The following is a 142,020-nucleotide window of genomic DNA, read 5'->3' as shown; positions in this document are numbered from 1 at the left end:
CAATTTCGCCAATGATTTGCAAGGAGAAATGGTGACCAGCAACCTTCTTACACAAGTATTGCACCAAAAGCTCTTCATCAGTCGGGTGAAACCGAAATCCCGGTGGCAAGCTCAATTGGGCTAGAGGGTCTGTTTCTTGCAGTCCCATTTTTGCACACGACTGTTTGTTTGGCTGGAGAGAAGAATTGGAGCTTCGATTTTATTATTATTTTCTGGGTTTTTCTGCTCTCTTTTTTTCATGACTAGTTGATCTTGGAGTAATTTATATAGGGATAAGTACGGCCGTCCTTGTCTGGGTTGATGGGGTATACTTTATTCTTATCACCGTTAAAAGCATGACACGTTCTCCATCAAACAGCCGACCTTATCCATGTGGAAGTGCTTACTAATGTCCGGTCGTGTTTGATTTTGCGGCAGCTGGACATAATATTTTTAAAAGTATTTTTAAATTAAAAATATAATGATAATTTTTAAATTTCTTTTTAGTTTTAATACAAATACATTTTAAATTAAGAAAAAATGATATTTTTTAAATTTCTTTTTATTTTTAATATAAATACAGTAAAATCATCTAAAATACTTTAAAAAAATCAGTTTTTTAATAAAAAATAATTTAAAAATCAATTTAAAAATCCAAACCCCAACTCAGGTGCATGAACCGTCACAGAAAAGGCAGTCATCTCAAAAGTAGACACGTGTCAGCATAAATATCACATTACGCACATTTTGCATGTCCCGACAAAAAGATTTAATGTGTCCAACCATTTATCAAGTGACGACACGTGGATTTTTGCGGAGTGAAGTGAGGCATGTGATTGTTTTTTTTCTTTTTTCTTTTTTCTTTTTTCTTTTTCTTTTCTTGTTTTATGTTAACGAAAGGAGATTGTGGAAGAGAGGGAAAAAACAAATAACAGAAGAAAAAAGAGGGTACAAATGGAGGCTCTTATATTCTGACACGTTAACGTTGAGGGCTTTTACTTTGTTTTTTTTATTGGAGAGGGCATGCGTAAGATTAGGGTTTCTTCTACACAAAACCCTCCATGAGTCCATGGTCTGGCGTGCAAGATACCTTCGTTTTTTTTTTGCTGACTCTCACGTGTCATTTTAACGGAAAGATATATAAATTGGTGGTCATGATTGATGAAGGGAAGGTCAAAGTTCGAGAAAAAGCATAAAAATTAAAGGAGCTGGATTGTTATCATGATTAAGGTGTTTTTAGAATTATATGGGCGTGGAACTTGAAAGAATTATCCCAAATCAATTCAAAAATAGTTTAAGTTGATATATTGAAAATTAAAATATAATTTCTATTATTTTTTTAAGTAAAAATAATTATTTGAATCTAGAACTTGTATATGTTTACATTATTTTATACTATTAATTTGAAAAGAAAATAAAAAGGGTAAAATTTAAACTTGTTATTATTTTATTATTTAACTTCTAATATTATATTAAAGAATCATTTTAATTGTAAATTTTAAATTATTATATGAGTTTTTAAAATATAATTTATATTTTAGAATATAAAGAAAGAGAAATGAATGTCAAAAAATGAGAATTTTAGAATTGTTTGGTGGGTAAAAGAGCAATGGTAACATAAATTTAGAGATACTTTGGTATTTTATCTTCTTCTTTTTTTGTGAAGATTAAACTTTGACAAATTAATACAATATTAAATCCACCTTTGATAGTGTATAATTTATTGTCAATTATCAAAAAAAGAAAAAGAAAAAGAAAAGACAAATATAGTAGCCTGAACAGATATTTTAATGGGACACGTGAAGATAAATAGTGAGTTTGATGAGTTGGCAAGTTTGGCATTATGAGCACACACATGGATGGTTCTGCTTCGATGAAGACTTGCAGCTGTCAGGGACAATGGAGATTCGGCACCTAACTTTTTTGTTGGCATGTAAGTTTCCTGACAGTTTTTGAGGCTCTCCGCGTTGATTTAGTCTGATGATGCAAACTAAAGTCATCCATGAATATCGATGCTTCCATGAACTTACAGTCCTTCTGCATATTGGGACTTAACGAGGGCTGGCTAGCTAGCCGGCCGGGGGTGATTTTGCATGGCCAAAAACAAGTTGTATGAATAAATATACGAACTATTTGCATTCAGTGAAGAAAATATTAGCAATAAAGTTGATTGATTTGAGCTTTTGCTCATATGAGCGACAACAATATTGAATCTTGGCTTTTCAATACCCACAAGATTAGACTTGCTGGCTAGGTCGATGCTTCCATGAAACTTACAGTCCTTCTGCATATTGGGAATTAACGAGGGCTGGCTAGCTAGCCGGGGGTGATTTTGCATAGCCAAAAACAAGTTTTATGAATAAATATACGAACCATTTGCATTCAGTGAAGAAAATTTTTAGCAATAAAGTTGATTGATTTGAGCTTTTTCTCATATGAGGGACAACAATATTGAATCTTGGCTTTTCAATACCCACAAGATTAGACTTGTTGGCTGGAAAATAAATTAAAAATTCAATTAAGTGCCGTCGAGAGAATCTTATATTAAGCTGATTTCCTCGAAGTTTCAAGTGCAATACATTGTTCAAAGGGAAGAAAATTGATTTTGTAGCTTTGTTTTAATGGCTAGGAAGGTCAATAGGGTGTTGAAGCACAAACAAAAGAGAAGGTTCATTCCGAGCTTCACCTTGACAGTACTTCAAAATGAAATTCTTTAACCCGCAGTGTTTCTTTGGAAATATTCAAAAAATTTGGGAAATCTCAATTTATTTTTCGACATATTGTTGGGTTCTAGATTTTGGATTTTATCAATTTTATTTTGATATTAGAACACTTCCATCATTTTATTTTTAGTGACAATTAAAAAATTCTATGAAAATTTATCCTATTAGTTTTTGCGTTTTAAAAGTATTTTTGAAAAAAAAATATTTTTTTTATTTTTTTCTTTACTTTAAATTAATATTTTTTTTGGTGTTTTCAGATCATTTTGACGTGCAAATATCAAAAATAATTTTTAAAAAGTAAAAAAATATATTATTTTGATGTATTTTCGAGTGAAAAATACTTTGAACGTCAAATTAAATAAACTCGAATTTGTCCTAAAGAATAATCTTAATTAGTACCAAATTATCATGGTAATCTTTTCCGCACAAGTTATTGATACAAGGGAAAAAAAACAATACCAAGAGGAATTTACCATTACTTTCGTTTATGAACTAATTAAATTGAAATTAGATGAACAAGGAAAGGGAAGGATATTGTCTAATATCAATTATATTTTAATAAAAATTGATAAAATCAAAAAGTTTAAGACCCAATTGATAGTCAACGAAGTCATGCGTTTTAGACTATATTGAAATTATTTCTGTAAAATCTTACATGCAAGAGTAGGCTTGCTCATCAATAGTCCTTTAGTCTTTTAATAGTGAGCTCCTTATATTTGTTAGGACCCATAGATTTAAATCATAGTTTTAAAATCAAATTTGGATGTGGATTTCAGACAAGACATTAGGTTACGAGTTAATTAACAGGATCGACCCATATTGATTAAATTTTTTTTTTAAAAAAATTAATATTGTTTTAATAAAAAAAATTAACAAATTAATAGCCAAGTTTTACTCAAATCACCACGTCATCTCATGTTTTTAAACATTTAGTTAAGTGTTATTTTTTTTTGTTTTGTTTCTTTCAACTCAAACAAGATAGATTAGGTCACAAGTCGGCTAGATCCGAGGGTGGTCCTAGTTTTAAAATAGTGCTTTAAATCCTTCCTCTTGAGAGTTAATTTAAAACACGCGGCGTTGTAAGATGAGAGCACTAGAATTACCCCCTTAGCGTCAATGATAAAAGTCTTGCAAAATGATGAATTCGTGAAAATATAAATAATTTATTTAATATTACGAATGACTGAATAAGTAGCAACCGGATTACTCTTTACCTTGTATTAGGATGATTATTTTTGGTTTGGTTTAATTTTTATAAAAAAAAATAATTAAATTGAAATTTATTTAAAAAAAAAACAAAACTTGTTCAAACCAACTGGTTTCGGTTCAATTCGATTCGGTTTTGGCTTAGTTTTTTCAGTTTTGCTCGATTTGGGTTTGGTTCGGTTTTTTTGGTTTCAGGCTTATAAAACCGAAACCGAATCGATAAGATTTTTTAAAATTTTAATCTGTTTTTTTTACTATTTAGTTTTTTCTGTTATTTTTTTTATTTTCTTGGTTTAATAAGTTTTTTGATTTTTTTCTTTCTTGTACCTTCCATCCATGTAATGAATCCAATTTTAAAGAACACATCTAGATCGTAACTTTTGTTTTCCGATCCCAACAAGCCCATAACTAACTTCGGAAATCTTAATCCAGCATATGGCCTAGGGTGGCCGGAGGAAGCCGGGCGGAAGCCCCCGTCGTGTGATGTCAAAATGGCCCATTGTGAGTTAACTTCAAGTTTCCAGGTAGCTTCAGCGTGGATTCACAACAGTCAATCGAATAATACGATGTTGTAAGTGTTGGATTCCAAATTCCAACCACGTTGTTAATGCCTCAAATCTTAAATTTCAACCTTTTTGAAACAACCCATTTTGGTAAATGGTAAACAGCCTCAAAGCAAGACTAGGCAAGCCGCAAATCAGGAAGTCATTGTCTCCTGCATGTTCGTAAGCCATTGCATTGCCATAGACAGGCAGCTTCCTTTTCCTTTTCCCTTTTTTTTTTTTCATATTATATTTGATCAAGTGATTTTAATGCATCTTACATTCCTAGGTCAGAATTAACGTTGTACATGAGAAGATTAAGAGAGGGGAGGGAAGTGGGAGTATGGAGCTGAATGTACAAACATTTTCTTTCTGTTTGAATGAGTGGTAAAATGAGAGGGAGGGGGGGGAATGAAAAGAAAGTTTATTTTTTCAATAATTTAAATGAAAAAATTTAGAGGGGAATTTTCTGAAAGTTGAAATTACTATTTAAAAATAGGAAGATGCTCATAAAAGAATGGATTATAATTTCCTACTTTTTCCATCCACTTTTTAAGAAAATTCTCCTTCATTTTCCTCTTCTTTTCAAATAAGAGAAAATTCTGCTTTGCTTCCTCCCTTTTTCTTTACTTGCCTTTTCCCCTGCCCCAAACGCTATGTAACTCTACAAGTGGTTGAGAAATTTTATGGTTACACAAAAATACTAAATAGAAATATTTTATATATATATATATAGGTCATGAGCTCCGTCTTTTTTTTTGTATTTATTATTTTTTTAAGATAAATCTAAGAGCTACCTAATAAAATATTATTAATTATATATTGAATACCAAAAACATTTCTGTAAATAGAGGCATTGTACTGTGTTATCTCTTGCCCGTCGACTCTCTTTCTTCTTCTTCTTCTTCTTCTTCTTCTTCTTCTTCTTTGTCAAAGATTTGATTACTCAAACGAGAATCCATTACAAAACTCAAAACAAAGCCCATCCATCATCTCAGAGTTGATGATTTACTATTGGGAAGATGGGCCTCAACGAAATCGTTACCTAAGCAATAAATATAACAGAGCCACTTTACAGAGTGGGCATGTATTATTCTGAAAGCCCAATACATTGAGCTTGTTTGTTTAGAATAATTATTCCTGTTGGATTTCCACAAATTTGGGGCATGAATTAGGAACCTCGAGTTGTAGCACTCGGCTACCTCAACATGCCCTCCACATAAGAGGCATGTTTTCTGAGAATTTTACAGCCACCACACGTCCAGAGAATATTTACTGCTACAATCATCATTAAAAACAATTTTGATCTTCGAAAATTAGAACAATTTATTGGAATAAGAGTGTCCTGGCACAAAACTTAACCAAAAAGAAAAAAAATCCACTCTACTTTTTAGTTACTCCAATCCTCATGAGAGCAAAGAAAGCGATCAGGCGATAAACCACAAGCATAATCCCTAATACAGCCGCACCAAGAACTTGGCCATCAAGCCCCACTTGTTTGATTGCAGGGTAATCTCCAACTAAACAAACTCCGCCAGCACCACCACATGGATAAGTGTCTGTGGGCTTGAATTGAGACCCCAGCAACAGCTTGTATGTGTATTGGCTAATGGAGATGTACTTCACCCAGCTAATGAAGGCAGGGACGTGTGTAACATAGTATCCGCCAGCGAGCAGGAACGACAGCATGATCACCGATCCCATTATGGTAGCAGATTTTTGGTTCAACACCAGAGCACCAAGTGCTAGTCCTAGACCTCCTGATACTAACACAGAATACAAGAGAACGAACAAGGTATGCAAGAAGTTTCCTGGTGTGCCTTTAAGCCCTGCCATCCAGTAGGTTATACTTACAAAAATGGTAGGAAGGACTAGCTCCATTGGGAGGTCACTGACAATCCTTGACATAAAGTACGATGATAGTCGATACATGCCGGAAGATCGTTCCTTTTCGAGCATACTACGTTCTTGGGGGAAGGTGAAAATCGCTTGGAATAAAGGGAAGAAGCCCCAGAATCCTGAGTAAAAGAAGAGGAGCCCCATCTGCATTTGTATTTTCGGATACATATCGTTATTATATCGAAATAAGTCAAAACTAACTCCCTGTTGACGAACCTGCTCTCAGGAAATGTTAGATTGTCGCAAAATGTTACCTGATCTTGTAGATGGGATACATCAGATTGCCACCACAGAAGCCCTGAAAGGAAAGCAACCACCAAGACCTGAGCAATCTTGAGGCCAGAGAAGGAGTCATGCTTCCTTTCTTTCACTCCTCTTCTCAACAATACAGAAAACTGTTGCCACCAAGTTGTTGCCCACCGTGCAACTTTCTGATCATTTAATCCATCTTGAGGCTGATCATTAATGTCTTGAACCTCTGACTTCAACTTGCTTGCAAGATTGCTCTTGTAGGCTGACACTAGATTCTGCTTGACTGATCCAGGAACCTCACTATTTGATGATACACCTACAACAGCATAAGCATACAATGTCCTCATTGATCATTTTTAATAATTAACTAATGCCCAAGTTCAACCCATGAGCAATATATCAAATTCCTTGAGTTTAGTACAGTGAAACTATTTAAAACCTTGTCCGGCCCTCTGTTTCAAATCTCTATTTGTCAACCCAAGCATCTCTTCATTTTAGCCCTCCCAAAACTCTTGTACAATAATGAAACTATATAATATTGTTTAATTATTATATATATTAGGTCCTTAATTAAACTATATAGTGTGGACTCACTTAATGTTTTCTAGGGCAGCCCCTGGAGAAATTGGAGATGTGCATGAATGACACGAGGGATTCAAGCCAAAATATACAACAAAGCAACCTACATAGTCTACTGTATAGAAATCTGTGAACGCAGGAAATTGGAAACCTCATAGGAAACTTGTAGAAAGTGAGTTAATTCCAAGTCCAGCATAAACACTTAATCAGATACCAACTAACTAATTACAAACATAAAGAGAACATTAACTCCACTTGAATTGCATGAATTTGGAAAACATTTCCTAGGTATGTTCTGCAATTTCCAATATTTTTAACGAGTTTCGACAAGGCTTTAATTTTCCACCTGAAACTTCTCCAAATCTCAACACTGCATGGGAACGTTTTCTGATCAAACATGCTGCCAAGTGTCAAAAGCCATCTTATCCATTAATGGAAAGAAATTTACAAAACTGGATGCAGTTCATTCAACACGCAAGGCAGTCATTGTTTCCTGTCCTTTAAGGATATCGAAAGTCTGATTTTAAAATGAAACAAAGTGGGGCCATATATCTATGTTTGGAATACTAAAATGCGTGCATGAAATTGGCTTAATCACATTGCTAATTAGAAACTTTATCAGCTAAACCAAGTACAGGTAATTGTTTATCTGGAAACTGAAATACGTACCAGAAATTAAATCAGCTAAAGCTTAAAGCTACACACAATCAACTATTTAAGTATTTTAGACGCAAAGCACTATAGTTAACAACCACTGACAAAGCTCGCAAAACATTTTCAAGAAACATAGAAACAAAAAAAGATCACTACTAGTTAACGATATTAGTAAAATTCCTCTATACAGTACATGTATGACATACCACAAGCACTGTCTTTTAAGTAGATTAAGATAGAGATTAGTATAATTTCACATACCATTTGCAAGGTCCAAAAGGAAATCAGCAGGATTCATGGGAACTGCTGGAGCATATCCATTTCTGGAAAAGTAATCCATAACTTGTGACCCCTCCCCAAAGTACAGTGGGCTGCCTTCTGATAACAGCAAAACCTTGTCAAACATGTAAAATAACCTACTTGAAGGTTGATGGATGGTCATTACAATTGTTCTTCCTCCTTTTGCCAGCTCCCACAAATTGGACACAATTCTTTGAGCTGTTGTAGAATCAAGACCTGATGTTGGCTCGTCCAAGAAAAGAAGGCTAGGGTTTATGAGCATCTCTTGTCCTATACTAACCCTCTTTCTCTCACCCCCAGAAACTCCTCTCATAAATGGGCCCCCAATGATGCTATTCTTGCACTTGGTTAAACCTAGTTGAGTAATCACAGATTCTGCATGCATGATCTTTTCTTCTTTACTAAAAGTATTTTCTAACCTAAGAAGGGCAGTGAAAACCAAAGTTTCTGTCACTGTTAAATGAGGGTAAAGAACATCATCTTGAGTAACAAATCCCATGTTCCTTTTCATTGAGTTGGAGAAGTTCTTGCCGTTATAGCTTATGTTCCCATCAAGTAGTCCTCCAAGTTTGCCTCCTAATGCGGTTAAGAGAGTTGTTTTCCCACTGCCTGATGGACCGAACATGGCTAGCATTTCACCAGGTAGAACCTTGCCTGTGATTCCCTTTAAGATAACCTTTTCTTCTGCTTTGACAATCTTTCCACAAAAACCTGCTTTCGTAAGTCTGACCGTGTAGACTACATCCTCAAACTGTACGTTTAATCAAAACTAAGACTGCCTTAATATATAACGCAAGAGATGGATGAGAAGAAGAAGAAGAAGAAGAAGAAGAAGAAGAAGAAAACATGCAAAGAAACCATCATTTAATAATCAAGCCATTTATATGAAAAGAAAAAAGACACTAAAATTAATGGAAAGAGAGAATTCTTAAATTCTCATTCATCAGTACCCTCAAAGAAACAGCCTTAGTTGCTTTCTTGAAGATGGTTGAGACTCCTGGTTCTTCCTCATTTAGCGCCTCTATGTCAGCCATCTCTTGTTCCATGCTGGTCCCTCAATCTATCTCTAACTCTCCTAACAAAAAAAACCAAAAAAACCAAAAAAAACCTCTCTTTCAATATATATATTCTTAAAACAAATGACAGAGAGCCAAGATCCTCTTTTCTTTCTGTAAATGTATGTATATGTAGAAGCACGTATTGTATGTAACACAAAAGTCGGGGAAAAAAAAGGAGAGAAGAGAGAGGAGGAGGCTGGAATAGGGTTCATGCGAGATAAATGAGAAATAGAGAGATCAGTAGGGCGCTACCTGATCAAACAAAGGGAGAGATACTTGGCTTTTCAAGAGGACTGTTAACTTGTTGAGCTATTCACGGCTCTATATACTTTGGCTTTAGTTTAATTACCATAATTTTTAGTAGTTCGATAAATAATTATACTCCGATACCTTTGTATTTGGCTCAGCCACTCAACTGGTGGGCCTTTTTTCTTTTTTATTATTATTTCTAATAGAGGTTATGAAGGCCACTCACCTCAGTTGAGAAGCTATGCCTTAATAAGAGTTCTTGCATTTGGTGCTTCCTGAGGCTTTCTTCCTTTTCCTTTCCTTTTCTTCTTCTTGTTTTTATTATTATTATTATTATTATTATTTCTAATAGAGGTTATAGAATGCCATTCAACTCAGTTGAGAAGCTATGGGATCTCACCTTAATAAGACTTTTTTCTTTTCAAGAATTTTGTCCTTGTAAGAAAATATCTATTGATTGTACCCTCAAACTTGTGTTTCTTGTAAGGATTATGTCTTTTTCAAGAAATTTTATCGAACTCAATATGTAACTAGATGAAAATTTTCTTACTTTTTACCTAACAAAAAAGCAAACTAGATGAAAATTTTCAATTGTAACTCCACCTCTAATTTTGCAAACCTAATTTCTAATTCAATCATTTTATTAAACAAGAAAATCCATCAAAAGTTTACAACTTTGATTTCAATTCTTGTTTTTTCTTACTTTTTACCACAACAAATGTTAAACAGATCAAAACTCTTTTTTCTTGGTTATATTTTTTTATCTAATTCTAATTCATTTATGGCTATTTCTTTTTTGTATGATTCTTATATCATATCAAGATACTCATACCATTTTTACATAAATAGAAAGAATTTATCAAACATTGAAGGATAAAATGGAAAAAAAATCAATTATACAAAAGGATCTAAAATGAATAAAAAATAGCAATTGAAAGAATAAGGATAAAAAATAAAATAAAAAATAAATTAGAGGACAACAATAATTTTTTTATTGAAGGGTGAAATTGAAAAGAAAAATCAATTTAACAAAATGACAAAAAATATCAAAAGAGTAGGAATCAAATTAAAAAATAAATGATAAATTTAGATTGAAGAAAAAAAATTAAAAACAAATAAAGATTTTACAAAGGAAAAGGAAAGAAAAATTAGAAATAAAAAGAATAAGAACGAAATTAAAAAAAAATATCACAAATTAGGATTGAAAGATGAAATAAAAAAACAAACAAAAACTCTACAAAAAGATCAAGAACAAAAAATAAAAAATCAAAAGAATAAGAATCATATTGAAAAACAAATAATTTTTTTACAAAATGTCCAACAAAAATTAAAAATCAAAAGAATAAGGATTGAAGTTAAAATACAAATAACCAAGATGATAACTATTAAATTTTAAATGGCTAGTGTGAATTTCAATGGGAGGAAAGAGAAAAGAGGGAGAGAAAAAAAAACATCACCAACACCAAATTATGCCACCTACACTGTTGTGTGCCGCTTAAACAGGAAGAGAACGCCATGAGGATTTCAATGATATTACAGAAGGAGTTTTTGGCTATAGGAAGGCACATCCGCGCCGCCAGAAAGGCGCAAGTTCCTCTCATGCGTTGACGAGTACGACCCATGCACCAACACCTTCTTGATTAAATTATTATTTTATATTTATTAAAAGACTTAATTACTCTCAATCTCAAATCAACTTCATAATAATAAATGAACCAAGTTGCAAAGACAACAAAGCCCCAATACATAAGCTTTAAAATTTTTAAAACTAATGAAATTCCCTCCATTAATAAATTTGATTATTCTCTATATATAAAAAAAGAATTAAACCTAATATTTTTTTGTTTTGTTTTAAAGAGCTACAAAAACTATCCAAGTAATGAAGAGTCATTCTAGAAAAAACTAAAGAAGATAATCAGACTTATTCCATTGGCTAGACAAGACAATAAGTTGGAAAAATTATTCTTTATGGATTAGAACCAGGAAAAAACTAAAGAAGATAACCCAAGAAGAGAGAGTGTGTGGGAAATAAAGAAGAAGAGAAAAGGAAATGCAAGAGAAAGAAAGATGAGCTTGGGAGTTGAAATAGTGATGGCAGTGGTGGGTCTATGGGCTTTTGTTTTGCGGCCATTGGCAATGAGGCACGCAGGAGAGATGGTGGAAGTGATGGGTTATGCGTTATGGCAGATGATGAAAGGGAGGCCTTCTGTTAGTCTCTCTATTTATCTTCCTTATTCAAATTCTTTTCTTCACTAATGGTGGATCACTACTTCAAATCAAGTCGAGGAAAGAAGCTGAGATGCAGAGTACAAGCGATAAAGTCAGCTGCTTTTTAAAGTTTTCTTGTTAGGTAGCAGGGTTTTCAAGGAAGAGTTTCTAAACATTAATCCTAGCTTAATGAAGTGAAATAATTTTTAATTTCTAAACATTAACATTGATGAATTTTTCTTGTGAATGGTAATGAAATCTTCATGTGAATTTTACCTGTGCACGGAGTGTATATCTCTTATTAGTGAAATAATATCCTTCACATCTCTTCATCCTATAACCGACTTCATTGAAGCCGCTTATCCCTAGGTGAGTCATTCAAGGATTAGGTTTGAATCTAAAGAAAGAAACGTAGAATACAAGCAGCAGTTTTGATTTAATGTTTGTATACTAGTAATTCTTCTTTAGAGTAAGGGTATGTTTGTTTCTAGAAAGTGATTTTTGGAAAATCACTTTTCAAATTTTTCTATATTTATTTATTATTAAAAAAATTAGTCAACGGAAAACACTTTTCAGTCAAAGAAAAATTTGGTTTGGTTTTCAGGAAAATATTTTCCTTTTATTTTAGACGGAAAACATTTTCCGGAAGTCGTGAAAAAATTAGAAATGTCATATTATTTGCTGATTATATCAAATTTGATCCTCAAACTTTTGATTGTTATATATATTTTGTTTGAATATTTATTTTTCAATTTCATCCCTTAGAATTTAATTTTTATATTAACTTTGGTCCTCATTTTTATAATTGTTATTTGCTTTTCCCTTATTATTTTTTAATTGAAATTTTTTATCTATCAAATTTGATCATCATTCTTTTGACTGTTACTTATTTTATTTGAAATAATTTATAAAAAGTTAATTATTATTATTTTAATTTCTTAATTTTTTTATTTTTAATATATATAGGACTATAGATACTGTGAATGCCGCTAGGAGAACTACAATTCTTTTAAATCTCTTGGATATATCTATCAACATATTGGAGAGAATAATTTAACCTTAGTATGCAAAAATTGATCCATGTCTACCATGCATGTAGCTGGAAATAAGAAGGAAATCGTATCCAATAAAAAAATATAGGCACTAGGAGTAAATATGTATCTGTTTGTTCCCTGATACCGGAAAATAAAAAATAAATAGAAGAAACAATTTCCCCCAGCCTGCTGTGAAAGTTGGAGCGCATATATATATATATATACATTGAAAAGTAATATTAAAATACTGTATGGACTGACAAAACAATACGGGGCATAAAACTTTTAATTTTATTACATTTCTTAGTTCGATGTTAATTCTTACATAAATATGGAACTATCGAGCTACATCTTACAATATTAATGGCTACAATTATTTATTAAGCTTGCTACTTTGAGCTATGATTTATTACAAAGAAATAAGTGAGTACAATTAACTAAATAATTAAATAAATAATTTTTTTAACATTTTTTTAATAAATGAAAGATTGGTTTTACAATTTATTAACACAAATTGAATGATAAACTGGCAGCAAAGGCTTCACAATGGACGATCTCTCGGTCGCATTGGAAACCTTCATCTTCAATGAAAGAGACATGTACTAGACATGCAATATTGGAGTGCTTTTACGGCGCTGCACCTGCTTTTCGCTCTCAATCTCAAGTAAGGTTTTGATGACAATATCCGATGCGCTTGTTACAACGTCCGACCAGTTCCTGGAAATTACAAAGGTGAAAACGTGAAGAAAAATCCAAATTTCACAGTAAATTGTTCAATTAGAAAGTGAAAATCCAGTTCCCATCCAAACAAGAGAAAGAAAGTTATGGTGATCTTTACCCTTTCAAGGAGTCGAAAGTGAGTCCTACAGTGTACTTAGACTCTTCAAGAGCCCAGTTAAACCTCCGTATATCCTCCATAGGACATTTTGCATTGTTCACAACACGAAGTTGTGAGGGCTTAATGTCACAAAAGATAGGAATTACCTTTTTCTTTGACTCCATAATAAGAGCTAATTCATGAAGACAGAAGTATGACTCACAATACCGAGGAGAAAAAACAGCAACACCAACCTTACATTTCCTTATTGCACTATTGATATTATCAAACAACTTATCTCCTGGCTTCATATTCTTGTTGTCCAAGAAAGGATGTAGGTTTAAGCGGGAAAGGTTATCGTAAAGCAAAGTAGCAACCGTTCTCTTTGTGTCGATCCCTCTGTGGTTAATGAAAACATCACAAGGTTTGGTAACACGATTTGCTAGGAGAAATAGGGATGAGCGATGCATGGTTACTAGAGAAAAAGTTTAGTTGTAGATCGTTCTCTCAGCAGATAATTTCTTTTCTTTAGCTTTGTTTCTTATAGCTTGTGTTGTTATTGTAGAAGGGTAGGTTGGTGGCTTTACCTTATATAGAGTCAGGCCTGGGTCCTTGATTCGTTGGATTATTCTTTTGAAAAAAAAAAAAAAAGGTCCCCTTCGTGGTTTAATAGAGAATACTTTCACCTTGATTGACTGTTTTACCTCTTCTGTTGAATTTGAAGGAAGAATTTTATATGAAAAGGTTGAAGATCAACAAACAGCCGTATAAATGTTCGAATTGACAGAAGATGAAAACAACAAAACCTTGACCACGATTATCAAAAAAAAAACAAAACCTTGACCACCTATAGGCTTTCTGCTGGGAATCATGTTGAACCCTTCAAAGAAGTTACGATCTTAAATAATATATTTAAATTTTAAATGCATGCAGGGACAGAACAATATATGTCAGCTTGACAAATACGAGCGAATGAGGAAGAAACTGCAAAAATCACGTGGATTAAGACTCTCAAGGGTGTTCAAAGTAAATGCCACTATTTATGTACGATTTCTTACTATATATTTTCTCTAATATTATAAGGGCAGCTAAACACTCATTAACCTAATATCCATCTAAATAAATTTAATTCAGGTATTTACCTCTTTCAAGGGTTTATTTGACTATAGGAAAATTCATCAATTAATTAATCTTGATCGACTTCATAAAATAAAACCTTTCTTACATCGTGCTAAAAGGGCTACAAACACGTATAAATTAGTAGTTATGTATCGAGTAACTTCTTAAAATAAAATAGATTCAATTCTCAATAATTTTAGTTATTATAATGCAACAAGTCTTTTAATAAATAAAAACAAAAGTGAGATGGAAAAGCCTATTGAAATTAAGATATATGGTTGCTATTAATTAATTATGCGCTGGTTTTGGAATAAAATTTTAACTAATATACTAAAATATAATTATAAAAGTCTATTTTTTCCCCTAGATGTTTTATAGTTTTCATAGTTATTATTTTTTTAGTTCAAGATAGTAAAGGTCCGTTTTGGTCCCTAGATTTTCTATACTTTTTACATTTTATCCTTTTTGTTTCAGTTAAAAACAGTAAAAGTATATTCCGGTTCCTTTATTTTTCATATTTATATATAAAAAAATCAAATCATGGGGTGAAAACACAATATATAAATATACTCTCTCATAATTACGTATCCTATGAATTAAAGTTACATAGCTTTAGAGAGTGTGCTTCAATGAACTATGAGTTTATATACTTGGTAATTTTAATTTGAAGTATATTCAATTATGATAACCTTATCCCTTACTTATCGAAGAAACCAAATTTATCTAACAAGCTTTGCTAAATGGAGTTTTGAAAATGAAGCATAAAATAAGTTTAGAGGGTAAGTAGCATATGTAAAGGGATCTTGACCTTTCCAATGGATATAGTTTTTGTTAAGGAATTGTTTGTGTTCCTGAAGATGCTTATAAGGATTTACATACAATGATGAACAACATCTCTTAGGTATAAAGCCTTTAGTTTTTCCATTTTTTATTATAAAAAAATATTATATTTAGTTTTAATATATTTTAGAATTATGTTTTCTATTGATTAATTTTAATACTATCATTCACGTGTCATCATCTATTATCATTTGTTTGAATCAATTGAAGAATTTGGTTCACTTCATATAAATTTATAATGAAATGTTTAATATCATCAAATTAATAGCATGGGTTGTATTTGAAATTGAAGTTTGATTTGAATAAATGTAAAAAAAAATAATATTTTTTTTATCATTCATGGCAAGCTTGAGATGAATTGGATTTGGTGGTTGAAATTAGAAATCTTACAATGGGTCTGTAAGCACAAAGTCGGATCAGGTTGAGATGTGAAATAAAATCCTTTTTATTTTTAAGATGATGGTGGTGGTTATTAATTGGTATGAGACTATATGATGTGTGATGGTGTTTTTAAAAATCCAAGTAGTCTAGGAATAGAATTTCCGAGTTAAATAATTAGTTAATCAATTGGTCCTAACAATTTCATTAATTTTTTCTAGTCAAGACAGTTGACAACTTATACTTGGTGTTTGGTAGGTCAAAGTAGCTTATAGCTAGTATCTGTAAAATATTTTTTTTGTAAAGGTGATGATTCTCCGATACTTAAGTAAATATTTTTTAAAAAGAAAAAATAGAATAATATTTTAGAGAAAGATATTATAAAAGTATATGTACAATAGAGAATGAAGATTGTGAACTTTTGTTTTAATTTTTTTTATATAAAGATATGCTAATAAAAACTTACTCATCAAAGTGTGAATATGTTATTATATTTTATTATTACTATTATTTTATGATCAATGAAATTGGATCGAGAAAAGAATACTGATAAAGAATTGGCGACATTTGAAATTATAGTTACTTACAATCATACCATATTAATTATTATTATTATTATTTGACGAGGGAAAAAAGTAACAGGGGCATCAAAAGGTAGTTAAGTGTTAACCTATGGGGGTTTAGGTAACAACATTTTTTAGAGTGGGGTTTTAAAATATTGATTTATTATTTATTATTATTATTACTGATTTCATTTAATATTGATTTAAAAATTATTGAGTCTTATAATTAAAACAAAATTATACACCTACCAAATATCTTTAATACTTTTCCAATAATATATTTTTTTTATATCAATAACATTTATTCTTTAATATTTAACCTTCAATTTTTAATTTGAAATAGCCTGCCAATTGCAGACACGAATAATGGTTTTTAACCCAAAATAATGTGGAGCTTGTAGTGCAGGTTAATTAATTTTGACAAGTCATCACCTCAAGTAGTTGCGAAGCAAGGCTCAAACAAAAGTTGCGTGGAGCCTCCCTTATTTTGTGTTTTCAACATTGATTCTACTCCACATGCATGCATTACTTGTCAAGAAAATTATTATTCATGTCTTGCTCACGTGATTTTTCTTGTATATTTTCAATTCTTATTAAATAGTTAGTTTTTTTTAGTAATGACTCAATATGTTTTTATATTTCTTAATATATCTGTTATGTTTTTTATATAATATTCGATTCTTTAATTTGTATCTTTGTTACATTTCTCATTTAAATTGATAGAATTGTATTTTCATTATAAAATTATCCTTTAAATATATAAAGATATAAAAAAAATTGTTGGGTTTCCTGAAACACATAGATGCGACGAAAATGATAAATTTAAATCTTTTGGAAGTCTCAAGGATCCTGTTAAACAGACTTAGGGTTATTTAAGGTTTATACAAAGATTACCTGAAGATCAAATTTTATTTTTGACTTTAAATATTTACTTCAAGGTTAGGTTGTTGCAAACCATAAGTCATTCAATTGTTTGGTTTTTCTAATAGTAATTCACACGAACTAACACTGGAAAATCTTTTAAACCCTTTTAGAAGAAAGAGATTGTTATACCTTAGAGTTCTAGATCTTCTTTTTTTTTGTATTAATTAGGTGTTTATATATTGTACTTTACTCACCCTTTTCATCACAAAAAATAGAAGGAATAGCATTCTATTTATAGTTAAATTTAAAAAACCTTACAAATGGTAAAATATCAACTTGTCCCTTAAATAATATAACATATATTATTTTAAACTCATTTTAGAAATTTATTCAATCAAGTTCTTACTTGATTGTTTATAGGTCTAGTTTTGTATTTCCCTATATTAATTATATTTTAGTCCTCAATTTCTAAAAGTTATTTATAATCAAATCACACTTAATTAATCATCTTATTTTAATTTTTGACCAATAGTTCTTATGTGTGTAACCCATTAGGTTCCCATAATAAGTTGATCCAAATATAAATCATAATCCTAAATAAATAGGATTAAATAAATTAAACAAATTAATTTATTATCAATTTAATAATTGATTGATTTATACCTGAAAATCAAGTACAATGTCTAGTAACTTGTTATTAATCAAGAACATTTAGGAACAATACTTTGATATAATAGAAATCTCATAATTATAACAACTTTATAATTTTTTTTGCAAAGTATTTTTGTTCCAAAAACTTTATTTTTACTCTAGATTCATTAATCAAATCTTTGTTACAGGGCATATACACTAACAAAAAATTACTCAAAATATTTATGCAAAAATATTCAAAATTGCTCAACGATTAAAATTTTAAGAAATAAGTTTTTTTAAAATCTAAATTTCATCCATATATAGCTTAAAGGCATTTTCAAAATGAAAGATACAATTTTGATAATTTGGACCGAAAGCTTTTGAAAAAAAGATAAATTGAAAAAATTTATATTAACAAATGATATAATAGACACAATATATATATACAATGAAGATTTATCTAATTATATAAGGAGAAAATAAGTCATTTTTTTATATTATTTGGTTAACTAATTATAAAAATTTCAAAGAGGACTAGAAGAAAAGGACATGTATGAAAATTAACAGGAAGAAATGAGATAGTATTAGTTTTCAAGACATATACCTAACATTTTTATTAAATTTTAGAAACGAGAAAGAAATTAGAAAGAAAAGAATGAGAAAAACTTCAGTATATATGCAGAAGCCCACAAACCAGTTCCTTCTAGTTTCTTGGAACAGTCAGCTCCCTGACTTATCATCGATGAGAAATAGAAAGAGAAAAACAAAGAATAATAAGAAAAGGAGGTATTTTCTCGAAATTACATGGGGGTTTAAACGGAAATTGAGGGGGAAAAGCAAAATCAGTCAACTTGACCTTTATGCACAGTTGACTTTCAAATAGGTCATGATTTGACATGGCTCTGACATTTAATAAAATGTCGTATCCAAAGGAATGAGTGTTAGACATTTCAAGCCCACAATTTGCACATGATAATCACAACAGGCATCAATTGTAGGACGACTTTTCTTCGACGTGCTTTATGTGTATATATGTGTTCATTTAAGGCATTCACATTTTAGAATTTTTAATTCTATCGATAAATTTAATAAGATAATTAATTGTTAACGTATCTAGGAGGGCAAAAGTTAAAGTAATCGAAATCTTTAATTAATTTGGTGATTTCTACAATAAAAAAAATTAATTATTGATTTTTTCTACTCCACACGCTTTATGTGAGCATGTTTCAGCTATAGTATTGGAATTATTTTTGTATAGAGAAATCATAATTATTTTCTAATTAAAAAATGTAAATTAGTATGCTTTCCACGCGTAATTCATGTATTCTTTTTAGACAAATTGTGCAATGAATTAACACAGCAAAAATAATTTATAAAATAGCATATTTTTTTGGATGTCACGGTTTAGAAACGTAATATTTTATTAAATATTGCATTTATGAATTGCGACAAGAATTAAGATGTTTTTTTAAATTACAACATTGATTTCTTAACTACAACAAAATTTTAAATGGTGATATGATTTAGAATCGACATATCAATTAAATTCTAGTACCATAAAGTAGGATGAACTGGTCGACTAGTTCATAATAGTCAATTAAACCGGCTGACCGATTGACACTGAAAAATAAAGGTAAGTTACTTTGTGAATAGTAATTTTTTAAGATTTTAATTGGAGTTTGCTTTTGAATCTACAAATTAGACAATGATATATATTTTGACTCATAAAACATATTTAGAAGAGCGAGTTCATAAAATCATAGATTTTGTGTGAAACCGGTTGACCAGTTCATACAACTGTATCAACCAAACCGGTTGAGTTAGGGGATTGGTAGTAAGGCTACTGCCCTTCCAAGCAGCAAATTTTCCCAACATGTAAATCTAACAAAAAAAATATTTTTTATGAAATTTATTATTTACTTTGTTAATCTGGCATTCAATTTAGTTGATGATTTTAGAGAGTTAAAAACTTTACAATTTTAATAAAATTTAGGTAGAGTTTTTTCTATATAAAAACTATACCTAAAATTTTATCCCGCTTAAAAAAAACCTGCAAAGAACCACAAAAACCAAACTCAATAAATTCTCATATTTCATAATCAGAAGTAGCCTTACAAATACAAATAAAAAAAGTGTGTTTGTGTGTGTGTGCACGCAAAATAAATCCCAAATACTTAAATAATACAACATTAAGTAATTAAAATCTCAAAATATATAAACATAACTCATCTATCTGTTTACATCGTCTACTTGATGATCTGCACTCATCAATAGCATGATTGGATCCAGCTCCTACACATGCTTGAATGGTCTCGTCCTCTATCACGGCATCATCAAGAGTTAATCTCTCTCCAAATATATTAAGTCTAGTGCAATAAACATCAAACCACTAAGACATATAGGTATGACATTCATTTTCTTTGTTAATATTATGAAGCACAGATACAGCCTCTCAATCATCTCGTAGCATGAAGTCAACCTAATATTAATAAAATATTAATGTTAAATTAAAATGTTAGTAAATAAAACCTAAAATTTAACATCTATTAATTATAAAAAGATTTAATTACTTATGATATTTTAAATCCGCTAGGCATGTTGCGAGATGTATCCTAATATGACATGTTTTCCTATTATGGCTTGTGTTATTGCATATACCCTTCTTTTGCATCCATCTCATTGTGTAAATGAGTAGAAATTTATCGATCACGCCTGAATTTCTATCTAGTTAAGTTTGCATCAACTCGAGGACTAATGTAATCACTTCATTCTAACTTATTTGATAATGGATAAAATGACATGTCATATGCTAATCTGTAGTTATTCCATATATGTGTTCTTTTTTTTGTTCTCATTCAAGCCATTATTGATATATTGAGTCCAGCTTACATATTCTCTTATAACATAAATCAAATTTGCACCTTCAAGATTCATAACACATTCTCATTAAATCTTTTTTCATAGTCAGGTCTTTGAATTTGTGATTGAAGTTGCTAACAAAATATTAGGCATAATACCAATGGTATCCTATAGGTTCATGCCAAATTTCTGCTACTCTATTTTTTATGACTACATGTTTATCTGATATTATACATGTGCATGTTCAATCACTAGCAACGTATCTCTGTAAGCAAAGCAAAAACATTTCCAATTGGAATTATTTTCTTCATCAACAATTGCAAATATAAAAAAAAAATCTCATTATTTACATCAAAAGCAACTACAATTAATAAATTCTCATCATATCACCGATACAAATGTGTGTCATCAATATTAATAATTGGTCTATACTACTTGAAACCTTTAATATAGGGTCCAAATGACCAAAAAAATAGAGTTTGATTATTGGACTTGTATTCAACTGAATGTGCAATGTGCCACTATTTAACTATTTCATTTTTAATGCCAAATGTTTGTCCAACCTCCAAATCAAACCCTCTTGTCATACGTCTATGACTAAGTGCTCAATCATGAGAAACAATAGAACTAGACCTAGAAGCATCTTTAAATTCAAGAATAAGAGGTGTCAATTCATAATCAATATCAACATCATTATCAATATTATCATCATGTTTACTGACACATTCAGGTTCTAAAGTCTCATCATTTTCATTGTCGCTAGGCTTAGAATAGTCAAATCTATGTTGATCAACAAATGAATTATCAAACATAGTATCATCTATCCTTAGCATCAAATTATCCAACAATAAACTATTTTTATTAACTAACTTTAAAGGATCGATAGAAGTTGTCACAAACATAGATTTTGGTCAACTACTCACATACAATACCATCAGTTCAAACCACTTTGGACGAAAAAATTTGTTAGTCTTAAAATTGTCATCACACATAATTGGTATAGGATAATACTAGTACTCACCAATTTGACACCTTCAAGTTATTTAAACATCAAAATCATTATAATTCCATCCAAGTCCATGACAAATAATTTCTTTCATTTCTATCTAAATTATCATTTAACAACAAATTGCTCCTGTTATTATATGTGATAATGGTGTCAGTGTAATGACATAACATAAATATGTTATAAGATACTCTATAAAAAAATTTAAAAAAAAACACAAATTAGATTCTAGTCAACTGGATTTAATTTTAACTAAATTGCATCACCTCAACCTTTATTGGAAAAATTTATAGCATATTCAATCAAATTCCAAAAATTTAACATAAAAGCAAACTTGACCAAAATTAAACATAATTCATAATACCAAATATAATTGATATTTGTATGCTCAATTACATTAAATCAAACCCAAATTCATAGCAAATTAAAATAATTCAAAGAAAATATAAAATTCATCAACTTATCAACAACTCAATGCAACGTGTAATTTGTCATAATTATATTGTATACATGCTATATTGCATGAAATCATTAAGTGTGGTTAATTACATTATTAGTTGATTCCAACAATCTATATAAAATTTCTAATTCAAAAACTTATCCAAAATTAAACCAACACATAATTAATTGAAATAATTAATTCATAATTAATTTAACTTATTTTTATATTCAACTATATCAAATCAACTCTAATTGATCATATACATAACTAATTTATCATTAATTCAACAAACTCTAAATTCATCCTAAACCCTAAAGTCAACCTAAACAGTTATTTTATTTCAACTAAAACAAATACAAATTTATGGCAATGTAGTATGTCGACCTTATTTGTAGGACAAGAAAAATAGCTATGGTGGCGGTGGTATCAGTGGCTGGATGGATTTTAATCACAAAAACATCCAAGGATGCTTAGAGACTAGGATGGGTTTGATTTTTTATTATTTGAAGGGGGGAAAAGTGTTTGGTGGGTTTTTTAGAGAGATAAGGATTAAGGGTGTTGGTCAATTTGGAGAGAGAGGAGGGGCTATTCTGTATGTGTGTTTTTCGATCTGAGAAGAAACTTAAATTTTAATTGATATCGTGCTTCAGAAGCGCGACAATTATCTTGTCGCACTTAGGAATAGCGACATTTAATAAATATCGCGCTTTATAAGCACAACAAGGTAAAAATGATATTTCACCAAACTTTTTTAAACTTGTGTTATTCTGTCAAAAGTTTTAATCTTTTTAATTATATAAAGGTTAGGAGTGATACATATATATGTATGGTTTTATTTGGTGTTTAATTAGACATTTAATTAAAATAATGAGATTAATCTCTTTTTTTTTAAAAGAAAATCGGGGGAACAATGGCTACCTCTGGAAATAAACTAGCTCGTCATTCCAATTTTACAATGTTAATGCATATTAAGTGTAAAGTGTAAAAACAGTGAATGTAATTGGAATAATAATGCTCATAAATTAGCATATAAAATCCTTGTTGATTGCAGTTCTTAATTATGACAACTCTATGAATTGATTAGTTGGATCCGATATCATTTAATAGTTTGTAAAGATTAGATACATTTATATACCGTTATTATCGATAAGATAAGGGTATAATTAATAATCAAGAACCATCAGAACTAAAAATTTAAATGGTTAATTAGAAACTGAAATATATTTATATCCAACAATCACTACTACTGTAATAATACAACTAGGCACCAGAACGCAATGTCTCTAGAACATACGCTCCATGCAGCTGCTGGTGTTTATGGAACTGGATAATATTTGTTCTTACACATGCACTTATATGATATAGGGCATGCCTCGGACTGAGCAAGGGAGGAACATAGTGAGCTAACAATTTTTAACACACAGGGTGTACATGACCCACAAGCATGGGAGCAATCTGGTAATCTAGAGCCGGCAATTTGAAGTGGGTGTGCTCCATTTTGCTTCATTCGCTCCCTCACTACTCCCTTTGAAGTTAGTGTCAGCCTCCCCATGGTGCTGTTTCTTTTTCTTGGCCATGTAGTATATCGTTCACGGTTACTATGAAGACCTGTAAAACATGACATATATTGATAATTTTTAATAAGAAGAAGAAACATGCAATGCTCGTTATATAGTTTTTTGATCATGGATCACTTATTATCCACACACATACATGAACGGAGTTAGGATTCAAATATAAAGGGGGTAAAGAGAAATTTTCAAGAAGTACGAGAGCAAATGTCTTGAAAGAAAAGGGATGAATTTGAACTTCCAGAATTGACGGTGGCTAAAATGAATTGTTTTGAAAAATCTAAGGGTGCAATTTCCCCTCTTCTCCTCGATGCAAGTCCCTAGCTTGTTGAGTATAAATGGTTAATTAATTCTACGTCAAGATCGAAAATTCACCTCCATAAATCCTTGTGTGTGCATGTATGTATCGAATTGAGATTTGATATACAGGCTCTTTTCACTAGGAAGAATGTTGATCGAGTCTTACTTCTAAAGATCGATGTATATTCAACGAAGTGGAGATTAAGAAGTAAGAATACAGATATATTACGCACACAAAACTAAAAATCATGCATAGGACGGAGCCCTGTACTTACTAATTCTGACAGCAGACATGGTCATGAATGGAATGATGAGAGCGGCAGCAACAAATATTGCCAAAACGTAGAAGAGTGGATGTTTCATTGCCCTGGGATTTAATTTCGTAAAATTATATATTGAGCCCTACAGTCAGAGATAGCAAGAGGGAAGTGTGAGAAGGTGTGTATTTATAAGGGCTGGCAAAAAAGAAGGTATTGAAGTGTGTCACAGGCCTTCTATGGGAAAGAGAGATTGAGCTCACATGAAAATGGGTGAGCCCGAAGTCCTCACATGGATTCGTCTTCCACACTGAATTGCCTGAGCATCTTGTGCCCCCCTGTAAAGTATGATATTGCCATGTGTTAAAATTCTGTTGGTTCTGTAATTAATGAAGTGCCTTGACATGGTTCTTCATTGGTCAAAACCAAAAAAAACACCAGAAATTTTAAGACTCCAAGAGACTGAGAGGCAGATAAGCGCAAGCTTCTTGTCCTTGCCGCTTGGTTCTTGGCCTCTTGGGGCTGGCAGTGACAGCTCTCTCTCTAAAGGTAATATTTTACCCAATGATTTTTTTTATTTATTTATTAGTATTTTAATATTTCTAATTTTTGGAAGTCTTTTTATGTAATTTAATTATTTTTTTCAAATTCAAATTTGCGTTTTTTCCATTTTTTATTATTTAAAAAAAATATTTATAATTTTATTATGCCTCAACCCACAAAAACCTTAATGAATCAAAAGTACAAGGATACAATAAGTAAAAAATTGTTAAGGGAAAACATTAAAAGACATAGGAACAAAACCTACCATTAACCTCTAAAGAAACGGCGGGACAGCTACAAGGCCTCTATCAATTGTTTGGGAATTTGGGCCTCTATTAATTATCTGGTAAATCAGGGCCTATAAATATAGCAGGCAGATCATTGTTATTGGGCCAATAAAAGCCCTTTTCAAGAGAACCGGGCTAGAGAAAAGAAGAACAGCCCATTTAGGCCCAACCAAGTCCTCAAGGAATAAGGATTCGGCAAGCACACTTGTTCCTTCTCTTTTCTTTTTCTGGGTGGTGATTAAAGTTATATCTTCTCTACTATCACAGGGGAAGCAGCAGCAGCAGCAGCAGCAGCAGCAGCAGCAGCAATAATAATAATAATACTCGTACATGAACAGATTAATGAATCTTAAGAAATAAATAGACAGTACCTTCCCCTCAAAACACTAGCATTATACTGTTTTGTCCATTAAAAAATTAATCAAAGCATTATCCAGTGGGTAAGATGCGAGACAAGATGAAAGCATTTATAAGAGAAATGACCCTTCTGGCTGCTTCTGTTTGTGGATTGTAAGTTTGCTTGTTTGGTAACGCTGGTGGTTGCAATTTCTTGTCGATTAGATGCAAGGTGAAGGTGACAATAGTAAAAGTAGGAATTTGAACCCAGAACTGTCACAGTTCACATGGTTGTCTGGTCATCGTCATCATTGACAATTTTTCATCATAAACATAGCTCATTCATGAAGCTCTGGCGAGGTGAATTGTAAGCTCATTCCATGATTTGCTCCATTCCCATCCACATGACTACATCTGACATTTTCAGACATTTTTTGTATTTTACTTCCCTGTAAAATTTAAGCTTTTCTTTGCTTGCTATCGGATGGCACATCATACATTGCCCTCTTGTTGACTGATCACTGTCGCTATATATATTGCGTAGCAGCTTTGGTCCTACACCACATGATGAACTGTGAAGAACTAATATTTGTACATTTTGGGGACTAATTTTGCTCATTGTCGAATCTTGAATTGAATAAAAAATTCTACACGCTCTTGTTCGTGTTCTAATTTATAGAATTTGAACGTGGGGGCTTGAAAAGTTTAATCTCTAACGTTCAAAATAACAAAAATGTCTGCCTCGGAGAAAAGAAATAGGTATACTTGAGACAAAACCTGTTTTTCCGTCTTTTGAAAGCTTGCATTGCCTGCCTGAACTTGCAAGTAATAGTAATATTCTGAGGTAACATACTCCTATATAAAATGGTGTTCAAATTATTATTTTCTTTATATTTATAAGAAATGGAAGTTTCTGTTTTTTTTTTTTTTTTTGGGAAGAAGACCCCATGTGATGATTCATATTAGGCTGCCTCTTCCAATGCAGCAGTGCATTGATGTTTAGATAAATTTAGATTACCATTTTCATGGTACCTGCATTTATTTAGTGATTTTACATGTTGTCACAGTGACATTGAGGCGTCATACATATAAAAATGATCATAAAAAGAGTCACAACATAAAATAATTTTTTAATAACTAGAAAATTCTAATTAATTTTTTAGAAATTTAGTTAAAATGTTAGTTATATTATTGGACAGATAATAATCACTATAAATATCATATCAAGGGGAATTGTATTGTCCTTTGTTAGTAATAATAAATTTATTTAACGTGCATACATGCTAAGATTTACCTAAAATGATATATGTTTTTGTTATTAATGGTAAAAGACTATTATAATCTAAGAAAATAATTTGAGATCTAGATCCAGTAACATGGCTCAATTCTCTCTTTTAAAATGTAAGCATTGGATTTGTAGGGATAATGAACAGTGATATGTATAAGTATGTTAAAAATTATATTGATTGAAACAAGTTTGAAAGTCACCACTCATACTCAATGAGTTTATGTGAGATCATATTGATCCAACCCAAATATATTAATCGCACAAAATAAACATATTCCAAAACAAAAACATATAAATAAATTCAAAACATATAATCGTGGAAAATTTAAATTGACACAACAAAATGATTTTGATTTTATTAATATTTTTGGTATATATTTTTATTAAAAAAAATGAAACATCTTAAAGTCATTTTGAAACACGATGTAAAATGGTGTGTTAAGCAATTTCATTATCCATCGATCAACATTCTAGGATAATACCCAATGATTGTTCATTTATCTTAGATGGGTCTATAAATAATAAAACTATTAATACACCATAATATTGCAAAATTATATATATTTCAAAGATAATTGGAATGCAATAAAGTAATGTGTTAAATAATTTCATTACCTATCCATCAACACTCTATAACACCGATCAATGATTATTTATTTATAATAAATAGATCTATGAATAATTAAACCATTAATACATCATAATATTGCAAAGCAAAAGATATTTTAAAGATAGCTGGAATACAATAAAGTAATATATTAAGTGATTTCATTATCCATCAATCAACAGTATATGACAACGACTAGCAACAATTCATTTATTCAAGGTGAATTTGTTGGTAATAAAACCATTAATACACCACAATATTGTAAAAGAAGAAAAATATTTGAGGACATTTTGAATGCAATAATATAATGTGTTAATTAATTTCATTACCTATTAATAAACACTCTAGGATAATGATTAGTGACAATTCATTTATTTTAGGCAAGTTTGTGAGTAATAAGATTATTCACACACAAGATTGTGTGTTAAAACCATTTCCACACAACACAACCAATAGATAACAACGTCATCACACATTAAAAAAAAACATCAATATAACAAATAAAAACAATGCCACCACATAATGAAAACAATATCCATACAATATAACAATTCTAAAACACATCAACACACATCAAGTTTTACACTGAGATTAAATCATCATGCCTCGAATAAATATGTTTCAGCCCTCATAACACCGTCACAAGATAATGATTTTGATCTTATTCCACCATAAAAATAAACTTTTGGTGGCATTATGTCATTGGAATTACCACATAATGGTATGGGCACTTAACATTTCAAATATTTTACAATAATATGTATGAAATTCAATAACATGTTAAAATTGTTCAAATTCAAATATTTCATCAAAATATTCATAGAATTCAATAACATGATAACAAAGTCCAAAATAATCAACAAAATGTGTTTGCGTTCTAGAGCAACTAGGTCTAATCGAAAGTTACTGGAACAGTGATGAGCAGCGATGACAAATCTTATAGTGTTTGCTCGTGGCTTCATTTTATAGCGATGACAAATATTTCATCCACTGCTGCTGTTAGGACGCATCACCTAGCATATCAACCCTCTACTATTTGCTTTGTGTCATACATACACCTCTAACCGAGGAAAGACATCGAGCCTTGAAAAGGTTTGACTTTTCTTGTTCTTTTTTTCTCCTTCCCGGCTTGTTTTCCTTTCTCTCTGCTGCTGAGTTGATGCTCTGGAGGTATTAAAGGAATGCTTTGGTTGTGCTTGCGATGGTAGTACTTAATCGTCTAGAAGCTGAACCTGAAGATATACTAAATCAATGCGATGCAAAAGACAGGCAGAAAAAGCTGTAAAGTATGGTCAGCATAGGATCCACTGTTTAATATGTTCCATATATCTTCAGATCTCGAGAGAATTTTAGCATAACTGCTCTATGTAGCAATTACCCATAATTATTGAACCCCAATAATTGCCTCATCAATCTTGGGTGAATTAGCAGATGAATTAGCACCGGAAAAGTACATCGACGTCCGTTTAAGTAGTAAAGTCTTCAAATCAAAGGAAAATCATTATGCATTAGGGCCCCTAAATTCGGTATGACCATCAAATAATTAATTCCTTGCATTAATATCAAAATAATTCTTTTCTGACACTTATGACAGCTACATATAAACCAAAAACGAAGCTTAAGTCGATCATGGCCAGCTGAGAAAACATTATGATTATAATTTCTTATCCAACTACAATTAGGAAGCCATACCCATCCATGGCCCTCCACTCAAATGGAAGTTCCTACATGATAAGCTAGCTATGTCCGCTAAATAAAACCCTACATTAACTTCGAATGGCATTGTAATAATTACAGGGATTGAATCACGACCAAAGTTAAAATGAGGTACAAGGAATATGTGGTAATTAAATCCATTTTAAGAGTGTTCCCCGTGGCATTTTCTACAATACTTTTGGAAACAATCTCCAGGCGAAAAGATCAGAAAGCATTAATGCTTCAAAGCCTGCACTTTTTCTGTTCTATTCCAATACCTATTCTACTCCACTCGTGCATATATAATTATTCATCACCTCTAGTTTAATAATTAAGTGGGTTTCTTAGACTGGAATTTATGTACAGAAACTAAATTTGAAACTCAACATTCATTCACGGAAGTATTAGGAAATTCATTAAAAAATTAATAAGTTTTGTCATACAACCATCTCAATCCAATAATTTAAGTTGTTAGGTAAGGTATCAAGATATTATTTATATTATTTTCTAACACACACCCTCAAGTAAAAGCTCTTTGACCTTGAAACTTACACATGCTCACATCATCTCATGCTTAAATGAAGATAGTGAGATTTAAACTCGTAATCACTTGGTCATCAAGGCTCTGATACCATATTATAGAACCATCTCAGCCCAATAGTTTAAGTTATTATGTAAGATAACAAGATATAATTTATATTATTCTCTAGCAGGTTTTTATAATCTAACAATAAATAAATATTTGATTGCATATTAAACAAACTAATCTAAGTAATTTGTTCACTTAATTAAATACTATTCCTTCTTCTTTGATAATAGAATTTTGTTAAACATGAGATTAAGTTTTTCTTAATCTCAATATCTATCTTTGTTTTCTCAATATCTGTCTTCAAATATAGAGGTAGAAATCTTCTTTATATTCAGTTAAATGAAGTTTTTATTATTAAAAAAATAAGTTATAAATACATATTAACAAAATTATATGTAATAAATTATTTATACATGTAAAATTAGAGGACGATATGAATATATAAAAATTATTTATCTGGAACCAACCCTTAACCATCACTTCTCCTTTTTTTCTTAACAAACATCAGCATCAACGCACCTTAGATCAGAATTCATTCTTTGCACAGGACGTAGAACGTCAGTTCATGTGGTCAGAGAAGAAAGTGCCTGTCGTAATTCCTCATGGGACCCACATCCTTCAAACAAAAATCATCATCACAACACGCCAATCCAGCATCCATCTCCCTCTGTGATTTTAGCTTCATCATCAGCTCTAAAACTCTTGCTTCCAAGTATTATATGCAACTATCCAAACATGAAGCAACAAATCAAACTGTAAAATCAGTCACCCCTTGGTTTAACCCTTTTTGACACTCTCTCTCTCTCTCTCTCTCTCTCTCTCTCTCTCTCTCTCTGGTGTTCTTTCTAACAATGGATTCGAGAACTCTTCTTGCTCATGCTCTCTTTCAACTCACACCCACTAGAACAAGGTACATTAAAAGAATTCCAAGCCTAAATGCATAAACACGACATCTAATGTTCTTGAAATGTTTTGCGTTGTGTGTTTGTTAATGGTTTTTTTTTTTTTTGTTGCTGGGGTGGATTTGTTCTTCTTGCATGAAGATGTGATCTGGTGATTTATGCTGGTGGTGTGAATGAAAAACTGGCATCTGGGCTTTTAGAACCTTTCCTTCAACACTTAAAAACTGCTAAAGATCAGATATCGAAAGGAGGCTACTCCATTTCTCTTCGTCCTTTGTCTCCTAATGACTTCTGGTTCACTAAAGCCACTCTGCAAAGGTAACTACTTCCGTATCAAAATATTGTTTTTTCTTGTTTATAGTTACTGCTGCTCGATTTGATAATGTGACAGATCTTTTATTCACATTGAGGTACAGTCGTGGTAATTGGTATAGTGTTAGCTGTGGAAAAAATTAACTGGCAAAAATATATTATATCGCAGATCTCCTCTCCTGTAAATCTTGCTCAATTTGACCAGATTTGGCTGACAAGTTGTAGTAGAGTTTGTAAGGGATTCTCTCTTATCCAGGTTTTTCTGTTCATAGAAAAAGCTAGATCTTTTAGCTGGTCTGTCGCTAGTAGATTCAAGGTTAGAGATAGATAATTGACTCAAATATTGTGGTTTATTTCATTATTAATCAAGATCATTGTTTGACATTTGGAGTGAATATGATGATTGGATAGGGTTTGAGATTGATAAGCTAGTACGGACCAAAGTTGACATGAAGTATTTCAATCTTGAACTGGGTTTTGAAGGTTTACCTGATCAAATCAGACTCACTGTCCCCTGAGTTTGGAATCCAAATTATGACAAATTGGTGGCTTAAAAATTGTTCTCTTTACAATGACCTTATAGCTGGTTACTGTGTGTAGATTTGTCACTTCATGATTGTTTGTCATTGCAGATTTGTGTGGTTTGTTAGCTCACCAGAAGTTCTTGAGAGATTTGTGACAATAGAGACTGAACTAGAGCAGATTGAGTGTTCAGTTCAATCAAATGAACTATTCAATGCAGATGCAGAAGGTATGCTTGGAACTATGTTCTTTGTTCGTTGGAATGGTACATGGTTGAAGCTCAATCTTAATAATTTGGTTACATCTCATATAGCTGTTGATATGAGTTTTCTGTATTTGGTGGCTCAATTGGAAAGTAGGGCTACACGTAACTTGTAATTGGCGTAACATTTCTCTGGTGATCTTAAGACATCTCATTTACTGAACTAACCTGGATTTGAGAAATGTTTCAGGTGCTGCTGGGAATTACCAAAAGTCATCTGCCTCATCTAAGGTATGTCACTTAGTTGAAACTCCCTGTGTAAGAGATCGTGGTAATTTTTTTCCCAAATCCTCACATCATAAATCTAGACCTGTACTTTGATGCCTTGTTTTTTAGTCAAGAGAAGATCACAGTGGAGGCAGTAATGGTGTCCAGGAAGAAAACTCCAAGTAAATATTTCAAACTTGCAAATCTTCAAGTCTGACGATATAATATACTTAATTGAAATGCCTTTAAGTTCTCAAGCATTGACTGTTCAATCGATGGTCATGAACAGAGTTCGTCTTCAACGTGCTTTGGAATCTAGAAAGGCTGTTCTCCGCAAAGAGCAAGCAATGGCATATGCTCGTGCCTTGGTCACTGGATTTGAACCAGACTGTATAAATGATCTTATCTTCTTTGCCGATGCTTTTGGAGCTTCACGATTAAGGTATCATAAGGAATCATCTTGTAGTGATAAACAGACATGTATTGGATTTTGCACGTTAATATGACAAAATCAATGGTCATCCAGCATGGATGTTCTCACTGAGAACTGTTTTCCCTTTTTAATCTGGCATCACCCTACACAATGCCCCCTCCTCCATTTGGAACTTCCCACCAGTCCTTGGGCTAAGTTGGCACTTGCTACAAAATGCCAAGGCAGTGGTGCAACTAGTTCATTTGGTCATCAATGAATGAAAAACGAGTATGTCTATTTAGTGTTGATTTTATGATTGCTTTGCATTTCTAGAATACAATCTAGTTTTATGAATTCTCTTCTTGTCAAGATTCTGGATGTTAGATTCTTTTGGCCTGAAAATATTGCAGTTGAACCTTCCCTGCTCCAAATTTTAGTTAAGGTTAAAAACCTATATCTGAATCCACGTAGGGAAGCATGCATAAATTTCATGGAATTATGCAAGAAGAAGAATCAAGATCGGCTTTGGATGGATGAACTAGCAGCAATGCAGGCATCTCAGTTGGAATTGCCTTATCTTAAGACTTCTGGCATTGTTCTTGCTGGTGAGGAAAATTACCCTGGTCAAATTGGTGGTCTCTCTGGTGGGAAGCACAATGGTTCAATTGATGCATCTGACTCGGCTACAAGTCTAGGAAGTTTAGACCTAAACCAAGGTATTGTTTAAGATCCAAGTTCCTCTACCTCCTGTTGGTCATGCTTTGGATGAAGCTATAGTGGTTAATATTAAACTCTATCTGCGATGAGCATTGAGGTGTAACTTGTAAGTGCCATCAAATATGCCATGCCATTATTGTATTGTTGTAGCAATTGCATGCTATCTAGGAAGTAAATGCTGATTTCTGTTTTACTCTTGTATTGTAATGGCAATTTATTATTAATCCTGAATTATCTGTGCTCTCTTTTGTTTCCCATAGTTGATAAAAATCAGTAGAGAACTAGCAAGGTTTAAACATTATACTATTGACCAGTCTTTGATCTCGCATATCTTTACAGATAGTGGTTTGCCAACATCAGCTCAGATGCAATCAACTGATGGGAAAGCTCATATGCCAATGCCATGGCCAAATCATCATCCCCAGTACAAGCACAACTTTCAAGGTCCTGTATTTCAACAAATGTCCCCATATCAAGGATACCTTTTTCCTGGTATGCAGGTTGGCTCTCCATATTTTCCAGGGAACATGCAATGGCCTCCAAATGTTGATGATTCTAGCTATGGTCAAGACTGGGAACCTGACAACCGTGAAAAGCATAAATCATCCTCCAGGAACAAGAAGTCTTCTCGTCAAAAAGAACTGCAAGCTTCTAATCAAGATGAATCCACTGAGCCTAGTGATTCCAGCTCAGAGACTGAATCGGATGAAAATCTGCGAAGTGGCAAAAAGCAGGCATCGGTGGATAAGATGCACAGGAAAAGGCATGGGAAGAAGTCGTCACGAAAGGTTGTCATTCGCAACATCAATTACATTACTTCAACAAAAGATGGAGAAAAGGGCAGCATGTCTGGCAGCACATCTGATGAGGGCGGATTTATTGATGGAGAAGCTCTCAAGCAGCAAGTACAGGAAGCTGTTGGTTCATTAGAGAGACGGCATAAATCAACCTCTCGACATCACAAGAAATCACAGCGCAGCACTATAGATGGTTCAAATGGTGCTACTGATCAGGAAGGCAAGAACATAACTGAAAATAATCGTGAAGGAGAAAAAGTAGAGCACTGGGGTGCCTTTCAGAGCCTTCTCATGCAGGACAGATATTTGGACTCTTTTGGAGTTGAACCTCATCCTCCACAGGTTCACAGAGATGACTTTACAGCTAAGGGCTATGAGGAGGGAAGGTCATTGGAATTTAACGTCGAATCTGAGGGAATAAGAAAGCAACGAGCATTAGCAAATGATTCGTTCATCGCAGCAAAGAGGGGACCTGGTAATGAAGGTGAGTCTCGCGTTGAAAACTTTGAAGCCAGTGCAAATGGCCACCCAGTGATGAATAAGAGGGATAGCACATATGAGGAGTTGTTGTTTTCTCAAAGAGCTGGAGAATCAGGGAACTTACCCCGACCTACCGTTGCTGATTATTCCACTGAATCTCCATTAATCAAAAGTCAAAAAGAAGGGGATTGGTTTATTAGCAGCCAACTGGACAGGGATGATCACAGGGACCATAAACCATTTAGTGATGATTATGATTCATCATTAACTGGTGAGCATTTCCAATCTGAGAAAAATAAGAAGGAAGTTCTAGCGGATGACTCGTTCATGATCCAAGCTCGACCGTTAGTTGATGATCAGTCAGATTCACTATTACGGACAGACATAAGCATTGCTCCAGATGTAATTGAAGCTACTCTATATGAGAATGAAATGAGAGAGATATCTCATGATAAATCTGAAGCATTTGATGTCTATGAACCAGATGACCTTTACATGGTGCTTGGGCGGGATTCAGCTGCTGAGCATGCTCTACCATCTTGGACTCCAGAGATGGATTATGAAACAAATACTGCTCAAGATAAGCTTCCTTCTAACAGTATGGGAACCAATGGCAAAACAAGTGTAGATTCTGGCGGAAAAGTTGCTGGTAAAGAAGTCAGGTCAAAAGTTCCTAACGGATCTCTTGGTAGAGGCAAATCCGATATCATGTCAAGGACAAAGAAACCAACTTCTGCAAGCAGAACCACACTTCCGAAGAGCAAATCCGAGAAGGTATCATAGAAGAGCAATTTTAACAAGGATTTAAGCAAGTATCAAAGCATTTCTCCTGTTTTTGTTTCATTCCCTTCATGGAAATCATAGAAGAGCTTCATCGTATCTGAAATTGTTCAATTCTGCTCAGTTATTTAACGTCCTGACTTGATTGTTCGCTTAGCTATTACTTAACCTCCCTTTTTTGGTTGACGTTTAATTTTATCCACTTGAAAACAGGAAGAAGTAAACAGGAAGAGAATGGAGGAGTTATTGATTCAACGTCAGAAGAGAATAGCGGAAAGGAATGCTGCTGGCAGTATTCCGGCGACATCTAAGAGAATCCCTGCAGGGAAAGTATCTACTTCAACTTCCATAAAGAATGAGAAGCCTAAAAGCAAATCTCCAAGCCAAGAGACAAAGAAACCACTCTTTAGAAGTTCCACCATTGATCGCCTTGCTACTGCTCGGGCAACCACAAAGTCGCCATCAACTGAATTGAAAGCTGCCCAACCCAAAAAGGCAAACTTGAAGGCTAATGGTTTAGCTCAGAAGGCTGCTGGTGCTGATAATAAGAAACCTCCGAACACAGTCAAATCTGATGTCAACAGAAAGAAGGTTGGGACAATAGCCAGAGCAGAGAAGCCTGCAGATTTATTACCTATGCAAGCAGCACAGTCTGCAGATGAAATTGATGGTTTCAAAGATATAAAGGAGTTACACAGTGTTGCTTCTACAGAGAATAATGCAGGAAATATGATTTCAGCTGGTAACTTGGATGATAAAGGCTGCAATGGTGATTCACTCCACATGGACTCGTCTGCCCCACATAATCACTCTAGAGCAGGTGACGAGGGGTTCTCTAAAGTAGCTCCAGTAGTTTGTGAAGACATAGAAACTTCTGATAATCATGGTGAGTACATATCTGAAACAATAATAAATCCTGTGCTAGAGTCACCAAACAGGGCTCTGAACCCATGCGCTGTGGATATCAGAGAAAATGGTGCTTTCAGTGAAATTTTGGAGTCGCCTGAAAAATCTGAAATAGAAATATCGACCCCACCACCTGATGAAATAAACCCAGAACCAATCCACTCCAGGAAGAAATGGAACAGTGAAGATAACTCTCCTAAAGTAGCAAAAGGGTTTAGAAAGCTTCTTTTGTTTGGAAGGAAAGGTCGAGCCTCTGCTGCAAACTGATCCCACAGGACAGCTGGTGGAACTTGTGTATATGCTGCATATCTGTTCAGGGAAACAAGTACCTTAGCCCTTCCCAAACTACGATTATCCCCCCACAAATAAAAACAACCCAAAAGAAAAGGAAAAAAAAAAGAAGTGAGATCAGGACATAGCTCTCATACGTAATAAGGCCTGTGGTGTTGCTGTCATATAGTATATTTTGTAATTTATCAGGTTTGAGATTTTTTAGGTTGAGGGTGTAAAGAGTTAATTCTTTTATTTGGTGTGTATTTTGGTTCTGTATATCATACACGGAATACTTTTTGAATCACCTGTAATATTCATTCAAATTTCTGTCTGTTTGTATACCCAGAACTCCCTGGTGCTTTATTGTTTGGTGCAATGCTTTCATATGTTCTCAACGACTAGTTACATTCCATGATGAGGCATTGTTCCTTAACTTGGTAGTTATTTATCTTGAACAACAAGTCTTAGGAGATTTGTAGGCACTGTTGAGCTTACAATTTATTCTATTACATTCGTACTTAGAACATGGGATTTGTAATATCTGATAATGAAGACAGCAGCATGAACCCACATAACCATCAACAATTGCTGTACAACTTCAATCGTTAAAATAACAGGAATTCACCGAAAGTAGTCAAGGGTACTATTGATTAGATAGTGTGAAGGATTTGCATTTTTATTCATTAAACCCTACCACAGTCCACAAGACATTAGATTAGACAGCTGATAAATGTGATAGCAAGAAGTCTAGCCAATACATCCTCTTTAAGTTTTCAATAATAAAAGCTTTTGCGGTGCCTATATTCTGCCTTGATATCTGTAAATTTAGCTACTACATCTTCATAGTTTGGGAGCTTTGGGTGGACATGGATTGAGCTAGATGAGCTTCCACTTTGCGCTTTCCAATCATCGATTGAACTATCTAAAGAACTTCGACCTTTGACTGAAATTCGGTAATGATCATTGCTCAAGGGAGGAGGTACAGGTTTCTTACCCAACCTTGGCTTGGCTGGCCTTTTTGTCACGTTACTGACACTAGGGCTTGTACTGCTATTCCAGGAGTCTACCACACTTCTAGGAGCTTTCTTACTGCTGCTGTGACCTTGACTCAAAGACTTCACTTCCATATCATCAAGATAGATAAAAGATGTCTGATGAATCGGGAGGGTACCATAAGATGAAGTGCTAGTTGCTGATGCTTCAAGATTTCTTATTAAAACTTCATTTTTTTTAGTCTTGATATGACTTCTACCCAGACTATCAGTACTGCTTCTGTCCATATCATTATAAAGTGACTTTGTTGTTGTTGGTGTCCTGGGTTTTGAAGACGGTATGGAACTCTCATCGCTGTCACTGCAAATATCTTGGATGTCCAAATCCAAAACTTCAGCTTTCTGCACAGATTTTCTTTGTCATTAGAAAGACTGCAAATTCAGACTAGGAAACAGAACTAATAAAACTGTTGCTGGAGTAGAGTTTATTCTAGAAAAGGAGGCTAAAACTGTATAGAAAGTTTATACCAACTTATGCAACTCATAACTTTTGTTCATATGCTTGAATACTTCTTACAGGGAAAGTTCCAACAGATAAATTATAAACCCACCTCCTGCCATTGTGGTCTGAAACTATGCCCAAAGTCCTGAAATCCCAGATGAATATTGTACTCATAAGAGATTCCGTTTATTAGCCATAGCTTTACATCCTCTGGCACTGAATTCACAGATAAGTTCTGTTTCATCTTAGAATCCACAAGATTTCCAGGCAATAATTCAACATTGGTAGTCTCAAATTTGCTTCCATAACGAATCTTAAACAGGCTTCGCAGCATGTGTAGCTCTGGCAGGTCACCACATCTTGAGGAAGCAAATATTAAGTTTGCTATTGCCTGGCTGACATCAATAGGCAAGCATTGCCAGGCTCTGCCGAAAAACATAGAGTGATGAATAGCATGTTTAGCCACAGAGCCATGAAGTAGTAGGGTATAAAGAGAGTTATGTGCGTGTACTGTTGTTGGCTAATGTGGGGCATACTGGTGATGATACATTCACATAATTGGTTGATCTGATCATATGCAGCCAATAGGCATTGGTCCTTGTAGAGTTGCTGGACCTACACCTCATTTTAAGAGAACTTTTGGTTAGCTGTAAGCTTATAGATACATATAGTGTATTATGGAAAGGATACATATATTGTATAATGGAAAGGATCAAGATGGGAAAAATCAAAGGGTACCCTCGTTAAGGCTTGCTGAAGCCGGTCATTCTGAAGGAGTTGAGCGATGTCGGCACGCGATTGTCGTATGATTGACTCTCTCCTGTGCTTTTGTGCAGCTAGATGAAGCTGAAGTTGCTCTATCAGCCTCTTGCTGCAACACAAACAGTACAAATTACTGAAAGAACAGATTATTTGGAAATTGTGAGGAATGATTCTAATTCCTTAATGAGTTGTTAATTGAAATGTATCTAGCCTCTAGGAATATGTGAGCAATTTAGCCAGGGTGCCTAGCCTGACACCAATGAGCTAGTACTCTCACAAAGCAAGAAGAATTAGGACTCGCTCAAAAGATGGGAGGGGGTTCAACGGCCATTCAAGTCTAGTTTTTCTAGCTTGGTATGTTGAGATAGATGTGAAAGAATTCAAGACATAAGAGAACCATTATAGTAGATATGCCACTGGATCAATTCCATGAAAGAGCCTAGCAAGCACAAAAGGGTTTGCAGCGTGACCTAATTATAAACCAATGACGACAATGCTCACTCCACAAAGGAGGCCACTGGGTAGTGAAAAGTACAAGCTTCACAGATTAACAGTTTAACAAATGAGGAAAGACATTAAAAAGAAAAGAAAGAAAGAAAGAAGAAGATGGTGTATATATATGCTTACCACCTAGAGGCTCTTCTCCATCGTGAAGATTTTGTCCATGCAAGCACAATGTTGAGCACACGAGACCACATATTTTCTTGCATGCTTCATATGCAATCAAAGAAGAAAAAGAAAACGCAAGAACAGAGATGAAATGAGATTTGGTTTTGGGATGGTTTCTTATAGGGAAGAGAAAATCTTGAGGACACAATGTTTTTGATTTATGGTCTGAGGAACGTATGATACTTACATCATAGTTTCCTAATTTAAGAGAAATGCACTGTAACAATCTTCAACACTACACTCCAGCTCGTTTCCCTTTTGGAGTTATTTCCTTCCATTTTCAAAGATTTCATCAAAGCAGGAAAAGGGCAAGTGAATATTTGGTGGATGAATCACGAACTGACCTTTTGACTATGGACGGCTCTAAATTTCATACATAGAAAATAAATTTATAAATGAATAATGCATTTAACTCCAATTATATATCCATTCCAAGAAAGTTTCTAATAATATAAACTCTTTTACGGTTGATGTTTCTTTATATATATATATATATATATATATATATATATATATATATATATATATATATATATATATATATATTAAGGAGTATTTTTAGATTAACTTATCATATTCCTTTCCCGACAACAATTTTAAAAACACACCCTTTAAATGTAGAAGTATGATTATGATTGCTTTTAAAAGTATTTTTCACTCATAAATATTAAAATAATATTTTTTTATTTTTAAAAAATTATTTTTATATCAATGCATCAAAATGATCTAAAAATACCAAAAAATATTAATTTGAAATAAAGAATAAAAATTAAATTTTTTCAAAAATATTTTTGAAACACAAAAACAAACAAGGCCTTAAAATAAATTTTTTTAGGCGGTAGCCTAATAGATTTTCTTTAAAGAGAGAGACAAATATAAATATAAATGGAAAAACTAAAATTGATAATAATAACTTTTCTAAACTCAAGAATGATTTTGAATTCTCTTTCATTTTTTTCTCTCATTTTTTTTCTCTCATTTTTTTTTCTATTTTGATATGAAACCAAAAAAATTCTCAGATTTATTTATCTTAGTTCTTAAGTAATTTATAATTTTTTTGAAGTTTATTCAATCATCAATGTGGATAAATACACGAGGAAAATGATTTGCAAGCCAATAAATAAATATTTTTCTCTTCTCTTTACCCTTTATATGTTTTTTTTTTATCAATATATACCAAAATGTTAGAGATCATCTTATGAAACGGTTTTTTTTAGCAATTTATCAAAAAATTATCAAGAATATGGGCATAGAATAAGAAAAAGGCAATTCTTGACTTTTTGAGAACTTTATATTAACTATTTATCAAGAACATCACATATTTGATTTGGTTTTCCGCCCCTAAATAAAGAAAATAATGGTTGAAAAGCATAGTGATATCAAACAAGCATTGACTCCTTAAAGCTTCAAGTACCCTTGAGTTGAGGCGACATGGGATTGCGTATTATCAAATTCAATCCCGTATTTAATTTTTCTTTTAAAAAAAAAAAAAAAAGCAAGAGAGATATGTATTTCATTGCCATAAGAGGATTAGCTCAAAATTTAAAACTTCAAGGCCCAAAGAATGATCAAATGCAAAGGCGATAAAAGAGATAGTCAAAGGGCCTAAGCCCATAATTAGAGGCAAACATAGAGCCTAGTCCAAAGTTCAAATGCAGCCCAATAAAAATTCGGACAGCACTATGCATCTCCCTCTCTTAAGCATTTAACACATCAGCACACTGTTTAAAATACTATAATTGAATTTAATTATAATATTTAATTTAGATTTAATTAATAAAATTTTAAAAAAAAAGATATTGAATTAATTTCATCTTTTTGTATTACTCTCATCGCTTCCACCTTATTCCTTTAAAAATCTCAAAAAAAGGGTAAATGTGTAATTTCAAATATATAATTTTAACATTAATTTCTCTTCTTTAATGCATTACATTGCTTTTAATTTATTTTTTTTACCGTTTTTAGATATTGAAGCTTGTGTTCTTGCTGAAAAAATAAATTCTGTGCTTCATATTTGTGAATGACAAGATTTGTTGTTGTAGAGAATAAGTACGTCCACGTGGATGGTGGCCCACGTGGCATCCAATTAGATGCTCGGATATTAACTGCACAACATGTAAGATAGAGAAATGACAACCAGCACTGAAAGCGAAGGTTCCCTTCTTCCCTTTTCGGCTTTTATATGCGCCTACCCAAACTTCCTTAATAATCTTCGAAGAATCGCACGTATTTTTTTTAAAAAAATGATTTTTTTAAATTAATTATTTTAGAATTTGTTTGTGTGTTAATGATAAAAATAAATTTTTAAAAATAAAAACTATGTTTTTAAATATATTATTTTTAGTAAAAAACACTTTAAAAAAATAATTACTACCATATTAAACATTATCTCCATCTTTATTTCTTAAATAAATTTTTATTTTGTAATTTTTTACTCAATTTAATTATTATTTGATGTCCAAATAAAATAAATTAAAAAAACTTATATAAATTTTTAAAATCCTTTAAAATAGGTGCAAAAAACACCATTTAGGGATGGGCTACCAAGCCTAAGCCCAATACAACTAGGGCCAAGAAAAAAAGGCTCGAAGTGGGGCATGCATCTCAACGCTCTTATTGGATCTATTTCTCTAAAATATCACTGTATTTTATCTTTCTATAAAGGTATTGACTTTATCATCGAAGAGTTTCTACATTTATAAAATGAGACTTTTTGCGGGCATCAGCTACCGATCGCCTAATTTACCAGATATTATATGCTATTACCACAGCTACCGGTCATTTGATTTACCCGACACCACCCACTACTACCACAGCTATCAGTCATCTTGGATTACCAGTCGCTTAACTTTACCAAACATCTCCTGCTACAAGTTACCAACCCTTTAGATTTTTCGTTACAATCCACTAGATGCCTTGATTACAAAGAATGAAACAAATTATTTAAACAAAAAAATAAGTCAATTATACAACACATCAACCTTATTTCTCAACATTTTAGATTTTAGAACTTGTTAAAAAGTACTTAAAAAAAAAGGAACAATGGCTAGACTTGTGACAACTTATAAAAATAATAGAAAGTTTTATTCGAAGGCATGATAAATCTCATGGGATGTTTTGTAGTTTATCCTAAAAATAAATGTGATACTACTTTTGTAATTCTTACATTTTTCATTCTTGCATTGAATCTCGTGTCACAAGTACCACAATTATTATTCTTTCCTCATTCTCTGAATTCTTATAATATATACCCTTTTTTTTAATTGTATAAAGCAACATTTTTAGATGTTCTTGATATATATATATATATATATATATATATATATATATATATATATATATATATATAATCTTGAAGCTATGATCATATGGAAAAGTATTTAGAAGATGGGTGGACATTCACGGACAATCAAAGTATTCAATGCATAGATGTTTGAGGTGTTTGTAAAAATGATAGTTATTATTTTTTAAAATATTTTTTTGTTTTGAAATTTATTAAAATGTTTTTTTTATTTTTAATATTAATATATCAAAACAATTTAAAAATATAATAAAATTAATTTTAAATAATAAAAAATTATAATTCAGCCGCAGCCATGAGCATCCTGTTAATTCACAGGGGACCGGTAATGATTTGGCTATTGAGACATTGTGAAAATTTGTAGAGAGTTTGAGAGCAAAACGACCCCAAGTCACCACCTATCTTCCTTCTCAAACGACAATAGTAAATAAACACAGAAATTTTTTTATTTTTTTATTTTTTATTTTGAGTAGCCTTTACGATATGGAAGCGTCAGATTCAGATCTGGAGTTCCAGTTCTTCACTTCCTCATTGCTTCACCGACAATCAGTCACATCAAACCTTGCTTCCTTCTTTGCATTTATTTTCTTAGGGTAGTGATTTTTTTAAAAAAAAAAAATTTAACCCTTTCAAATATACCCAATAAATTATTTTTTGGGCTGAGATTATGGTTTAACTGTGTTTTTAAAAGATTTTGAATTTATTTTAGTTTAAAATTATTTTGTATATTTCTAGATCATCTTGATATATTATATCAAAAATAAATTTGTAAAAATAAAATAAAAAATATTATTTTTATATATTTTTAAATAAAAAAACGTTTTAAAAACAACTTTTATTTCAAAAAACATTGTTTGGAAGTGTATTCCAAACACCATTTCATGAAAATTTAAATTTAAAAAAATATATAATATTTTAAATTATTTTTATATATTGATATTAAAAATAATTTTTTGAAATAAAAAAATATATAATTTTAATATATTTAAAAAAATCCAAAAAGCTCCTACTCTAGTCCTTGCATGTTATTTTGTTTAATTTTTTTATATAACTTAGCATATTTGGGTTGGCTTACAAATATTATGACTAATTCCTGAATTCATTGAATATTTTATAAGCATGATAAACAAGTAAAATACTATAAAAATTACAAATATACACATAAAATATTAAACAAAAATACAAAGATAAAAAATTCATGAAAAACTGCTAGGCCACATACTCAAATGCATGCGGGTTGGATACACATCATGATGAGAGGAATCATAACAGCATCATGTTCACGTAACATGGTGAGATTTGAACACACTCTTCGAAACTATAGAATTTATGTCATAGGATTTAAGAAAGTTTTATTTATTAAAATGAAACACTCTATCTTGGATTGTGTTAATTTAATTTATTTTTTAAATTTAACAAAAAAAAGTTATAAGTATATTTGGTTAAAAATAAATTTAATTTAAAAAATCTAGAACTTGTTACAAAATTGAGTAGATATATTGCTTTAATAAAAAAAAACTTTTAACTAAAAAAAGTTTTAAAATTTATGAATTCTAGTTTATCATTTTTTTTTCTTCTCAAAATTTTTTGAGATAGTTTTATCGAACATATAAAATTATTTAATTTTTTTTATTTTAAGTTATTTATAAAAAAATAATTATTAATTATTAATCAAAATTAAAAAAAAAAAAAGACATGTTTCAAACTAACCGGACTTAATTCTTCTATCTAACTTCTACCACAATTTAAATCATGTATATAATGGCAATTAATTACCAAATTCTTTATTACAATCTACCAAAAGAAAAAAAAATTATTACAAGAAGTTTCCCCAAACACCCTTGCAAGTAACTCACCTGCCCAAGTAAATATTTGCAGGTGACATCCCATTTTCAATGAACTGAATTGGGTATACTGTCTTTTTCTTTATAGGTAAAACGATTCTTTCAAGTTTCATCTTCTTTTTTTAATTATTATTATTATTAGTTTATTTTATACCACCAGTACTAGTTTCTCTACTGCTTGTATGCTGGCATACTTCGGTCTTATGCATATTTAGAGAAGAGGGAGGCAGAGAAGAAGCGAGCGAGAGAGAGAGTACAGCAAGATCTGTGAGGAGGGTTGTCGAGTTGCTTTGCAATGGCTTCAAAACTGTTGTTGATTATAGTCTCTGTCTTTGATATCATAGCATTTGGTTTGGCTGTTGCGGCTGAGCAGAGAAGAAGCACTGTAAGTAAATATAACTCCCTTCTTCAGTTTTCTTGGTTAATCTATTATTGGTTATGTGTACCAAGTCAAGGCATTCTTTTGTTGTTTTTGTGGTTCCTGGTTTTCTTGACGGTACAAATGTGAGGTTTTGAGGTTTTGCTAAAGGGGTTTGTTTGGTTTTCAAGAAAAATGAAGGAAAGAGAAAAGTACTAAATCTTGGATATGGGGAATACATGTTTAATTGTATGGTTTCTGGGTTTGTGAGATTTGTGTGATCCTGCTAATCTGTTTTGTTTGGTAGCTGAGAAATTGTCAAGAAAATGAAGAAAGGAGGAGTCTTGATTGAGATTATGGACTAATGAAATGAATTTTCAGTTTTTTATCTGAAAATGTAACATTTGATAGAGGGATAACAACAAAGATTGAGTCTAGATGCAAAAATATTTTGACTTGATGAAGCAAAAATCTTCAACGTAGAATTGGTTCCAAAAGTATGTTGGCAATAAAATTACCAGATCTGTTGATACAAATAGCATTTTAGAATTTTAGTGATGTAAAACGCAGATTACTCCCTTTGTATGACTCTACCGGAAATGAACCGAAGCATGAGATGGCAACTAGAAAGAACACTTTCCAGGCAGATTTTGTTTTCAATATTTATTTGTAACCTGGAACATATTAGAACTTTTTCTCAAAGTGGCTGTGAGTTTTTTTTTCCCTTAAGTATTTCCCCCCCTGTTATTGATTGATACTTAGCAGCTAGAGAGAAGGGTCTATATTGATCTTTGCATTTCACCCGGTCCACAAAACTTACCTGGCAATCACATAGTTTAGTTGCTGATAGCTGTACTTTTCTTTGTTGAAGAGAGGTGGGTTGTCCTCTTCTGGGGCCCTCAATGACGGGATTGTTTGTTATTGTGATTAAAAATTGTTTTTGAAAAATTGAATTTTTTTTATTTTTTATTTATTAAATTAATTTTTTTTGTGTTTTTAAATTAATTTGATGGGTTGGTGTGGAAAATAATTTTAAAAAATATAAAAATATTATTTTAATATATTTCTAAATAAAAAATAGTTTTAATAACCAACCATTACAGTACTCTCTCAAGTACTCGCAATCAGATTAACCTGCAAATCATTGTAGACAACCTGGACACGAATATTAAAAAAATATTATATCTTGAAAGTCAATGTGTGGCTTTTTAATAGATTTTGAAACTGCGTGGAGGTGCAATTGATATGAGAACGACGCATACTCCCCAAGATGGTAGCAACATGCTTGGCAGACCTCTTATTTGTAGCTTTTACCTTCTGGCCGCTGAGTAGTCGATTTTTAGTGAGGTAACAAATCAACAATATCTTGCTTTGCAGGCCACTGTCCAACCAGATACTGAAAAAGATTACAGTTACTGCATCTATGATTCAGACATTGCAACTGGCTTTGGTGTTGGCGCTTTTTTGTTCCTCATGGCTAGCCAAGTCCTTATTATGTTTGCCAGTAAATGCTTCTGCTGTGGCAAGCCTTTGAGTCCTGGAGGTTCTAGGGCTTGGGCAGTTATCCTGTATATAACCTGCTGGTAGGTGATGTCCAAAGCTGAACTATAAACCTATCCATCATTGAACATAGATGCTGCTAACCTTTATCCATTACCATGTTATATTCGAGCAAACTAAAATTAGCAGGTCTATTTCTTGCAATGTATCTTATGGAACCTATGTTATCTTTTTCTGAACATCTTAAATTGTCCGTACCAGGGTGTTTTTCTTCATTGCTGAGATATGCTTGCTTGCGGGTTCAGTAAGGAATGCCTACCACACCAGGTACAAGAATTTTTTCGGTGAAACCCTGGATTGCCCATCATTGAGGAAGGGAGTTTTTGGGGCAGGAGCTGCTTTTACTTTGTTCACGGCCATAGTGTCCGAGCTCTACTATGTTTGCTATTCCAAGGCCAGGGACAGCTTCCAGCCATACGGTGGAGATGTTGGTGTGGGTATGGGGACCTACAAGTGAGCTTGCTTTAATGTGTGATGTGACCATCCTATATATGTGAATGCCTAGATCTCTACATCGATTTGCCTCCTCCATTGTCTGTTTTTTGGGTTGCGCTTCATGTATTAAATGTTCATAGTTGATGATAGTTTGTATCTTAGATCATATTCATGATTTTTTTTTCTTCTTCTTTCGTCATGATGTGAATTTTTTGTTTTTCCCATACCCATCAATAATAGAAGACTGCTGTTTATGTATCTTCAGGGTGTGTAAAAAACTGATAATGTCACCTTATTGACCAAGTAACCAATCTAGATGATCTTCATTGGTGTTGCTAAGCATCCACCGGAATATTATCCTTCTCTATCCTCCTTTTTTTTTAATCTCTGCATGGCATTAAAACTGAGGATACCCCCAAGCAGGAAAACTAACTGTTTTGAGAATATGGGAGGGAAAAAAGATAAAAAAGAAGTTAGAGATCTAAGCAAAATAGAATGAATCCCTCGTTCTTCCTTGCAATTGTAATTGAAAACTTTAATCAGCATATAATTAAAAGACAACTAAAGTTATTGTTAGCCTCAAAAGCAGGGGTTTCTTGAAATGCTAAAGATACAGTGCTAACTGGCTGGTACGCCTGGGGCCTGTATTTATAAATTCTTCTACTGGCCAGTGGGCACTTCTCTGCTAGCTTGTGTTGACAAACTCAACTTTATCGTCTTCTAGTTTATAAGAAGTTTCGAATAAGTTGGAACTACTCGTTTATTTTATTGCAAGACTTTGTCAATCAATTTTGTTTTACTGACTAAACTATTTAAAGTACTACTGTAGACTTTTTCCTCATCGCATCCTTGTTAACACACACAAAGAGAAAGAGAGAGAGAGAGAGAGGCTGCTCTGGCATCAACACTGCTATTCATGGTGGTCTTTGCCATTGACTTCATTGCATTTGCTCTAGCCCTTGCAGCTGAACAGATGAGAAGTAATGAAAGTATTGCTTCTCACCTCTTATTCTCCTTGATTGATGGATGAATATATTTTTAAAATTTATTTTTTAGTCCGAATCAATGATAAAAAGGGTTATAGATTTGACGGGCTGTAAAGCCTAATATCTTTGAGTTCCGCTATCATCTCTATTAGTATTTTATATATATATATATATATATATATATATATATATATATATATATATATATATATATATATATCAGGATTACATTCTTCATTGCTTAGGCATGTATAATGTGGAGCAGCTATCATCTCAATAAATGGCTTGTTTATCGAAGGGATATCTCCACTTGACTGCTTGGGTTTTCCATTAAGGGTGGCCCATTAGGATGGTCAATGGTGCAATCACTAGAACCCTAGCCATGGGCTTATAGTTATTGGACCAATGCTCAATGAACAACTCGAGTGTGCCTTCATTTTCTGGTTCAAACAGCCACCTTAATCTTGGACCTTTCAAATCCACCCAATGCACTACAGCAGGAATCTCATCTGACTATCAAAAGGTGATCACTGCTAGAAGTTTTCTGTCAATTGTTTTTTTAATTTTAGGATAACTTGTTTTCTGTATAGTAAATACTAGATCATTTCTCATTCTATGTTCCGGGTAGATCAATTTTTTTTTGACATAAAAACAATGTTCATAATGTATTTTTTCATAGAAATTTTATTTTTTTTTTAACTATATGAGATTAAATTTATTTGACCTGATCATGTTGACAGGTCTAAAAATAACTTGGATAATTAGTAAAAATATAATTTGTCTAAAAAAAATCAAGATGATATTTTAAAAAAATATTGAAACATCAACATGTTAGGTTAATTCAAATTAATTCAAGTTAACATGCTAAATTTGCTATCTATGTCATGAGACCTTGATAATCCTATAGAAAACAAATAAAAAAATATTAAATCTGTCAACAACTCAGTGTTAGCCTGTTAGGGATGAAATTGAAACAAAATTCAACTAAAAAATAAGCTGAGTCAATCTGGGTTAACCTATCAAACATGAATCATGAGATTGAGATAACTTAAAAGAAGACAAATCAAAATAAATTATGAAACTTAATTTTCAATAAACTCAATGTTTGTATGAAATTAAAAAACACACAAAAAAAACCACTCGAGTCAACCTAAGTCAACTGGTTAAAAATGTGATATAGATCATGAGGTCATGGTATCTTTATAAAACGTAAACCGAAATAAATTATGAAATTTAATTTCTAATTAAACCAATAATAAAAAAAAATTAAAAAATCAACAAGAAAAGATAAAAAGAACCGTTGGCTATCAGGCCAAACCAATTTGAATATTTTCCTACAATATTTTAGCTTATAATTGAGTCACAAGAATTAGTTTAGACTAGTTACGTGACCCGCGCGATGCCGCGGGTCTTTTTTTGGCATAAAAAATTAAAAAAAACTAAAATTTAAAAATATTAGGTTTTTCTGCAAAGCTATACCCAAGAATCTTTGGTTTGACTGCAACGCCTGATCTAAAAGTAATATTAATAATATTAATAATAACATAAAACTTGCATGACCCAAGTTTAAGTGAGTCTGGCTGCAACACCGGACCCAAGAATATTGAATGTGGGTCTTGCTATAAGATCGTGTCATAAAAGTGTGATAATTAAATAGATTAATTAAAAAAAAAATAAAGAAAAAAACCAACAAGAAGAAAAAAAACTAATGAAGAAAAAAAATCTAAATTAATTGGGTTAACCCTTCAAATCAAGTTAACCCGTAAAACCTGGGATTCGCGTCATGAAAGTTTGATAACTAAAGAGAAAAAAAATTGACAGGTTTACTCAGAATTAACTGGGTTAACCCATCAAACCAAGTTAACTCGTTAAGCTCAGGATACGTGTCATAAAAGTCTGATAATTAAATAGAAAGAAATTTAACTAAACAAAAAAATTAATTAAAAAGAAAAAAAATCGGGTTAACTTGTCAAACCAGATTAACTCATCAAATCTAGGATCCGTATCATGAAAATCTGATAACTAAATAAAAAAATTAACATTAACAAATGAAATAAAAAAATTTAAATTTTTTTTTTAAAAAATAGTTCTATAATATAATAATTATAATAATATAATATATTAATAAGTTAAAGGCGTGGGGACGCTACAGTAGTTTCTCCACGCCTTTTAAAGTATTACTTAATCATTTCTATATTTTTTCATGGAGTTTTTATATTTGATTGCATGGTTATGATCTCCGCTGATTATAAACCTTTTTTTTAAAAAAAAAGGGTTCCTTTTACAACTTTTAAGAGCAATTCATAGGAGAAAATAGCTCCATTTATACTTATATTTGAACCATTCTTTCCATTATATCCTTACAAGTTTGATTACTCTTGAGATTATTCTTTAATGTATCATTTAGTAGATATTCTTAAAAAAATAATTACATGAGAAATTTATTATTAATTTTATCAGAAAACAAACTATACTTTGATCATCAAGTAATACAACACGCCAAAAGGTTATTGATATTATTTATTTATTTATTTTTTATAAAGTGATATTATAATAATTTAATATTAGATTAATTAAAATTTTGATCTTGGACATTTGAATTAGAAGTCAAAAATGCTATTTAACGGGGTATGATGGACGGAAGTCTAAAGAATTCTAATGGAGGCGGTGCATTGCTTTAATCTGATAATTTAAGAATTAAAATCATAAAAATAAAAGATTAGGGACTTATTTGGATTTTACCAAAACTCTGACTCCAACAATTACCCTTAATAATATTATTCTTGCGGCAAACCATGGGCCAACAATACCCACCCCGGGCCAGTAGCCTCCACAATTTTATTTTATTTTTTTTGAAAATATTGCTCTTTTATAAGTAATATTTAATGGACGTGCAACGTCGTCGTCGTCGTCCATATTGACTCTAATTAAAATATAAATACCCAAATTGGACAATAAAGCAGAAGAGGAAAGATAAGACAGCTTCAGCATGGATACGATCCCATGTCCAAACGCACAACCTTTTTTCTTTTATTTTTTTACGAAATTATCATTTTGAGCACGGTAGCTTGAAATTAAATTTTTTTTTTAAGCTATTTAATAAGTAATTCAATAATAAAAGTTTAAGATAAAGAGATTTACTTCTTCTATAATCTTAGTTCAAGCCCCGTGATTGCTAATATAATGATCACTGGATGTTTATATGTTAATTTTAGGGTCCGTGAGATTAGTCAAAGTACACGCAGGCTGACCCGGATATTCACGTCAATTAAAAAAAAATTAAACTATTTTAAAAGCATGGTTTTTTTTTTTTACCATGCCCAAAAGGCATCAACCATAGCTCAATATGGAATTATGCAAGTGTACGTGTACACTCTTGAGTAATAAAAAGGTTTTTTTTCTCCTGTTTTAAAATAGACTGTAAAAAAATTATGAATGGCTTGTTTAAAATCAATTAAGAAGAGACCGTACATGCATGATTAGTTTAGAGTTAAAATATCAAAACAAGTTGATTGTAGCCAATTGCCAGCGACAGCCACTGGATTATCCAAGAGATTACCACGCATGCATTGCAGATTAAAGTAAGATCCACTTGCGAAATTTAAACAAACTCGAAGTTCAACTGTATTTATGGAAAATTTTAAATTTTATTTTAAATTTAAATTAATTTTTTATATTTTTATTATTTTAACGTGTTGATATTAAAAATAAATTTAAAAATTATTATTTTAATAAATTTTCAAGTAAACAATAATTAAAAAAAAAACTACCATATTCTCGTATATGCCCTTGTTTATCTGCCTATTATTGAACCGTACTTATGATGACAATTAATAAATTATGGGAGATTTAATTGAATTCTTAAGTGGAAAGCATGTTGTATCACTGTCACAACTCCACATTTCCTTCTTTCTTCTGTCTGTTTTTTTTTTAATTATTATTATTATTTTTGAACAAGGAATCCATTTCAAGCTTAACACAGCTGTGAGGAATCAAGCCACGTGGTGTGTTCCTCTTTGTTCTGAGCATCGTTCTAGTGGCACTTCCGGAACCTCTTATTGGACCAATCTATCACTCAACTTGATCACATTAACTTCACCGATTTTTTTTAATTAGATTTTGTTAAACAATGACAACTAGACATTCAAGAAGAATTAAATTTTTAGGAGATTTTAGTTGGTGGAGATTTTTTTTAATTACATGATTTAAATAAATTATGAGTGAATAAAAAATTAATCTTAATGAACACTTGGTTTTTTTAAATTTAATTCTTGATTCAGGATGGCTAATCAAATATTGATAATTATAAGAATTAATTCTTATTAATTTTTTAAAATTTTAGCTTATCTCACTATGGAGAGGGATGAAGGAAGAGTTTTCAACTTAATTTTTATTTATTTATTTTACATACTTTTCCTCGTGCATCAATTTTAGTGTTTTTCTTTTTCTTTTTATGCTTGGGTTTTCCTTCCAAATCCAGAGTTTAAGTTTATCTTGTTGAGATATGTTTGAGTTACATAATCTTTAGTTCAAAGACCTTATTTAGAAGTATATCCAAACCAAGATGGTATTGTTGAAATCTTCAAAGATATATTACAAATATCATAGCTAAACAAATGAGGAATAATAAAGTCTTTAATACAAAGAATTCATCATCGACAACAATAACAGATTCATTACTTTAAAGTGTTTCAACAAGTAAATTCTCTTCTTTCTAACAATAGTTAATTTTATTATTAATATGCAAGTTAGGATTTTTTTTATTTTATATCAATTATAAGTTTAAATATATACTTAGTATGCATGTTAGTATTCTATTATTATTTTTTGTGTTGAAAGCATATTTGTCACTAGTTATGTTTGTACATGCTTATAGTTTTAAACATGTATAAACACTAGGCTTATTGGATATTTTTTATTTAGCATATTTTTGTGATAATAAACTAAATATCTTTATTCACTAGTCTAATATATATATAACTTTGATTTACATTAACCAAACTAGCAATATAACATTTCACTACCATTCTTATCGAAAAGGATTTACTTTCAAAAGGTTGAGATAAAAGTTGGACTCTTTAGTTGGTTTTGCTACTTAATTTTGATGAATTGATTAAATTATAAGATATACATGTGTTTGTTTCATGCGCTTCATCGTTGGCCGAGAAATGTTTTTTACATAAAAAAGTGTTAGGCTAAAAAAAATCTTGAGTCATTGGTTCAAGTGAAAATTTAAATAATATGAAAAAAAATGGCAAAAAAAACAACAAAAAAAAGGACAAAATGAGCAATACATAAGCCTATTTGGATTATCGAACAACTTAATGCTAACCTAATAGAAGGAAAACCGCAAAAAAGCAAACTTAAAAAAGAAGAAGAAAACATCAGCTTAAAACAAAAGAAAAAAATCAAGAAAACTCAAGCGAATCCCCTAAACGAAGTCTAATCTTAAAAACTTGGAACTCGTTGAATCATGGACTCAAGTTTAATCAAAAAGTTTAACTGTCAACCAATTTAGTTTTGAAGAATGAAATCATTGAAAAAATATTAATCAGAAAACTTGCAAAAGCAACAAAAAAAGCAACAAAAAGAATGATGATAAAATTTAAGAGAAAAACCTGGTGTAATCTTTAAAACCTGTAACATGTGAAATATTGGAGCTGGGTTCAATGAAGAAACTTACCTCTCATCAAATTTAATTTTGAAGAATGAATTCAAGTAAAAAATATTAATAAAAAAAACTTGTAAAAAAAAGCAACAAATAAGGACCAAATGAGGAGGATGAAATTTGAAAAATTAATAAAAATGATCCCACACAAAATAAATTGCAACTAAAAAAATGATGACCAAATTTGAAAGATCAAAATCATAGGGGGTGAAATTGAAAATATTTGTAATTTGATAGATTATTTATAGATTAAAAAATAGTAGGGGTTAAATAGAAAGAAATTATTGAGGGCTAACCCCATAAAATCAAAACATAAAAAAATAAGAAAACATCGATTTAGAAAAAGAAAAAAAAACCAAGCAAACCCAACGAACCTCTTAAATCTGGTTTAATCTCTAAAATTACAATTCATGAAATCTTTGACCCAAATTCAATCAAGAAGTCTAATTCTCAACTAATTTTATAAAAAACTAGTAAGGATAAAATTTAATAGAAAAAGAAAACCCAAGGATGATGCAATTTAAAAAAAAATAAAAAAGATGCCAAATAAAATAAACAACAATTAAAGAAATGGTCTTGAAGATAAAAAAAAATCATAAGTGGTGAAATTGAAAAAACAATTATAAAAACCAAGCAAACCAAGGTAAGTATTCTAATCCTGGTCAAATTTTAAAACCCAAACAACTTGTAAAACCTTGGATTCGGGTCCAATCAAGAAGTTTATTATAAGCCAATTTAAAAATATAAATTTTAAAAACTTGTCAAAGCAAAAAATATAGTAATTAAAAGAATATGAATTAAATTTGATAGAAAAAAAAACAAATAAGAGTAAAGTCATAGATTAAAATCATTTATGATTCAAAAAAAAAACTTGCCAAGGCTAAAAAATTGACAATAAAAAAAAAAGGATTATATTTGATATGTAAAATAAGCAAAGGAAAGTGAAACCATAAAACAAAATCAATTAAAAAATATTATTCAAAACAAAAGAAATAACAATAAAAAAAAAATGAAGATCAAATTCAATAAATTATTCAAGATGAAAAAAAAAATTGTAACAAAAAGAAAAGAGATTAAATTTGAAGAACCAAGAAATTAAAAGGTTGCTCTTGTATTTTTAAGGGGTGGCACATAAATCTAAGTAGATGAGAGAGAAGAAAGGGGGAAAGAAACAATTGACAATGCCAAACCCCTATAAATCTTAGTGCACACACCGCCTTATTTGATTTAGGATACCGAGATCTTTCAACTGTCACCCCATAATATGATGTTTTATGGTTGAACAACCCCCAACACATTGTCTGAACAATGTAAAGTTCATCTACACACTAAAATGTTCCCCACACGCTCTAGCATGTTTTCTAGTTATATTTATTAAATATAATCTACAACAATGTCCCTGAATATCCTTGAAAACTACAATAAAAACAATGTAAAGGAGAGAGAAAAAAACCCTTGGGTGAGAGCTCATTTGGTTTTATCTTTAAAAACATTAAAATAATTATATTTTTTAAAAAATAGTTGAAAATAAAAAAAATCTACAATTAGTAGGTATTATATTATTTTATTGTAAGGTTAAATTAATAATTTTACTATATAAAATAAAACAAAATTATCAATTTAACCATGTATAATTAAAAAAAACAATAATATCATGAGGAAAAGACAATGCTACCCCTAAAACTTAGTGCACTGTTTTTTTTTTCCAATGACAAATTCATAATTACACTATTGTTAATGAACCACAATAGAGTTTGTGTAGTCACTCATTCTTTTTTGCCCTTTCCCTTTTATGAAAAGTAGGATTATATATGGTTTCCAAGATATGTGGAGAGGAGCAGCAAGATTTTTTTGTGATGTATCGTTTTGATGATATTGCAGGGCAGAGCAGTGTTCATGAACTTGGCAGGCACACGAGCATCGACGAAGTCCAAAGGCAGGCGAGACACCATTCTCGGTCTCCTATGCACAGCAACTTGGCTCTTAAAAAACACAAGCTCAGTGCATCTGCTCCCTCTTGCCGTCGGCTACCACGCCAATTTTTTTTTTTAAGATTAATTTGGATATTTGAAACAGTTTGTAAACTAATCCTACAGTCTTGAAATTTACAATAATCCTAAATTTATTTTTTTATTTACCTATACATGGATATAATCAAATCAAAGGATGGTCTGCTATACCTTAAAAAAAAAATCAAAGGAGAGGCCCATAATACGGCAAGTATATTACACGAGGTGATGTACGTAGGCCATGTCTCCATGTGTTCAAAAGATGCTAATTCAAGTGTTTTTTAAAAGTTTATTTTTTTAATATTTAAAATTATTTTTAATATTTTTAAATTATTTTAATATATTGTATTAAAAATAATTTTTAAAAAATATAAAAAATATTTCAAACCATACTCTCGTATACCCAAGTCGACAAAGCATAATTAGTGATATTCATGACCCTATTTATACATGATTTGATGTTCAAGTGGGGCAACGAGCATTTCCAGACAAGATAAAAGAATGATCTACCGAGAGCAAGCAACAAAATCTATTAGACGATAGATTATCATGCACCACAGTGTTTTTTTCCTTCTTGGGAGAGAGATGACATTTGTCATTGTGTGGTGGTCATGATTGATCACGTCCCCAGAAATTATTATATACGGAAAGTATTATAATAACATCAACATCACCATCAATAGATGGTAACGTTTTGTTTTCTGAGAAAGAAAAAAAATTTGTTTTTTATTTCAATTTTGATTGAGAATTTTTTTTTTAATTTTGTTTTCATATTATCTACAGTGTAGAGTCATGCTAGTCATTAATCTTCTTTTTTTTTTTACAATCATTTATTAACATGATAAATCTTATTAGCGATGCATTAGTATAATTTATCTAAAAAAAATACTTTCTTAAATATTAGAAATTCTTAAAATACACTAAAAAAAACTTTTTATATGTACTAGTCAATGAACACCCATGCTTACCAAACACTAGCTACTTTAACTAGGAAGAATGAATTAAATTATTAGAACCAAGAGATTAACTGATTATTCAATACATAAATATTGCCCCTAAGCTACTTTGATTTTTTAGAACATCATCAATTGGTGTTGTTTGTGAAAAACTTATCAAAAAGCATCAAATTTCTTTTTAATAACATTTTCCGGTCATTCCATGACACACAATCATAACACAAATGGGTTAGAATGTTTAATGGATCTAACCATTATCAAGAGCATTTATGCTCATTTGGACTTCCAATAGCTCGTTAACCAAGTGCAACCCCTCACTCAAGTTATGTTGGTCGCTCCTGGATAAATCAGGCTTTGTCATCTCAAAAAATCTTGGCACTCGCGGCAGCCCTACCTTTAGAAGGGATTAACCAGAGCATACCTTTTACATGTAGTAGCCATCATCCATTTTAGCTTACCAAACATCAGCCACAAAGTCATTTTGGTTATGAAAAATGGATCAGATTGTCAAAACCAAGAGATTAATTGATTATTCAAAATATAAACCTTATCCCCAAGCTGCTTGGATTTTTTTAGGACATCATCAGTCAGCAAACTGACTTGATTATTTGGTATTGTCCTACTTGCAATCTATGTCATCCCACTAGTAATCACCTCAAAATATTTGTCTTTCAATCATTCAATTCTAGGATATGATGCTTTAGGCTTATAAATTTGATACTTTAATTTGTTCAAAGGAAAATTTGTACTTCATCTATATTGTATATCTACCCAGGGACTTGAAAATAAAAATCTTTTCAAGCATAAAAAACTTGTCTTTTATCTTTTGTAAAATATTGTTTTATTATGATTTTGATTACGATTAGTATTTATAATATTGATTTATTTTTGGATTTTATTTCATAACTTTAGCCCTGCTTGTTTTATCTTTCCAAACTTTTTCATATTTCTTTATCATTAGAAAAGTTGGTCACTGCAAAATAATTTTCAATCAAATAAAAATTTGGTTTGCTTTTTAAGAAAGTGTTATTCTTTTTATTTTGAATGCTATGTTATTTATTGGTTATATTGAATTTGGTCCTCACTCGTTTGATTGCTATATATTTTATTTTGATTGCTTTTCTTATTTCTATTTATTTTATTTCAAATAACTTATAAAATTGGAATATTTTTTTTCAATTTCATTCTCCTTTAAATTTTTAATCTGTCAAATTTGATCCCCATTCTTTTAATAAAATTGAAAAATAAAATAAAACATGAATAAACTATTTTTCAGCTCATTTTTCATGGTATAGCTAAATATAAAAAATTATTTTTTTAACTTATTTTTCATGACACTACCAAACATAAAAAATATATATATTTTCTAGAAAACCATTTTCTAAAAGACCTTTCAACAAACAAACAGGGTCTTGATGTTATCATTACTTTAGTGTAGGTTTTCTTATTAATTAACACTTTAATTTTTCATTATTTATATAAAAAATGAATTATACGGTTCCATGAAGTAACTGTGGCATTTGATTTTTCATCTTAATTTTTATAACTGTTGTAAATCATTTTTGATCTTTTATTTCTCAAATATGTTTTCGAAAAAAAAAACAAATCAGAAAAAATAGGGAGTAAAATAGTGATCAAACAAAAAAAATATGATAAATGTGGGAGTCTAAATCCATCTCCAAAACATTTAAATGATAAAGAAAAGAAGATATCAAGAAATAAAATACAAAAGAAAAAAAGATAAATATAAATAAAAAGAATTTGAGATAAAAAGATACATAGTGAGTAAGTTATAGATTAAAGAAGAGCTATCAATGGGAGAAGAAAATCATAGAGAAAACACATAATATCATGAGAAAGAGACTAAAAGGCATCCAAAAACAAGGGGAAAATACATAAAAAGATTTCAAGAGAGACTCGAGAGAGAAAATAAAGAGAGAATAAAAAAACACACAAAAAGAGAGAAGCCAAAAAAATATATGACAGAATAGAGAAAGTAAATAAGAGAAGAAAGAAAGAAAAGGAAGAAAACAAGCCAATAATAAACTCTTGGAAAAAAAGGTAAAAGAAAAATAAGCCTCCTACCAAAAATCAAGGAGACAACCATTGTCATTTCCTCACACCACTAGAATTCAGTATCCTAACTTGACTACTATCACAAACTCATTGTCTTTATTTTTCTCTCTCGATCAAAACCCTCTCCTTCATTGGAAGATACACCATTTCAATATGCTAAACCCTCTCATATCACACCAATCAAAACCAATAACTATATCTCAAACATCTTTGTCTTCCTTTCTCATAGTTAAAACACTACAACAAACTCCTTCCTCTTTATTTGCACATGGAAAAAATTGATTGTTAACTCCTATAACAACCTCCCTCTATATAATAGACCCACAACTCGATCATGACTTAATTCCCACCAAATCCACCCAAAAATCCACCCATTTTTAACATGAAATCACAATCTCCAAGTTTGAAAAAAACACTCTCTAAAAATCTCAACCACCATAACAACCCAAAAAATCAAGTTTTTCTATGTTTTTTTATAGGTTAGTGGCACTTATTAAAGAACATGTGCCACCACCTTTCTAAAAATCCAATCTACCAGCACATGAAGGACGCGCGTTGATGCAGACTCATCTTGTTTTCAACTGTTTTTTGTTGATTTTGAAGGTCATTTTTAAACCTATAATGTGTTAAATTTTTTATTTTGAATAAATGTTAATGTGTTGTTGGTTTTTTAATCTTTTATGAATTTGTGTTTAGCTTGATCAATTTGTAATTTGTTCTTATTGTTTTGATTTGAAATATGCCAATTGATTTATAATTTTTATAACTCAAAATATTCAAATGAATAGACCTTCTCTTTACTGCTCTTTACTGTTAAAATATTCAAAATATTCAATTGAAAAATTTAACTCATAATTATTAAAAAATAAATCCAAAATCTAACATGTCAACCTTCTCTTTACTGCTCTTTACTGTTAAAATTGTTCAAATCTTGATTGGTATGGTCTTGGATATAAATATTAAAAAAAAACAGTAAATTTATATTATCCTCCATTTATTTTTAACAACAAAAGTACAAACCTACTGTAGGAGTGGGGATTGGACATGAATAGACCTTCCAAGTATCACGTGATTAATGACAGAAAATTCATTCCTATTGAAGAAAAAAAAAGGAGTGGACAGAAAAACCATGCCCTGCATTGACTTTATCTGGTCTCTATTTCTCAGTCTTCTTTTCCTCTTTCTTATTTGGTGTTGATCAAAATCGAATCTTGGACTTTTATTGTTTTTGAAATTCAATTAGTTTTTTAAATTATTTTTTTCTTGAATAAATATTTTTTAATATTTTCCATGATTTTAATATATTTATAGAAAGATAAAAAATAAAAAATAAAAATATCTTACTGATGGAGGCAGTAAGGTATATCCCTCATAATTCTTTTGTTATTATCAGAGTAATTAGAATAAATCAGTTTTTTTATGTATATTTTTATTATAGTAAAATTACTTAATTACTATTTAAAGATTAAAAAAAAATCTAACTAACATCAAAGGGCTAATATGTCATTTTCTTAAACACGGTAAAATAATAGGCTTCCTTTTAACATAAAAAATTATTAAGCTGTCATGGAAGGTTTTTTTTGGTACTTTCAACTTGAAATATTTTTATATAATCAAGATAAAAAAAGAAATTTTGATATTTTAATAAAAATAAAATATTATTTTTAAAAAAATAGTTGGCGTGTACAAATCAAGCGCCAACATGTGAGATACTTGTGTCATTTAGGTGGCACACAAAATGTCTTCTGGCGATTTAACGGTGGCTTTCAATGTATCGTTTGAATCATCTCGATGACACTTCCATCCCAGGACAATGCATATAATCAACAAACCACCAATTTATCTTTGACGAGCTTTTCTTTTTTTTTCTTTTCTTCCTCCTCGATTTTTATGCTTGTCCTACAATTTTTCAAAGCAGCTTTTCAATTTATTTTCCTTTCAAATCTCATCCATGTTCTTTTGATTTTTTTTATTTTGAATAATTTATAAAATTATAATTATTTTTCAATTCCATTATCCTTTAAATTTTCTTCATTTATTTCGACTTCATTCTTTTAATTATTATTGTTTTGGTTTTTTATCCTTATCCTTATCTTTATTTATTTTATTTTTCAATCACATCCCTTGTTATTTTATTTTATTTGATTTGTATACCAGATTTGGTTTTTATTTTTTTATTGCTTTTCTTTATTTTCCAGATTTATTTTATTTTTCAATCTCATTCCTCGTTGTTTTATTTCATTTATTTTTTATACTAGATGTGGTCTTTGTGTCTTTTGATTGCTATTTATTCTATTTTTTAATTTTTGATGATTGAGAGTTTTGCTTTGTGACTTTTTTCAAATTTGCATTATATGGAGTAACTGATTTCATGACCTAGGTCAGAATTTTTGAAAATTAACATAATTTGACTTTGTTTATTTTTTTAATTATTTGTTTTTTAATTTTATCATCTGACATTAGGTTAATAAACATTCAACTTCATGATTTTATCACTTTTTTTATGTAGTTATCTCAGTTTTCATATCTTAGATCGCAAGTTAGTCGAGTTAACCCAAGTTGACTTGGGTTTTTTTGTATATTTTTTTAATTAATATTTTTTTTAATTTTTCCCTTCATTATTTGATTTGCTTGAGAGTTGATCTCTATTATTGTATTTAATTTTTTTTATATAAGGCTATCTCAAATTCACAATCAGATTGTGAATTTAACATGCTGACTCAAGTCAGATATTTTTGTTCTTTTTAAAAATTAATCTTTTTAAATTTTTTTTTTCAATGTTTGATTTACTAGTAATGAAACTTTTGATTTTTTTCTCTTTTTGTGAGGTTATTCATTTTTTATTCAAATTTTAATTTGTTATCAAATGATATCATTCATTTTAAGAATATTTATAAAGTATTTCTTATAATATTGACAAGGTTTTATTTATTTTATTAGTTATTATTGCTGTTTTTTTATTATCATTAATTTTTTTTAATCACGTTACTAAATTAATCAAATTTATTAAATCATTCAAAATGGTAGTCAGGCCTCAAATTTTTCTCTCTTTTTTTAAGAGAGCTATCATTATCTGTATATTTGTATTGTTTGCATTAGATAAAATTTAAGTCAGTAGCAGTGTAGCGCAAGCCATATCTAATGATTACTGTACGAGAAATAGTACATTAAAAAGAAAAAGAACCCTATGTTTTAGCTAGCTTGGATCCTGACCCTTCATCTTTCTTGAAATCTGGATCAAATAAATAAAATCTACGAACCTGAAAGCAACTTCCCTGGAGTCTACAGTCTACACTCTGTGAAACGACATCATCCTACGAGTTAGAGAGGTAGGAGAAATTCACGAGATGGTCCCCAAATGTTGTTGAAGCGGTAATGACCAGCCTTGGGATGTCGCTGTCAACTTCCCTTAATTAACACAGTAATGGGCTGGACAACATGTGTGTCTTCTGTTCAGTGGGCTTCAATGCCAACTACTGAAGTCCTTTTTCCCCCATAATCAAGCCCACTGTTAAATTCCATAGAGTACCCTCTGAATCTTACTTTCTCGTTTGGTTTTTTTCATAAATTATTAGGGGCAAACTCGGGATTACGATTTTTTTTAAGCTAACTAAATTTTTATTAGATCAAATTGTATCAATTCATTTTCATATTTTTTCTCAACCAGCATCAATTTAAATCTTAAACCAATCAGTTACATTGGTCTGAATTTTATAACTATAATGTTTTACGGTTACAATTTAGTTACAATTTAGGTAGGGTATTCATGGTTTGTAACTATGATGTATTATGGTTACAATTTAGGTAAAGTATTCATGGCATTTCAATTTGCGTCCTCATTGGTTCTCCCACGTGGTTGTTTTAGCTTTTAAGAGGTTAAGTGAATATCCGATAACCAACATTGCAGTTCAACATCTACATGGAAGGAAGATTCAGCATTGATCTTGAGTCTGAAATTTAATATATTTATGAGAGTTGAATTTCTTAAAAGTAAATATGATATTTGTGTAAATTTTATTGTGGATTAGTTGTGTAAATTTTTATGTTTTTTCAACTTGGTTTTTTAATTTTTTTTCAGCTATTTAATCATAATTCCAATTGATTTTGATTGCTTATGAAATGATGGGATTAAAAAAAAAAAACTAAAATGAAAAGGACGTTAAACATAGAGAGCATGTCATAAATTTTACAAAGATGTATTTTAATCCTTGAACTTTAAAAATCAAACATATTATATAATTTCAGTATTTCAATATTTTTTCAATTCAATTTTAGTACAAAAAATTATTTTTGTTATTTTTTAGTTTATGGTTGAGAAAGCGAAGAGAGAGAGAGGTCGTTGAATTTTGGCCGTAGAGACTAGAGAGAGAAAAGTATCGTTAACATCAATTTAGGCCATCAAAACGAACGATATTTGTATCAAATGATTTCATTTGATGATGAAAGTTTATATTAATTTTTTTTTACTTTTAAATTTCGTGGAAAAACATATTTGAACTTGGGTTAATTTTGATTTTCAGGGTGATTTTTTAGGATACAAATAGGTTTATCACAATTCTTACGATATTTTATAGGTGTTTTGGGTTAGAAACTGGTTTTTGAATAAAAAAACTCAAGCCTCGATTTTGTTTGGAGAACCTCTTTTAAATAACAATTATTTTTTTAGTTATGCATTTAAATTTGAAAAGTTTTTCTGATTCATTTATATATATATATATATTTTTTATCTCTTATAGATGAATTTTATTTTTAAAAATAATTAAAAAATTATTTTCAGATAATATCTCTAATACGTACAGCATTGCATGATAATGTTTTTTTTTTATTCGATCAATTTAATGTGTCTCTATATATATTATTATTTATTTTAATAAAAAATTATTTTAATAAATAAATTTAACAAAGACAATCAAAATATTATCTGTTTCAACTAATATAAAATGATATGCTGTATGCCATCCATGAATTAAGTCTCTCTGTTTTTGATATAATTAACAATAAAATGATTGATCGAAAAAAAAAAACTAAAAATCAAACACACACTTCTTGAAAAAAAGAAAAAGAAAAAAGAAGAAATAATCGAATCATACCCGTCAGAGCACTTGGAAGATCGGGATTCAACTTTTAATATTATATGCATTTTTCAATAGATTGGAGGATGGCATTCTTAATTTTTTTTTCCAATGAAAATACATCGTTAAGATCTAAACGAAAGGGCGGCAAGACAAAGAAAGTCAAGCATGAAGGGGCCAGAAACAGAAGCTGGCACCATGTAAGCCTTGGGATTAAAAAAAGGAGACATGTTTTTTTAAGGATAAAAATTACGTACTTTATTTAATTATTTTTTTCGGTGACGAGAGTGGATTACAACTTAGAAGACCTCACATCTCCACCCTTCAATTTTTTTTAATTTTTTTTAACAATAAGGTATTATTTTCCGTTAATTCTTGAGCAAGCCTTCAATATACGATTTAATCCATTCTTGATGCTTTTTTTTTTATGATAAGAAATGAAGATAAAAATGTTAAAAACAAATCCACGAATTATATAATTAAAATCTTAGAAAAACTTTTTTTTAAAAGAATACCATGTATATCTAACATCGAAGTTCACTGTTAGAGAATAATATAAATCATATCCTAGGACCTCACCTAATAGTTTAAGCTTTTGGATTGAGATGATTTTTTGACATAGTATCAGAGCCTTGATGACCAAGTGCTCACAAGTTCAAATCTCATCATCCCTGTTTATTTTATAAAAATCAAGCACAAAGTAATATGAATGTATGCAAGTTTCAAGCCCAGTGTTAGAGAATAATATAAATCATATCCTGAGACCTCGCCTAACAGTTTAAGCTATTGGATTGAGACTTTAGATGATTTTTTAACAGTCATGTACATTAATTTTGATATTTTCTTCTGAAATAGGATATTAAAAATGTATTTTTTCACATATATTTATCAAATTAGTTGAACCGTCAACCAACATTTTTTTTTCAATGATTTTAAGAATGTATTTTTCTACATCAATTTAATATATTTAAAATAATAATAATTTTCTAGTTTTTTATCTCTTAATATATAGAGTTTGGATATACTTGAGAAAAATAAAATGAAAACAATGTAGGTAAAATGAACTTTATGTATCTTTTGCTTTTGAAAATAAAAAAATATATTCTAAAATTATTTTATATAAATTTTATTTTTTATTTTTATATTTATTTCAATAAATAAATATATTTATATTCCAAGTCGTTAAAGTGAAAGTGTTTTGTTAGAAATATATTAAAATAATATTTTTTTTATTTTTTAAAATTTATTTTTAATATCAGTGATCAAAATAATTTAAAATACTAAAAAAAGTTAATTAATTTTTTTTAAATTTTAACAAAAATAAAATAAAATTCAATCTCGAAATTCCTCACGGCAAATAATCAAAGCATATGGACATACAACCTCAACATGACAACCAACCTCCATCTTTTCCATTTAATTTAATTTCTTTAATCTTCAACACAAAAACCACACCAAATAAAAAAAAAGAAAGTCCAGAGCAGAAACCTTTTTTACAGTCTCCAAAATCTCTCTCCCAGCCCAAACACAAACACCACGCACAAAAAAAGCATCACCAACACCTCTCCCCTCCCTCCCATCCCACCACATAGGGCTTCGTTCCCTACTGTTTTCTCTCATCGGATCGTCCTCCCTTTATCCATTCCACCACCCACAAGTCATTCTCACGCACCCCCTCAAACCCACTCCCCAAAAAAACCGTTTCTTTCTTGGAAACCCATTTAGGGCTGTTGTTTCTTTTCTATACATATGCATGATATGCCCCCTTGACACTCTCTCAACAATGACCCCTCCTCTTAAACCGATCAAAAAATGAGCAGAAACGACACCACTACTGACAAAAACGACGGTGAAGAAGAACAAGTAGTAGTGGTAGAAGAAGAAGAAGAAGAACATTTTTACGAGTCATTGGATCGCATTGCTTCCTCTTCTTGTTCTACTTCCAACTCCGACTCCGATCCTGACCAGACCCGTTCCAATTCCCCTCGTCTTAACAGCAAACTTCATGTCAGTAATTACGATGTCTGGATCTCTCAACCCGAATCCATCTCCGAACGCCGCCAACGCCTTCTTCACAACATGGGTCTCAGCTCCGACCCCTCTCTTTCCCGCTCCAAACCCGAAACTACCCACGGTGATTTTTACTTTAACCGCTCTGTCTCATCGGATCGTTTGATTGCAGAAAAACTGAGTGGCTCGGTTTCCAGTTGTTCTTCTGCTATCCACCGATCGAAATCAGACGGTGGTGGTGGTCGTTCTTTAGATCATGATAATGATTTTAATTCGTGTTGTTCTTCGTCTTCTGTTTATTGTTCGCCTTCTTCCATTCTTTTGCAAGATTCAATTAATGTAAATAGTGATGACAGTAATTATAATAGTAATACTAATAATAATATTAACAACAGCAAACTCAGCAATAATGGATTTGGTGTTGTTGGTTGTGATAAAAAAAGCAAAAGCAAAAATGGGGCTTCTCCGAAAGATGGTAGTAGTAGTGGTAGTGTTAATGTTGTTGTTTCGCCGAATAAGCCGCCTTCTGGGAAACAACATTGTAGTAACTCCGCGAATTCTAATGAGAATTTTAATGGGAGCTTGTCAGTTGGGAGTTATGTGGAGTTCGCGGAGGAGTTGGAATGTAGTGGGTCGGCGGATGCGGATGGGGAAGTGGCGGCCGAGGGAGAGGTGGAGGTTTGTACTATTAAGAATCTTGATAACGGGAAAGAGTTTGTTGTTAATGAGATAAGAGAGGATGGGATGTGGAATAAGTTGAAGGAAGTTGGGACCGGGAGGCAATTGACAATGGAGGAGTTCGAAATGTCTGTTGGGCATTCGCCCATCGTGCAAGAATTGATGAGGAGGCAAAATGTGGAGGATGGGACGAGAGGAAATCTTGATTCCAATGCTAATGGAGGAATTGGAGGTGGGGCTACAAAGTTTAAAAAGAAGGGTAGTTGGTTTGGGAGTATAAGGAGTGTGGCGAATAGTGTGACAAGGCATAAGGAGAGGAGAAGTAGTGATGAGAGGGATACTGGATCGGAGAGGGGAGGGAGGAGGTCAAGTTCTGCTACGGATGATAGCCAGGATGTGTCATTTCATGGACCAGAGAGAGTGAGGGTGAGACAATATGGGAGGTCGTCTAAAGAGTTGAGTGCACTTTATAAGAGTCAGGAGATACAGGCTCATAATGGGTCTATTTGGAGTATCAAGTTCAGTTTGGATGGGAGGTATCTAGCAAGCGCAGGTGAGGATTGTGTAATTCACATTTGGCAGGTTAAGCAGTCAGAGAGGAAAGGAGAGCTGTTGATGGAGAAACCAGATGATGGGGGCTTAAACTTGTTGTTAATTGCAAATGGATCTCCAGAACCTAATCTGCTGTCACCACTTGTGGATAGTCATCTGGAGAAGAAGAGGAGAGGGAGGTCATCTATAAGCAGAAAATCTCTGAGCTTGGACCACATCTTCGTGCCAGAGACAGTGTTTTCTCTCACGGATAAACCCATTTGTTCATTCCAAGGACATCTTGATGACGTGCTTGACCTTTCATGGTCCAAGTCTCAGGTTAGTTGGTTTACAACTCTGTTATTCTATGCTTACTATTTTTGTTTTAAAAGCTGCACGCATTCATCAATGATTTTAAAGTTCCAAGTATTGATGTTTGACGTTTCAAGTTTCTCTCCCTTTAGAAGTGTGAATGCAAACTGATTTAGTGATCACATGCCATTTTGCTATGACGTGGTTAAAGTAATTCCTCTCTTGTTGCATTGAGCAATTTAAAAGCTTTTCTCCATTGCATAGGACGTACTTTTCTCTCCAATTTCTTTCTCACTTTCGGGTATTATTTTAAGAAGACATTTTTTTATCTGCCTCGATAGAATGCTAAACCAGATAGAGTTTTAACCACTTGCCATTGTGGAAGTTATGCCACTCCTTTTGCTGTATCTTTATCTCGCTTGTATCTGATTTGGTTTCTCATTATTTCGACAGTGGTCTTGTTGGACTATTTAGAGCACATATGATCGAAATTGCAGCTTTTATTGAAACTGTTTTTGTCCGTGTGAGAATGAGTAATTGAGGCAAATAGATCAAACATGGCATAGAGCATGGTTATAAAACCAGTCAGCAGTCCTATATGTACCTGAATTCATATTCCCCTGTTGATCTTAAATAACAAGCCTGGGAACTCAGATTGGATTAGAAATGTAGAGTAACTTTATAGTTCTAGCCTGGCACAGGTTGGATGCTGGAACCAGTGAGAGATTTTTTTTATAGTTTAGTGGTGAAAATCTGTCGAGTAGGAGAAAGTGGCACTGCATGTGCCTTGAAGGTTATCTAAAGGATTGCTTGGGCTTGAATATTATCTAACAGCTATTGATTTCTGGTTAAATCCATTGACCAAGTGGTAGGCAAGATTGTAATTGAGTTTCCATGAGCAGTATTCAACATGCTCTTTTATTTTTCTTACCTGGACAGCTATTTTGAGACTGATTTTCTTCTTTGAGAACTTTTATTGGAAAAGAGACCCCAATTGGCTGCTCTGGCATGCTTGTAGCGATAAGATGGATGATCATCATTTATGTTATGAGAGAGTTTGCTCTCAAATTCTCTGTAATTGGGCTAAGTGGCCTGTCTTGCATTAATTAAGATGTTGGCTGAGATGTTAACTGGCTGGAAGGGGAGATCCTTTTGACATTGCATAATGGGAAGGTTAAGGTTCTGTTCTGCTAGTAATCATAAGCTGGATATGTATTTCTTCTCAATCTCTTCTTCATATTTCCTTTTCTTATGTCCCTGGCACCAGTTTCAAGCATTCAGTGATTCAATATTTTTCCGGATAAATGGCCGGTCATCACCTATTTCCACAAATATTAGAGTAAAAAACCTTGATGGATTCTATAGCGTGGCATGTTTAATTTGGAAATGAAATGTTAAGTTGCTGAGGGACATTCTGAGTTTAGAAAACTGCAGAAACATTTTGCTTTCATCTAACACTGGTTCAATTGGAAGGAAATTGGATGCATTGAGCTTTTTTTTCATCATTATGTTTTTCCCAAAGGAATATACTACACTGGTATATGAGAGATTATTAGGTTCTTCCATGTAGCTTACCTCCCTCACATAAAAGTGGGACCTATGTGTAGTTATCATGGTGGGTTGCACTCTCATGTGATTGACAACATGACTTTTCAGCATGTGAAATGTGCAGTGCATAAAATGTACAGTAATGAAATTTCATGAGAAATGTGCAAATCCTTTGTTATTATTTTTGTCATCATTAGCACTGGTTCAACTGGAAGGAAATTGGATGCGTCAAGAAAACTTGTCATTGCTGTGCTTTTTCCAGTGGAAACTACTACCATATGGTCCTGCCCCTGCTACCAGCTTCTAGTATAGGATCTGAAATGTATTGTAATGAAATTTCATGAGAAATGACCAAATACTTTGGTATCGTTTCCATCACCGTTTAAGGTTTTTAAGTTGGATGAATGGAAACTGAGCAGAAAGTTTGGGTATAGATAACTAATCCATTCTTTTGGATGGAATTTGTGATATTTTTCACCACAGTAGAAATTCATGGCTTTTGGACAGCATTTCAAGTTGGTAAAATTCTTAAGATTCCTTGTTATTGGATGCAACTGAGCAGAAAGTTTGGGAATAGAAAATTAATCCAGTCTTCTGGATGAAATTTATGATACTTTTCACAGCAGTAGAAATTCATGGCTTTGGATTGCATTTCAAGTTGGTAAAGAAGATTCCTTGTTTTCAGATGCTGTGATCTGCCTATTCTAATCTCATCTCAATTTTTTATCTTATTGTTAGTTTTCTGATAATGCCACTTTTTCCTTCATTATTTTAATTTCCACAACCTCCTTTGATCCCTTTATATTCTAGTTAAAGTAGCCTAGATTTCATTGGCTGCAAGGGGATTGTTGGAGTTTGTTCTGTCAAGCAGTGTTGTCACCACAAATTTTGTTGTGGGAGATGATAAGAAGTTCTGGGATTTAACCCCACCTTGATAGTATTTCAGAAGGATTTTTTGGATTTATGCTATTTTAGCATATTTTGCTCTTTTGTGAAACAGGGATGCATGCGCCCTCTTTAAGAATTATAAAACTAACAGTTTATCCTTGCATATCCTAACAAAATTCAGTTTTTTTCTTTTCCCAGCACCTGCTTTCTTCTTCTATGGACAAAACAGTGCGACTGTGGCACATGTCTAGCAAAACTTGTTTGAAAGTCTTTTCTCACAGTGATTATGGTAAGTATTTCCCGCCTTGCTTTTTAATACTTATCTTTGTGTAGTTTATAATTTTATAACCTGCCAATTATAAAGCTACTGATATAATTGGCCTTCCTTTTCAAGAGAAGACCTCATCTGTGATAAGCATGGAAGACAGAAGTTCACACTTTACTGCATTTTGAAAACCCTGATTCACTAGCTCAATGACAAAATTCTACATTTTCTCAACATTTAATGTGACTTTTGTTGATCGGCTAAACATTTTCTTTTACAAGATGGTCAGAACTAGTGAATTTTTTTTTCTTTCTCTTCTTTCCTTTAACTTTGCTAATTGCAATATTTTATGGATTTCCATGGTGCAGTAACATGCATCCAGTTTAATCCTGTTGATGATAGATACTTCATTAGTGGGTCATTAGATGCAAAAGTTCGCATTTGGAGCATTCCTGATCGTCAAGTTGTTGATTGGAATGATCTGCATGAGATGGTCACTGCTGCTTGCTACACTCCAGATGGTCAGGTAGGCTTTTGTTTGCCTTCTGTATATAATAGGCAAAACTTCTTTGCTTAACAAAGTTTTATGGTTTTCTGAAGGGTGCACTTGTTGGTTCACACAAGGGAAGCTGTCGTTTATACAACACATCTGGTACAAGTTGATTCTTACTCACCATTCTCTAATTTCACATCCTCACTGACAGCTAATTATTCTTTTGTTGTTTGTCTTTGCTTCTCAGAGAATAAGTTGCAACAAAAATGTCAAATTAATCTGCAGAATAAGAAGAAGAAAGCTCATCTAAAAAAAATCACTGGATTCCAGGTAATTTGATGGCAATAGTATGATGTATATAACTCCAGAGATAACGTGTTTAGTTTATATTTGAAAGAAAAATATGTAATTTCTTGATGTGCCACTTTTTTTCCTAGCACAAGGCACAACCTGCTGTGCATTTTTAGCAACTGCATCTTTTATGTCACTTTCCATTCTCTGATCAATTTTATAAACAGTTTGCCCCTGGAAGTTCATCAGAAGTGCTAATCACATCAGCAGATTCTCGAATTCGAGTCATTGATGGCTTTGATCTGGTTCACAAGTTCAAAGGTAAGAATGTTGGCTTATCATTTCTCTTCTGATCTTTTCTAGCCAAATTGTAATGACAACCATGCATGAAAATTTCACTTGAAACCTGACTTGGATTATTAAGTTGATAGTACCAAAAGAAGTAGGCAATGAAAAATACTTTGAGCCAAGAATTTTGGCTCTGTGAATTAGCAAATCCTAGCTCATCAAGTCTTTGATTTGTAGATTTAGAAAACAGCTACCATTACTACAACCTCACACATTGCCAATCACTGGGACTTGAGAGATACCATCAGTTTTTTTCCACTCATCGGTGCTGAAATAAATGTTCTCTTGGCACCAAACCACAGCAAAACCTTCACAAACTTCTCAAACTCTGTTTCGGAGCATGCCTTGAGGCACAGTGGTTTCCCTCTGCATTAAATCTTAACTTTTGAGTGAAATTTCTCATGTGCATGTTACCTTGGGAGGTCAGGCATATGCCTGACCACTCATGCTTTATACTTGTTGGCATGATGCCCCAATCTCTTGGATGCTTGTGATTTTCAGTTGGTACATTTGGCTTTTCATGATCGAGTGAAAATGGTTGCTTCTCCTGTGTTGGTTAAGTGATTCCATTATAAGTATATAGCCTGTATCTTTTAATTTTTTTTTTTTATCATGCCTTCTTTTGGTTTATCTTTTTGAGTCAATTGTGCATATCATTTTAATTACAAGAAAAGGAAAAACATTTGTTGACGACCTTTATTAGATGGAATATTGAATTTTAAGCATTTTTTTCATTTACCAATATTTTCTTTGGTTCAGTTAGTAACATAAATTGCTCCTGGACTTTCTATATATATATATATATCCTTTTACATTTATACTCGATGAACTTTTGTATATTTGATATGATATCTATTTACATGTGTTGTGTATGTTAAAATTCTCGAGGCTTATGCCTCATGAGAGGTACAAACCCTCACCCTACACTTGCCTTTTAAAATGCTGTCCTGAAGCACTGAATCCCAAATTCCATGGGTTCTCTTTTGAGCACTTTTTTGAAGGGTGATATACAAATATTTTAATGGAAAATTAAGAGGACTAGAACTCAATCATGTTTATTTAATTTTCCATAACAGTAAGTTTCTCTGTTCTTTTTGTGCATATCCAATAGCTGCTGACATCGTAGTCAAAGGCTTGTTTACGTTGTTAAATATCTCTGATTCTAGTTTTAAGATAGCGAGGCTTGTTTTGAAAACTGAGTGAAGTTTATGTTGCCCCTTCATATCGCATATGCTGTATGCAGTATATATGTTCCAGCTTATGCATGCTGGATAAGTTTAAATTTTGGGTTATTCTGGATGTTAGAGGAGAATTTTTGTATGACAGTCTTGCTGTGGCAATGCAAAGATGTTATGCTAAATTCTAGCGCAAGTTTTCATAATGTCTCAAATATTTTGGCCTGTCCATTGCTTGAATACAGACAGTTAATGCTGTGACAAATAAACACGTTGATCCTGTATTGGTGAAAAGAGGATGAATTACTTTCAGATCATAATCTTCTTGAATATATATAGTAGATTTGTCTACACAAGTCTTTGAAACACCTGAAAATTTGCATGGATTTTTCAAGTGCACCCTGTATTATATGATTCATCCCCCGTACCTTCCTCAATCTCAGCAACATGCTTGTAATCAGGGATTAGTCAATAAAGTGGATATTGTGTTGGTCAGTAGAAAAAAAGAACAAGTTTGCTCTAGCACAAGAGTCAATGGGAATCAATCATATAGTTTTTTTTGTACGAGGTAGTAACAGAGAATCCAAGCCAAGATAAAGTCAAGCATGTGGAGGAAATTGGTGACAAACAATGGCAAAAAATCAAATCATGTAATATTAAACCACCAGAATGGTGTAGAATGAGGTAGGAGTCTACATACGAATAATACAGTTTTGGAAATGCTGATTGTACTCTCTTTTTTTTAAGATAAAACTGATTCCGTGTAGCTTCTTTGTTCTTTTGTAAATTTGAACTGTTGAAACTTGAAACCCATGCTCTAAAGCCTAAAACTTTCTATTCAAGGTATGAAACTAAGTGCATGTGATTGCATTTTGAATATAGTAGCAGTAATGAAAATATCTATTTTAAGGTTTTGACAACAGTGCATGATCTTGTTTTTAGATTTCTAGGCTGGAAGTACTATCTCTTCAACTTTGAAGGTGACAATCTTCCAGTAAAATAACTTGATAGTGTAGGTCTTGAAAGTATAAGAACTGATCTCTTCAGCTGCTTCAATGGTTGTTTCAATCATCAAAAGCTGAAAGGTTTTCCATGACTCTCCATTTTAATGCTTATCCTCTGAAAATCAGATATTTGACAGTGCATGTTGTCTCCCCCCCCCCCCCCCCCCCCAAACCCATGCATTTTAGAATTTTATTATTCTTAAAGGTTAAGTTGATGTTTCTGTGATAGGGTTTCGTAACACCAACAGCCAAATCTCAGCATCCCTCACAACAAATGGAAAATACGTGGTCTCTGCTAGTGAGGATTCATATGTTTATGTGTGGAAGCATGATGATTCCCGACTTAGCAGAAGCAAAGGTGCTGCTATCACACGCTCATATGAGCATTTCCTTTGTCAAGATGTATCAGTGGCCATCCCATGGCCTGGCATGGCTGACACTTGGGGACTACAAGATACTTTATCAGGAGAACAGAATGGCCTTGATAACCATCTTGATGAAGTTTCCATTGTCAATCACCCTCCTACTCCTGTTGAGGAAGCAAGTAATGAGGGTTCACAATCTTTAACTGGGTGCACCAATAGTCCCATGAATGGAATTATTTCTAGTGCAACCAATGGTTACTTTTTTGACAGAATATCAGCAACATGGCCGGAGGAAAAGCTTGATTTAGCGACAAGAACAAGGAGTCATCATGCCAGTGTGGATATCTCCAATGGGTTAAGCCAAAATGCGTCTGCCTATGGTATGGTGATTGTAACTGCCGGCCTTAGAGGGGAAATCAGAACTTTCCAAAATTTCGGATTGCCAGTTCGAATTTAAGGGGCTGAAATGGCAGCCTCCGTGCAGGGAGTGAATGAGTTGGCAAACCAGTACAGTCCATTTTCCTCATTGGCAAAAATGTGTACAAAGATATTTGGTGAGATGTGTAATATTAGCGAGTTCCAATTCTTCTTCCCTTGTGCTTAAGCTCATCCAATGTTGAGTGCAAATGGATAGGCATTCCGATGAGCTTTGAGAAGAATATAGATTTGTTAAACAACAAAAAGAGGAAAAAAAAAAAAATACACCGTGAATTTAGAAACCGATGTATCTGGCATGTCGGGAATTGTAGAGCTTTGAGCATGGAAAAAATCTTACTCAATTAAAATGAAATTCTTTCATATTCTTGAATGGTCAAGTCAAGTCTTATAGGTTCTATCCCATTTTTGGTTCTTCAGTTATTGGCACTATTGAAAGGACTTCTCAGGAGTATATTTTTGTTTCAGAATCAACTGACAGGTACAGACGTGCCAATTTCTATCCGTTGGGCTAATTTAGACATGTACAGTGTAGCAGATCGGCTTCACTAAATGAGCTTTTTGTTAATCCTATGTTTGTTCTAAACAGCTGGTAAGATTACACATCCCAAAAGTTACCGCATCTTTCAGCAGCTAAAGAGGGCAACCGTTGACATTCCATCAACTCATACTGGTGGATTAGCTGAGAGAGAGCTAGCAGTCGCAGGTGATAGGAGAGATGGACCATGGACGAGAACCAAATCAAAACCATTTCTGTGGAAATCCATTGTCTTGAAAGAACCAAACCCATTTAAGTCCCCACTTAGGAGTCAGGGCCATTACTGCAAGTGGGGTACCCTCCACTTTGTCATGGCTCCTTGGCTCCAGTCTGCAACCAATCCCCAAACCATGGCGAGGCTGGCAGAACCTCGGCTCAATTAGAGCAACCCTTGATCCAAAACCCAAGAATTTGCCCCCCATTTCCTGCCATTTCAGCACTTCCATACCTCCCTGCCCATAACTAAGTGTAGTGGAAGTTTTTCTGAAACTGACCACAATATCCCTAACTATTCATGCCATTTTCATATGAAAACAAAAAAGTAAAAAGAAGAAGAAGAAGCTGTTATATCATGGGAAATCCAAAACACAAAATCTCATTGGTTACTTGGAACTTGAAAGTGACGTAGAAGATACATTTGCTGCTAAATATCTTATCCTGTCTGCCAAACATGTCCTACCCCCAAGTATATAAATACACGTCAAATAATATCTCTTTCAAAACACACTCCCTTTACACTGCTAAGCTAAGCTCTTCACTTCAGTCAGTACTGTAGGCAGAATATACTGTCCTTAAACAACGAAGGACTTGGAAACTCGATTAAAACAAGCATAGAGAGTTTGCTTTGCAAGTGGGAATGGCTCTTCAGGCTGCTTCTTTGGTTTCCTCTGCTTTTGTTTTCCCCAAAGAGGTTAGATGCTAGTATTGCTTTCTTACTTGATGCATTAAAGGAAGATTTTAGTGTTGATTTAGGCAATTGTTTTGTCCATGCAGGGAAAATCTAATGCATCTTTCAAGGATTCAAGTTTGTTCGGAGTTTCACTTTCAGAACATGTCAAAGCTGACTTTAGCTCTTGTGCATTGAAGTGCAAGGTAGCTACCGTGTCAGTTCATTATTGTTTTCTTTTTTATTTAAAGTAGCAAACAGAAGGGATTTTCCTAATGAATTCATTTGTATAATATTATTCACTGCAGAGGGAATTCAACCAAGGAGTTGGGGCTGTAAGAGCCCAAACAATGGTCGCTGCTACTCCAGAACTCGACAGAGCTTCTTCAGAAGGCAAGAAAACCCCTAGGCAGGGCACTTGCATTGTCACTGGTGCTTCCTCTGGATTAGGTCTGGCAACAGCTAAGGCTCTAGCTGAGACTGGAAAATGGCACATAATTATGGCCTGCAGGAACTTCCTGAAGGCAGAAAGGGCTGCTAAATCAGCTGGCATTGCAAAAGAAAACTACACCATTATGCATTTGGACCTTGCTTCACTTGACAGTGTCCGCCAATTTGTGGATACCTTTAGGCGATCAGGGAGGCCACTTGATGTGCTAGTTTGCAATGCAGCTGTTTACTTGCCAACTGCGAAAGAGCCTGCATTCACTGCTGAAGGATTCGAACTTAGTGTTGGAACTAACCATCTGGGTCATTTCCTCCTTTCAAGATTGTTGCTTGAGGACATGAAGAAATCTGATTACCCATCAAAACGTCTCATAATTGTTGGCTCAATTACAGGTATATACAGTATAATACATTTAAGGTTTGCTTTGTTTTGAACATGTTTCAATTGGTTTTGCTAAACGTGGTGTTCTTTCTGTGAAATATTTTAGGGAACACAAATACATTGGCTGGAAATGTACCTCCTAAGGCCAATCTAGGTGACTTGAGGGGACTTTCAGGGGGCTTGAATGGACTAAACAGATCAGCCATGATTGATGGTGGCGTGTTTGATGGTGCCAAAGCCTACAAGGACAGCAAGGTCTGCAACATGCTCACCATGCAAGAGTTCCACAGGCGTTTGCATGAGGAAACCGGCATTGCATTTGCTTCCCTTTACCCTGGTTGCATTGCCACAACAGGCTTGTTCAGGGAGCACATTCCCTTGTTCAGGCTTCTATTCCCTCCATTCCAAAAGTACATTACTAAGGGCTTCGTCTCCGAGCACGAAGCTGGAAAAAGACTTGCTCAGGTAACCAAAACAATGAAAACTGTAGAGATAAAAATGCTCAGCTATGATTTTGTACAACGCGCAATAACATTATCTGTTCTTTTTGTAAAGGTTGTGAGTGATCCAAGTTTGACGAAATCAGGGGCATACTGGAGCTGGAACAAACACTCAGCTTCATTTCAGAACCAGCTGTCTCAGGAAGCTAGTGATGCAGAGAAGGCTCGTAAAGTATGGGAGATTAGCGAGAAACTTGTTGGCTTGGCCTAAATGAGAAGGGCTTGAGAGAATTTCTTGTCGAATAATCTTTTCCATGGGAGAGGATAATGTTAATCCAAAAAAGTCTTTTTTGTGAGTTTGGGGTTTGGGTTCGGATGATTTGCTTTTGTAAACAATTTTCCCTTTTTAGATGTAGATGACTTTGTAGCAATGGCAAATAAAATCACTAAACCATATCGCAAAGTTCATATTTCTCTGATTAATGTAGCAGTCGTCCACACTTTCAAATCAGATACTAAATGGAACGTTTTGTAATAACCATGAGGTGTTTGTGTTGTTTTGCTCTTATGACACCAAATTCATGCAGTGACCCAAGCTTGACAAAGTATTTTGACGAGATAAATACAGGTGTTTCATCCATTAGAAGGAACCTCAACTTTTGACTAAAAGGACCACAGTGGTTTGAAAAATGTTATAGTTTCTAATCATTTTCACTTTTCCAGACCAGAGTTGGAAGAGTTTCATTACAATGTCTATCCTTGTTAGTAAAACTCTTTCTTTTTATCAAACAAATAAAAGAAAAAAGGAAAGGAAACCTTTAGCAGTATTCCCTAACGTGCATTCTCTACTTGAGAAGAAAGTAATTCAAAAATTTGAAGAGTCATATATTCAAGAAGTTAAATCCTTTCAAACAAGTAAGACTAGAGATTATGGTCTTGGATTGAAGAACAAAAAGGTGGATGCAGCCATCTGGAAAGTGTCAGCGATGACTTGTTCAATCTCATTTTTTGAGCTTTTAGCACAAGAAAAGGAAAGTTGATTCTTCCACTTTGGAAGAATAGTTCTTGCTTTATGAGACTGACTCTCTCTTCATTTCTTAACATGGATGAGATTGGAAATATCATCGAACATCGCAGTAGTTTATTTATTGATTTATATGAAAAATTAGCATTATTTATTCGACTATTGATGTATTTTCACAAATTTTTTAGGCAGGTAGGCAAACCAAAATGCACAAAGTCAATGACAATCCACACAAGCACTCATGCGTAGACAAATTCCATTAGCACCTAGGCTACTTTACGCAGATGGCATCACATAAAAGGATTACCTCAGCTGCTTTCACAAGGGTAAGAGCAAACCCAGGAGTCCCATGACATCAATGCACAAGATGATCTGATTCATTCCCTTCACTTGAAGTATAATTGCCACTGGGAAAGCGATTCCTGATCATGAAATGTAATGTGCACTTGACATCCTCCACCTCATCTGGTTTCAGTTCCATGTCTATCAAAGCATGCATGATCCCAGCAAGTCCATGGCCAGCACCCCAGTACTTTTTCCCGTGCGATTCATACATCAACAGACATCTTCCCTTGCTCGCCAATCTTCCAGCCTTAATTATTTCATCCACAAGGGTTCTCTGTATCAAAGCCAAATTAGAAAAAGGGTTCATTTTAATCAATAAAATTATTGAAAAGAAATTAAAGAAATGTCTTACTCTGCAGCTAGTAGAGATTGTTTCTTTACCAATATGCTAATTTAAAATAGGCAAGCCCGCAAGAACCCAGCTCTCCCATATAATAACTCACATGGAAAATCAGTAAGAAGTTTGATCTGCTGAATAAGAAAATTATATCAATTAACATTTATTAAAGCAACCAACTTTTGATAGAAAAACGCGTAGATGGGAAAGAGAAGCAACAGGCGCCTCTTTGACTGCGCTAAATAATGATATAGTAGCCTTCTGTCCCCGGCGTGCTTTGCTGCGAGAGCACCAAGAGCACAAACACCAGTCTGTCCACATATAAATGTCACACGCCTGCAACCCCGATGGATCGCATAAGCCAATACAAGTAGAAATATTGTTTTCCCCAAGGATTGGGAAGGCACACCAAGAATGTAACCTCTACTTGAATTCAAAACTAGGTGCCGGCTTCAAGCATATTAAAAAACTTGAGCATTTAAAGTGATAAGCCAGGCCAGGATCAAATTCAAGATTGGGCATTTCCACAAACCAAATCCTTGGGGAAAGGCGAAAAGAAGAAGAAGCATGGGACTGGCTAAGAAGAAGTTTTTGCACTCGTTGCCCGCATTGAGACCATGCAGCTCAAAAAATAAGGAGCATTTTATCAAATTGATGTGAAAGTCGGCCTTCTTAATTGGCCATATTCATTAGGAGATTAAGCTTGTAAAGACTTACGATCAAGTAACAAATATCTTTACGAAACCTCCAAGTTCTTGAAATAGAACAATTGTTGCGCGCAGCAGTATCAGGTGTCAGGCATGTTATTGGTTCTTGAAGCCATATGTCAGACATATTGAAGGGTTAAGTTATAAAACCCGAGTAGATACAATATATACTCACATCTTAACATTAAAAAAAGTTGTTCTAATATTTTTATAATTAAATTATATTTTTATTAATTATTTAAATTACTTTTAAACTTGTTAATTTTTTTATAATTTAATTTTAAATTTGAGTTAGATAAAAAATAAATTAAGAGATTTTAAAATTAATATTCAAGTTTAATATATTAATTTAAAATCTGATCCAGATTAAGTTTTATATTAAACTAGATGAGAGTTGAACATTCAAAATCTATTTTTTAAAATAAATAAATAAAATAAAATAATTTTATTTTTATTTCTTTAAATCTTAAAATATTTTAACCTGTATATCCTATAACAAGGTCATGGACCGGACCTGTTTTAGTAACTTCGATATCTATTCCTAATTTCCTATCTTTGTTTGAATGATAGGATCCACATCATATGTGATTTCTCGGCTTTGAGCCCATCATTGATTGGGCTTGAATCATTTAACAAAAGTCCATTGGGCCCTAAGCACTTCCGATACCTCTTCCCCCTTCTTCTTTTCTAGGTTTTTGTCAGGGTTTTGCTCATCTCTTACAAAAACTTGTTCCCTCAGTCTGCAGCTCTCTTCCTCCTCTTCAGGTACTAACCCTTCTCCTGCTTAATTCTATAAACAACTCAGCTATAGTTTTCATGGTTTTGAAGCTAAACGTTTCACGGATTTCAGGTGTCGTCTATACGTAAACAAACACAGCCATGGTAAAGAAGAGAAAGCATAGTGAGACACAGGTCATTGAACCTGCAAAGAAAGATGAAAGTGAAACAGAGAGACCTAAAAGGACACTCTTGGGTTGGAAAGATAAACCTGAAGAGAAAGAGACTGAATCCCTACCTCCTCATCAGGGTGGTTTTAGAAATAAAGAGAAAGTCTTGGTTACTTGTTCGAGGCGTATTAATTACAGGTTCCGTAAAGATTTAATCTTTTTTTTTTGAATATTTGATTTCTGGGTTTTGTTGGGTTTTTTGGGGGTTGTTGGATCTTGTTGGTGCTTGAAAGAATTGTTGGTGTTGCAGGTATAGGCACTTGATGTTGAATCTGGTGTCACTTTTGCCACATTGTAAGAAGGATAGTAAGGTTGAGTCTACAAGTAGTAAAGGCGCAACATTGAATGAGCTTGTTGAGTTGAAGAATTGTTCTTCTTCTTTGTTCTTTGAGGTGAACTTTAGCTTCCTTAAACAAACCATTTGACATGGTTAATTCAATATTATTTGTGCAGGTGATAAAAGGCTTGATGCGTATGATAACTCTTCAAATGAATTAGTGCTGTTGATAATTGTTCCTGATGTTTGCGTGGTTTAGTAATTTGAAGGAAAATCACTTAGTAACTTTGAGAGGAGACTTGGTGATTATATAAATATTGAGATTAGGAAAAAGAGAATGGTTGATGATTTCTGTTCTCCTTTCTCTCTATATTTCAGTGCCGGAAACATAAAGATTTGTACCTGTGGATGGTCAAGTGCCCCAGTGGTCCGTCTGTGAAATTCTTAGTCAATGCTGGTATGTTAATTTTTTTTTAATTCTAGCACTCTGATTTTTTTGACAATCATATTCTGTAATAGGCATGAACTTGTTGTGTTCAAGTGCTACTGTTTGCAGGATCATAATTTTTGCACATGCATTTAATGGGTGTTGGGAGGGGAAAGTTAGCGAAATCTTTATAGAGATTCACTTTTTTTGCTATGGTTTTGAATATTTGTGTGGAGCTGGAAATCTCCAAAAACTTTTCTATTTTTAAGCAGTTGTTATGGTATAGAATAGTCCTTTTGACTTCTTGTGGCATTTTGGTTTGGGAGCATTTGAAAATTTGCTTTTCATTGATATCCTGTGGCACTGGAGAGCCATTTTCCTGATTTTCCTTAATCCTATTCCGTGTACTCTACCATGGAGGATATCCTGTACTCATTGTAATTTTCTTCTTGTATTAAGAGTAAGTTGCCTAACCAATGCAACTCGTCTTGTTCATTTTAGTGCACACAATGGAAGAATTGAAGCTTACAGGAAATCATCTGAAAGGGTCTCGACCTCTCTTGACTTTCTCAGCTAACTTTGATAAAGATGCTCACTGGAAACTCCTGAAGGAGATGATCATTCAGGTATTTTGTTTTTGTTTCCCATCTTAGAAGCAACTTTGATCTGCATTCTATCTTATAATGCATGGCTGAAACAACTGGAATCTCCATTCTTTAAAGACAAAATCGTGAAATACTTGTCCAAAATCTCTTTTAATAGCAAAGTCTTCCAGGAAATATTGTAGATAGAATGATTGATATTCTTGGTACCTACAATGTATGGCTTTGTCACAAAAGTATGCTGATAGAGACTACCATTTTGTACGTCTTGTTTCTGGTGCTGTGATAGCAGAGACATCCATGAAGCAAATTTTTCAGCTCACTAAATTTTTCATTGTTTGCTTTATAAGATCAGTTGAGGGCCTACTAACCTGTTCATTTCATGAATCCCTACCTAGTGATTGCTTGGATGCTCAAATTGTACTTTCCTCATGGTTATATTTAATTTCTGATTCCTTTACATATGCTAGACCAAAAGTTGATGATGTACTCAGCCATATGTGAACTTCAGAAGTCTTTTCATATGATACTAAGATAGTGACTTCTTTGCATTTTTTTTTTGTCAGATATTTGGAACCCCAAAGGATCACAGGAAATCTAAGCCTTTTTATGACCATGCCTTTGTTTTCTCTATTGTTGATGACCATATATGGTTTCGGAATTACCAGGTAAATTATACATTTTTTTTGAAATCTACTTCTATTGGAGCATTTATGCAATTTCAGCCTTCAAAAACTCTATTTTTTCTGTTGCCCAATACTTGTTACACTGTACAGTAATTTATGTTAACATTTTACTGACTTTATGCTCCCAACTTAGAAATGACAACAATTAACGAGTTAACATCCTACAAGTCATTCTAGCTACAATTTAACAAATGAAGTGGTAGATTGAGGCATATCAGAGCAGAAGACTTGCTTGCTTGTATTTGGTATTTTGGAATCTAGTAGACATGCTACATTATCTGTTTGGTATCTCTAATCAGAAACCTGCATATGTTAAAAAGTTAATTCCTTTCCCTTCTTCCCCTTTCCAAAAATCTCCTACGCAGGGATTCCTTCTTAAGTTCATGAAAGCTGATGGGTTGTCTGTAGCCTTTCCAGATAGCTTTTTCATGTCCTGGCTTAATGTTTTATATATTAGATGATCATTTTATCAGATTGAATCCGATTGGAACTGCAAGCACTGCTATCAACCAAATAGTCTACTCATTGGACTGCTTGCAGTTCCATTGAAGCTGTTTGTTCCTCTGTTTTATTCCTTCCTGTTTTCATATACATTCTTAAATTGCTATACTGCTTTACTGTATGGCTTTTGCTTTAGCCCGTGCTAAAGAAATAACAGGGATATACCACTTGGATATTAGAGACTGGTTTAGCCATCCAATCCTCCTATAGATGATTGTATCAGAGATGTTATCCTTTTGGTGCTCTTTCAGATGCAGTAACCAAAATTACTCAAGTATCCTTTTCGTTTAAAAGTGATGGCTGTCATAGTAAAATCTGTACTGATGAACACAATGCTGTCTTCCATTAGTCTGTGGGATAATTGTCTCAGATGGAGCTATCAACATCCTTATGCACCAATTAGAGCCCACATTGTTGACAGTTACCAAAACTCAGTCCCAATTGTTTGATTTAATGTGAACACTCAGAAATCTTATTTGCATGATGTTCATAGTCCCTTTTAATATTTCAAGGTCAGTGTGATGTGAAAACATTTGTAGACCTTATAAAGTGGTTGCTGAAAATGGGCAGATGCACTGCTATGTAAAAATCCTGAATTTTTATGTCTTGATGTTCCAATTACATATAAGTGTCGTAGCAGTGTTATTTCTGGAACGCTTTCTAATTATTATGTTTTTATATTTTTTTGTATTTATTTCATGTGAAGTTTTTTCTGTGTTTCATTAATCTTTGAAACTAACTCCTAGCATCTCGTCCTCTTCTTCTTCAATATAGATATCTGTTCCTCATAATGAAACAGATAAAATGGCTCGAGGAGGCCTGGATAAGATGACCCTTGTTGAGGTTTGCACTGACATGCTTTTGAATTTGTACACGGTGAAAAACCTGTAGTCGTTATTAATTTTGAAAGACTGGTTTGGTGCAGGTTGGTCCAAGATTTTGCCTGAACCCTATCAAGATTTTTGGTGGCAGCTTTGGAGGCCCAACATTGTATGAAAATCCGTTTTTTATATCACCTAACCAGGTCAGCGAATTATCTACATGTTTAGTTTGAGTTTTGGCATCACATGTTTAGTTCCTTCTCTTTAGTTACATCTTTTCTAGGGTTTTCCGTTGTGACAATTGTTTCTTGTTTAAAATAACCATCACGTTTTGCTAGTTTCATGGTTGAGGTTTTCCCCCCTACTGGCTTTATTACTCTATGGCGAGTTAAGGAATGTTATAGTATGCTGTTTATTCATGTAGTGGCATTTTTTTTTCAGAGGTTATTTGGTCTTTTATTGCCACCTGCTGTGATTATATACAATATGATTTTTTTTTGTTCTAATATTTTGGCATGAATGACTCAATATGCGGCTTCGTTTCATTCTTGCAGATTCGAGCATTGGAGAAAAAGCAGAAGGCTGGGAAGTTTGCCAAGAAGGTCAAGGCCAAGACGAGGAGGAAGATGCACGAGCTATCAAATCCATTGGAGCCTGATGAATTTGCAGACATGTGGAAGGAATGATGCACTTCTCGTACCTACGCTGTTGATGATCTTATATCCCCTTGTATTCTTCAAGAAAAATTTCTCATTTTGGTGCTTGGCATAATTTTTGTCCCCGCTCTGGATCAGCTTATGCATTTTAACTAGGTTGGTATTTATGGCGGACCATCTTTTCCCATGTCACAGAGCTTCGACTTGAAAATTCTTTACACAATCATGCGGCAAGTCTTTACCTTAACTTCTGCTGCGGTTTTCACCCTGCAACTATGAAGTCGAAACCAGCAATCATGAAATGTTTTTGACAATTTTAGCCTTCGTTGTTAAGTAGAGTAATGGATCAGTATTTGTTGAACAGCATGGCTAATGCCTTTACGTTCAAGTGTGCAAATTCAGATTGACTCTCCAATTTCATGACTTGGCGAAAGGGGTTTTAAATGCTTCGTGAAAATGAAATAAATAAATAGAAACGCTCTGCGCACCGATTGAACACGTATCACTCTTTCTTATTGACATTGTACCGAGTGAGAAGAAAACAGACCACAAAAAAAAAAAAGCAAGAAAAGGAAGGAAAACGGACGCCGTGAAGAAAAGAGATCAGTTTAGAAGACGTTAGCTCTTGCTTGTAGTTCTGATCTGGCTTTAAATTGAACACAGCAAATCCTTGATCAGCTGTGTGATTCCCATTCGGTCCAATTGGCCTCACTTCCCCTGCGGGGTAAGCTATTAATTCTTGTGAAGACATCAACCTTGAAATTTGCGCCACACAGGAATCCTTCGCTGTCGGTCCTTGGCATGGCTCTAACTTTGTTCATCGGATGCTCAAAGCTCATCAAACCTCCTTCACTATGGAAGATAAATCCTGCACATCATCATCATCATTTTGATGAGTAGATCACCCTTAAGAGAAAGGTTACAACGCAAATCCAGACTGTGCAGACTGCTAGTGATGCCAGTCCAGCAAAAACATTGAAGTTATTTGTGAACTATATATGATTAGCCATTACTATGACAATACAAGGTACCTGTTGGGAAGGGAGCAAATGATTTGGCACATCCAGCTTTTATGATTTCCAAATCATCAGAAATCACCACAGAGCCATCTGCTGCTATACCCCAGTACAGCTTAACTCCACCATCGGAGCCCTGTGACCATACAACATAATTAGAATCAGGACCGAGAAAACCAAACGTGCTTGAATCTGATTTGAACATATATAGCTCATAAGATTCTATTGACCAATAGACAAATGAGTCAAAATGATGCATTAAGCATACCAGTGCAGCGAAAACGGTTCCTGCCTTGCTATCGTAGATAACAAAAGCAAAACTCCCATCAAGATCCTTGACAACTTGATCAGCTGGATATGGACCCCTGTCACGAAGGGTCTTGAAAGCTTCTATCACAAACATGGCCTCATTAGTCCCCTTTGTTAATCCATACTGCTTATTGAGTGTGCATAAATTGTTCAAGCTTCCAGAGAAAAGGCAGTATATACCCTCAAAACCACAAAACAACCTGCACATATATGATCAACAAGACAGTAATTTAACAATCTGTGAATGAATCAAACCACAAAATGTTAACAGTGGAAAGGAAACTCAATCAATAAGAAGGTCGTACCTTTGTTGTGGAGAGAAAGGGCTGTCCTGGGGAACATAAGCAAGCACTGCAGCTTCACCAAAGTTTATGGAGAAAGTCTTCTGAGGGTGGTGAGAAAGAAACTCACTCAGAGTTTCATCAGGAAGCTTAGGCTTCCTAGTACTTCTTTGAGATGCTGGACTATTAAGCTCCTCAGGTGGGTTAGCAAAAGCTTTGTGAAATATTGCCAACATTTTCTGATCTCTCTCTCTACTTAAATTTCCAAGATTACACTCGCACCAAAACGGATAATATTGCCTAGAATTTATGCCTTTGAGTTCTTTTTAAAGAGTTGATGATATATGATCACAGAAGGAGAGGTAACCATTAAGTTCTTTTGTAGTATTTATAGGATCCGTTTGAGGCACAAGATTCTGTTTTTGTAAGGTGGACAGAGGCAATATTATCCATATTCATGGGGTCATGGAGCTTAAGGATGATCGGGGATAAGGATCCTCGTACTTCAATGCATTCTTATCCACTTCTAGTTTTGTTTTTTTTTAATCTATTCAGAATTTTTCCCATCCCCACCCCCACCTGATGTAGGTGTTCTGTCCCTGTCTTCACTGCTCTTATTTGTCAATGTTATAGTGGTATTTGTTCTTATTCTTCATCATGGGCTACTTAAGTCAAGTCAAACTGAGCTTTAAGCAAATCAACGTTGGGAATCTATTTTACAATTTTGTTTTTCTTTAAAGAGGAAAATGAATTAATTTTGCTGGAAAAAAAACAGAGTGTTTTGTGATTCGTTTGTGAGTTAGCATGATGGAACACAGATTAATTAATTAATTAATTAAACCCTATTGGATTTGAATTTATCTGGCATCCATCACTGAATCAAAACTCTACCGATTTGTTCTTGTATTGTTAGCAAGAACATTAAAGCCTCCAGCAGCAAAACGTAATAAATTCTTTGCCAAGGAGATAGCTAGCCACGGATTCTCCCTACAGCCATCTGTAAAATCATTTTGCTTAGAGAGATTCCTAGTCAAAACATTACTGTGAAGCGTTCGATACTGTGAATCCACCAGACATTTCTCATCAAATCAAGTTGCTTTGTGTGGAATCAAGGGTAGAAGCTCTTAACCAATAGCTTGTCATGTTTCATAATCCTTGGATTTAACGAGGCAACTTGCTAACGATAAGCGCCGCTGTTTACATAGATTTCTTGAATTTCTCGTTTTTTACAGTGTTTCATTTGTTTTTAATCAAGATTTAACAATCTTAAGTGGAAGCATAAGTCCAAAAAAGGGGCTTGAACATGAACGTTAGGTAAGGCGATGGGAATGGCTTATCCAAAAAGTGATCACCGTGACAGAGATAGATCCGCAGCAAAAAATTTCTGTGAGCGTTTTTAGTGTTTCTGTGGGTGCTTTGAATAAAACCAGATACTTCACCCATCATTAAAAAACCAAGTCGTCTGGCAAAAGTCACATGGCGTTAGTGATAAAACCAGATACTTCACCCATCATTCGCCGTCGGTAAGATATTTTTTTTCTAGAAACAAAATTATATATATAGATTTTTTACGTGTTTTTGTAATTAAAACAATTCTAATTAAAAATTAAAAAAAATTATATAGATATATAACCAAATAAATCAAGAATTATATCGGTTAATAATTAAAAAAAATTATAAATAAGAACTAAAAACAAAACTGGAAAAATTAAGAGATAGATATGAATCAAAATATTTAATTTCATAAGATGAGATATTTACTCGATTGTGTTTGCTAATTTTTTCTAAATAAACTTTTTATTTTGTCAAACAATAATAGAAATAAAAACACACATTAAATTGATTGAATAAAATGATAGGGAAAAAAAAACTGGATATATTAGAAATATTATCTGAAAATTAAAAAATTTAATTTTCAAAAATAATGTTCATCTCCACAAAAGATTAAAAAAAATTATAGAAGAGGTTCTGTAAACAAAATAAAAGAGAGAAGTGACGCTAATATAAATATAAATAAAAAGTATTTTTTCAAAAAAATAATTAATTTTAAAAAACATAAAAAATATTTTTTCAAAAAAAAAAGAAAAACCTAAGCGCTGTTAGCCCTGTCAAGTTAGGTTAGCTCATCTGACCCATTTTGTTAGGGCTTGTGCAGCTAAGCAATTTTTTTCTTTATATTTGGGGTGAATGACATGTCATGTATCCCAATTTTTTTTTAAAAAAAATTAGCCGAATCGTCACCTGTATTTTTAGTGGCCGGAAAAATGGGTTAATGGTTCTTTAGACCAAAAAAACTGAATTTTCAACCAATTGTTTACTCAAAACAATTAGAAAACATCATAGGCAACTTGATAAACCCATTCATGACCTCAAAAAACTCAAAAAACCATCATAAAACTCGAAATCAACCCTAAATAAAAAAAATATTACCAAGATCAGATATATTTTTCTTGGCGGTTTTAAGATAAACAAACTCTTAATGTGAGCTCCCTTTATCAAAAGTAGCAATTTGACATCAATTTTAATTTTTTTCGATGTTCGTAATCGTTGTAAGTGGAGATTTTTCTTCTCTCTAACACTAGATTTTAGTGACTTTCTCTCACCTCTCTCATACTAGGGCCAAAAATAAAAAAAATTAATTTTTCCCTTTAATTTTTGAAATTGAAAGGGTCCAATATCAATAATTTATAAAGTATAGGAATTACAATACACATTGTGCCCAAACTTTTTAAAACCACTTATTCCCTAAGTGTTTTTTAGTTTGGTCACCTAGCTTTCAATCCCACCCTCCCCCAATAAATTGACTTATAACTTGGTCTAATAAGTGCTAAATTTAAAAGAAAATAATCAAAAAAAGTATTGTGAATAGTTCATCCACAGTACCATGTGAGAGGGGCACACTGCATTTTGCACAGTGAATCCCTATGACATTTAGTTTTTTAGTTAACATTTTTCATAGTAATAATGTTTTTTGCGTTTAGTTTTTTCTATTTTTGATCCCTTATTTTTTTTTAATTTGATTCTTCGACGTTGTGTTTATTTGGGATTAGATTAGGTAGATTGCTTTGGCTGCCTTCAATAAGGGATCTTGCGGTGTAAAGAAAACAAAATATTGCTCAATTGGTGCCTGGTTTGCCAAATTTCAATAGGATTTTATTGATTTAAAACAATTAAAGCTATGAGGACCGAATTTGAACAATTAGAAAACATTCCAACTCTTTTTTCTTGTCAAATTCAGGGACTAAAATGCATGTGCAAGGGAAGGTTTAGCCCTTTTTTTTTAATCCCTCAATTTATTTATTTTTCAATTTGATACATTCAAATTTTATTTAATTTAGTATTTGACATGTTAGTTTTTGGGTCGCATTGATATAAAGATCTTGAAACATCAAGGGAGATTTTCAGTGCTTGATTGATGCTCAATTATGCAAAATTTTTTTTTGACTAATTTAAAACAATTAAATTTTAAAAAATCAAAATTAAAAATATACAAATATGGGGATTGGGGTAAATGGTTGGTGCATGCTTTGCACATGCTAGTGTTTAGGATGTTTTCTCCATCTTTAAACAACGCGTGAGACATCATGCGGGAGTAAAAAGCCATCCTTTGTTGAAGTGCTGGAAGTATCATGACGTCTTCTTGATTTGGGGCAGCACGTAGTGGCGGGAGTGAAATGGTTCGCAACTAATAGCTTTTTTTTCATTCTCTTTTCTCTCTCCTCCTATCAAAATTCATACTAGCTATTCAAAATTTAAAAGTTGTCCTCTTATTTATTAAGATTTCAATTTTAGTTCTTATTCTTTTTATTTCTAATTTTTGTTCTTGGTCATTTTATAAAATTTTGGTTTGTTTTCAATTTCACCATTGAATCCAAATTTGTAATATGTTATTTTTGTTTAATTTGATCCTCATTATTTTGATTGTTTTTTGTTTTGTTTAAAGTCCTTCTGTTAAATTGATTTTTCTTTTCAATTTCATCTTTAATAAAAAATTGTTAGTTGTCCTCTATTTATTTTTTATTTCAATTTTGATTTCCATTCATTTTATTACTATTTTTTGGATCCTTTTGTATGATTGATTTTTCTTTTTCAATTTCATCATTTAATATTTGATTGGTTAAGAATTAAGCTTTGTAGTTTTTGTAAAAGAAGTGCTTCTGATCTAATGATCTAAGTCATAGGTTTGAAAAGTTAACACAGGTTCACATCATTTTTTTCTTTTTTTAAAGTTATTTTCTTTTTTGATTTCATCATTTGACATTGTTTTTTTTTTAAAAAAAGCTTTGTGATTTTCTTCATTTTATTTTCTATAAGGTTATCTTAATTTTATGATTTAGGTCATGGGTCTGACATGTTAACTCGAGTTGGATCGAATCTTTTTATGGGGTCTCATTTTCTTTTAATTTTAATCTTTCATTGGTTACTTCATTTAAAATTAATCTTCATCATTTTTTTTTATAGTAGATCATCATCCTTAGTCACCTACTTGATGACTCACACTATGTTATGGGTTGAGTTAAATTTTTCTAACATAAAAAAAAATGAAATGATAATAGAAAAGAGTTAGAAAAATTTGGAACACGTGTCATTAATTTAAATGAGTTTAATAAATATAGTTAGTTTAATAATATAATTAAAAAAATAAAATAACGACAAAAAAATAATCATGCTTGAATATCATTGGAATTTAGTTTATTTGATGGAATTCTTGTGAAAATGGGGGAGGATATGTTGGAAATGATGAGGAGGCTGCTGGAATTTCTGCTTGGTAAAGCATGCTTGAATGTGGTTGGAAATTGCTGTTAAATACTGAAATTTATGGCATTTTTTGTAATTATTTATACCATGGGCAACGACTATTCTCAATGAAAAAACAAAGCAACCACTATTTCTAAATATTTAGTTTCAATGCATGCAACCCAAACCCTTTACTCATTAAAAAAAAAACCCTTCTCAAATGGGTCATAATCTCCTTTTCTTTGATTATACTTTTCTTTCTTTCATTCATTATTAAGAATATGTTTAATATAAAGGTAATAGAAGTTGGTAACTACCCTTGTATCAATTAAATTTGTTTGTTTTATTTTTAGAAAGAGATTAGAATTTAAGAGAGGTAATTGTTACTCTTCAAATGGATCTGTTTGGGATTAGTTAGTGTTTGGAAATACGGTAGCACTTGTTTTTTAAAAATATTTAATTTTTTTTATGAAAAATTAATTTTTTTTATATGTTTTGGATCTAATTTGATGCACTGATCTCAAAAATAATTTTTTAAAAATAAAAAAAATATTATTTTGCTGTATTTCGGCATGAAAAACACTTTGAAAAACAATCATAATCACACTCCTAAACATAATTAAATTAATCTCCAAGCTAGGATTTAACCTCCCAACTTTATTATTATTATTATTATTATTTCTTTCTCTAATATACTTTTTACATCAAAACACATAATCAAATAATTTCTATTCCTTCATCTTCGATCATTTTTAATATTTATTATTTTCTTTTTATTTACTTCAACAATTAATCTATTGATACAATTTTTTTGAAAATGGCAACAGCCTCGGTTGGGCTGGCATTTTTTGTGTTTTTTTGTTGATGGTTTCTATCCTTGGCAAATTTTTTTGAGATATGAGGATTTTAAGAAGGTTTTATATCTTGTTAGTTAATTTAAAAAGGTATAGATTTAATTTGTGGCATTACGATATAATTAAAATTATAAGGATCAAACTAAGAAACAAAAAACCAAGATGACCTATCTTAAATTCACATGAAAAGTTATATGTAGTCCCCATATTCTACATTGAATTCATTTTAGGTCCATTTAGTTTTTGGTGTAAAACTTTGTTTAATTTATGTTTTAATCTTGAGTTTAAGAAATGAGATAAAAAGTCACTCAAAAATAAGAGAAAAAAGATAAAGTTGTCAGCTTACCATGTCCTAACACAATAAAAAAATATTTTTAGTATCAATGATTTTCATTTGATGAGAATAGTTCAATGAAAATATTTTTTATTCTTTATCTTATATAAAAATAATTGAGTTAAGAAAAATCTTTATATATATATATATATATATATATTGATTTAGAGGTGTTTTAAATTGAAAATTTCATTTATGGGGTTCTAAAGATTTTCATTAGATGTTATTTGTTGAAAATAAATGGAAAAGTTTTTGACTCCCTCTAATAATAATAACAATAAAGAGCGGCATGTCATTCATCTTTTGATTCAAGTAAAAAATAAAAAAAAAGGCAATGCAAGTGGTCCAATCTTGCAAACCCGATCTCCTATTTTTTTTTTTAATGAATCTTACATGTTGATCCATCCAAGCCTCGACATCTGGCTTTATCGGCCTTTAATTTGATTCTCCTTCAATTTAAGTTTATTTTATTAAAATAAATAAATCAATTTAAAATATGTTTGGAATATTATTTTATTAAATAACATTCAATCTTTATTTTATTTTTGAATAAGATTATATCATCTTCTTATTTTTATAATATTAGTAAGTATTTTTTTTATATAACCCTTAATGATATTTTTTTAAAAATTTTGTTTAGTCTTTTTGTTGTGAATGTTTATTTTTAATACCGTATAATTAAATAAAAAAATTATTCAACCCAACAAAGTTTATGACTCAAATCCTAAGTTAAATTGGGTTGTCCTGACTTAATTTAAAATATTATCATTTTAATATTTAAATAAAAATAAAACAAAGATACATTGACAATATTTTTTAGTCAAATTAAGGTTTTACTGGGTTGACGGGCTTATATCTGAACTCATTAAGTTAAATAGATTACACCAAACCACCTTCAATTTAACTTAATTTAAAATCTAGACCAAACAAAAAGCCCTATCAAGCTGCCAAGTCAAATTAATAAGTAGAGGAGGAGATACACTATCAAATTGTTTTATTTTGATATAATTTGAATTATTACTTTTTTTAGAAAGGTATTTATATATCATCAAATAAAAAAAAATGATTAGCTTCATAAGACATGAGATCATGTTTTTTTATTTGATGATATATAAATACCTTTCTAAAAAAAGTAATAATTCAAATTATATCAAAATAAAACAATTTGATAGTGTATCTCCTCCTCTACTTATTAATTTAACTTGACAGCTTGATAGGGCTTTTTGTTTGGTCTAGATTTTAGCTTCATGTTTTTTTATTTGCATTTTTTTCTTAAAAATAACTTTTCTTGGTTTAAAAAAAATTAACATCTATATATATTTTTTTACATTAAAAATAGATTTTGATACTATCCGCAACGAAGAGCGGTAGGTAGTCTAAGGCCGTGTTTGCGCACCTCGTTAACAATTGCTGAATCTTCAAATTTTCAGCACTCGATGACCATAGCCTGATAGCTTATATAATATACAGATATTAATTTGTGGGAGGAAGAACACTCAGTGGATAGTAGAGGCCCAATATTGGCTTTGTATTTATCGACGACCATAGCCTGATCCATAGAAAGCCCATTATATGAATATGACTGGCGTTGTTGGAGTGGGCCGCAAATTGGACTCCTATTTTAATGCTCCTTCATGGGTGTTTAGGAGTTTTCAAAAAAAAAAAATTTCTTTTTAGATTAAATTATTTTTTAATAATATTATATGTTGATATTAAAAATAAATTTTAAAAAATAAAAAATTATTATTTTAATTTATTTTTTAAAAAATATTTTTTTAAAAAAAAACAGCTATATCTCAAGTTATTAATATATTTTGAAAAATAAATCTCCAAGTTCCTATATCAAATATCTCAGGTTAAATATTAACGAGGGATTGAAAATATAGTAATAATTATTTTTAAAGCATTTTTTATTTTAAAATATATTAAAATAATATATTTTTTTATTTTTTAAAAAATATTTTTAATATTAATACATTAAAACAATCTTAAACATAAAAAAATATTTTTTAAAAAAATAAAATAAAATTTAATTTTTTTCAAAACATTTTAAAATTTAAAAACAAACTATTTCTTATTATTATTTTTATCAACATGAATATTCAACTTATACATATCTTAATTAATCACACAAATTTTAAAATTAATCAACATATAAAACTCCGATTATCCTACATTTATAAAACTAAAACCGATAATCTCGGGAATCACATAATAGTGTCGGTGACTACATGTCCACGGTCCACAACTTCTTAAGGAAAACGACAATGATAAGCTGCTTCACATTTCATCACCCATCACTTGTCTTGTCGTTTTGAAGTGAACTAATATTGGAATTTCTCGACTTTATCAATATTGTGGACCCAAACAACAAATTTTGTGTACTTATCTTGTCGTCACAGACGAAACGTACGGCTCTTGACAGCTAATACCATCCATGAATTACTCAAACTCCATAGTAATAAATCATGTGATTCCGTCTTGACTTTTCAGCTTTGATTATGTTCTTGAGCGATGACTAGATTCCGTCTTCGCGCATGGCTTAATTTGGTTCTTTGCAGAGTGAATGGTGGACTATTAGACGAAAAAAAGAAGAAAGAAAAAGGGTAGAGCATGTTTAGAACAAATTTGGGCTAAGCTCTTGGTTTCTTCGATTGGTAGCGCGCAGAATATTATTTTGGGTTTTCTGAGTTCTTAGTTTTGGAGCTGCTGCTGCTGCTGCTGCTGATACATATCTTTCTGTCACTAGAGATTTGAAAAGGAAACATATACCAAACTTGGAGCAACTTGGGAAAAAGAAATATGTGCTGCTTACAGTATTTCAGTGCACACAATTTCCATCAAAGAGTTTTTCAGGTGGTACATGATTAATATATTTTGGCATGGCTGCTCCCATCTGTCACTAATTAAGAACTGATGGCTCAGATCTGGAAATTAGGTCAGATTCCCTATGAACTACTGAGGTGATAGGCTGGTGTCTTTGTCCTCCATATCAAAAGCATAAAAGAGCAAATTGGATAACATCTTCAAACTTAAAAAGCTCAACCAGAACATGTCTAGATGCGTTTAGATCTTTGCCAGCGCATGCCACTCATGCAAAAATATACAAACTTTATTTTTTATTTTTTTAAAAAAACTAACATAACAGATGACACCCTTTTGAAAAGTTTTTTCTTAAAATATTATAGTTTCTTCGTATTTGTTTTTCTAATCACGGTTATTATGTATACATAAACACAATTTTTTATTTTCAAGTCCACCGCTCCTAGTAGAAAAAAAACCTCTAAAATTAATCATAAAGTAGTTCATAATTTAATGATAAAAATTTAAGATAAAAAAATTTGTTTTTCATGTGATTTCATGTTTGAATTTTATAGTTGCTAATATAATGGTCACTAGAGACTTACATGATTGTTAACTTCAGGGCTCGTGAAATTAATCAAAGTGCGTGCAAACTGGTCTGAACACCCACATTAAAAAAACTCTAAAATTTGAAGAAACCCAAGAAAAAACAACTTTTAAATCATCTAAAACACTATTAGATCCTTCATCAAAACACTATAATTATCTTCCCATTATCTCCGCAAGTATTTCTATATAGAATTGCATGTTATATATGTTCAAAGTCGTATCAAGCATTGGAAGAATATCTTCGAATTGCATGTTGTATATGCTCAAGGTCGTATCAAGCACTGAAAGAATATCTTAGAATAGACTAATCTTCACTAGGTTTATTGAATGCAAGCAATAAGCTATATATTGACATTTTCATTAAAAAAATAACCTAGCTAGAAGATGTATATAACCCGACAATTTGCCAGAAAATATAGTGAAAGATTCAAGGTTCTGTTGTGAAATTGAATGGGAATTGTTTTTTTTTCTTCTTGATAAAGGAAATGGAAGTCTTTAATTTCGTAAGAGGCAGGTGTATGATCTAATTTTATAAGGCAAATTTGGAGTCTGATAATAGAGGGCAAAGTTGCCTTCTATATATTCCATGAACCATCTATAGCCAATATTAGTCCGCACAAATGACTTGTCTTGGTGCATGAAATCTGTAAGAGGGGCAATAATTTGATCTAGACCCGATGATTTCCTTTATATCTTAATTAAATAACAGTAATTAATTAAGAAGCAATAAAATTGTTTATTTGATTTTCTTTGGTTCATAATAAGATGAGAAGAGCACAGCTCCATCGACCTTAAAACTCGTCCTCTCCTCCTTGTTTGATCCTGAAACAAATGAGTACAAGGGGATGAAATGCCCGGTGCTATTGGTCATTGATCATATAATTTCAGTTGTGTATAAAATATTCTTGATTGTGCATGATTTCGTCTCCAAAAAGGTGGTTTAAAAATAATATAAAATGAACTCCAAATAATAATTAAAATTATTAATTTTCTAATGTCATTATAATGCAGCTCTATACGTTGGAGTTTGAAAAAAACTAAATAGAAGTGGGAATATTCGTCAATTGGCTAATCAAACATCAATGAACTGTTTGATGATGTGGTTAAGGTCTAGGGTTTTTTTTTAATGGCAAGACACACAGTAGTGTGACTGCAAAATGATAATTCCATGCATGTGGGAATATTCGTCAACGAGGCATACATACGAAGAAAGACCAACAGTAATTCAATGCCTTATCAGTAGCTAATCTTTCTTCTTTCAAGAAAAGATTTTGTGTTTAAGATTTCGAGTCAGGAATTCATAGCAATCGATCATCTCTGGTCTGAGAAATATTAGCTGCCGAAATAAGAGGCAGTAGGTTCCTTTACTGAGGTAGCTCCCAACGCCTCAGATTTCGCCTCTACAGAATCTGACAACGCAAACCCCATCATCATACCAGTGTCCCATGTCTTCTAACAAGAAAGATAGAACATAATTGGAAAGGAATCTTAAGATCAGTAGAGTACTGGTACAATCCAACTGTCCAGAAACGAATCAGATCACCAGTGCCAAATTGAATCTGACAAGAGTTCAAAGAGCAGCTGGACAAGCTTCTTGACCGCCGATAATTAATACGTGTGATTTCGTCCCAGATCACCAACAAAATGAGGGATGCCGGCATTCACCGAAAAGGGATAATACTTCTATCGTATAAACTGTTCCCATCCTGAATTACGATCGAGCCACTCATTGTCCATAACCACTTGAAGAGAATGGCTTTATTCTCTTAATTTTCCACACTTCCACTGCATAGAAAACCGCCTCTGCAAGAGTTTCGAGCCTCAAAACCACACCGACTAGATTTTTGAAGCTAGATATAAATTAGAGAGGAGGGTTGGCAAAAACAGGCATGATCACAAGGCACAAAGTCTACCACCCAATGATAAAAACTTTCTCTTCCAAGATTGAAACTGGATCTTCTAAATAACTGGTCTCCAAGGAGACAATCTTCTAGGACTTGCACCAATAGCTAGGAAAGCCAAAGGTATTTAGGCTGGTAAGGAATCTGGTTTGCATGTTAAAACATCCGTCATACCTGCCGTATGGACATCATCTAAGTTGATAGATACCGATCAGTGAATTCAAATTAAACAGAGAGACCTTCAGCCATCGAATTACAGAGGAAAGGGAGAGAGGGTCACCACATATTAATTTGCCTTATTTCTTGCATTTGTATTTTTTTTAATTTTATAAGAGTGTGTATTTTAACTAATCTTAAATATCTTGAAATTAATAATTATATAAATCTCAAACTAATAATTTTTAATAAACAAACCTAAAATTTAATCCATTAAATCAGCACTATTAAAATTTCTTCCATTTGTTTTCTTTGTTAGGTGTGGACGATTTGCATTTATGATAAAAAGCTTCAGAATTTCATTGAACGATCATGGCTTGCATGCTACCATGCATATTATTTAAATGACTGCACGCATTAATATTACACTTTGGCCACTAAAACGGGAAAAGCTTACTTCTAAATGATGATTTTTCACCGAAAGGCCTCCTCAGGTCAACTCTCATTTTCTCGGACTTCATTCATTTTTTTTTTCATTTCACTGTGGCACCAAACTCAAGCGCACTGGTGGATTGCTATAATTCTTCATTTGCATTGATAGGATTATACCAATAAATAAAAGTTTATTTTACAAGATTTCTCTTCACAAATATATTAAAATAATATTTTTTTATTTTTTAAAATTTACTTTTAATATCAGCATATTAAAATAATCTAAAAACATAAAAAATACTAAATTGAAATAAAAAACTAATAATTTAATGTTAATTTTTTAAAAAAAAATTTAAAACAAAAAATAAACAGGTTTATTATGTGTTAAGATACATCGCAAATAACGGTGAAAAGTTTAATGGTCTCAAAAAAATGAAGTGTTCCCCAGTTAAACCACAGGGTGATAAAGGTAATTTACCCATTATTTTACTTATCTGTTTCTCAAATCTCATATTCATAAACATATTTATTATTGTTATTAATTTTGAACTTACCGTTAGGCTAAAAACAATTCTTCAGATTTTCTTAATTAGAGATTAAATGTTTTTTTATTGTTAAACTTAAAATCATATTTTGAATTTGATATTTAAATTTATTATTAACTAAAAAATTATAGACAAAAACCTTTTTTGTCATGACAATTATAAAGAATTATGGTGTTGAAGACAGTGATTTCAAAATAGTATTAAGTTTTGCATAAACGTAAAGATTTTATGGATTTTCTTTTCAATCTCATGAAAAAATAATTAGGTAGTGTTGGGTATTATAACATTGGTTACTTTTAAAAGTATTTTTTTCTTGAAAATATATTAAAATAATATATATTTTTTTTATTTTTTTAAATTATTTTTTTATATCATCATATCAAAACGATCCAAAGTTATATAAAAAAAATAATTTAATTTTTTAAAATTAAAAAATATTTTTAAAAACAAAAACAAACGTAATCCAAAGGGTTAATGTTTTTGCTGTTGAAACCGCATTTCGTGAATGTTTTTCTAAAAAAATTTGAAATTATTTTAATATAAAAAATAAGTTTAAAAAATAAAAATAAAAACATTTATATATTTTTAAATAAAAATACTTTAAAAAATAACTCCCATTAATCCACCTCCTAAATGATTGTGCTGTTTTCATTTTTTATTTTTATTTTTTGACAATTGATTATTTCACCTAGCAAATAATTAATGTATTGACAGATAATACAAAGCAGTCACTGTTATATATAGCTTCCTGATTCCCTTTTTCCTGTTAGAAAGGTGACTACTCTCTCTCACACACACACACAGTATATTACCTCCTCACAGTAAACTAGTAAAGTTGATGGCAAAAGGCCAAAAAAGTCACCATTTTAACAAGAAAAAGGAATCATGAAGCTGTATGTAACAGTGACTGCTCATATTGTCTGTCAGTCCATTAATTACCTGTATGCACATGTGATCTGTTAAAAATAATATAATATTATTTTTTAAAATTTCTCCATTATTTTAAAATATAAAATTAAAAGAATTGTTTTAAAAAATAACACAAATCAGAAAATTCTTGGAGAGAACAACACAAGTTAAAAATATATTTAAAAATTAATATAGTTCAAACATAATTATACTTTTAAATATTTATTTTATACATAAATGTCGTTCTTAATATCGACAGTTTTTTAGTCAAAACCAAAAGGCATTTATCTTGCAAAACAATTAACCCCACAAAAATTAAATCATAATTTTATGAAAATTCAATAGTAAAAAACTAAGATTTAAGATTTAATGATAATTTTTTTATACACCCAGCACCATTAGAAAGATCTCAACAAGACAATTCTAACTAAACATTGAAAGACCACCAAATAAGATCTTAATTAATCTTAAATTAACCCCAAACAAAACTCATAATTAACTAGTAACTTGTTTGGTGGTGTTTCAAGAAGTGGTTAGAATCATATTGTCGAAACTTTTTTAATGGTACTGGATGTGTCAAAAATAATATGTCCTCAGTGACTTATTTTTTCTTTTCCTTCACCATTTGTCTCTTTTGTCACACCAACTTATCTCATTGTCCTGTTTTTTTACCATTAGATCTTGAAGTTTATCTTTTAACCATTGAATATTTATAAAATTTTGGATTGATTTTTGTTGAGATTAATTATTTTGCATGAAAATGCTTTTTTGGTTTTGACTAAACAACCCATATTAGAAATAATGGTTGTCTACAAAAATAATATTGAGAATAGCGGTTGTGTACAAAAACAATATTTAAAAACACAGTTCTATTTAAATTATGTTATTTCATAAATATTTTTTTTAACTATGTTGTTCTCCCAAAACTTTTCCAAAGTTGTGTTCGAATGGTAAAAGATCCAAATTAAAATAACACCATGGATTCAAATGTCACTAAAAGAGTTTAGAGTTTCATTATAAATCATGGTATAAAAACACCATGGATTGCAATAGTGTTATGGATTTTTTTGTCACTCAAACTTTTTTCTCTTCAATTTTATCATTTTAAACTGAGTTGATTTATAATCAGACATGATAGTTTACTTTAGGTGGCTTCATATGAGGTTCTCTCGAAGTCAAAATTTTTTTTATCACTCAGTTAATGCTCGATTTAGTAAAATAAGATTTAATTTTATTAATTTAGAATAATTAAATCTTTAAAGACTGAATGTGAAACTAAAATAAGTGTTAAGGGATTAAATTCAATAGAAGGAAAAAACAAGGTTGGCACATGTAGTATACGAGCGTGTGAGAAGGCCCACTACATTTAGACGGCACGTGCAGTAGCCACAAACCTTCGAACACGACCACTGACTCTCTTTAAAATAACAAAGTGTGGTGTCATTTATTTTTTAATGTCAAAATTGGTATTTATTCTTTAAATTTAGTTTTGTTTTTCAGCTGCATCTTTAAACATTAGGTTGATTGAGAATTGAGATTCTTAGTTTTTATTGGTTTGCTTTATACAAGATTAACTCGGTATCATGATTTAGGTCATAAATTTAGTATTTATTTTAATTGATTTTTTTTCAATTTCATCCTTCAATATTGGGTTGGTTAAGAGATGGACATCATGATTTTTATTATTTGTTTTATATGAGGTTATCTCAGTATCATGATCAAAGTTGAGGGTTTAATAGGTTCGCTCGAGTTGATTTGGATTTTTTTTGTTACCTTTTGTTTTTTTGATTTATTTTTCAAATTCAACCTCCAACTTTGGTCTGGTTGGGGATTGAGAAATTAGACTTCGTGGTTTCTTTCTATTTACTTTTTAGAGGCTTATCTCGTCTCATAATTTAGATCGCAGGTTTCACAATTGACCCAGGTTGACTTAGATTTTTTTTAATTTATTTTTTTTCAAAATTTTTCCTTTGACATTAGGTTGGGGGGGATTGGATTTTAATTTTTTTTTTCAATTGACTTTACATGGGGTTATCGTATTTTCATAATCAGGGTTGCAGGTTTTGGAGGTTATTCTGAGTTGACTTTTGTCATTTTTTTTCTTTTTTTAAAAATCAATTTTTTGTCAAGTTTCGTACCTCAACATTTTATTAATCTAAAATTGGGCTTCATTATTTGTTTCAATTCGCTTTCTATGAGATTATTATTGTCTCATGATATGGATCGTGAATTTAATAAGTTATCCTAGCTTAGAATGAGTCGATTTAATATATCATCGTCTTAATATTTTTTTAAAAAATATATTACCATATCATTCAATGTTTATCAGATTTTAAATTCATAATAAAAAAAATAATTACTAGAAAATATGTTAGAACGCCTGACCTTTTTCATGTTTAGTAAAGAAATTTACATGACAAATGGTATAGCACATGTCACCAATCTAGTAATTTTTATTTTTTTTTATTACATTAGAAATATTTATTAAATAATACAAGTTCAAGTCTAATTAACAGATTTCAATTAAACGAATATATTAAATGGTAATAAAAAAATATTTTTAAAACCTTACTTAACATTTAATATTTTAAGTTCGATTCTCTGATATAATTCAATCTGCTTGACAAGACATTTGACATTGTATATTCAACCTAACATTTTGGAAGCAAATCATCATTTATGCTTGGTCTCAATTGTCGATTTAACTTAAAAACTTAGAGATAAAAATAGAATATAATTAAGTTGCTTTCAACTTCCATAAAGGCGATGCAAGTTGGGGATATTAAACTGCCAGTTTAGTCCAATTTTTAATCCCCAACTTGTGTTGGTTTACTTCTAAAGTTGGTCTAATTATGATTTAATTGTGTGCTAAATTAATTTTAAAGTTGCTTCTCAAATTAAGCCAAAGGACACATCAAAATGATGGCATGGATGGCTAAATAAAGTGATTAGAAAAGAGAAGAAAGAGCTGAACTAGCTCATGGGGTCTCGCTGGCCTTCTGTCGATAAAAAACCAAAGAATTAATAGCTTTGCTAATTAGGGTTTCGATCTCCTCGTCATCCATGACCTAACATGTTCTTGACGACCTTTATCGACAAATTTAGCATCTCAAAGTCAATGTTTCTATATGAACATAATTGTTGTGCAGGTCACTTTCAAAAAGGCTGTGTGGGTGTGTGTATATATTAAAAAACGCTTGAAAATTTTTGCATTCTCCAGCCAACTTAACTTGGTGGTTTAAATAATCACACAATGAGATGAATGTTTCACGAGGTTGTTTGATATTGATACTATAGTTGTTTTATAAAATACTTTTTATTTAAAAATATATTAAAATAATATATAATTTTATAAAATTTATTTTTAATATTAACATGTCAAAATACAAATATATTAAGAATAAATATTATTTTCACGAGGTCAATAAAATGTGTATCGTAACATTCCAACAAAAAGTAGAAGAAGTTAGAAGATAAAGAACTCTGAATGGTAACTCAACCGGTCAGATTTTAAGTTTGTTTTTTAATGGTCACGAGTTCGAGTTTTCCTAGAATCATTGGATGCTATATAATTATTAACTTCATGATCCTTGATTTTTGAGTTATAAGTATAGATTAATTCCTTAATTTAAAAAAATACACAATCACATGATTATTTATTCAATCTAAAAACTGGTCATTAAGAACATGTTTTTATATATATTAAATTCATGTGATGAAAATTAACCCAACCAATTATGAAAATGAGTGGTCATTAGTCAATAACCTTGCAGTAATAAGCAACTAAACCTGACCAATTAACATCTTGACGAATCTAAAGATTTATTGTGATTAAAAATAAGGTGAAGGATACCCCACGCGCTTAGCTCATTTTCTTTTTTTGGACGTTTTCCGATATGAATATGAAATTAATTTATCTTTTTTTTTCTTTCTTTCAAAATGACAATTCTGATACTTTCCTCGTGATAAAAACTGTTCTGTAGAGTGTTAATTGGCTGTTCGCCATGGATTACGATCATCAATCTGAAGCCGTCCATTCAGATGGATGAAAAACTCAAATAATATGAGCAAGTTAAGGTACAGGGAATTAATTATATATCCAATACAATATTTATATCAATATAAAATTAATTAAAATCTATTATTGTAAGAATTACAAGATAATAATTTCATTATAAATACATATATTATTTTAATTATTATTCAATCCCTACATCTAAAAATTTATCATTTCTGCTTAAAATCTAAAAAAATATTTTTTATTATTACTTTTTACTTAAAATCTTTTAAAATCTATTTATGAAAATTAATGGTTCAGATCTTAATACAAAGATAGAGATAAAAATTATGAATTATTTAAATTGGTAATTGTAAAAATATCAATTTAACTTTGTTATATACGTTTATATTTTTGTCTGGAAAATTTTATATCAAGAAATAATTAGTAATTTCTTATTAATTACTTATTGGAATCTACTTTGAAGAAAAAGACATTTATGAATGAAAAAGACTCTAAATTCCATGTCTTATAAAAATGATAAAAATATTTCTATATAGTATTTCTTTCTCTCACTTGTATTTATTTATTTCTATAAAATAGATTTTACTAATTAACTAATAGGATGTGACTAAAATACCATAAAATTTTTAGTCTTTATCTTATTTGTTTTATTTTTTACTAAAAGTAGATTTATCTAAAAATATATTAGAGACACTCATTTTTATCTTTATCTTTATAATTGAATATATTTTTATTTCTCATGTCTTTGTTTTTAATTTATAAAAATAGCAACAAAATACACTACTATAAGAACACAATTAAATTATTTAAGTTTAAGTTTTTATATATTAATATCATATATTTAGATATTTGTTTCCTGAAAAGGAAGGGTATACCTTGTAATTACTATATTTTTTAAAACAGAAAATAAATAAATAAATCTTCCGCGCTGTAAATTCATGTTTAGCACGGCATGTATGAGTGATTATGCTATCAATGTCCAAAGAACATGAGAACCATGATAAATGCATACAACTTAGGAACAATATATTTTAGTAGGAAGTATTTACTATATATTATGGTAATAATTGTTTTTTAAATATTTTTTATTTAAAAATATATAAAATAATATATTTTTATTTTTTAAAATATATTTTAATATTAACATATTAAAATGATCAAAATAATATTAATTTTAAAAAAATTATTTTTAAAAAATATAGGGACACCGTAACAATAAAACAAATGTTGTACATGAATATAGAGGCCGTAGCCTAGTCTCATGCACAAGGACACCAATCTCAAACCTTCCACATGCACTGATTTCCCCACATGGAAGTCCGACCCCAGACAGATGGTCAAAAGTGAAGGTACCCTTATCTTGTATGGCAATGACCTATCATGCATATCCTATATATATTTTTTTTAATTTACGTGGTGCGTTCGGGTCAACTTACGCGCACCATGACTATTCTCCATGACCCGCTGGACATCTTGTAAGCCCAGGAGCAGGTAAGGCACCGTGGGGGTGACAGGCGTACACATAGAGGGTCGAACCCGGGACGGGGGCGGAACAAGTCACACAAATTGACCACAACAGTTAAACCCTCATGTGCTGGGTATACATGAGAGCTCAAACCAGGACACTTAGGCAGGGCAAAGCCTGTCAAAACCACTGAACTACAAGCCTCGTGTGTGCATATCCTATTTTTTAACTGCATGAAAGGGTGGTTTTAAACGGTGTAAATTAAATAAATAAAAATAAAACGGAACGTAGCTTGGTTATTGAAGATGAGTATTTTTTTTACAGTAAAATAATTTATTTATTCTTAAAAAAAAATAACTTAATTGTTTTTAAATTCAAAAATTATTTAATTAACATCCAATGGTTTTTTTTTTATTTTTCATCATAGTTTTTATTTATTATAATCATATAGGCTGAGAAGTAAATTAATATTTTAATAAATATAAATAATATTTAAAAATGAATAGTGGTCGATGCGTGTGATGTACGCACTAGTGTGTAGGATGTTATTACTCCATTAATTTGTCACTAGATGCATTATCACACCTCGCCGAAGTTTGGAATCACACGCCACAGTCTATCAGTGTTGACAACACATGAACCCCACGCGTCAACATTGTCATCTTTGATTCTAGCTGGTTCGTGTACAATTCATGCCACTCTATAAGGTAAATTTCAAAATCCAATGAATTTTTAAGCAATTTTTAGTACATTATTGAATTTTTGTGATAATATATTTGTTAGTGTTAATGATGTTGAATCTATTATGCATTATTTTGAATGATTATAAAAATTAAAAATATTGGGTTTATATCAATGTGTGACACCCCAAAATATAACGTTGAAGAAAAATTTATATTTAAGGTGAAATAAGGTTGGAATCAATACCCTATTATGGGCCGGGTTGGAAAAATCAAAATTAATTTTAGTTTATCTAAGATGTAATAGTTTAATCTTGGTGTTGCGATTTTTATGTGTGAATATTTGTGTTGATGTGTGCTTACTTTTAATAAGTTTGTGTTAATAAATAATGGATAAATTATTTTTATATAAAAAGTATTATTTTTGTATTTTTTATTTGCATAGATAAAGAACAAGGATGGTGGTAAAAAAGTACATTATTTATGTATTTATATGTTAATTGTTTTTATTATTCACCGAGCAACCCAAGGTGGAATGTTTTGATGTCGGGCCATGCCCTTGGAATTTTTCTTAGCAGGTAATAAATCCAATTAATACATGATCCATTTTAAGATGTGATTCTAAACTCTTTTTATGTGTTAGTTATTTTTACTTATCATTCATAATCTGATAGACAATTAGGCAGGGTAAACCAGTGCTTGAAGACCTACTAAGATACATGGCTATGCATAGTCCAAAACAGTGGAATTCTTGGCTTACCTTAGCTCAATAGTGGTACAATTCTAGCTACATCTCTATGATCAAAAAGAGCCCTTTCCTGGATATTCACCTCCTAATACAGAAATTGTGTTACCTGAGAAGACTTTTGTAGAAGCTGTGGAGGATATGTTACAGAAGAGTTGTGAAATGGATTACAATCTTCAGCGATAACTAGATATGGCTAGAATCAGTATGAAGCAAATAGCTGATAAAGGAAGGACGAAAATTGAATTCATGGTGGGAGATTGAGTGTTTCTCAAGTTGCAGCCATGTGAGCAGACAACTGCAGCTTTGAGGAGGAATATAAAACTGAACCCGAGATATTTTAGTCCTTGTAAGATCATTAAGTGAATCCTGTAACAGTTTCTATCAAGAATTTCCACCAAGATTATTAGCTTCCTTATTAAACTTGAACACTTCATCTTCTCTGTTTTACCCACGTTCCATAACAATTTCTATCAAGAATTTGTTTGGAAACCAATTGAAAAAAAAAAGATTGTTTGTGCTTAGATAACTAGTTAAAAAGTTGGATACCTTTTGGTATTTGTATCAATTTTACAAGTCAATTTACATATTAGTTGAGAGAAACTATCCTCCATAAATAATTTCAAAAACACATTCTTACAGCGGTCAATACAGTAGCTTTTTAGTACTAATTTCGAAGTTAACAAGGATTAGATTTTCTTAAACACCGGAGTCACCCTTGAAATTTGGTATTACTAAAGATGATTTTCTGACGGAGTAAGCATGTGCAAGATAGACAGATAGATAGATGCTAGTCATGGCGATATAATTTTACTTGACAGTAATTACGTTTAGTCATGAGTCATGACAGATAAGTGCAAGAAGACAATCTGTACAGGCTGCACCAAGAAGCCGACAAAATACAGAGAGCATCTTCCATCAACTTTAATTCCTTATGTTAGCATAAGAGTATGCATGCGGTCATCTGAAGATTTTCGTAGTAAATTCTTTTTTCAGTTAGAATTCTGAATAATGAATTTGTTCTCACAAACTGTTCTGGACTCCATCAAAGACATATGTGTGAATTAATGAGCCCTTTCTACAGTAAAAGCTCCAAAACTTGCAATAAATATCCAGAGTTTACACATGAAAGTTCCAAGTTGAAACTCACGTGAAACAGACAGCATTACCCATTACACACCAGCAGCTGATCTGTACAGCCTGCAACAAGAAGCCAACAAGAGTCATAGACCCCACAGTTTTTTGTACAATGTGTACCGTACCTATAATATCATCATCAACCCTACACCCTCCTGTAACTCCATGTTTTCCTTTATAAATACCCTCATCCTAACCCTACAACAACAGCCTCCATCACTTGCTTCGCTCACTAAACCTGCTCTGTTTTTCGTTGTCTTTGCGAAAGTTTTATTAGATTTGCTCATTCTTGTATGGCAGTGAGTTTACTTGCACGTGAGATATCTGACCTCTGCTTAGGCAAGCCTGCTTTGAGGTCTCTCTCACTCACCACAACGATAACTGAAGTTCTATTTGCTCTTAAAAACTCTGATGATAACTTCTTAAGTGTATGGAGTTGTGAGCACACAGCAAAAACTAATAAAGACTACAGAGGCAATTGTGAAGAGGATGGCTGTGATGTTGGTGAGTGTAAATGTGTTGGTAAAGTTTCCATGGTGGATGTAATATGCTATCTTTGCAAAGATGAGAACTTGTTGTCCCCTTCTGATGCTTTGAAAACACCTGTTTCTGTTCTCTTGCCTGAGATTCCTGGAATGGTTGTTCACGTGGAACCAACTTCAAGGTATTGAGAATTGTGCTTTTTGGAGTTTTGCCATGTTTCGTCAATTTCTTCAAATTTCCAGCTTTTCTTTTTCTGTTTTTATTGGTGTTCTTATCTGGGTTTTTATTGATTTTTCAGTTTAACTTTCTTTATGGGAGTTCCCAAGCTATTTATTGTTTGCTCAAAGGCAAGCTTGGTAATAATCCCTTTAGTCTAAAATTTATAATTTTCTTTCATTATTTCTGTCAGTTACTTCCTTAGTCAAGATCATTTCTTGATCAGGTTTATGTAACAATTTAAGACTTGTTCTTAACCATAAATCTATCCCAATTTGATTTATAGAATCAGGATGTTTTGGTATCAAATATGACCCCCCCCCCTCCCCTGTTTTGTTCTTACACAAAAGGCAGCAATTTGAACGCCAATAGTTTAGTCGCTACACGGATTTGAGATTGTGTTCTGTTTCTTGCAGCTCCACTAATAATCACCAGCTTTTTTTTTATATCTTTCAGCTTATTGGACGCAATTGATCTCATCCTCCAAGGAGCCAAGAATCTAGTTGTGCCAATAAAGACCAGATATAGCTCCAGTTCAAGAAGAAAACAGCACCAAAAACTCTCAATCACCAGCCCCACCATCCACAATGGCCGGGAATTCTGTTGGTTAACACAGGAAGACATAATCAGATTCTTCCTCGGCTCCATTGGCCTCTTTGCTCCACTTCCAGCTCTCTCCATTGACACACTTGGCATTATAAGCACTGATTATCTTACTATTGATTACCACTCCCCTGCTATCTCAGAACTTGAAGCCATTTCTGGTTCTCTAGCAGACGAGAATTCCGTTGCAGTCATTGACAGTGATGGCATCTTAATTGGGGAGCTCTCTCCATTCACTCTAGCCTGCTGTGATGAGAGTGTTGCAGCTGCAATCACTACCCTTTCATCCGGGGACTTGATGGCCTACATTGATTGTGGAGGACCCCCAGAGGACCTTGTCAATTTGGTCATGACGAGGCTTAAAGGGAGAGGCCTACAAGTAATGTTGCAAGAATTCACCAATTCTAGTTGTTACTCAACTACTAGCTCCTGTCATTCACAGTCTTCATCGTCATCATCTGATGAGGAGTCAGGGAGCAGCACCCCAGTTAGTGCGCTGCAGAGACCAGGAAAGTACAGTAGGTCCATGAGTTACTCAGCCAGGATGGTGAGGAGGGCAGAGGCAATAGTTTGTCATCCCAAGAGCTCACTTGTGGCTGTGATGATTCAAGCAATTGCTCATAGATTGAATTATGTGTGGGTCATAGAGGATGACTGTAGCTTGGTTGGGATTGTCAGATTTTGTGATGTGTTGAAAGTTTTCAGGGAAAGTATAGAGGATATGGCCTAAAAAGATGGGGAGCTTTTTCTTCCTTTTTTTTTTTTCTTATGGCTTTATCGTTAACGCTGATCTGGTGAGATTAGATCAAGGAAATAAGTGGTAGGAAAACTGATGAAGGAGTTTGGAACCCTTTTTGATACGAGGAGAGTTGGTCTTTTGATTGTATAGTTTGTATGTGTTTTCTTTTTACTGGTGGGGTTTTGAATCTTCTGTGCCTTTTCTACTTTTAATTATTGAAGCAGAGCAGCAGGTGCAGGCAGATTTGACATTATGCCCCTTTTTTTGTTTAATCATCAAGTGTTTGCCTCTTGGATCATGATTTTGTTGAAGATTATGTCATGTGTGTTGGTGTTAATTCATGGTTTAAGTTAAGTGAAATGGCATGGACTCAAATCCCAATGACTCAGGGCACTTTCGATTTGCGTTTCAAGAATGTGTTTGGTATTGCTGTAAAAAATTATTTTATAAAAAATATTTTTAATTAAGATTAGTTTGAAAAAATAGATATTTAGTTAAAATTATGGTTGAAATTGAAGTTGAAGAAAAAACAGTTTAATGTGTTTAGTTAAGAATATTTTTTAAATTGAGGTTATAAAATAATTTTAAAAAATATATATTGATAATGATGGTTTTAAATTTAAATATTGTAGAATTAACTACTCCTATTATATCATGAAATAAATAATACTTGATATAAAATATTTTTTATTATTCCATTAAACTATTTATAATTCCATTACGTACAAAATTCAGCTGATAAGAACTACAGTTTTTTTAATTTTATGAGCGTGTAATAAAATTAAATAAAATATTATCAGATATAAAATTGATATTACAGTGCGAGTGAATTTAATTCACTCTATACTATTTTTTCGGGAAAAAAATATTGTTCACGTCATAATGCGAGTGAATTTAATTCACTCTAAATTAGTTTTTTAAAAAAAATGTTAAAAAAATTAATACATTGAAAAAAAACTGTTCACGTGAACAGTGCAAGTGAATTGCACTGTGTTTCACAGGTAGAAACTTGTAAAAAAGCAGTATTTTACTGCTTCCAACAAATCATGGTCCTGCCGCATATAAATGGTGGGACTCATATGTTTTGATTGTTTAGTAATATGTAACCAAACGACCATTTTGTGCGTTTTTAAAGAAACGCAAACGGGTTCTAAATTGTTTTTTTAAAATTTTTGTTTTTTTATTAAAATTATTTTATTTATTTTTTTATTTTTTATGTTACGATGTAAAAAATAATTTTTTAAAAATAAAAAAATAATTTTTATAATAATTATTTTTTAAAAAAATATTAATAATTGTTATTATAATCTTAAAAATACCTTAAAAGGGTGGGTGAGTGTTTTTTTTCTTTGTTTTTATATGATGTGTTTATGAGGATTTAAAATTGATAATTTGTTTTAATTTATGTTTTTATATGGTTATTGCGGTATCAAAAAAATATCCCAACATCAAGTTGGTATTAAAAAAATATCTTAGCATTGTAGAATGGTCTACTTTTTTAAAAAAGTTCAATTAAATAAAAAATAATTTTTTTTAAAAAATTAAGTTATTAAACTTCGACCTGGTTTGCAAGTTTGACAAGGTAACCCTAGTTGTCCCGGTTTGCTGGTTTAGTGGGGTACATTTTTTTTTTTCCTAATTGAACTTGAGTATATGATCATCTATTTTTCTTTTTATCATATAATTAAGAAAAATAGTTTCAGAAAAAAAAACATATTATATTTTAGAAAGTCTATGGGCCTGTTGACGGGTTTTGCAAATTAAACTTTTTTATTTTTTATTTTTTATTTTTTTATTTTATTCTTCGATATTGGGATGATTGGAAATTGAACTTTATAATTTATTTCGTTTTTTTCTATGAGATTATCATAGTTTTAAGAAAAAGTCTCAGTATTGGTTTTAATGCTCGATTTTATGATCATCTATTTTTGTTATCATATAGTTAAATAAACAATAAACAATAGTTTTTTTAAAAAATAAGTTATTAATCCCAAAGAAATCCATTACTCGGTTTGCAGGTTTGACGTGTTAACATGGGTTACCCGATTCACTGATTTAGCGGGTTTACCCATCAAACCTGATATGTTTTTTTTTAGTTTTTGATCCTTTAATATTTCTAATTTTTTTATTTCACTTTTCTTTAATATTGAATTGGTTGAGAAATGGAATTTATGGTTTATTTTTTTTTCTATTTTTTATAGGTTTGCTATGATCTCAAATAAACATTTTTTTTAGGGTTGATAATCGATTTTGCAAGTATTTGATTTTTTATCATAAAATTAAATAAAAATAATTTACAAAAATAATAAAGTTATTAAACTCGTTGAAACCCATAATTTAGGTTGTAAAGTGACCAAGTCGATTTAATTTGGCATCATTTTAATATTAAAAACAAATAATTAAAAATTCAGTTAGATAAAAAGTTAGGTTAGAAGTTTTTAATATCAAATCCTTTAATTAGATTTAATAATATTATAAAAAAATTATTCTATACTTGTAACACGTGGAATGTAATAGTTACTATCTATAGCTAGTGGGTTTGGCTAGGTGTGCTGAATACTCAACACAGCTGGAATATGTTTCAAGGAATGTTTAAAACAATTTGTTGAGAAGGAAAGGGAACTGAAATTTCCACTCCGATTCTTTCTCTGCAATAACAAGTCATTTTCTTTAATCAAATTGAAATTTTACCCCCTTATGGTAGGGGTGTTTAAAAAAACTGAAAAACCGATTAAACCGAGAAAACTAGAAAAAAAAATAACCGAAAAAACCGAACCGTGAAAAAAACCGATTAAAATTTTAAAAAAACCGACCGGTTCGGTTCGGTTTCGGTTTTTTAAGTCTGGAACCGGAAAAACCGAACCGAACCGAACCGGAACTGAAAAAAACTGAGCCAAACCGAGCCAAACCGAAAAAGCCGAGCCAAACCGGTTTGAACCGGTTTTTTCTCTAAAAAACCGAATCAAACTGAAACCGGTTGGTTTGAACAGATTTTGGTTTGGTTTTGATTTTTTTTAAAAAAAAATTTCAATTTAATTATTGTTTTGATAAAAACCAAACTGTGAACACTAACTTATGGTATCGTAGCCAACAAATGAAGAGGATTTTCTTGTCCTATTCCCACCAACTCACGATGACTCGGTTTCCGATGCAGATGTCTACAATGCACATAACGCATGGCATCCATTTGTGCTCTGATCCTAGAATTGCAGTCTCGTATTTTTTTTTTAATTATTGATATCCGAGCCCAGTTTACTCGTAAGAAAACAAATCAAGAACTTGAAGAATAAAACTACGTCTTTTAGTATACTCCCAAACATAGTTTTGCTTTATATCTGCCATAGGAAACATAGCTAGAATTGTCTCAAATTATGCGAAGTACCATGGATTAGCACCACCACTACAAAAAAAAGATGAAGAATGGTGATCGAATTTTCAAAGATTACGAATAGAAGAGAGGTCTGCTGTTTACATTCAAAAGAACCTATGAGTGGATCGTGCTCTTTCAGACAGCAATGGCAAATAAACTTGCGAAGGAAAAGTGGAAAAAATATGTCTATAGACTATAAGCAATTTCATGAATTACATTACAATCGTTACTACTAAAGAAATTTACAATCAAGTTTTCAAAAATATGAGACAACTCAATCTGGTGTGCGAATATTAACTCGGTTGAGTTGAGTAGCTGTGGACGCTTCTGATATAACAGTGGCATCCACAGAGCAGAGAAGGGTGTCTAAACTTGATCTTCATTTGCCTTCCGAAGCAAGACCTGTAGCATCTGCTGTTTCTTGAACAAAGATTTCAGTCGGCTGTAGGCATCCCCTCAATGTGTCATGCCCAAGTTGTGCTCTTTCATTATCTCCAAATCCAAACATTTGGCCCTGGTTAGTAACCACAACAGTGTGGTAGAGGCCTGTGCTGATCTGAGAAACATGACGAGCTCTTAAGCTATCAAGGACTCGAGGTCTCATCACTTTATCAGATACACCCCTATCAGGAAAGCCGAGGCTACCAAATCCCATCCACCCAAAGCCATAAACAGAACCCCCATCAACCAGAACAAATGTTTTCCTTTTTCTTGCACAAACCTATAAAATAAAAAGCATCATCACTGGTTGAGTCTCGGATAAAAAGGTTTTGCATGCCATTTATCATAATAAACTCACAAAGGGAGAGAGGAAGCAGATATACGTTTAGAGAAGAGGAAAGGGGAAGAACTAGAATGAAAGGAGAACGTAAAGGACATAGCAAACAACCAGGAGGAACAGTGCAAGTTGCTAAGGTTGTGGAGGTATTCTAGTACTGATCCAAATTCCAAAAGATAAGAAAGCGTGACGCAATCGGTGAGAGAGAAGTTAAGAAATGATTATTATTTAATCTTTGATTCTATATATTCAAGTGTTTCTTGTACACCTAATCTATTTAGCAAAGCCTATTTTACTTAGAAGTCATAATACTATACAAAAATCATAGTCTTTTTGGAAATTATTTTGTGTAGTTACGAGTTTTATTTAACTTGTTATAAATACCTATGTGGAAAGTTTTTCATAGAATTGAATTATGGAATAAAATTGTGCTACTAAGTTAATTGAAGACTTGGTGCCTAGAGTTTTCTTCCTCTTCTTCTTTTATTTCATCTTGCTTTTCTTTCTTACTATAAAATCTGCTGCTACGGCTCACCAACTGTTGTTAACAAGTTTACTATAACCCAGAATTCTTCTAAAGGAGTCCCTTAAAAACATTGAACTGGTTATTGTTATTGTAAACACATCCTAGGATTTCAGTTTTACCCCCAGTTACCAAGAACCGTACACTGCCTAGAAAACTAATGCATGATATGCATACAAGTTCATAGTAGGGGTGTACTCAATTTACTTCAAGGGTGCAACAGAAAAAGTTGACCAAACCTGCACAGCAAGGTGGCTCTTAAGGCAGTTCACAAGAGCAGGAAGAGTCTTATCAATCTCATCGCCGTGGCCTAATGCTCCACAGTAACCTTTTCCCCAACTATAGACCTACAATCACCAGGACATAGGTTAGAGAGGTTCTTTGACAAGTTCATAAGCAGCAAGACTAAGCATTATCAATGAAGCACAGTTCAACTTGGGTGCAGAGACTAACAAATCCACTTGAATCAAGTGCCACTGCATGCTCATCACCAGCAGACACGTGGACCACATGAATATCCTTTCTTTTAAATGTCTGGATTGCACGTGGCCGGAACTCATCATGTTGCTCTCCATGACCAAGACAAATATTAGAACCAGAACCAAAAGAGTAAACTACACCGTTGTCAGTTACAGCTAAAACATAACTGGGACCAGCAGCTATTTGAACCACAGAACCAACTCCCTCGAGCAGTTCAATTATTTTGGGTGTTGGTCTGTCTAGCGTGTCACCATGACCAAGTTGCCCATGTGTGTTCGTCCCACAAGTATAAAGCTGGCCTTGTCTTGTGAGGAACACTGTAAAGTTAAGGCCAACAGCAACCTGAAACAATTCCCAGCTTTTTTTAAAAATTTAATTAAAAAATCAAGAGAAGAAACAAAAGCAGCTGGTCAAAGTCAAATGGTCCCAAAACACGAACAATATTGTGTTGAAGAAGCACACAATTGCCTAGCAGGAAGAAAGTATAACCCCCATGCTTAAACTAAATGCTTTTACCCGTATTTTAATCAAGTCTTCAAGAAAATCAAGTAACATGTGATTCTGCAGAAAAGTCACTGACGCGTAAAAAAATTCAATGAATATCAGAAAATTAACTCAGCATTGGAGACAAGGCACAGTTTGCTATCCAGGCAGCTTGGTATTAACCGCAAGACAATGGTTGGATATAGCAGGAATTGTTTTCTTTAAAAAAAATCAACTTAAATAAGAAAATCATTGTTAAGAAACAAAAGCCCTTGAATGTGTATTGGTCATAAGAGCCTCACCAAAAAGGTTGAGAACAGCAATTTTACATGTTACTATAGATCATCCAACACCAACTAAAATACATATCTATTACCTAGGAACCCGTAGGAACACTCTTAAGAAGTGACATCAGTAAGAATACAGTATAGTGATAGGCATGTTACCTGCTTGCATGGAACTCCCTTCAGTGCCTCAACAAGCCTAGGCCTAAATATGGGGCGATTAGTATCGTTGTGGCCGCAGCAAAATGATGAATTATCACCGCATGTGAAAACCTGCATCATTAAATAGCATCATCTGAGGGACATGACAAATTATCAAAACCAAACTCCGTGATTATTAAACCATATGTGTCAACTGCCAGTCAGAATACAGTATGTGTTTAAAAGCTTGTTGATATAGTATGTTTATTGTGCATAAAAACTACAGTGACATTAATAAATCACAACCATCATTTGAAAACAGAAGGAGATGCATGCCACATAGTTGAGGCTTCTAGACAACACAGAAGCAATACATGTCCAAGGTTACCAGAGTCTTATAATGAAATAAGAAGCATATTCACCCTTAATATTCCCAGACTGCATGAGCATCAACAGAACCATTTTTTAGTAGGAAGTCTTGAACTCCCAACTTCTCAGACAATGGAAATTATGGAATATGAAAATGAGAAATGGCAGTGCTCTTAATTACTTGCACCAAAACTTTCTTTTAGGCATCCAGTTCTATGAAGCAATAGCATTCCTAAAACTATGAAACTGGATATCTTTTTTTACCATTGATGCTGGGTCAAACATCATTCACACATGAAGCCACCAAAATTTAAGAGCCTAAACACGTAGCAGCTTGCTCAATATTATTATTTTCACTTTTTATCATCCCCACTGTGGCCCTCTAAAGGTCTACACCAAAGCCTGCTCATTCTAGCAATTAGTTCAGAGCAAAACAAATGACTGATGAAATATGAAGTATGGCCAGTAACAAACCTCTCCGGACTGCAAAACAAAAGCAGCATGATTATGGGAGGCTGAGACTTGGATCACATAAGCCAAAGATGGGAATCTAATCCGTGTGAATGCTACACATTGTGTTGTTTCAGCACCATGTCCAAGAACGCCACACAAACTGGAACCACAAGAATATACAGATGAATCTCTGATCAGCAATGTGTGATATCTTCCGGTTGTGACCTGCATCTGTTTATTTAACCCAAAGAGAATAAACATTGATAACTCTTCCAGATGCATCAGCCTAAATATGAAAAGGGCTAGGATACCAAAAGAAAAAAAAAGATGAAAAGAAATGAGAAAGAAAAAGAAAAGGTAGGCAAGGTTTGGCACAAATCACAAGTTTATTACCGCATGAACTTGAATGTCCATCCTGTGGAAATCAATTGTAATTTTCCTAGTGTTAAGAAAAGGGACTGCAAATAATTTTCCTAATATTTCCTTTCTAGAACCTTAACACTACTTTGTAACATATGCCAATTGATACCAGGTACCACTCTACATTATTGATGCAATAGCAAACAATAATAGTCATTAGAACTCTAGATTCCCTTTCTAATATTGGCTTGTCCTGTCTTAGTTCATAATGAGAAAGCCAACAGCGATGTTCCCAGCCGTCATAATTCACAAGGAGAACAACCACGACAACATAGCTGTTAGGACAAAAGCCTAATAACATCATTTACTGCAAAATAAATGTTGAGAACATGTAGAATCTAAAGGATATAACAGAACAATATAATTACTTTTGCACTTGTGGAGTTCTTCAATCTTTCATTTGGAATGTAAGAATATAAGAAAGAACACGTACATTGGATGCTGAGGTCTTGACCATGCCTGACGATTCCTCCACGGCTTGCAAGAACCTCAAAACCCGCTTCCAATTCCCTTCACATCGACCAAACAACCCTTTCTGAGCATTCCAGCCCATCCCACTATACACTCCATGAGACACACACAGCTGATACGCTGCAAAGTCCACCAGCGACCTAAACTTTTGAGGGTACAACCCATGACTCCCTCCGAATGTCCTAGAAGTCAACTCTAAACACGCGAGGTCAACCGCACTGAGCCTACCAGTGGTCAGTATCTCAAAAATCAAATGTGATGGCAAATCCTCGATGGAAACCGATCTATTCTTATCGGCCATTTATATCAAGTTCCTCAGTTTTCACACCACACCACCAATCCTTTACCCTCAGAATCCAACACTTGTTCTCCAAAATTGATAACAATCGACCTCAATTCAACAAGACCAAGCTCAAACAGGGCCGATAAATCAGCGAAAATGTATCAAATTTTTAGGCGAAATCTATTGTAATTAAAGCAACATATGAAGAAAACAACATCAGAGGGAAGAAAAATAGAGGGGATAGAATACAAGAAAGGGGGTCCAAGTGAGATTTTCCAATTATGTTTTCGATACAATGATTGGAAATAAAACATCAGAAGAGAAAATATTCTCACACAAACTCCCAAAAATTTAATCAGACAAATTCTCCAAAGCCAACAGCTTAACCTGCAAAATTGAGCGCAATTCAACAATAAATTAGATCAAAATTCACTTCTCAAACCCAAAACAGAATGAAATGCAAGATCTTGGGACACAAACTTGATTAAAAAACCATCATCAACAAAAGGGTTTCAGTGAAGCTCTCAACTTTAAGACAAGAGTGAATAAAATTTGAGATTTTGAGATGAAAAATAAAAATCAATAAACAGAAAGGGGTTTTGATGACTAGTGATCGCTCACCAAACCGACAAAGAAAGCAATAGAATTTCACTTTTTTAGTGGTGACCGAAATGTAGCCAAATTGAGCAGAAAATGAAGAGAGAATTGAGGAAAGGTAGGGTCTTGAAGGTGTCCTTATGGCCACATTTTTCTTAGATGTCAGTCAGTCATGGTATCTCTCTCTCCAGATTTTAGTTTTTGTTTTTTCATTTTATGGTTTGATTAGTAAGAAGGAGAGATGGTTGCATTGGAGCGAATTTGGGCACAGAAGGAAGAAAAAGTCCTTTTGAGGATTCTACTCGCTGGACTTCACTCAAATTTGCTACCTTTTTGCGGTTGACACGTGGAATTCAGTGGAGTTGCCATGTGCGATAAATGAAGTGGTTTTGGCGTCAGCTTTGCAACCCTGGGAAGACGAAGGATGGAGTGACCAGATTTCGCGCGTAGACGAAGGGGGCGTTTTGCGCACCCATGCAACCGCAGTTTTGTTAAATTTTATTTTTTATTGCTACAAATTAATTTTTTTATATATTTTTAAATCAAAACTAATTCTTTTTGTTGCTTTCAATTGTATTAATTATAGATACTTTTTAATTTAGTAGTCACAACGATAGCTATAGTTTTGTGAATGTTGCTATTACAATGGTTAAAAAATAAAAGTTTGTTTGATTATAAGATGTTGTAGCATAAGTTTTATATAAATAATATAAATAAAAAGCTAGAAAATTCCCAAAAACAAGTTTAACTGTTTGGGAGTGTAGTTGCGATTATTTTTTAAAGTGTTTTTCGTGTCGAAATGCATCAAAATGATATTTTTTTTTATTTTTTTTAAAATAAACATATCAAAATGATCTAAAACATACAGAAAAATTAATTTAAAAAAAATTAATTTTTAAAAATACGGGTACAACCGCGTTTTCAAACGCTCAAAAACACTAGATTTATCATTAAAAAAAAGGTAAATATTTAATCCATACATCCCATATTAATTGAAATCAAGAAAAAGTTATATGTTTATATATAAAATAAGTTTATAATTCATCTCAGCATCAATTTGGCTAGCTAATATTTCTTTAATTCTTCAGATTGGCTGCCCCCTTGGGGCCAATTTTTCTTGAGGAAGGCAAGTAGCTATTTCACTGTATAAAGTTTCCCATTGCTCTGCTTAATTTCTTAGCAATGGCGCCTGCTAAAGTCATCGGAGACTTGACCTGTTCATTCCGTAATGGCTAATCAGAATATATATTGAAGAAGTCCTTTCTCCTCCCCTGTAAGTAAACACCCTTACAATATTAATTGTCTCTCTCGTCACCGAAAGCACAGCAATAATTATTACGAGCAGCGAAGCCATGGACTTCTCTGAAGATTTCAAGGTTCAGGAAATCGACCAGAAATTTCGTAACTTGGGGGGCAAGTCATCATCTACTAAGCCAGCCAATCCCGAGAGTTCTTTTCTTATAAAAATACTGAGACGTGTTTGGGTGTTTGGTAAAGTAATAAAAATTATTTTTTAAAATAGACAACAATGGCAGTGCTGCGCCAAAACAGACAGTAAGCATTAAAAAATTCAAAAGCCCACGAGCTATTTCTTCTACCTTTTCTTTTCTGTCACACGGGCCAGCCTGCATTTAAGGCCGTACTGTCACCGGACCAATATGACCTAGGCCCATTATAGTTTTAGGCATCAACAAGGTTGATTATTTTTCAAATGACCCAGGCCCATTATATTTTTCAGATGACCCAGGCCCAATATTTTTCTGCTGTTGGTTTTAGCTTGTTTTGTTTTTGGTGTCTGTTCGTGGCACAGTTAGGTTATTTAATCAACTTCTTTTTGGATTCAGGTTCGGATATGGAGAGTACCAAACCTGACCCCTGGTACCCTGTATCACACTTGTTTTCCATTTCACTCATGGAACACAATTAGAAGTCTCGTGAGCCTTCATCAACCAGGGACCTGAAAGGGTCTTTAAACACTTGCCCAATTCTCAATAGTGTTGTCTTGCTTGTCTGTATAGATAAAGACAATGGAGGCAGACTTGATGCACCATGATAATCAAGAAGATGGAGCGGAAGAAGAAGACTATGTGCTTCTTGATCTTGATGCTGTTTTTGCCCAAGTTGATATTTCTCCAGATACACCATATGTTCTTTCTGTAAGTTTTAACTAATCCCTTCTACAATTTGCTAAGTTTTTGTTTCTTTTGACACTGAAGATTGTGTCTTTGAGTTCTTTAGCATCAACCCACTTCAATTTCTTTGATGCTAAAGAACATTATGTAGTTTACTGGGTTTTGCATTTGCATGAACATTTCCATGCCGTTACTTATTGAATTTTAATTATGTAGTTTTTGTTTGCTATTTTAAGCCGATAAACTGTATGTTGGACTGTGGTTTACAATTTCTGAAAATTTTGTACGGATTTTAGGTGCTGCAATTCATGCTTTATTACAATTGTTTTTTAACGAGTAAGGAGCCCTTCTTATTTTGAGTTTACTCGAGCATGCCATAGTTATAATTTTGATCATTGAATTCGAATTGTACATGCTTTTGCTATAATAAGCTGAAACAATTGTGTGTTTGTATTTTGATTTGTGACTTGCTAGTGCGGATATTTTTCTTTGTTTTTTAGCTGTTGCATGTCATGTATTATTAAAATTATGTAGTAAACAAGAAGGCCTTTTGATTGTTTGACACCACCCCATATTGAATATTGCTTAATGCTGCTGCTTGAAGGATTCAACAAGGAAAAGCCTTCGCTGTTTTCTGATTTTCTTCAACTTTATTGACTGGCTGCTTTATTTTTAGTTCAAAAGGATGGTGATGGCTTCTAATTTTCTTTTTTGGCTCAGAATTTTGTTGACTCGATATGACTTTTCCTTGGGATCAATTGCTTTTATTTGTTTTGCCTGCTAATAAAGTTAATAATTTGCTTTTGCTTTTATTTCTAGAGTGTCTAAATTCTTCAAGCCATTGATTTTTTTTCTTTTCATGTCAGCATTTTTCTTTTAGTTAATCATTTGTTTGAACTCTAGGGTCTCGACACTGCAGAGCCAATATTGATTATAGATGACAAAGTGAAACTGGTGAGTAGATGGCTTGACATATCATTTATTCGTTTTTGTATTCATCTCGAGTTTGAAGGGCTATATATAACATGGCTTACTTTTTCAATTGACTGACAAATTGATAACAAACATATGTTTGGTTCATTTTTTTTTGCTTTCTCAGATTGGGAAATATGAAGATACAATCGGTACATGCTTTGTTTTCTCAGAAAATGGTGAGCTTATTTCTCAGAAAATGGTGAGCTTATCTCTACTTGTCTTCTTTGGTTTAAGGAACTAGACTAAAAAGAAGTTTTCCTTGCATAAATTAACCATCTAGCTGACTTGAGGGTCAATCAATCATACTTTGGCTACCATGATAAATTGATTGATTCTCAATTTTGGTCCTGTTATTGGCTTTTATGGCAAATATCAAGGGAAATTGAATGATTCTACCGCATAACAGAACTATGAATGTCCGCATAGGAATCTAGATGTAAGTCTCAAAATATGACCTATTATTTAGAAGTTATTGCACAAGACTGGCTAAATTAATTCCCATTTACATCAAATATTATAGTGCGTTTTTTTGTGTAAACTTGAACAAATAAAACCTGGATCTAACAGCTAGGACATGGGATCATCAACTCACCTTTGGATTTTTGTTTGCAATTAATTGTTTATAGCAATGGTTCACCAAGAGAATTGGATGATTCCAGAGGGGGGATTTGATATTTGTTACTGCAATTCTGCTAACAGAAAAGTGTGTTTGCAGAAGCTGCCCCTTTGATTCTAGAAGAGACAGGACCATCAGAAGCAAACCTTTTTGCAGGCAGATGTATAGTGGATCCTAACCAAACTCCGACTAAGGAAGTGAAACCAGTTGCACAGCTCCAGAAGATCCTAAAGTTTAGGTTGTTAATGGATGAGGATGTTCAAGATTTCAATGTGGAATCAAAGATGTGAAATTTGTGAGTAGAGAAATCCCCTCCTTCGGAATTTCAATGCGAATATTCTTTTCCGTAAATGAAGATGGTTGGCCTAGCTAGTTGATGGTAAATGCTGATTATTTAGTTTGGTAGTTTCAGATAGAATACCTTCGGTTGTGCTGTCAGATTCTCTCAAGTCCTAGTAGTTTCATTTGCTCTGCAGCATGTATACTGTTTTCTGAGTCCTAAAAAATCTGTCTTCCTGTCTGCAAGTAGTTTTGTTATTAAAAACATCTGATTTCAAACACACTAATTTTGAATTGTGCTCGCTTTATGGCAGAAATCAAGTTTTTCTCCAAGGATTTTATACTGCTAGATGCTAGAAAGGTTAACATTACATTAGTTATGTCAGGGCAATGATATAATGTCATGTTTTGTTAGAAGCAACGAATTCTATAATATAATGGTCCATTGTATTTCTTTCTATGCTTGGTTGTGCAATTCTGGGGCATAAAAAAAAGAGGCATGAGATTGGTGAGACAATTCTGGGGAATCATCAACTAGAACATGACTCCAGGAGGTACAGCCCGAACCTAGGGCAAAAATATCCCCTCGAAAAAATCTTTTTTCAGACACAAGTATAAAAATATGATCACCACCATGCCGCAGGGATAAGTGTATGACGCTGAGTTCAAACTTGGATCGCGCCTTTGGTCTAGCTCTAGCCGTAGGGAAGCGAGCTCCTTCGACCAAAGCCTCTCAATGCAATAAAGTCTGTGGATACCAAAAGAAGTAGAGCAGCAACAGGATTTGCTGTCAAATTTGTATTGAAGACAGTAAAAGGTTTTTGCTGATAACTGAGCATGCAGTAAATAATAACTGTCAAGTGCTCCAATAAATTATGAATATGAACTTCTTTTTATAAGTTAACATCTGTTGCTCCACTGTTAATTATATTCGAGAAAGTTTGGATATTGGAGTCGTCAATGAATATTAATATATTGGAGGTAAATCTTAAGAAAATAAAAGAAATTATTTCAGTGGTAATAATATTTTTTAATATAATTGAATAAAATCATTTATAAAACAAAGAATGTTATCAAGTTTAGTCTGGATCAAACTAGTTATTGCCATGTCCTAAGTTCTAACACAGTTGAATGTTATGATGCAATCACAATTTGAATAATTATACAAATTTACCAGTAAAAAATCAAAACATGTTCTATGTAATTCAACCAGAACCAATTAGAATCATGATCCAAATCAAGCTTGTGTAGAATTAGTTTTATAAACCAAACAATACAGCCCCGAGTTGGGAAATCAAGCCTTTCAAATCATCAACTTCGCAAAAGACAAAAAGAAAAAACTTGGAAGTGGCATGAAGATTCTGAACAGAAAAATACAGAGGCGAGTAAGGTAATTTGGAGCTGAAAGAGATGATGGAAAGATGAACAAGCTAGTGCTCTGGTATTTTGTCCATCAAATATTTCAGAACCGCTTTAGTTCCCCTATCCAAAATTGTTCTCCGGATGCTGCAGCAATAAAAGTACACGTAGAAAGTAAGTAACGACAGTGGTTCAAATTCTCACAAAAACGATGAACAAAAGAGAGGGTCTGCTCTTGGTCAGTCAACCATGTTTGATTGTTTCATAACGAAAGAGTTCTCGGTATTGTCATTTAACCATTCATAAGACTTTATGAAAGCAGGAAGTCTCTTTCTTGACAATCATTGAGTCCATTTTTCTGTAAGGTAAGAAGTTATATATAGCCCAAGGTAAAATTCTTCTCGTGCATCTTTGCAAAGAGACTTTCCTTTAGTCCACACTCAAATAGACTTCGACCATTGAAGTACAAGAGTATGAAATGAAATTACTATGTGAAACTGTCTAGAAATCTAATCAATTGAAATTAAGCCTTAACCAGAACTATAGCTGGTCGGTTTGCATGAATCCATTTTTACTTTCTGTCATGTAGGGCAGCATCCTCTGAAGTTAATAACTTTTTCATACCACAGAGAAATATTTATGAAATTGCAGAGTCAACAATGGTAAAAAGCATCTCACCTTCTCAATGGATTTCCATCAAGTCTTAAGGCTTGGAGGCTCGGCTCAAGCAAACCCTGATGAAAGAAATCATGTAAACCAACTGAAGGAAACATCTTATCTAATTGGAATGCAGTTAAATCAAGCTTGACAAACTAATTAGGTGACCCACTTTATAGACGCTACAACAAATTTTAGTGGTTTGCTGTGCAAGTTCCAATTTCAATAAGAAGAAACAAAAACAAAGAATAAAAGTTGTGTAATAAGAAAGGCTAAGCTAAGAACCATCCATGTGATTATAATGAAAGCTACGAATAAATTTAAGCAGCACATATAGAGAGTTCCTACAGTTGTCATAATTTATTTGCTCCAAGCATGCAAAAATTCAGTACATGAAATTTTGGAGCCAGTTATATCAACACAAAGGGGAAAGGACTAGGTATTCTCACCAGCTCTGGAGGAAGTGCTGAAATATTATTGTCAGACAGGTCAAGCTCAGTTAGAGAGGTGAGATTTTTGAACCCCTGCATGTCATATTAGCAAACCGTCAAGGACTCAACACCAAGAAAATGCACCAAAAGGGAAAGAAGCTGCTTGTTTTTTTTTTTAAGAGAAACAAGATGTATTAAATAATTCAATTCTATTCAAATTTAAATGTAAATAGTTAAATTAAAAAGACATTGAAGAAAAATCTATAAAAGAAATGATAAAAGTTTAATTTCTCTACTCAATTAGTAATATCCCCAGAGCCCACTTCTTTCCAAATGGAAAATGAAAGACTACCATCAAAGTAGCAGGGCCAACATATTTCAATAACCGATAAAATAAAAAAATAAAAAATACCATTAGATGGCTGGCCCAAGAAAAATGGTGTTCTTGTTCTATATGGATCCTTTTCAAGCTTTGTCTATCAACATTAAAGCTATGAAAACCATGCTGACATTAAGAAGTTTCAAGTAAAAAAGAAATCATCAGGTGCTTTGGTAGGTGCAATTTTTTTTTTCTTAGAAAGCAAATAAACTACCTCTGGAATTGAGTGAAGTGAGTTTTGGCTCAAATTCAAGATTTGCAGTTGCTGTAAGCTCATTATATCTGATGGGATTTCACGTAATTGAACTTGTCTGTCAAAGTAATACAGAAGTTAAGACATATCAAAAAGATATTAGAGAAATATTTAAACAGAAATGCACAGAACATGAATCACATAAATACACACACATTCACATGTGTGTGTGGATGCAATCAATGCATGTATTTTTGAATGCATGCATGCATACAAGCTTGTTATAATTTCCAGCCAACTGCTGGGCTGACCTGAGGTAAAGCTCTTTCAAATGAGGCAAGCTGGAAAATGCTGGATGACCGAGCAGTGAAGCTGGATTGCCACTGAGATCCAGAATCTGAAGCATAGGGACTGCTTGAAATCCATCTGATGGAATCTACAGGTGTGAAAATAACCGGATGACAAAGACAAACAACTAAAATAGACAAAATGGAGTTGGAAATCCATCTAATGGAATATTTTGATAGGGCATATGACAATGACTTTGGTAGTCAGAAGCACATATTGAAATACAAACAAATGGAGAACTATCAGCATAGAGTTGAGCACCATCCCCATCACAACCACAAAGTTGCCTATATGCAAATCTTGACCAGCAACATCAAAAGGATAACGAAAAGAACCTTGTGTGTAAGAGAGAGTGGGAGAGAGAGAGATAGATGTATTAGGTTAACAAAATCATTACAGAATATGGAACAACTCAATAACTCCTACAGCTCAGCTGGTTCATTTCATGTCTCTGTGAGTGCATCTATGAGAGAGAGGGATGAAGGGAGGTGTTAAGTTAACAAAACCATTACAAAATATGGAACAACTAAATAACTCCTACAACAGCTGAGCTGGTCCATTTCATGTCTCTATTGTATTGTGTTATATTTGGATACAGGACAGAATCATAAACTAGAACACTTTTACCTGTGTAAGTGCATTGTTGTCCAGCTTCAAACATATAAGATTGGGAAGTGATTTCAAAATTGCACATGGCCAGTCACTAATCTTGTTTCTGGTTAAAATCAAACACTGCACATTTAAATAAATTTTAATTTGTATTAGTTGTTTCTGGATAAAATCAAACACTGCACATTTAAATAAATTTTAATTTGTATTAGTAGGTGTGTTTGGCTTGGAGTGTGGTGGCTTTTTTCCAAAGGTACAACCCTTTTAAAGCACAAACCATACCTCCAAAAGCTAAAAATACATGCTTTTTGTGTGGGCCCCGCCAAAAAAAGCCAAAGCCACCTCCAAACCAAACACTCCAGCGCTGATCAATGTTTGACACTCAAGACCAGGCAGCGTGCAGTCAAAGCCAATATAAATGACTTACACAAGAATCTAAGTAAGAGGTTGACAAATTAATTCTAAAAATAGTGAATGAAAAAGGTAAGTTCCAATGTTGATCCATCCAGCAGAACATCCCTGCACCAATATTTTTTGGTTTGCAAACTGTTCACAAGATCAGTCACTGATTAATGCCTCAAGGTTCAAGGCTTCAAGCCACCTCAACATATTGGAATCAGAGAAAACAATCTCCTGTCCACAATGCATTTGGTATGGTTATACCTCATTAAAAACTTTTTGAAGAATACCAAAAGGAGAAAACAAATTTCAAATTTAATGAAAGAGAGAAGGCCAGCTTCGATGCAGAAGTTGGCTCAATATAAGGTAAGAGAAAAGTTGCAAAGAGAACATTTTACCTGAATGTGTCCAAACTCTTTGAGCAAAAACAAAAATAAGAGCCAAAAAAACTTGCCTGAAGGGAAACACACAAGGAGAGTTCAACTGGCAGCTCTTGAATAGAATTCCTGGATAGATCAACCTTTACAATTTCATTTGATTCCCATACTTCTGATGGGACAGCACTCAAACCCAGCTCTTGTAGAGAGAGTTCCTAAAAGCACAAATATCAATTGAGACAAAAAAAAAAAAAAAGATAAAAAAAAGGCAGTATTAGTTTAGCAAATTGCAAGTACAGGTCCCAGTTGTAAGTTCAAATGGATGCTAAAATTATACACCTAAGTTTAATCAACTACCAGAATCCCCTCTTTGCAGAGAAAGCTGGTAGACAAAAGTGATGAGCTGACAGTATTGTATATGTGCTAATGAAAGGTAATTTCAGTTAAAAAAGACAAGCAAACAGATATCCTCAATATTTCAAATAATCTGCAAGATAAGGTTACATGGAAATGATATGATGGTACCTTTGAACTGACAGACAATCTAGCTGTCATGGAAATTAAATCCTTCTTCGCTGGAGTAGTTGCTTTAGAATCTACATGAGAAGCAAGGCATTGTTATTCAAAACGATATATAATTAGAAATCATGGAAATTTGGTATTGAATAAAGAATATGAATTCCAACATCAGCAGAACAAATTAAGCAAGAAAAAGAAGGAATTATCAAGTATGGTGCATGGAAGCACAAACCTTCTCCTTCAGAGAGTCTACTTCGAAGATAATTCAATAAAGTGGTTGTGGGTCCAGAAACCAATGAGCTGGTAAATAAGATAAAAAAAATTATCTGATGAGGTCCTATTGATAGAAAAATTGTAACATCCACCAAAAACCAATGCCATGCCTCGCACCTTCGAAGAGTTCGCAATGGATTGCCATTTAACAGGAGTTTCCTTAGAGTTGTCATCTTCCCTAGGCAACAAAATACAGGACAACCCTTTATTCATCTGTTATTTCAATATTAAATGATCCACAATTTTCAAATTCCTCTGGCTGCCTAAACAGGATAAATCAAAATAAAGAAAATTGAGAAAGAAATATGGGATTAAAGGTTATTGAATTGAACTGCAGGGAAGAATTGAGCTATAGGCATTGCACGCAAAGCAAATTAGACAAGAATTAAATCTTTTTACATACTGTGAGCGCTAACCTTACCAAGTTCAGGGGGCAATCCAGTCAAAGAATTATTTGAAAGATCCAGCATTGAAAGCTGTAATTTACATGCCTCCACAGGAATCTCCTTCAACTGATGAATAAAAAGTAATCAGATTGCAAGTCACACTTTAATGATCCATTACACTGAGTCGGTTAGATGACCATAGAAGAACATCATTCTGCATAATTTTTTATTACTTGATTTAATTAACACTGGAAATAGTTGCAGTATTAAATGCACGAAGGACTAATTTCAAGTCTGATGGAATAGAAAGGAATATGCAACCATATGAACTATTCCAGTTGGCTAATGAAGCTGACTTTTTAAAGCAAAATTGTTAATTGGCACAAGTCAATAAAGTATTAAATGAAAGTTTCATGATCCTGATACGACACAATAATTTAAACAGTTTTCCTGTCAAGTGAAGTTGAAGAAAAGTGATGCCTTGTCCCAATAACTAAAAGTAGAGAGTTTTCCTTTAAATAAAAGGTATTCATATCAAAGTTAAATTTAATCAACTAGCTACCTGGTTTGAATGGAGATCCAGTGTCCCTAATTGAGAAAGTGCCCCTATTTCTACAGGTAAGGTTGACAGCGCGTTGTTCCTGAAAATTGGAGGTTCCAGATGCCAGATGAGTATTAAAGATGGAACATTTGTACTCCCAATACTTGAAAAAAAAATTCAAATGTTATTTTAATCAATGGGTGAGATAACAACCCCATATAGAATTCTGCAAGGGAACAACAACCCATTATTGAGGGAGGGATTGTTGAGATTCCTGCAAAACCAAATGCAGAGAACTTATTAAAATGGGCAGAAGAAATATGTTCAAATGAAAAAAAAAAAAAGGGACATTGTGCAAAGTAAGTTCTTAGATAATCCACTCACTGTTCTGATGAAGGTCAAGGCGGATGAGTCGTGAAAGGCTTCCAAAGTTATCTGGTATATCACTCAGCATGTTTTTTGCTACACAGATTGCATGAAGAAAAAAAGAACATTCAAATTTTCTACAGATGTGAAAACAGGGATTAGGCCATGAGAAACAAAACAGGTACTGCAGATAATTACATGCATTAAATTCGGTAAGCACGGTCCACGATGCCATCAAATTCCCAGATAACACCTCCAACCTATTTCCCTGGCAAGGACCAAAGATATAATAAACAAATCAGACCTTTTCTATCCTATATTGATACATAACTGGAGCCCCGAATATATCTAACAAAAGGCTGAACAACCATTATTGACTTCTGTAAATAATAAATCCTGGTAATACCTCCACATCTACTTTTGTCAGTTTTGAACACCTTGCTAGATCTTCAGGCAAGCTGGTGATACAGTTGTTTGATGCCTGGAGAAAAAGTATCACACAGCAAACGTCTCATGTGAATCATGGATGGCACTGACAAGTGTATTTATGTATTCTGATGTCATGCCAAGACAAATGTTGTTGCAAAAGTGAAGGTTCATTAACAATAGGTATCATGCAAGCCTCTCAAGCTCAAACTCCACAACAATGAAGATTGCAAGAATTCTCATGCTAAAAAAGGAAAACAAATCAGCGCATCTATTCATGAATAAATCATGATTCAGCATTACCTTCAAGTCAGATAGAGCCAAACATCCTCCTAGTGAGCTCGGAAGCTCCCTCAGCTGATTGCTTGAACAATCAAACCTAGGCCAAAAAACATCAAACAATCAAACACGCTCACAAACACCGATACACCAATGCAACCAGAAATATGGATAAAACCAAGCCTAATTGTTCATTAATTGGAGAAGGCGCCTACTTGACAAGAGAAGTTGCTGATCCGAATTCGTCAGGTAATTTCTGAATCAAGTTAGAAGAAACATCTAATAACTTAAGCATAGGGAGCCTGTCAAAAAATAAATTCAAAACAAATCACATACACGTAAATTTTTTAAAAAAAATCAAAATACGAAATCCTACAAATCAGGAAGAAAAAAAATTGATTACTCACTCTCCTATTGCAGCTGGAAGCTCAGAGAGCTTGTTATGGCTAACATTCAACACAGTTAGTTGAGATAAATTCTTAAGGTCTTCCTTTATTGACTCAATATTATTATGAGCCAAAATCAGCTTTTGTAGCTCCACATTCTGTGTAAACAAATCAATGAAATCCGCTAGTCGAGTTAATTAAATTCAAGAATCTATAAACTCAATTATGTTATCAAAATTAAATGAAAACATTGTGATTTAATTATAGAAACATTTACCTCCCACCATTTTTCACCTTCACCAACGGCGTCCAAAATTTTGTAGACCTCATCAGGTACTTCCCTGAGAGAGCGGTTGGAGAGGTTAAGAGAACCGGAGCTTCTTGCAGCTTTCAGAACGCGATCCATGCTTTCTTTGACATGTACTTTCTAGATCTGTAATTTGTTTTAGATTTTTCGAAACAGAAAGACAGTCAGGAAGAGGCTTCTATCTATCCACTCTCAGGTGTTCACTTAAATATGCCCCGTTTCGCGTTGTGGTTCATTGTTGTTTTTTTTTAATTCTTATTTTTTTATTTTTAAATTAATTTATATTTTATATTAGGGATGATCATTTTCGATTCGGTTCGGTTTTTGTAAAAAAAAGTAACTAAACCGAATTAAAAAAAAACTGAAACCTAACCGAAATCGGGTCAAACCGACCGGTTTTGGTTCAGTTTGGTTTTTTATGGAAAAAACCTATTTAAACCGGTTTGACTCGGTTTTTTGGTTTGGGTTTGGTTTGATTTGTTTTTTTAGTTTTTTGCTTATAAAACTGAAACCGAACCAAATCAGCTGGTTTTTTAAAAATTTTAATCGGTTTTATTACGGTTTGATTTTTTCAATTATTTTTTTCATGTCTTCTCAGTTTAATCAGTTATTTGATTTTTTACTCACCCTTAGTCACTATCATGAAACCAAAGTTTTTTTTGCCCTGTGTGTTACCAAGAGATGGAGGGGTTATTGAGACGAATCAAATGATGCACTAGAATCCACTATTAGGCCATTGTAGGATACATCATACGCCACTTAAATGATGCGAACATCCCCACTTACTGCACTTCAGAAAATTTTGTTTTTAAATAATATTTTATATTTATTTAAAACTAAATTGCCTCTCTCTCACCTTCAAAGCTAAGGTGAAAAAACAAAAAAACTCTTTCACACTAGTTTAATAATTTTTTTTTATTTTAAGAGTTAAATATTTCGATTGAAAAATATTCTTGATTGATTAATTTTTTTAATGATAAACAACTATTTAAGAATTTAAAAAACATTTTTCAAACAAAGAGGAAATTAGTTTTTTTGGGTAATAATATCCATGTCGACTGTAGTGTTACAATTAATAAAATCACAATATGATATTTTTAGAAGAAATATGAAGGGTCACGTCGGTGAGTTGTCAAGATAGTTGGCGGGTTATTAATATCTAGAACAACGATTAATTAACAAAATCAATGAGTTAAGTGCTAATAAATACAATTAATATGATCAAATAAAAATCAAATTTATAGCATATAAGCTTTCTTAGCAATGAATATTTATGTTGAGCTTAGTGTTGCAATTAATAGAATTACAATACTGTTTGATTTTTTATTGAGAGAAAAAAGAAAATATGAGAGGCTATACGAAGTATAAACAATCTATTATAATGCTGGATAATGTAACAAATTACAAATTTGCGTTGTTAATTCCTCCTTTCGTCTTCATTAATCAAAGCATTAACCACACTATATGCTTATATTTTTTTTAATATAATTATCAATAGTTGAATATAATTTTGAGTATTGCATAATTACTTGTATAAAAACATATAATTTGGATAATAAAATAACATGGCGCAATAATGTATTAACAAAATAATGAGGTGTAAACTTATCAACGAGAACACGCACATCATGCCTAATAAAAGAAAAAGTTGAATTCGCATTTGAGGTCGTGGCCTAGCGGTCATGACAGGAACTTGTTCTCTTTTTTAATATCGAGGTTCGACCCTTTATGTATATGTTTGTTATCCCCACGGTGCCTTACCTGTTTACTGGGCTTGCAAGGTGTTCAGTGGATTCAAAAATTAATCATGGTGCACGTAAACTGACCCGAACACACCGGGTTATCTAAAAAAAAAAAAGTTGAATTATGTTACTTAAAGTAGAGTGAGGGATACCCATAGAAGGGAGACTTTGTTCAAAAAGAAGAATTTATTCTAAATAGATAAAATTTATCTTTTTAGATGGACAGTAACTGTAGCTGTAGCAGGCGGGAGAGTACCTGGAACTTAGCTTAGAATGTTCAATCAAAGGGTGAGCCGGGGATGACCATTATCTTCCTAATCCCTGTTTAGCACGTTAGACCCTTTTTGCGGGAATAAAAAAAGTAAAAGAATAGGCATCGCGCAAGAGCAGACCTGATTTCACTAGTCTCAGCCTCTCAGGGCAGGAGTAGGCGGGATAGATGCCAATTTCAAAACCACATGCAAGTAAGGAAGGCAACAGGATTGGCCCCAATTGAATCCATGGTAAAGAATCGGACCGAGACCCGACTCACCAAGGAGTTCTTTGGGATAGTGGTTGGATCCTGGCGGATCGATAGATCACGACCCGAGCTCACTGCTGGAGCCGAGTTAAGAGCCCTGACGGCTCTCGAATTAACCGCCTTACAATAGGGGCATTGACTTTAGTCTCAACTAGACCTAGACCCAGGCCCTTGCGCGATGAGCAGGATTGGCCCAATAAAGCTCGAAAAAGCAGGATTGCTTGAATGGAAAGTTCAAAACCTAAAGGACAACCAAACGAAAGCGCTAACAGCTGAGGGCTGCTAGTTCTAGGGCCCTAGCGCGAAAGCCAGCCCTTGCGAGGTAGGCTAAGCTAGAGAAGATCCATCCGCGCTGATGCAGGCCCTTCAGCTAGTTTGCACGTTGATTTGGACATCTCAACAAGCGAAGACAACAACATGCACTCGAGCAAGTTATTCTTCACAAGAAATTAAAAAAAAAAAGATTTTACAAATTCCATTTTAAAATAAAAGAGACTGCTATGGTGCAATCTTCGGAGGCTACAGTGCATATTCCTTCTGCTCAGGGTGCCATGCTATCTAACACCTCGATATGCATTTTTATAGTATTCTGGTCGACCGAGGAAGGAGATACATAAAACATTTATTGTTTTTTTTCAAATTTAATTTGTGGGAGGGCTGCCATGAGAAAAAAATTAAAAAAATAAAAAATCATCAAGAATTTAATTTACTGATACAAATTACTAGAAGAGACCTTGCTTGAAAAGATGTATAAACATTCCTCCCTTGAATTAATTCGATTAGAAAAAAAAGGCAACATTTCTACGTCAATTAATTTGATTAGAAAAAATAGTTGAAGTCACGAATAGATGTAAAAATACAAGGACTAATTAATATGATTTTTTTAACCAATAGTTTAATTAATCATTTTGTAAAAATGTAGGGACTGATCAAATGATCATTGGATACCAATAAAATGTTAGTCTAGTGGTTAAGATACCGTTATATCTCTGCAAAGATGAAAATACAAGTTCGATTCTCAAAAAATATACTTATTGAAAGGACAACCATAAATCTTGAATAAAACTAATTTTACTTTTTAAAAGGTGGTGAGAATACCCAAATAAAAAAAAATGATCATCGAACATTTCTTTTCTGAATTCATGGTGTGCGAAATTGTAGTTGTGAGAACAGAAACAAACTCCATTCCTCCATTGCCAGCAATTCCAGCAACCACGAAGAATGTTGGGACAACAAGTAATTGGCCAGTCTCTACTTTGGTGTGCAGGGCTCGCTTACCACTGATTCCTACAGCTTGGACGCGGCCACTGCCGTCAGCAACATAAAAAACTTGAACCGTGCCATCGGCAGTGAACGATAACCGGTGGAGGTGAAAATATCATGTACGGTTCTGTGGTTCTGTAGGGTGGTAATAAGGATAATTTATTTGTTAATTTTTCTATCATCACCCTAACAAAAAAAAAAAAAAAAAAACAAACTTTGCCTTATATAAAATTGTCAAAGTATGATTAATTTCTAAATTTAAAATCACTACTTATATATTTGGTATTAGCTATAATTCACAAGAACATTCAATAATTTTAGTAAGAAGAGAAGGGTTAAGAATTTACCCGCTGTGAAAGATTATATTGCTCGAGAAACTTTAAATCATGTCAGGGTAAAGGATCATCAACAAGAACGTTCTAGTGCATTGCATTGTAGGCTGCTGTTGGCTTTCAATTTCCCATGGATAACACTTTTCTTGAAGAAAAGGAAATTTAGCTGCTGTGAATGTCTTAAATACACCACCCCCTTTTACATCAACGCATGCAGCCGATGCAGTTTGCACACCATTTTTTCAACAAATTCCGTGTTAGGAAATGACTGAGGTGTGGTGAAAAGAATACAATAATGAATGAATTCCTTTTCAAAAAGTGCTTTATATATAAGACAGGCATACTTCTGTTTGAAAATGACATGAGCACCAATCTTTGATGCCCCAATAGAATGTGGAATGGCGAAAAAGACTGTCATTTTCACTTTGATTTTGTCACAGGATCGATAATAAGCTCTGGTCACCCAACCTGAGAGCTTTAAGACCAAGACCAAGACCAAGACCAAGACGGCCAATAGTATTCGCTTCTCCCTCGCATCTTTTTCCTCTTTTGCATGTAAACTCTAATCCGTTTTGAAAATTAAATTTTATTTTTAGTTGTTGGAATCTTGACTAGTTTACGTGTACTTCAACTAATCTTTTAAAATTATAAAATTAACAACCATATATGTTTCCAACAGCCCTAAAATTTGTGACACTCGAACATATAATTTTTAGGGAACAAATTTAGGGTTTGATAAGTTAAGTTACACTTTTCATAATTAAAAATTAGATCTTTTAATAATACTAGATAGGGATATTTTGCATATGAAGGTATTTCTTATAATATTTTCTTAAATATCTAAAAAGGCTTTTTTTTTTAAAAAAAGGTCTCAACTTTTATGGATAATTTTATGATATTTTGAAAGTTCTGTTGATTTATCCTAGAACTAACATTAACACCACCAATAAATTTGACGGGAAGATTTAATTTGGTTGTTACTAAAAGCTATAAAATGAAGATCATTAAGATGATACAACAAGAGTTCACCTATAATGTAATCTTCCTTAAAAAAAAAAAATTATTTGTTAGGACAGTAAGAAGTTAGAAAACAAGAATCACTTGCTTAAAAGGTTTTGGTTGTGATTATTTTTTAAAGTATTTTTTACTTAAAAATATATTAAAATAATATATTTTTTATTTTTTAAAAATTATTTTTGACATCAGCGCATCAAAATAATACGAAAACATCAAAAAATATTAATTTAAAGTAAATAAAAAAATAATTTTTTTTTTAAATTTTTTCTAAAATATTTTTAAAATACAAAAACAAACAGGTTATTAAACCTAAAGATAGTTAATAGAATAACTCATTCCAAAATAAAAAAAAAAAGTTTAGTTTTCAAGTTAACACCACTAATTTTGTGGTGGTATCAATTCATTAGAATTAAGCTAAAAGAATCAAATTTCCATTAGGGATATGGAGGAGGAGGAGGGTATCAAGGTCCTGACTCGTGAATCACAATGGTGGAAATTTGGGGCGGCTCAATATATCCATGTTGATGGTGGCTAGATAAGCATTAAAGGTCTCCGTAGATAACTTTTAACGCCAAGAAAAAGGTATGTTCAAGCAACCATTGAATGTGGATGGAGAAGTTTTGATGATTTTTTTTAATATTAAAATAATAATATATTTGACTCATGATAAACTAGGATCACATATTAAATATATTTTCTAGTCATGGATCCTGCTTATTCTAATTATTTTATGCTATTTTTTATTTAATTATATGCTAATAAAGATAGATAGACACTCTAAAAAAATTCATCTAATATTACCGGCTATGTAAAAAAAACGCCCCTGAAATTAAAATAAAAAAACAAATATAATCTTATTGAAACAAGCTAAAGTTTCTAAAAATAATAACTCAAATATAATTTCAATTAATTTAAGAAATCAATAAAGTAATATATATATATATACTTTCTAATTAAAAAAACTTAAACCAATGAACAAACCAATTAAATTATTTGAAAAATAACCCAAAATTAACTAAATTGAATGGTTTTTGATAATTTTAATTAGAAATTATTTTTTAAAAATTGATTTGGCTGGGTTTTGGTTTTTTTAAAAAACAAATAAAAAAACAAAAACAAACTAAATAAAAAAAAGCTCATTATAAACCAAAGAGCTATTATAAGCTAAATACTTATTGAATCAAAACTTGTAAAAAACAGTGCAACTAAAATGCTCATAAATTAAATTAAATTTATCAATATATATAAACATAAAATCCAACCCAATAATTCAGTTTCTGCTTTTTCTTTTTTCTTTTTCAATGGGGACAGGTTTTGTTTCTGTTTTTGGCTCTCTGCCTCTTTTCCTTTGCTATCTTTGTCACTTGTCAAATGCAAGGGGCGAAAACAACAAATTAAAAGCTCCATTTGCACGCACTACATAAAGATGGGAACTAGCTTTTCATAAAGACCGTTTCTTTTTTTTTTCTTTTTTTTTTTTTTTCGGATAAGAGGGACAGAGAGAAAGGTAAAGGGATCAACACTGTGATTCACTAATGGCGGGGTTCTGGCGTTCTCTCTAGACATTATGTGGTAAAGGAAGGAACTTCGAGTTAATTATGTATGTTTTTGTAGAGAATTTAAAAATGGTTCCAGCATTAATATCATTCAATTTCTACTCTCATAAATTAACTTTTAATCCGATACAAAGTTAGACCAATTAAGTAAACTGATGTGGATAAGAGTGAAGAACAACAATATTTGTTATAAATAAAAACTCTCAAGGACTAAGAAAAGAAACTCCTTAAATACTTAATTTTCTCACTTGTCAAAATGCTTTTACAATTCTTTATATAGAAAAAAACTAGAAAAACCTATTAATATTAAATATGAAAACTAAATTAGAATTCTATTCCCTTCATATAAAAAAACAGCTAGAAAACATAACAATACACAATAAAAAATTAAAAAAAATAATTAACTAAAAAATATCTTTTTTTTGAAAAAGCTTTTGCATCATTTTTCCATGTTCAAAGGAAGTTATCATTGAGTTTAAACTTTAGTAAAAAACCATACTCCACCACAAACATCCTTTTGTGTCCCATCTTAATAAGGATCTTTAACACCTTTGTGTAGGTCATTTCATCGTGGGTCCTACCACTAGGATTTTTAATAACAACAACTGACTTAGACGAAAACAACACACTAGTTCCTGTATATCTTTTTTCTAAGAGGAAACCTCCTCCTCATCTGCTACATGAGCACGTCTTATTGTACAACCTTTTATATTTATAGTTATTCAATAACAAAAAACAACTAACCACAAGTATTTACTAGGCTTTGATATCAATAGACGTAGAGCTATGATACCAACCAATGCAGAAGAATATATATAACATAAGAAGCAATACAAGGTTTTACTGCAAAAATCCTACTTCGAATCTTTATTATTCAATATTTTCTCTTCAAGTAGTTTCATTTTCTAAAAGGCTTACAACTCAAATAAACTCAAAAAACTAACCTAAACAAACTAGGATACCAAAAAAAATAAAAGAAAGGCAAAAAAAGTCCTAAACAAATACAAAGGAATAAAATTATTAAGCCAAATATTTAATTTCATAAACTAAATAAGAAAAATAAAAATAACTAAAGATAAATAATTTTCTTTAAAATCTTTTGCAACATCTGGATTAATAGTAACCTTTTTTTTTTATCTCTCAATTTTTTTCTACCCCATCTTTTTTTTTTGTTATTTCATCAATTTTTTTTTGAGACTAGAAAATACATTAGCAGTACTAATATTTTTAGGTACATAAAAGTTTTTTTTGATCCGACCCACAATGTAGTGTTAACAACTAACTAGTACAAGCTAAAGATGCAAACTTGGTTACGGTACATCAATGCTTCTGGAGTTTGAAAGTAAAAGGGATCAAAAGTTAGGATTTTGATGTTCATATTTGTATATTATATGTTTTGATGAAGTTGTGGAGAATTTTCATAGAAAAATGTTGAATTTTCGTGGTTGATAAGTTATGGGCCTGAGTTGTACCTGTAAAACTAGTCTCTCATAGATAAGGAACACTCTAATGGTTAAGTTAGTACTTAAATTTTTTCTTAAGTGATAACTAGGTAAAAATTCAAGAAGATAAAAATATTATTTTTTGTGTGTAGAGAAAAGATGTGTGCTCCATGTCATGTTAAAAGTATTCTCTGTGTAACGTTATTTAGATGAATAATCTTTCTTCTCTCTCAAAACCTGATGATATATATAGCATTAGAAAATATCTAGAGAAATATACGTGAAAAGTACTATTCATGAATAGTACCATTCATATTACTATTCATGAATAGTAATGAATAATAAACCAAGATGAGCCAAAGTAGCTCAGTCAAATCAAACCCTGTAGCTCATATAGGTCTTGACTAAGGGAAGAGAGAAAGAAAGGAAAGACAGGCTTCGGCCTAACCGAGTATAATGTTTTTTTGTATTATCATTAGCCCCTTAAAGTCTTGTAAATATACATGTTTGGAAGACTTTAATCAGCTAGAAAGGAAGAGAGAATAATTATAGTGAATGCTTGCATAAAAATGTTACTTGTATAGGCATGTCTTTAGATGTTTTTTTTTTTGAATTAGTGAGAGATTTTGTCAATGTTTTATTGAGAAAGATCCATAATCTTTTTAGAGACAATAGTCACAAGGACTTAGGCACAATTGGTAATGGGGGCTTGAAGATAACGGTCACAAGGCTGTGGTGACATTGGTCACTAGGACCTAGAGACAAGTAGTGGTAGAGACCTGAAGAAAATCGATTGAGGGACCAATCAATATAATAAAGATTAATCGATACTTCTCCATGAAAGTTTCATAGAGACCCTATATGTTTGGAGACATGGAAATGCACTATTTTTTATTTTTTTTATATTCAAAAGATGATGAAGATATAATTTTTGAGATTTATCTTATTTTAGGTAGTACATCATTAAAATTGTTTTTTGTTTGCTCATATTTTATCTCCCTCTTCACAAATTCTTGGACGTACCTTTTGGAGATTAATTTTTCTATCTCTTTTGTGAGTGCATGACACTTTTTTTGTGTCATGTCCATAATCAATATGAAAGAGGCAAAACTTGTTAGGGTTTCTTGTGTTTGAACCACTTTTCATTAGAGGTCGGTATTGTAAGAAGTCTTTTCCCTTTATGGTAGCCAACATATCAACATATGTTGTTATGAGAGGTGTGGTCATGAGCTTAGGGATTGTTAGATGATCAAGGATGTTGACAAGACCAAAAGATTGATGTCTTCTCCTAAGTGCAGGAGTGTCGAAGTAATAAATAACCCGGCAAGACCGGGGTTGAACCATAGGAAGGTTAATTGTATAAATTATAAACAACAATAATACAACAACAACAACAATAACAACAACAACAATAATAATACTACTACTACTAGTAGTAGTAATAATAATAATAGTAATACCAATAATACTATTAATAATGATAATAATAAAGATGATGAAGAAGAAGAAGTTGATGAGAACTTTAAGATGGAAGATTAACGTAAGGATTAAACAATGATAACAACAAATGTCAAGGTTAGAGGATCCACTAATGATATTTCAAACAAGTATAATATAAACTCTTATTATTCAATTGGAAACCACACATAAGGAGGTTCCAATCAGATTATAAATTGTTAACATGATTACATTAGTTATCTTAGTCGAATAATGCTAATACTTGTAAATGTTCTCAGGCATTCATGATTATAACTTATGTTAACAACGAATCAAGTTCCTTTCATAGCTCAGGTGTCAGTTATACAATACAGTATGGGCTATGAAAGTGCCAAATATTTATTGTGCCAAGTGTTATACAACATAAATCTAGATTAACCATTTAACAAGCAAAGTATTAAAAGTGAACAAGATAACAAATATAAAGTATGTTAGTATCCAACCTTAAGGTCCATGTTAAGTTTATATCATACTTATTCTTACACCATTAGTGTACCTTTTTCACATTAACATAATTAACTTAGCTAGACATAATGAAAGAAAGAAACATAAATAAACAAGATAAGAACATAAATGAGAAAGAAGTTAACTAAGTAAAGAAAAGGAAATGAAAGGCATAAACAAGACATTAATATAAACAAAACTTAAATATTACAAAAGAGAGAGCAAGAGCATGATCTTGATCTGAATACCAAGATGCCTAAATACATGGCAAATGCCTCCTTTTATAGGCCAAAATTCAGAACTATTGATTTGTTGACTAATTGATGAGTGAGTGGCCACATCTTGACTTGGTGACAATTCTTATCTTCTTGTCTGCCAAAAATGTCATTGATAACGTCATAATTTGAATAGACTTAAATCATGAAAGTTCTAGGAAATTGTCTCAGCTTTCCAGGGTACAAATATAAGATCATTTGAACTTCTAAAACTCGAGATATGGGCTGAACACTGAACAGTGTCTGGGTTGCAGGACAGATTCAGACGTCTTTGTTGTTGCTACAATTTGGACTTGAAAACGGCCTTTTTAAATCTTGGGCTCCGCATGAAAGTTGTAGGCCTATGTCTTAGCTTTTCATCCATATAAGGCAGACCTAAATCCGAGATCTACAGCTCCAGATTTGACCCGATTACCGAACAGTGTTCCAGTTTGGACTGCACCAACATCTCTTTTCTAAGTTTGGCCATCTCTTTGTCCTTTCAATTTCAGTACTTGAACTCATCTATCAATTCTTTCATTTATGTGATAGGCCTGCATTTAAGATGAACATTTACCATAAATTAAAGGTATCTTATATTATTAGATATGTTATTATAAAACATGTTTTAGTTAAGGAGTTTTTGATACTTCAAATGCAAAATGATGATATAAAACCTTGATAAAAATGCACTTTTAAGCACTAATCAGATGTGCCCTTATATGCTTATTTTGGATGTTTGTGTTGGAGATTAATGGCGTGGTGAAGACTTTTCTTATATGTGGAAGCGTGGGTGACCTTTTATAGTCATGCTAGTTTATTCCACCCTAATGTAATCTTCCATCTCATGTTTGATGCTAAAGATATTTTTTCTAGGGAGTGTGTATAACATTTCCCATAAAAAATAGTTATAGAATCAATTGATCATGGATTCAGTGATGATGGGTTCACACAGATCATTCATGCTTATCATTTCCTTATTGAATCTCTAAAGACATGCCCTTGTGTTTTCATCATCTCATTGTGTGATGATAATGAGATCTATAATGCTAGTTTTAGCATGAATGTTGGTGCTAAAATGAGAGATGAACTATATGTGTGTTACTAGCTCCAGGATGCTTATAATATTTTGTACGTGATCTCTAAGATTTGTAAGGCTATCATAGTTATCTAAATTGACTTTAACAACTACAGAATCCTTGGTGAGGTGAGTATGCAACACTCTGTGATAAAATAAAGACTGTTTTACTTAATGATAATAGTATGAAAAAGTTGGGATTGATGTTGTCTCATGCACGTCATGCTTAGTTTTTTTAATTATGGGGAGCATGCAAACGAGAAGACTAAGACTCAAAAGAATATTGATGAAAACAACCATGTTTGTGGCTTGGATTTGATGGGGTGTGGTGGCTTATTTAGAGAGTTGGAGTGTGGAGCCTATTTGGTATGTTATTTTGTGTAGTTTTTTTTTTATTGAAATTGAAGTTGTCTTCATACACCTAGTGCTATGGGTTGACTTTTCTGTTGGTTACACTGAAGAGAGCGAAGCTGTTCTTGTATGGCAAGAGCAAAGTTATTGAGTACTTGCGTTTACTTAGGTGAATTGGAGTCAATGTGGGGAGATTAGTTACTCTTCCATGTACTGAAATCCCGTTAGCCACAAATTGTTTTCTGTATAAATTGAAAAGGAATGAAAAAATTGTTTATTTTAGTTCCCACAGACGATGCCACTCATGAAGTCGTGAAAAATTTTCACAGAAAAATTTTGACTTTCATTTGCCAATGAGTTTCGTGCTTGAGTTGTGCATGTAAAACAATTTCCTTATGGAACAAGAGACATTTTGATACTTAAGTTAATATTTAAGCTTTTTTCTCAAATGATAAGCAGATAAAAATTCAAGAAGATAAATTTATGTGTAGAGAAAAGATGTGTGTTCTCTGTCTCGTTAAGAGTGTTCTTTGCGCAGTGTTGTTTAGATGAATTATCTCCTGTTTATTTTAAAAGTTGAGGATATATAATTTTGAAAAATATCTAGAAAAATACATATGAAAAAAATATTATTCATGAATAGAACAGTATCATATATATATATATATATATATATATATATATATATATATATATATATATATATATATATATATTATTCATGAATAATAATAAATAGTAAATCAAGGTGAGCTCAAGTAGTTTGTGTTGTGGTAAACTTAATCTAGAAGATCAAGAAAAGCAACCACAAACCACTACTTGCAACCACCAGCTGTCAACCACCTCAAACACCACTTG

General features: G+C 32.3%; 15 protein-coding genes and 2 long non-coding RNA genes across 24 annotated transcripts in view; 8 read left to right on the top strand and 9 right to left on the bottom strand.

The window, feature by feature from the left end:
• Nucleotides 1-242, bottom strand: part of LOC133703006 (NAC domain-containing protein 72-like) — a 1,659-nt gene extending 1,417 nt beyond the window's left edge. Inside the window, exon 1 of the mRNA XM_062127386.1 lies at nt 1-242. This exon is cut by the window's left edge and continues 33 nt beyond it. Within this exon, the coding sequence (XP_061983370.1) occupies nt 1-148 (148 nt within the window). The 5' untranslated portion in view covers nt 149-242.
• A 5,591-nt stretch (nt 243-5,833) lies between these two features.
• Nucleotides 5,834-9,180, bottom strand: LOC133703062 (ABC transporter G family member 9-like). Its single transcript, XM_062127464.1, has 4 exons — nt 9,085-9,180; nt 8,096-8,885; nt 6,604-6,917; nt 5,834-6,493 (listed from the first exon to the last, which is right to left on the bottom strand). The coding sequence occupies exons 1-4, from the start codon at nt 9,178-9,180 to the stop codon at nt 5,834-5,836; spliced, it is 1,860 nt and encodes a 619-aa protein (XP_061983448.1).
• A 4,105-nt stretch (nt 9,181-13,285) lies between these two features.
• LOC133702775 (probable 2' cyclic ADP-D-ribose synthase BdTIR) lies at nt 13,286-13,970 on the bottom strand. The gene is made up of 2 exons (XM_062127092.1): nt 13,522-13,970; nt 13,286-13,400 (listed from the first exon to the last, which is right to left on the bottom strand). Exons 1-2 carry the CDS (start codon nt 13,968-13,970, stop codon nt 13,286-13,288), a joined length of 564 nt encoding a protein of 187 aa, XP_061983076.1.
• Nucleotides 13,971-23,387: 9,417 nt separating this feature from the next.
• On the bottom strand, nt 23,388-24,487 carry LOC133702706 (uncharacterized). The gene is made up of 2 exons (XR_009843786.1): nt 24,351-24,487; nt 23,388-23,812 (listed from the first exon to the last, which is right to left on the bottom strand). It is a non-coding gene; the product is annotated as an uncharacterized LOC133702706 (long non-coding RNA).
• A 5,736-nt stretch (nt 24,488-30,223) lies between these two features.
• LOC133703752 (COP1-interacting protein 7-like) lies at nt 30,224-36,588 on the top strand. Its single transcript, XM_062128389.1, has 9 exons — nt 30,224-30,587; nt 30,721-30,897; nt 31,524-31,642; nt 31,866-31,906; nt 32,012-32,064; nt 32,172-32,324; nt 32,766-33,010; nt 33,351-35,062; nt 35,282-36,588. The coding sequence occupies exons 1-9, from the start codon at nt 30,529-30,531 to the stop codon at nt 36,239-36,241; spliced, it is 3,519 nt and encodes a 1,172-aa protein (XP_061984373.1). The 5' UTR covers nt 30,224-30,528; the 3' UTR covers nt 36,242-36,588.
• A 309-nt stretch (nt 36,589-36,897) lies between these two features.
• LOC133702858 (uncharacterized) lies at nt 36,898-38,183 on the bottom strand. Its single transcript, XM_062127179.1, has 2 exons — nt 37,851-38,183; nt 36,898-37,641 (listed from the first exon to the last, which is right to left on the bottom strand). Exons 1-2 carry the CDS (start codon nt 38,178-38,180, stop codon nt 37,021-37,023), a joined length of 951 nt encoding a protein of 316 aa, XP_061983163.1. The 5' UTR covers nt 38,181-38,183; the 3' UTR covers nt 36,898-37,020.
• Nucleotides 38,184-44,462: 6,279 nt separating this feature from the next.
• Nucleotides 44,463-46,928, top strand: LOC133703792 (uncharacterized). The gene is made up of 3 exons (XM_062128472.1): nt 44,463-44,702; nt 46,053-46,258; nt 46,437-46,928. The coding sequence occupies exons 1-3, from the start codon at nt 44,613-44,615 to the stop codon at nt 46,690-46,692; spliced, it is 552 nt and encodes a 183-aa protein (XP_061984456.1). The 5' UTR covers nt 44,463-44,612; the 3' UTR covers nt 46,693-46,928.
• A 17,967-nt stretch (nt 46,929-64,895) lies between these two features.
• On the top strand, nt 64,896-74,160 carry LOC133703988 (uncharacterized). Its single transcript, XM_062128751.1, has 7 exons — nt 64,896-66,995; nt 69,603-69,693; nt 70,038-70,195; nt 70,270-70,321; nt 70,410-70,492; nt 70,681-70,774; nt 73,210-74,160. The coding sequence occupies exons 1-7, from the start codon at nt 65,250-65,252 to the stop codon at nt 73,800-73,802; spliced, it is 2,817 nt and encodes a 938-aa protein (XP_061984735.1). The 5' UTR covers nt 64,896-65,249; the 3' UTR covers nt 73,803-74,160.
• On the top strand, nt 74,141-75,225 carry LOC133703990 (uncharacterized). Its single transcript, XM_062128753.1, has 2 exons — nt 74,141-74,261; nt 74,370-75,225. The coding sequence occupies exons 1-2, from the start codon at nt 74,153-74,155 to the stop codon at nt 74,699-74,701; spliced, it is 441 nt and encodes a 146-aa protein (XP_061984737.1). The 5' UTR covers nt 74,141-74,152; the 3' UTR covers nt 74,702-75,225.
• LOC133703989 (protochlorophyllide reductase, chloroplastic-like) lies at nt 75,089-76,936 on the top strand. Its single transcript, XM_062128752.1, has 5 exons — nt 75,089-75,228; nt 75,312-75,410; nt 75,513-76,044; nt 76,140-76,498; nt 76,589-76,936. Exons 1-5 carry the CDS (start codon nt 75,175-75,177, stop codon nt 76,742-76,744), a joined length of 1,200 nt encoding a protein of 399 aa, XP_061984736.1. The 5' UTR covers nt 75,089-75,174; the 3' UTR covers nt 76,745-76,936.
• Nucleotides 76,937-77,592: 656 nt separating this feature from the next.
• Nucleotides 77,593-79,003, bottom strand: LOC133702644 (uncharacterized). The gene is made up of 3 exons (XR_009843774.1): nt 78,897-79,003; nt 78,195-78,310; nt 77,593-78,116 (listed from the first exon to the last, which is right to left on the bottom strand). It is a non-coding gene; the product is annotated as an uncharacterized LOC133702644 (long non-coding RNA).
• Nucleotides 79,004-79,560: 557 nt separating this feature from the next.
• Nucleotides 79,561-83,990, top strand: LOC133703533 (ribosome biogenesis protein BRX1 homolog 1-like). Its single transcript, XM_062128126.1, has 9 exons — nt 79,561-79,651; nt 79,737-79,971; nt 80,084-80,225; nt 80,489-80,567; nt 81,039-81,163; nt 81,706-81,807; nt 83,101-83,169; nt 83,252-83,350; nt 83,702-83,990. The coding sequence occupies exons 2-9, from the start codon at nt 79,766-79,768 to the stop codon at nt 83,831-83,833; spliced, it is 954 nt and encodes a 317-aa protein (XP_061984110.1). The 5' UTR covers nt 79,561-79,651; nt 79,737-79,765; the 3' UTR covers nt 83,834-83,990.
• A 304-nt stretch (nt 83,991-84,294) lies between these two features.
• LOC133703534 (stem-specific protein TSJT1-like) lies at nt 84,295-85,891 on the bottom strand. The gene is made up of 4 exons (XM_062128127.1): nt 85,434-85,891; nt 85,088-85,328; nt 84,835-84,955; nt 84,295-84,671 (listed from the first exon to the last, which is right to left on the bottom strand). The coding sequence occupies exons 1-4, from the start codon at nt 85,643-85,645 to the stop codon at nt 84,478-84,480; spliced, it is 768 nt and encodes a 255-aa protein (XP_061984111.1). The 5' UTR covers nt 85,646-85,891; the 3' UTR covers nt 84,295-84,477.
• A 20,993-nt stretch (nt 85,892-106,884) lies between these two features.
• Nucleotides 106,885-109,137, top strand: LOC133702917 (CBS domain-containing protein CBSX5-like). The gene is made up of 2 exons (XM_062127249.1): nt 106,885-107,400; nt 107,892-109,137. The coding sequence occupies exons 1-2, from the start codon at nt 107,030-107,032 to the stop codon at nt 108,766-108,768; spliced, it is 1,248 nt and encodes a 415-aa protein (XP_061983233.1). The 5' UTR covers nt 106,885-107,029; the 3' UTR covers nt 108,769-109,137.
• Nucleotides 109,138-112,191: 3,054 nt separating this feature from the next.
• LOC133703993 (ultraviolet-B receptor UVR8) lies at nt 112,192-117,781 on the bottom strand. 4 transcript variants are annotated; one of them, XM_062128759.1, is made up of 7 exons: nt 117,759-117,781; nt 116,512-117,219; nt 115,680-115,889; nt 114,858-114,968; nt 113,902-114,270; nt 113,688-113,795; nt 112,192-112,868 (listed from the first exon to the last, which is right to left on the bottom strand). In XM_062128759.1, exons 2-7 carry the CDS (start codon nt 116,848-116,850, stop codon nt 112,527-112,529), a joined length of 1,479 nt encoding a protein of 492 aa, XP_061984743.1. In that variant the 5' UTR covers nt 116,851-117,219; nt 117,759-117,781; the 3' UTR covers nt 112,192-112,526. The 4 variants fall into 4 exon arrangements, with proteins under 4 accessions (XP_061984743.1, XP_061984740.1, XP_061984741.1 ...); XM_062128756.1 differs by lacking the exon at nt 117,759-117,781 and adding an exon at nt 117,313-117,719; XM_062128757.1 differs by lacking the exon at nt 117,759-117,781 and adding an exon at nt 117,454-117,719.
• Nucleotides 117,782-119,243: 1,462 nt separating this feature from the next.
• On the top strand, nt 119,244-122,335 carry LOC133703453 (uncharacterized). 4 transcript variants are annotated; one of them, XM_062127978.1, is made up of 5 exons: nt 119,244-119,585; nt 120,465-120,515; nt 120,661-120,712; nt 121,252-121,447; nt 122,075-122,335. In XM_062127978.1, exons 1-4 carry the CDS (start codon nt 119,457-119,459, stop codon nt 121,440-121,442), a joined length of 423 nt encoding a protein of 140 aa, XP_061983962.1. In that variant the 5' UTR covers nt 119,244-119,456; the 3' UTR covers nt 121,443-121,447; nt 122,075-122,335. The 4 variants fall into 4 exon arrangements, with proteins under 4 accessions (XP_061983962.1, XP_061983961.1, XP_061983960.1 ...); XM_062127977.1 differs by having other exon boundaries at nt 121,746-122,335; XM_062127976.1 differs by lacking the exon at nt 122,075-122,335 and having other exon boundaries at nt 121,252-121,739.
• A 273-nt stretch (nt 122,336-122,608) lies between these two features.
• Nucleotides 122,609-129,862, bottom strand: LOC133703452 (plant intracellular Ras-group-related LRR protein 6). Of its 2 annotated transcripts, none has more exons than XM_062127975.1 (20): nt 129,637-129,862; nt 129,381-129,517; nt 129,189-129,275; nt 128,998-129,073; nt 128,675-128,749; nt 128,467-128,536; nt 128,287-128,364; nt 128,116-128,176; nt 127,924-128,002; nt 127,392-127,487; nt 127,093-127,148; nt 126,935-127,002; nt 126,709-126,779; nt 126,261-126,398; nt 125,426-125,530; nt 124,762-124,886; nt 124,472-124,568; nt 123,897-123,971; nt 123,469-123,524; nt 122,609-122,937 (listed from the first exon to the last, which is right to left on the bottom strand). In XM_062127975.1, the coding sequence occupies exons 1-20, from the start codon at nt 129,763-129,765 to the stop codon at nt 122,862-122,864; spliced, it is 1,755 nt and encodes a 584-aa protein (XP_061983959.1). In that variant the 5' UTR covers nt 129,766-129,862; the 3' UTR covers nt 122,609-122,861. The 2 variants fall into 2 exon arrangements, with proteins under 2 accessions (XP_061983959.1, XP_061983958.1); XM_062127974.1 differs by having other exon boundaries at nt 127,093-127,153; nt 127,397-127,487.
• Nucleotides 129,863-142,020: the final 12,158 nt, after the last annotated feature.

Source organism: Populus nigra, chromosome 9 (genome assembly GCF_951802175.1).
Source record: "Populus nigra chromosome 9, ddPopNigr1.1, whole genome shotgun sequence".
NCBI lineage: Eukaryota > Viridiplantae > Streptophyta > Magnoliopsida > Malpighiales > Salicaceae > Populus > Populus nigra.
The sequence above is the reverse complement of the archived record's forward strand: the minus strand, read 5'-3'. Positions and strand labels throughout refer to the sequence as shown.

Coding starts and splice junctions, on each gene's coding strand:
- LOC133703453 (XM_062127978.1), top strand. CDS start 119,457: ATGGAGGCAGACTTGATGCACCATGATAATCAAGAAGATGGAGCGGAA. Junction 120,516..120,660: donor TAGATGACAAAGTGAAACTG/GTGAGTAGATGG, acceptor TTGCTTTCTCAG/ATTGGGAAATATGAAGATAC. Junction 120,713..121,251: donor CTTTGTTTTCTCAGAAAATG/GTGAGCTTATTT, acceptor GTGTGTTTGCAG/AAGCTGCCCCTTTGATTCTA.
- LOC133703452 (XM_062127975.1), bottom strand. CDS start 129,765: ATGGATCGCGTTCTGAAAGCTGCAAGAAGCTCCGGTTCTCTTAACCTC. Junction 125,531..126,260: donor CCTTGTGTGTTTCCCTTCAG/GCAAGTTTTTTT, acceptor TTAAATGTGCAG/TGTTTGATTTTAACCAGAAA. Junction 123,972..124,471: donor CACTTCACTCAATTCCAGAG/GTAGTTTATTTG, acceptor TATGACATGCAG/GGGTTCAAAAATCTCACCTC.
- LOC133703534 (XM_062128127.1), bottom strand. CDS start 85,645: ATGTTGGCAATATTTCACAAAGCTTTTGCTAACCCACCTGAGGAGCTT. Junction 85,329..85,433: donor CCTTTCTCTCCACAACAAAG/GTACGACCTTCT, acceptor ATATATGTGCAG/GTTGTTTTGTGGTTTTGAGG. Junction 84,672..84,834: donor ATTTGCTCCCTTCCCAACAG/GTACCTTGTATT, acceptor GATGATGTGCAG/GATTTATCTTCCATAGTGAA.
- LOC133702775 (XM_062127092.1), bottom strand. CDS start 13,970: ATGCATCGCTCATCCCTATTTCTCCTAGCAAATCGTGTTACCAAACCT. Junction 13,401..13,521: donor ACTTTCGACTCCTTGAAAGG/GTAAAGATCACC, acceptor TGTAATTTCCAG/GAACTGGTCGGACGTTGTAA.
- LOC133703752 (XM_062128389.1), top strand. CDS start 30,529: ATGGATTCGAGAACTCTTCTTGCTCATGCTCTCTTTCAACTCACACCC. Junction 30,588..30,720: donor CTCACACCCACTAGAACAAG/GTACATTAAAAG, acceptor TCTTGCATGAAG/ATGTGATCTGGTGATTTATG. Junction 33,011..33,350: donor AAGTTTAGACCTAAACCAAG/GTATTGTTTAAG, acceptor ATATCTTTACAG/ATAGTGGTTTGCCAACATCA.
- LOC133703990 (XM_062128753.1), top strand. CDS start 74,153: ATGGTCAAGTCAAGTCTTATAGGTTCTATCCCATTTTTGGTTCTTCAG. Junction 74,262..74,369: donor GTTTCAGAATCAACTGACAG/GTACAGACGTGC, acceptor TGTTCTAAACAG/CTGGTAAGATTACACATCCC.
- LOC133703993 (XM_062128759.1), bottom strand. CDS start 116,850: ATGGCCGATAAGAATAGATCGGTTTCCATCGAGGATTTGCCATCACAT. Junction 114,271..114,857: donor AGGGAGTTCCATGCAAGCAG/GTAACATGCCTA, acceptor GAATTGTTTCAG/GTTGCTGTTGGCCTTAACTT. Junction 112,869..113,687: donor AGAGCCACCTTGCTGTGCAG/GTTTGGTCAACT, acceptor TTTATTTTATAG/GTTTGTGCAAGAAAAAGGAA.
- LOC133702858 (XM_062127179.1), bottom strand. CDS start 38,180: ATGTTTTTCGGCAGAGCCTGGCAATGCTTGCCTATTGATGTCAGCCAG. Junction 37,642..37,850: donor TCAGACCACAATGGCAGGAG/GTGGGTTTATAA, acceptor AAATCTGTGCAG/AAAGCTGAAGTTTTGGATTT.
- LOC133702917 (XM_062127249.1), top strand. CDS start 107,030: ATGGCAGTGAGTTTACTTGCACGTGAGATATCTGACCTCTGCTTAGGC. Junction 107,401..107,891: donor CACGTGGAACCAACTTCAAG/GTATTGAGAATT, acceptor TATATCTTTCAG/CTTATTGGACGCAATTGATC.
- LOC133703988 (XM_062128751.1), top strand. CDS start 65,250: ATGAGCAGAAACGACACCACTACTGACAAAAACGACGGTGAAGAAGAA. Junction 70,322..70,409: donor TCGTTTATACAACACATCTG/GTACAAGTTGAT, acceptor TTTGCTTCTCAG/AGAATAAGTTGCAACAAAAA. Junction 70,775..73,209: donor TCTGGTTCACAAGTTCAAAG/GTAAGAATGTTG, acceptor TTTCTGTGATAG/GGTTTCGTAACACCAACAGC.
- LOC133703792 (XM_062128472.1), top strand. CDS start 44,613: ATGGCTTCAAAACTGTTGTTGATTATAGTCTCTGTCTTTGATATCATA. Junction 44,703..46,052: donor CTGAGCAGAGAAGAAGCACT/GTAAGTAAATAT, acceptor CTTGCTTTGCAG/GCCACTGTCCAACCAGATAC. Junction 46,259..46,436: donor ATCCTGTATATAACCTGCTG/GTAGGTGATGTC, acceptor TGTCCGTACCAG/GGTGTTTTTCTTCATTGCTG.
- LOC133703062 (XM_062127464.1), bottom strand. CDS start 9,180: ATGGAACAAGAGATGGCTGACATAGAGGCGCTAAATGAGGAAGAACCA. Junction 6,918..8,095: donor CCTTTTGGACCTTGCAAATG/GTATGTGAAATT, acceptor ATGCTGTTGTAG/GTGTATCATCAAATAGTGAG. Junction 6,494..6,603: donor TATCCCATCTACAAGATCAG/GTAACATTTTGC, acceptor ATACAAATGCAG/ATGGGGCTCCTCTTCTTTTA.
- LOC133703989 (XM_062128752.1), top strand. CDS start 75,175: ATGGCTCTTCAGGCTGCTTCTTTGGTTTCCTCTGCTTTTGTTTTCCCC. Junction 75,411..75,512: donor CTTGTGCATTGAAGTGCAAG/GTAGCTACCGTG, acceptor TATTCACTGCAG/AGGGAATTCAACCAAGGAGT. Junction 76,499..76,588: donor CTGGAAAAAGACTTGCTCAG/GTAACCAAAACA, acceptor CTTTTTGTAAAG/GTTGTGAGTGATCCAAGTTT.
- LOC133703533 (XM_062128126.1), top strand. CDS start 79,766: ATGGTAAAGAAGAGAAAGCATAGTGAGACACAGGTCATTGAACCTGCA. Junction 79,972..80,083: donor TCGAGGCGTATTAATTACAG/GTTCCGTAAAGA, acceptor TTGGTGTTGCAG/GTATAGGCACTTGATGTTGA. Junction 83,170..83,251: donor ATAAGATGACCCTTGTTGAG/GTTTGCACTGAC, acceptor GGTTTGGTGCAG/GTTGGTCCAAGATTTTGCCT.